The sequence below is a fragment of the Halichoeres trimaculatus genome, unplaced genomic scaffold, assembly GCF_033239565.1.
Source record: "Halichoeres trimaculatus isolate MK-OKI-2021-1 unplaced genomic scaffold, fHalTri1.1 fHalTri1_scaffold_8, whole genome shotgun sequence".
Taxonomy (NCBI): domain Eukaryota; kingdom Metazoa; phylum Chordata; class Actinopteri; order Labriformes; family Labridae; genus Halichoeres; species Halichoeres trimaculatus.
Window position 1 is genome coordinate 13,271,723 of NW_027437186.1, and position 144,179 is coordinate 13,415,901.

At 39.8% G+C, this 144,179-nt stretch overlaps 2 protein-coding genes across 3 annotated transcripts; one reads left to right on the forward strand and one right to left on the reverse strand.

Annotated features, from left to right (window-relative positions):
- Nucleotides 1-301: 301 nt before the first annotated feature.
- Nucleotides 302-56,436, reverse strand: arfgef3 (ARFGEF family member 3). Of its 2 annotated transcripts, XM_074675328.1 has the most exons (42): nt 56,257-56,436; nt 55,791-56,070; nt 53,564-53,615; nt 49,153-49,234; nt 48,244-48,384; nt 47,784-47,852; nt 43,692-43,808; nt 43,114-43,159; nt 41,104-41,188; nt 39,174-39,278; nt 38,910-39,034; nt 38,235-38,482; nt 37,100-37,212; nt 36,847-36,979; nt 36,094-36,680; nt 35,128-35,480; nt 32,854-33,020; nt 32,471-32,636; nt 31,574-31,681; nt 28,815-29,030; nt 25,575-25,685; nt 24,453-24,603; nt 24,056-24,370; nt 22,147-22,280; nt 21,734-21,879; nt 21,272-21,451; nt 21,009-21,150; nt 20,696-20,818; nt 20,193-20,296; nt 19,705-19,849; nt 19,472-19,600; nt 18,382-18,558; nt 16,117-16,231; nt 15,082-15,184; nt 11,688-11,819; nt 10,540-10,670; nt 9,186-9,404; nt 8,870-9,041; nt 8,102-8,203; nt 7,344-7,729; nt 6,585-7,071; nt 302-6,360 (listed from the first exon to the last, which is right to left on the reverse strand). In XM_074675328.1, exons 2-42 carry the CDS (start codon nt 55,873-55,875, stop codon nt 6,169-6,171), a joined length of 6,894 nt encoding a protein of 2,297 aa, XP_074531429.1. In that variant the 5' UTR covers nt 55,876-56,070; nt 56,257-56,436; the 3' UTR covers nt 302-6,168. The 2 variants fall into 2 exon arrangements, with proteins under 2 accessions (XP_074531429.1, XP_074531428.1); XM_074675327.1 differs by having other exon boundaries at nt 55,791-56,436.
- A 5,287-nt stretch (nt 56,437-61,723) lies between these two features.
- Nucleotides 61,724-70,633, forward strand: htr7a (5-hydroxytryptamine (serotonin) receptor 7a). The gene is made up of 2 exons (XM_074676235.1): nt 61,724-62,836; nt 63,696-70,633. The coding sequence occupies exons 1-2, from the start codon at nt 62,253-62,255 to the stop codon at nt 64,597-64,599; spliced, it is 1,488 nt and encodes a 495-aa protein (XP_074532336.1). The 5' UTR covers nt 61,724-62,252; the 3' UTR covers nt 64,600-70,633.
- Nucleotides 70,634-144,179: the final 73,546 nt, after the last annotated feature.

Here is a 144,179-nt window from a genome sequence, read left to right on the forward strand (position 1 = left end):
CTACAAGTTAAGAATGATAAATTACTGTGTGTGACTTTATCATTGCAGAACAACCAAGAAATTAATAGTCATCATAAATACCAAATGGGAACTGTGGGTCATGCACTGAAGAGACCACATTTTTAAGGATGTCAGTGTAAACCTTTACATCTATCCAGTTGGAAATACAAGAACTATTCTAGTATTCAGTGAATAAAGAGGCACTCTAAGGTCACTCTTAGTTGTGATGATGTGAAGCAATAAAACCTGATGACAGATGTGTGAGATAAACTGCGTTTATTGTACAACACAAAAAGCAGACAGGCTACCCAGAGGAGCGCTTTGAAACATACAGCAGATACACGACTGTAAGACTGAAAAAGCCAGAGCAGCTTAGAAACACTGAGAGGAGAGATTACAGGTGCTTTTTTCATATCAAAAGCTGAGGAAAAATACACTTTGGAAATCACAGTCACAACATTAGCTGGCCTGCTCATCGGTCTGTCTGGCTCACGGCATTCAATGTCAGCAAAGGACGCAAACAGTCAAACCAGCAACATGAATCTATATGCAGAGAATCTGTAGAATCAGGAACTTTTTACGGCGATGGCACAGAATTTTGCAACATGTTTTGTTTAAGTGAAAGAGCCATTCAAGGAAAGATAAAAATAAAAAATATTTTATGTTTTAAATATTCTCAGGTAATCCTAAAGTGACGTGTGAGGTGAAGTGTATTTGCACTGATAAATCAAGTGGTTTAATCAAAAGTCGTGCCCTGGTTTACACCTGCCTTTCTAAGTATAGTCATCACACCCATAGACACTTTTAATAACCCCGTGTCTCTTTGGTTTGAGGAACCTGCTGAACGGGATAAAGTTCAACAATCTAGGTCATGTAAACTCTGAGGGTAAGGTGGAATCCTCCACTTTCCTGGCATCTCATTAAACCCATTACCTGGCTGGTTTATTATTCAAGGCAAAATGGGAGAGTGTTGTAGAAGTGGAGCAGACTTTTTATTGACTTGGTCCATAGGGCAGTTGGGATGACTTTTACATGAAGCATGTGTCCCTACACATGATGAATAAACTATTTCACCCTTTCTGGCTTCAATCTTACATTGCAACAGAAAGCAGCTATAAATCTTCTATAATTAATTATCTAAGGGCCCAAAACATGTTTGTTCTTAACAGTGGCAATTAAGACTTTAGTTTAGGAGATGCTAATCCGATTACTGTAGAGGGCCAAGGCCACCACTAGCCACCCCTGGTTTGGCCTTCTGCTGTAAAGACCATTACAAAACAACCAGTTTGAGTTTCTTTTCATTGTATCATCAGAATCTCCTATGTGCATTGGGTTCATTTTATATATGAAAGTTTTGACCCAATAGTCTTTGAGTTCTGTGTTTAAGTGTGCTATATTTGCACTTGTAGATTCCAGCTAGCTTTTGCTGTCTAACTGAATGATAAAATTGTTTAGAAGTAAAATGAGTTTAATAGGTAATATTTATGTGAATCACATAGAAACATAGCCCATGTGTTGTTTCAGTAATAATCTTTTAACACAACCCTCCCACACTTAGAGTGTCAGACCTATCTTGAAGTAAAGGCTTGTGTATCACGACTACTGGACAACACCAGACGTGCTAGAATTAGATCTATACGTCACTGAGATGGTCTGACTCTTGAAACTAGCACATAAACAAGCTTTGTGACAATCCTTAATTGACACAACAAATCTCTAACCCTGAACCAAGACACTCCAGTTTTTTGGCCAAGAGTTTTTGGCATTGAGCCTTGATCTCACAAAACCCCATATTTTTTGTAAATTCCAATTGCTCATAAATATAACTTGAGATTTGTGTTGTTTGGAGAAATACTTGATCCTATTTCATGTTGCTTAGTTCAGTGAAACATAATGAGTAAATAAAATTCAGGACTATGTGGCATTGATGCACCCTCAGAAATGTTCGGGCCCTTAAGCCATTTTATAATTTGACTTTTCACATTACAAATGCACAAGTATGTAAAAAGAGGAATTAATTTAAAAATTAAAAGAGTTGAATGCTGTGCCTTAAATTCCTCAGCTATTATGTTCTTTTGACACCCTGCGTCATGTCGCTGTCCACTTTAAAAAACTGTGTCAGATGTCTGGGTCATGTTTTGTCTTCAGTGTTTGCTCCACTTTCATTTGTGCACTCTCTGGCAGGCATTTTCTCCATGACAGCAAATCATGACTTTTTTTTTTGTCAGAAGGGCAGTCAACTTATTGAGAAGCCAAAATGTCTCCAAATAAATTTGTCTTCACACTTTTGTCCTGGAAGTTTGTGTTTTTACCAGCCAGTTTAAAATTTTATAAAGTTGCACAAGGTCACTGCTCTTCATTCTTCTCAGAGTTCCAATCATCATTCAAAAGCACATTTAGAGACTTAAATGTACATGGCTGTAGTGCTAATTATTGGTAGAAATACATTTCTATTTTCAAGTGTGGGCAAGAACAACAAAAGAAAAGCTTCAAATTCAGAAAGAATACAGTATGGGATTTAAATCTCATAAAGATCTCATCATCAAATTCTGCTGATAAAATGCAAAAAAAATGTTTGAGTTTGGAGCTTTTCTCCACACTGAGCTTCACCCTAGTGGATCAAATCTTCTTAGTGTGACGATGAAGTGTTTGCATGTGATAAATTCTAGCCTGCTTGGACATTTATGACTTTATCTTTTTCTAATCTACTGAATAAAAAAAATAACCAGTGCAACTCTGCTGTAAGAATTATCTCAAACCATACATATACTGACACAATAATAACACCAGTGGGACTGAAAGCAGGATAACCATAAGAGCAATAGAATCAGTGAAAACTTGGCTGGATTGTTGCATGACACTGACACATTAGTTCACTGCTTTTTTTCCTCCCCCAAATGGAAATGCTGTCATGGATTTAACACCACATAAATCCTGCCCCTCACTGCTGCTGATCACACTGATGGGCCACAACATCTGTTCATTCATCGCTGGCCTTCAGATATCAGGAAATGAAGACAAACGGGGACAGGTCAGGGACACAGGGAGGGGCAGAGGGACAGCGGAGACACGACAGGGCAGAGACCAGACATGCTAATGCCGTCTGTCGATTAGACTGACCCCACAAGACAGATTTTAGAGTAAGAACAGGGGCAAGGCTTTTATTGACCGAAAATTGTATCAGTTATCTGACGTCACTTAAGTGACTGCAGGCCAAAAGAGGGTACTGATACAAATCTCCTTAAGTTTTGTGGTTGAATAAATTCTGTGAATTGTCTGATAACATTTATCCTTCTAAGGTTTGACGAAAAAGCTGTAGAATGTAACAGACAGTCCCTTTACTGCATAATAAAGGTCTCTTGGCTCTGTTTTTAATGTTTCATCTCTCCTTTAAAAGTAATTGTTGACATATGACCAATTCTGAGCGGGTAAATTATGGCAATCTGGGGTCTTCTTCCTATAAGCAGTCTAACATTACTTTAAGTAACCAACATAGACAGTGTAGTTTTTAAAACCATGCTAGACATGTAATTCTGTATTGTTTTGCCACTGTATTTGATTTATTGATTGCTGTAGAGATTTTAAGAGGATTTCATCAATATAAGCAAATTGATTCCAAAATGAAAAACAGCCTAACCTCCTTTAAAGAGGAAACAAAATAAAAAAAAAATAAAAAAAAAAATGAAACAAACCAAAAAAAAACCCTTGTGCTGCTGGAGCATTTGTTGGATTAATAGACTTTCATGTTTATTACGGAGCTTGTGAGATATGGTTGATGCTGAGTGTCTTCTCTACAGCTTTAAGTGTCTTAAAGAGTATAATGGACTTGTGTAATTGTGTTATTAAGGGCAGCTTAGGTGTTTCTGGAGAAAAGATGAAGTGGTTGAAGTGGAAGAGATGAATGGAAGCAAATGAGAAAGAAAATGTTTGGATAAACAGTCACACCCACTAACCAATCACTGCCCTTCCTTACAGACACCCACCTCAAATCCATTTCCAGGTGTAAGAACTGGTTCACTGAATACTTCACCACTTACCATCAACGTCTCATCTAAAAGTCTATATCTCTGTATGTTTCAATTGCCAAAATACACATGTAGCCACACTCCAGTTATGACTATTTTTATGATTTCATTTATTTACTTAGATCCTCTTATTGTTGTCTGTGTTCAGATCCAATTGTTTCTGTGTTTTTGCTTGATTGAACCCAACGTTATAATCTAATCTCTTTGAAGAACATGTCGGTCCACATTTGCTGATTTTAAATATGTCCCAAAAATAAAGAGACTTGATTTGACTGGCAGAGAGAAAAAACGGAGACAGTGTAAGTCGTCTAAGCCAAAGAAACAGTCATGTGTTTGTTGAACATACTTGATGTGTCTGCAAACCTTGTTTTTCAATTTGCTTTGTCCAACAGGTTGGTGATTCTGACAGTCAGATGCCAATTAGTTTTTCCCCTATTTTCTGACATTTAATGAACAAAGAAAAAAATGTTCCATGGCACATTTCTAGAAGTCAAACCAGTACCTATATTTTTACCTGCATGCATGCATGCAGTTGGTCTGGGTATATAACCTTCATTACATTTAGCATCAGCAGCTTTTAGGTGATCAAAACCCTGACCTGACAGTATATGACAACATGGTGCCTTGCTTGGACGGAAACACATAATTAGAGTGCATTCATTCAAAACAGCCAATAAAAAAAATAAAGATTCAATAAATAAGTAAAATAAATAAAGACAACAGAACAAGCTAATATAAGTACATACTGCTTCAAGTGATAAATTAAGGAATCCAACAACCGCTTTACCCCCTAATAAACAAAACATTCAGCATAAATAATGCACATATGTAGTCAAAATAAAAAAAAGTGTTTTTATAGGTATTTAACATAAAAGCACGAACTGCAGGTATATGAATTTTGTCTAAAATAAATATTTCATTGTAGTTTGGTGAAACACATTCAATTTACTAGACACAGAGCACGGTGCTTAAAGCTGCATAAAGAAAACACATGCCTGTAACGCCTGTAAACGCTTAAATACAATCAGACTGAATGTAGCTCAGCTCCACACTGAGTGAAATACAACCTCAGAAAATAAATGTAACAGTGTGAATTGTGAACTCAGTGACCTAATTTTGGTTGGATTTTTTTAAACTTGTGATCTCTCTTTGTGGCATCTGTGTGTTGCATTTCTAAGAGATTTAACGTCAGTCAAAAATTTGGGGCAGAATTACTTTTTCTCTTTGTATATCTTACTAGGAGATAAAAGCTTGTGCTGCTTGTTTCATGTCTTGTATCATTATGAAAGCCTGAAACAATTACCTAAATGTGCAAATATTATCAATTTCCCTTTGATTTTAAGAAGAACAACATTTTGGAGAGCGTTTCTCTGATTTGTTTCTGTGAGCACTTTCTGACTGCAAATGTTATCTGTAGAAGCTGCTGAAGCTGTGATTGGAGACTCAGCAACACTGTGACTGAGTTCAAATTGCCTGAGATTCAAGCTGTGAATGTGAGGTGGTTACAATGAGGCTTTGTATAAGCATCAGCTTTGTTTAAATTGATGCTGACTTAATATAAATCACAACACAGCTGCATCTTTGGCCTAATATGTTGTTTAAGGATTGTATATATTAGCTGTAGGTTAAGCCTCAGGAGGACCAAACAGACTTTCACAGAGGACACACCTGCGCATCCTCACTCATCACTCCTCTAACAAGCTTCCTCTCCTCGCTCCTCTCTTCTCAAGATATATTTTAGGAGTTGAAACATCTTTCCAGAGGACATCCTGAGATACATTTTGGAGGAGAGAGGAGAAAAAGAGGCACAATACTGAGAAATGAGGAGTGTGTTTTTTGTTTTAGTGTTGTGTGGTGATGAACATCAGGCAGAAATGGCACGTTCTCTCTCATCAACCTATAAAATCCTCAACTTGATGTCACATGACACTTATATCCTCCCAGTTAAAGTCTCTGAATGTTCTGCTTGTTTGATATAACATGGGATCATCAGCTGATTCAACGCTTCATCAATCTACTGCATAGTGACGGTGTCATCAATCTCATTTTCATCTTCATAATTCCTCTGTTTTTCATCCTTCACTGACAGACCGACTGAAGAAACAGTCCAATGCTTTTCAAATTTCTTTGCTGCAACATCACATTACAGAATGATGTCATAGAGTCTGCCGACCCGACCCAGCCACTCACGCAGCGCCTGGCGAACACGGGCGTCGGTCACATGGCAGGTGAGCTGGCTGAGGCAGGGGTAGAACACCGGCTGAAGCGCCAGAAATGACGAGTCTGACAGGAGGAGGACTTGGTTGAGTAGGGTCAAGACCATGTTCGTCCATGCCTGAAAAGTAAGGGAACTTATTGTCAAAACACAAGTAGAATAGTAGTGGTTATAGTAGTTACAGCATTTTGTTTTACTCTGAAGTATATTAATAGGTGTAAAAACTCCATCTGTAGAAATATAACTATTTGGTTTGTAGCTGCTCTTAAAGGTAGGGTCTACAGGAATTTTTTGGTGCGAGTTCATCTACCACAAAAGCATGAAGCAGTCATCACCCTCTGTACCTGTATCTGAGCCTCAGAGTCCCTCAGTGAGATGCTGTGGGAGCTGATTGTCGATCCTGACCGTGGTCTCTTCTCCTGCCTCAGGACTTCAGGTCCCGCGCTCACTGAATGCCTCAAAGGAGGAACCTGCTGGTCCACCAGATGCTGGGGCCTCTGTGGGGGTCTTTGTGGCTCCACAGGGCCCCTCCTCTCCCCAACCCCTCCTGCTGCTGCTGCAGCCGCCCGGCCCTGCTCCTTCATGAACAAGTTGAGCTGGCTCTGCTGTGGCTGCTGCTGTTGCTGTTTCCTGCGCTTGTACTCCATCATCAGCTTAGTGATAGTTTTGTCTGTGGCGATGGTGTAGAGTTTGTTTCCGGCACTTTCCCACCATTCTTTTCTCCTTCCTGGTCCAGAGCTGCTGGGAGCTCCTCCCACTGAGCTCCCTGTGAGGCTGGAGTCTCTCCTCTCCCCTCCACTGCGAAAGTGATGGGGCAGACTGCCTGTGCAACTGTGAAGAGAGAGAATGGAGGCTTCAATCGGACACTGCACTGGTGCCAAAGACAAGTGAAAACATCATGGGATGACAAATAAAGCCAGTGCCTAACTGCCAAAAAGATGCAGTTCTTCAACTGGCCTCTTGAAAGGAGTCTGCATTTTGTGCCAGACTCTTTATTCTGAGCAGACTTTCTAACCTTTATTATGATCACTGCATGATATACACATAAGAGAAAAACTGTCTAAGATATCAAGTTCAGTACTTTGGGAAAACTTAAGTCAGACCTGAATCCTGGGCTGGGTGTGGGCGTGTCTCCTGGTGATGCACCACTCATGTCAGTGTGACTTCTGTACCCTCCTTCCTCTGATGGCGTCCCTCTCGCTGATAGTCCACCAGCTGATGTTGGGGTTGAAGTCTCAGACTGAAAGAGAGGCAGGAAGAAGACGTGATCCCCTCCTCCTCCTGTCCCTCCTCTCAGCAGGGCGGCCTCCTCCAGAGTGCTCTCTAAGTCCCGGTGCATTTGGATGTAGCTGTTGCACAGATCCATACATAGCTTGTAGAGACGTTTGACCAGCCAAGCCCAGTCTGCGCTGCCCAGCGGCTGCACGCTGAGAGACGGGATAGGGGCTCGCCAGTGAAGGCGTTTATCCCGACCACGAGGGGGGCTGACCTGAAAGAAGAAACACCAGAGCACAGCCGATTTGACTTTTTACATCGGAAGCATTAACATTTCTTCTAACGTTTTTGCATTAGAGAAGGTCTCAACATGGTCTCAGGAGTAGCATCATAACAAATCTGAACTTTCGCAACACAAGTAGTCTTTGAGTGGACAAGCTGTCCTTCATTAAGACTTAAAAGGTAATGCTGGTTATTCTTTTTTATTTTGAAAGAATAAGGGAAAGAATTTGTGCGATTCAACAAATTTAAATGAGACATTTCAATTACATTTAAACATCTGAAACATTTATGATCATAGTGAGTACATATTCTTTATTCCTCTTCTATGACTATAAAACCGAGGCGGCTGGTGTCTGAATGTTACCTGTGCTGTTTCTTCAAAGATATCCTCGTCCTCTGAGGAAGCAGATCCAGGGTGAGAGGAATCAGAGCTCCCCTCCTCTTCCTCGTACAGGATTCTCTTCACCTAAATAAAAAATGGTTCCAATGCCAAACCCAATACTAATATTAATAAATCACTAATTACTACTAATAATAATATGTTCTATACATTTCATAAGCAGGTATTTGGTCAAAGTTTGTTGGACAAGATTTGCAGGTACTTCTATATATTCATGTTCAATCATATAAATCTGGAACTTAAATATATATTTTTTAATATATTTGTTCCTTGAATAAAAACATTTTTTTCTGGAGCATTTGCCCTTATTTATACCAATATAAGAGTGAGGAAATATACAGAAAAGGCCAAAATAATAATAAGAAATATGAATATAAATGTAAAGTAAACTTGATCTGACTTAGGAAACTTAACGTTTGATTCTGAATCATCCACTGTAAAGAAAAGCGAACTGAAGTCTTCGAATTTGAGAAATTTTGGCATCATTGAATTGAAATTGCTAACATGCATGCTGCTTAAACTTTTGTCTTCCCAGACTGATAAAAAGTGATGTATGCAATAACAGAAAAATGAAACAGACAAGGCTAGAGGACCATTAAGCTTTCAGGATCTAAATTAACAGCTCTAAAAAGGTTACTTCATAAATCAACTACTGAGCTCTACGTGTATTTTTTGCTGTTGAAAAAATAAAAATAACAAAACACAACAGAAGAGTTGTGGTCATGTGCCTACCTGCTGTGCAGTCATGCCCTCAGCTTGGCTCAGTGTGGCACATAGTAGAGCCTGGAAATAAAGGTTAAAGCTCATGGCAGACTGCCGGTAAAGATTAGCTGCTCCACAAACACCCGACACCTTCATCAGCAGATACTTCAGACCCGGACGAGTGTCAAAATCTCTAGCTGTCCTGCAGACAAAAAGATCAGATGGTTTTTCAGCTGAGTGTAAGGATTATTAGTAATAACTGCATTTCTATCAGTGGCTGATTGTCAAGCAGCACATTACTAACACAAATGATTCTGTCATCAGCATATCCCTTTAACTTTCTGACCTGTAAGAGTCCAGCAGCAGGTCCAGGATTATGGCTAAGTTTGTCATAGAGATGTAGCGCAGGAAGCCCGCAGAAGCTCTGCTGGGGTCAGAGCTCACAGGCGTGACCTTCTCATGACCCTCAGGCTGCTTGACGAACTCCTCCAGCAGGATGTCGTACAGGTTCTGAAGCAGGACCTGGTGGGACAGCAGGCTGACCACAATAGTCCGGAATGGGATCCTTCAAGATTCAAAGACAATTTCAAAATAAACAAGGAAATAATTATGAAAAATCAAATCAAGATGAGTATTTAATTTGCAGATGAACCCAGACTTATTTTATTCAAGCTGCTCGGAGCTGTGAGAACAAATGTTTGAGAATGAGGCTTTATTGGCACTTGGACTTTGTAGAGAGGGTCAAACTCAGCTCCAATGAATGAATAAGAGCTCATTAAGATTATTCAAACAACACGAACTCAGAGTTCTGTGGTGTAGTCCATGGAGCAATCTACTTTTTGTGTTTGCTCTGTGAATTTTACAATATCTTCAATCTAAAAGCTTTTTAGTGCAGGTTGAGTGGATACTTCAGTCACACAACCTTTTTTAGAGATCAGGCCTTTACCTCGGTGTAAAATACAAATGTGTCTCAAATGAGAGAATTTGATATAAAGACATGCCTCAAAGGTAAGCCTGTTTCATTAAAATGCCTGATACCTTAAGTATTTTCTTGTTGCAAAAAGTGGCATGTCTCATGACCAATTTGACTGAAGAATTGTTCTGATGTCATGAAGCTAGATGGATAATTTAGTGAGACTGTGGAGATCAAAAAGCCCTTATGGATTGAGACTGTAAATGTATTTTTCACACCACTAAACTTGAGAAAAACAATATGAAGTCAGAGATGTCACAGAAAACAGCCTTACCCAATTTTCCTGTAACCACAGCAGCAGAAAGACAAGCACAGAGAGTTGGCTGGAGTTAAATTCACGGGGAGGATTTCTTTACGAATTACTATTTTTTCTTATCCTAAAAAGAGAAACTAGTGTGGACATATATCTACTGAAATCTTAGCAATAAACATATGAATAAGCTGGAAACAACATGGCTAAGTGAGAGCAAAAAAGGAAGTCAATGTTTCAATAAAACAAAATATTGAAAGTAAAAGTTGAAAGTTGAAAGAAAAAAAGTTAACAGCCAAAAATGGTGACAGTTATCCAAAAAACAAACAAGAAATCTCAAACCAATCACTGCTTGGTGTTTTTTCAAAGAAGAGATTAGGTACATTTTTCAAGTTTGAGTTTAAAGAAAATTAAGTATACTGTCATTAGAAATGGGGCATACTTCTGTGTGTGTGTGTGTGTGTCTGTGCTATTCACCTTTTCTGAGTGTGCCCGTTGGACTGGGTGTCAGGGGGTAGCTCGATAATGAGAACACAAGACTGGGCATGCTCAAAGCCTTCCTTGTTGTTGGGTGTCTTTGGTGAGCACTGGGTATCCAACATAAAAACCTGGGACACAACAAGGATTCGTGAACAAGCTCCTTAGGGCAGTCAAAGGAAAATCTTCAGTGATGACACAGATTTAGAGTTTTTAACAGTAAAGCAGATCCATAAGAGGGCTTGTTTTTAAAACTGTCAGGCCCAGATTGTGAGAAACAGCGAGTACATCGCTCTCTTCAAATCACCAGACTCCATTAACAAACAAAACAGTTTTACAATACAGAGCAAAGGCTTGCTTATCTGTGCATCAAAGTTTTAGTTTAGATCTAGCATGGTAGTCAAAGAAAGGACACTTTGTGTGTTTTTAGGATTTATACTGTCTCTTTGGATCCCCTGTAGAGCTATTTAGCTGATTCACTGCTAAAAATATCCCCATCATTTTCACACTGAGGCTTTATAAAACCCTTATTTCAGCCCCTGTCTGAAATACTTCTTTTTAGCTGCTGTCTCTTTAAGACTCCCCCATCTCACAAACCCCTGCCCTCTGATTGGCTAGCCCTCTGGAGGCCTGTCAGGGGCTGACCTGTGGCAGGACATATTTGAGGCCTGCCTTTCCAGTGTGTAATGAACCTGTTAGATCTTAATGCAATGACCTCATTTCATCAAAACTTAAATCAGCTTGAAATTCTGCATGTGTAGTTAGAACATCCCGCACAGTATATGTTTAAAAAATACAGGGAAATCATGATACCCACTCTTTGAGTAACACCCTTAAAAAACAACAACAACAAAACAAAATTCAGGGCCAGTCATAGATAATCAACTCTGAAACAAGTAAGTAAACTGTTTAGGTAATGGTAAAGCATAGCCATAAGGAGGGAAATGTAACATCTATTTAAAAAAGACCTCTTACTCTACATCTAGAAAGCCTATCTTTGTATGTTTTCTTTTTTTTTTCAGGAGATTAGACAAAGTCTTGAAAGATAATTATGCCAGAAACAAAGAAAATGCAAATTAACTCAAAGCTGCAGTCATCACAAACAGTTTTGTGGCTGCTGACTGTCAGACAGGGCCTTGAGATCTTACCTGCTGAGCCATTGCCTTGATCCTCCAGTACTCTGCTTCAGCAGAGGGAGAGTGTGATGGAGCTGCAACCTTCACTTCACAGGCGTCTCCAGAAAAACTGTCCGAGCCGCTATGAAAACATGCTAGAAGGTTCTACAGAGAGATGAAACAAAAGAGGGGGAAAATTGTGCATCAAACACAAGTCAGGAGGGCTTGACGTTAGAACAGGGAAACTGCAAAATGTGTGATACCGTTTAATGTCTACACAGTCTGTGACCTGGATGTGTTGTTTCTGAAAAGTTAAGCTCTCCTCTAAACCCCGTCAAAGGTTGTGTGTTAATGTGTTTGAAAGCACAAGCTACATGTAAGGATTTACCTCCATTTACCAAAGCTTTACATCAAAGGCTCCCAGTGTGTCATATTTACTGACACACTTCAAACAAGTCCCTCATCAAGTGGTTTTAAGGTAAAACTACATGTTTGTACACCTTCAGCACTGCTGAGGACCACTTGTAAAAAATTGCAGCCACCAATTTATTTTTTTCTTGTGATATTTTGAAAATGTTAATGAAGTTACTAAAACTTATCAGCAATGGATGATCAAGCTCTTCTGTGCCATTCTGGGGATGACAAAATCCAAAGACAACAGGACAAAGTGTTGCTCAGTAGCGCACCTGAACTTCAGTCATCACAGCTTCAAAAGAAACACTATAGTTACTTTCAAAACAGCTCCTGCAACTAAAAGTTTTGGGTCTTTTCAGACTGAAAGAGTCAGAAAGTCTTATGTCATCGAATTTAATCATGACCCTGAAATGCAGTAATACGAGAAAAGTCAAGCAAAGGATTTGTTTTACTTTTATTATGTAGCATCACAAACCTGGTAAATATGAAAAAACAACAAAGAACTCAATGAGCAGAATGAAATTCCAGCTGGCTATAACATGAAATTGGATGACAGCAGCTCTTATATAATCAAACATAAGACCTACATATGATGAAGCCACATAATACACGCCAGCTTTTGCATGCATCAAAAGACTACATAAACAAAAGTACAGGTCCGTCAGTGTGCTTTGGAGCTGTATGTTGAGGTTTCCCATATGACACTAAGCTGCTGAATTTAAGCCTTCAAAACTCCCGAAAGACCAAAGAGATAAAAACTAGAGTTAATATCAAGGCTGAAGTAATCACCTATGGTGCTTATCTGTAAAATAAGTTCCATAAATTGCTCCAGCCGATGTATATAAAACAGCAAAATGTTCAGATATAAGCTGCAGCATCAGAAAAGTCTTTGGTATTACTTCATAAGCTGTAGTTGGTATTGATGTGTTTTTGTTGTTGTTGTATCCTTTTCTTCAAAGCAAAGGCCTGTTGAGCAAAACATATACAGTGTGACTTCGCTATCATTAGTACTGGTTGAGAGGGAAAAAAAGAATAGTGCTCATTTTGGGGCTCATTTTGGGGCATAGGCAACCAGCTTTCTATTACCGGCACTTTTGGCTACTTGATTTGAAATGTTACCTCTGATGCACTTTCTTTGTTCTTTGCTGCCCTACCAGTCTACTAGGTATAAAAGTTTACAACTGAGTAGTAGTTTTTGTATGTTCTGAAGCTTTTTTTTTCCAAACTAAATTTAAATATTTCATCGTTTAGACAAAAATTAAAGTTAGTAATTCCATATAATCATTTTTTTGCCTTTTAGCCAAAACATTGCCAGCCCTTTTCCACAGTGTTGCAGACAGGTTATTATTTAAGATTAGTATCAGACTGGTATCATTACTGGTTGATACGCGATGCCCAGGTATTGGTATTGAGAAAAGAGTTTTGACATAAGGGTTACTCTGTATCAACCAGTATCTGGGTAATATTTTATTCTGATTTTATGGCTGCACGGTGGTGCAACGGTTAGCGCTACAGCCTCCCAGCAAGAAGGTCACCGGTTCAAATGAACCTTGACTTTCTGTGTGGAGTTAGCATGTTCTCCCCGTGCATGCGTGGGTTCTCTCCGGGTACTCCGGCTTCCTCCCACAGTCCAAAAACATGCTCACCAGGTTAATTGAGCACTCTAAATTGTCCGTAGGTGTGAGTGTGTGTGTGTGTCTCTATGTGTCAGCCCTGCGATTGACAGGTGGCCAGTCCAGGGTGTACCCCGCCTCTCACCCAATGACAGCTAAACAGGATAAGCAGTATAGCAAACGGATGGATGGATGTTTGAGTTCCTTTATCAGTAACAAAGTAAAAAATTACATCTTAAACAAAGCGTATTAATTTAACATTTAATGTTTTTTGTTCCATTTCACAATAACCCTAAAAATAACCACACCTCATTTGCCCTGCTAAAATTCTGAAAGAGAACTTTCTGGAAACAAGTGAAGAAATCTGTCAATGGCATTGAATCATCTTGATCACTTCATCTCCCTGACACACTCAGCACACACTCGGCATACACACATGCAGATGTGGCTCTAAGCTGTAAAGCTGCTTAGCTGCAGTCAGTCAGGCAGCTGCTGGTGCTGCAGTAACACACAATGTCCACGCATAAAAAGCCTAATGAAGCCACCTCACACACAGAGACAGTCACTCTCTACCTCTCATCAGACCGCCCAACCATCATCAAACCAATGCTTGCACTTTTTCATAGCTTACCGAAGTTGCTGTTGCATATTCAGCACATTTCTTAGAAATATATATTGTTGGAGGAACGTTTACGACTGCTGCTCACTAAGGAAGATGCTAGGATGCTTACACAGGCCTACAATCTACCTGTACGGTGTTTGACTTGATTGACTGAAAACCTGTGCTAACCACCTACTGGCCTAGCTTGCTTGTGGGTTTTTTCAATACTCAAACACATCTCCAGAGTGGATAGTTTCAAGAGATTTCTCTCTACGTGTTGAAGTAGCCTTTGGCATTGACAGTATGGTTTATCACAGGAAGATGCAACAGAAGTGAGGGTTGACACACCTAGGGGACAGTTGTTGTTCACAGCTGCAGGAGGTTAACCGGGGTTGTCAAGCTTAACACCGAGTGTCAGCATGTTGACAGTATTAGCAGCAAATGCTTTTAGATTACTTCTGTCCCAACCAGCAGCTTCAGATTGGGGGGGATTATGTGGTATACTACAGCGGACTGGCCTGTTGAGTGTGTGTGAGAGAGTGAGTGTGTGTGAAAGTGTTTCTGGTGGTCCTTTTTTCTTTTCTGCTCATTTGTCTTTCTACATTTGTAGGAGTGCACTGCATTCAAAACACATATATCACAGTTTTTGTAGTGTGTTTGTGTGTGTGTGTGTGTGTGTGTGTGTGTGTGTGTGTGTGTGTGTGTGTGGGTGTGTGGATGTGTCTGTGTGTGTGCGTCTGTGTGTGTGTGTGTGTGTGCGCACGCGTGCATGAGTGCGCGTGCGTGTGTTAGTTCACACCTTGACAGGCTCTAATGTAGCAGAGAAAGCATCCTGCAAAGCACAACAGGCTAACCTCCACATCTCTTCTGTGAACACAGGACCCACTGTAACCAAAATATACCTGCAGGGTGACAAAGAGCAGCTAGATTAGGCAGAGAAACAAAACGTCTAATAATTTGAAACATGCTCAAAACTTATTAACACACATAAAAATACAAATATCCAGCCATCCATGAGTGTCTCCTTAAAAAAAGCTGTGTTCTGTTTGTTGGGCTCAGCCCTCTGATTCCTGCAGAGTTTGTCTATGGTTAAAATGACATAAGCACTATGTCTTTATTGGCTATTTCAGATTTCCAAAACCAGCTGGTTCTTGCAGTTTTGAGCAAATCTTCCTCAAAGCACTTGCACTGCTGTCACTGGAAATTATCTACAGCAGTGGATTAGTCCTCATCTTCTGCTTTACTGGGTATATCAGACAGCAGGGCAGTGCAATTGCGACCCAATGAACTACAGTGTGTGAGTTCTTGGTAATGACGTAACACTGAACCAAAACAAAAACTATTTTTGGGTGGAGTTCTTTGATACAGGAGCCAAGATAACAGACTTTGATTCTTGTATTTTGATGCTTGTAGATATTTCATTCGTTTTTTAGTTTAATAGCTAACACAACAGACATCTAAAACCTCTAAAATATGCCAAGTGTGCCAATAATTTTGGCCACCACTGTACATCCCCCAAAAATCCCAGACTGCTCTCTGCACATTCATAGTATTATAGTAAAATAATGTAGTGATTCATATTTTTGTGAGGATTCCAAGGACTTTATTATAATGCACTTAGATAGATCACTTTGTAGATTGAGAAAATCCACAACATAAAAGTATAACTCCAAGAACATAAAAATCGACTGCGACAAAAGCAAAAATACAAATAAATGAAAAATAAAAATGTTTTTTTTTACATACTTATTTTGACCAAATGAATGTAGGTGAGCATTCATTCTGAAATTTGTGACGTTGATTGACTGATACCAAGTTAGTAATGTTCGATCACCTGATGCAGGAGCATCCCACTCTGGAGATGGTCTCTGCAGGTTCAGACACGCAGGCTACAAGCAGCTTAAACAGATCCTTCAGCATCAGGTTGATCAGAGACTCATAGCCAATATCTGCAACAAACACACACACACACACACACACACACACACACACACACACACACACACACACACACAACAGACCAGGAACATCTCATTAGCACATGGAATAGAGGTGCACTGGCCACACTTTCATTTACCTAAAAAAGGAGGAGCCACAAGTGGAACAACAAGTCGTCAATCACGCTCCATTTCATGTGAGTACACAAACACAGGATTGAACACGAGACAAAGCGGGATAGCTCATATGAAATTTGTGGACTGGGATTGTATTATCTATGAAAATGCATGTTCCTGAAATTACAATAGAATCTGCCTGTTTAGATTTCATCAGATGGATTTGTCCCTTGTTTTTTTTTTTGTGTTCTGACCCCCTCTTCATTTTTTCACTCTTTATTTCATTAGAGGTTTATGGAAAATGCATTGTATAGTAACCTTTCAATGTTGGGGTGTACAGCACTTTCTATGACTTTAAGCTGCTGCCGTTCTTGGCAAAATCATAGTTTGTTTGAGTGATGTCCAAAATGTTTCTTATGGGATAATAATAATAATAATAATAATAATAATAATAATAATAATAATAATAATAATAATAATAATAATTTATTATTATTATTATTATTATTATTATTATTATTATTATTATTATTATTATTATTATTATTACTATTATTATAGTAAAAAAGAGTTGAAACCTAATGTTCAGTAAAATATACGCAGTAGTAGTAGGAAATGAAGGTTTAATGCCATAATTTCAAATGATTGTAGGTCAAAACGCTTTGACCTAATAATATTATGGGTCATTATTTTAGGTTCTCTAAGAAGACGGCTTATTGGCACAGGCATTATGTGTTCAGCAGTTTATTAATCTCGGAGAGCCAGTACATGCTATGCCAGTTTGTTACCGTCCTTCAGAATAAGAGGACAAAGTCTGAGTCCTTAAGGATCCCAAATTCAATAAAAGTAAAGAAAATGACTGTTTTGAAATGTTGTTAAAAAAAACAGAATTTTGCAAATTATTCCGAAATTTACGGAATTGAAAAACTACACGCATAATATGTTATATGTGAAATACATGCCTATTTCGAATCTTATTCCAGCAACATGCTTTCGAAAAAGTTTGGTGTTTCGACGTATGTTTACCCTTGTGATTGATCACCTCTTCTTTTAACAGCACTCTGTCAGGGTTTAGGAACTCAGAACACCACTTCTGGAGTTTAAGAGAAAGTTAAGTGTCCCATTCTTCCCTGATACAAGATTTTAGCTGCTCGACAGTTCATGGTCTCTGTTGATGTATTTGTTATTTAATGATGCTTAAAATATTTTCAGCTGCTGACTGCAGGCCAATCGAGCACACACACTCTTCTACGACAGAGCCATGATGTTGTGATACATGCACAATGTTGTTTAGCATTGCCCTGCTGAAATATGTAAGGTCTTCTCTGAAAGAAGCATTGTTTTACAGGTGCCTTCATAGATGTGTAAGCTCTTCATGCCACAGACTCCTAAGCATTTTCCTACTACTATGGATGATGGCTTTCAAGTAGGCGCTGATAACAAGCTGGGTAGTCTCTTTCATCTTTTTTGTGCAGGAAGCAGCATCCATGATTTACAAAAAGAATGTCAAATTTTTATGTTTTTATTTTTTTTGCCAGACCAAGGGAAAGTTTTCCACTTCAGCTCAGTCCATCATTAATGTGTTTGTCACTGATGCAAAATGTGCTGCCTAGGCACCCTTCAATCACAGAGATTTTTTCAGCCTTGTCCCTTTATTAACAGAGCTATCTAAAAATGATCTGACTCTTTCAGTGATATTGTGCACTGCGAAAGAAACCGACCATCTCAAAGACATTAACGCACCGGATCTTCAAATGTGTTTCCTCAAACAAACTAGGAAAAGAAGTACAGTGAAGTGAAGTGAAGTGAAGGTAAAGAGTTTCACCTACTCCAAGTTTGGCAAACTTTGGTGTCCACAGCAAAGACTTTTTGCTCTTGGTGAGCAGCTGAACAATCTTTGTGCTGAATAATGATGTTTGAGGATATGTAAATGTCTCAAAGACACAGAGGCTCATTTTACCAACACGCTCCACTCAGAGGGAAGGCAGGTTTGTTGTTACAGCAGATTTCACCCACAAGACAATTCAGACAGAGGCGTGTCTTACCTGAGTGGATGAAACTGTTGATGTGCTCCACCACCAGTTCACAGCACAAACCAATGGCATGTTTGAAGTTTGCAGCTGCCACATCCCAATAAGAGTGGTCGCCATGGCTACGCTGTAGCCACAGTGCCATCACAGGAAGCAGCAGCTGGATGACGGAAAAGATGGCAAAACCTGGACCTGGAGGGATATGCGAAAGTATACATACATACATTTGCTTCCTGGGATTAGGCAGTTGATACATTACGCCAACAAGAGTTACAGCTTTTGTTTATGCTCTGGATCCTTTAAGCTGGGGTCATGTGACTGATATGACGGTGTGATAATATTTTTTATTTTAAAGCTCCTGGTTATGAAGCATACAGAAATGAGCACTCCCACAAGAGTAATAAAAAAGATCAGTCAAAGGGGAGACAAAAATCAAAATCATCCAGAAACGCCACACATGAGCTTTAACACTCAGAATCCCAAACAGTTTCTGATCTTTTCTTTTTTTTGCTTCTGTCACTATTTTCTCTGCAATGTGAAGTCCTGCACCTTTACTGATTCAGGAAAACCATGGCCATAAGCTGATGTAATTAAGTCTTCATGCAGTGTAAAAAAAATTAAAAACTGTGAATCATTTAAAAGAAAGAGAAACTTGAGTTTGACTTCTCTGATTTTATCCTTGTACAAACTGAAAAAATAAGGAATTAGTGTATACAGCACATTTTCAGGTAAGCCCCGGTAGAAAATAGTGGTGATAGCACTGCATTCAAAGAATCTTCACATTTTCATGTTTGGAATTTTTTTACCCACTGTGGACTTTTACGATTTATAACATTATTCTTTTTGCTCGCTAGATCAATGTGTCCATAGCCATAAAAGCAGAACAATTGTCAATTTTATATTTTAGATAACATCAGTTTTTAAAAATACATTTTTCTCCCAGTCTTTTAATCAGAATATCACAGACTGCTTCTGCCCCGCTAAAGCGCACCTCATAGGATAGGACAGGATCATAGGATAGAAAGTAACGGGAATCCTGCCTAATGAGATGTGAATTAGTCTCACTGCCTATTCACTCAGGTGTCTGTGAGTGTCTGGGTGTTACCTGGCACAATAACGACCTCTCTGAGCAGAGTAAAGAGCAGCTCCAAGGTTGGAGGCTGGTGTTGGCGAGGACAGTTTGACACGGCTGCTGTAAGCTGCTCCAATAATAAAATCCACACCTGGATGAGACCTGCAGGGCATCACAGGAACACACAGTAAAGGTCAGTGATAGTAAAAAGAGACAAAAATGTCACCAGAACACAGAAATGAAAGGAGAACAGACAGAAACTTCACCAGTGTCATCATCAAACTCCTGCAGGACACAGTCCATCCCGTCCTCAGTGCTGATGGAGCGTTCCTGTGTTCTCATTGGCAGGCTGGCCAGCCGGGCCCCCAGGAAGACTGGCTTCGATGGCATTTTATAGATCTTGGCTAGCAACTGTCAATCAAATATAGCTCCATCAAATTGAAGACAGACATAACTTACAAATATCTTTAAAGTTGAACAAAATGCAACTTAATACAAGAATTGGAGTAAATAATCTACAGTACTTTATAACATCTCTTTAAAAGCTCTAACAATCTGTATTTGTTAGTCTTAAAAGGCTGTGTCTGAATCAGGGTGTTCTGCTCCAAAGATTACTTAAAAAAAACAGCATCAAATTGAGATGGATTGGTTGATTGATCCTGGAAAGTAACAGACTGGGTTCCAAGATCCAGATCACCTAGATTCAGATTAGACTTTTGAACAACTGGGCCCGAACGTGCAACATGGCTCCTACCTGGGAACATTTGCGGAGATAGTCAAGAGCAGGCAGGCAGAGGTCAGTGGAGCTGTAACCTGACACGTGGATACAGTCTCCAATCTCCTTATAGTCCACCTCTCCTGTGGACACACAAAAACCCACACAGACACACATGAAATCAAATAAAAAGCATTCATCACAATGTTTTCATGTTACTGTGAATAGTAACAATCATCCCAAATGATTCAGAAAGTCAGGTGGATATTTAGAATAATAATAAAAAAATGGAATATATATTTTTGTACAGTGTAGCATCAGATAAATTTAACAATATCAGACAAAGAGTTTTCTGTTTTTTGCAGAAACCAACAAAAAACTTAAAACTGATGGACGAACAAACACATACACCCTCTTTCTCCTGAGCATCTTCAGTCACACACAAAGTTCAGCCCCATCCCAAGAGAAATAAATCCCTAAAACCTTTAAAAGTAATATCTCAAACAGAGAAAAACAACACATAATGTACAAGTCAGACAAACCTAAGCCTTTGACGAATTTCATGAGACACATGATGTAGTCGGTGGCAGCATTAGCAAAAACCTGAATGTTGTCAGTGCTGATGAAAGCTTGAAAGACATCAAACACTGGAGCCTGTGACTTCCCTAAAGAGGGCAGTTTGGGGGAGTAGGGGATAGAGGAAGGGACAGAAGATAAACATAGAGAGGGGAAGAGAGGGAAGAGAACAGAGACATGAAAAAAGGAAGAGATTAAATAAGTTTTATTCAAAAAACATAAGCAACATTTTTTTGGTTTGTTGGATGATAAAACTTTGAAAAGTGTGTGTGGATATACCCATGGAGTACTCTCCCAGCAGATACTCTTTGGTGTCAGTCTTGCTGCCATGGACAGTCCTCAAAGCACTGAACAGGGGCCTCCAACCTGACAGGATCTGAGGGGAACACATCTCCACCAACTCGCCAATTGATGTAATGACCTGCAGGCGGGTAAGCAACAATCAGCTCCTGAACTGTGCAGAAATTTGTGATGCAACAGATTTATGTTGGTTACTGATGCGATGATTCAGATGAAAGTGTCTTATATAAAAAAAAAAAAACCTGGTCCTGCACATCCTCGTCACAGAGCTCCAGCTGCATGATGTGCTCAAAAGGTCTGAACAGCGCCTCATTAAAGTGGAAGTGTGGAAGCTCCGCCCAGCTCGTCAGCACCTCCGTCAGGACATCATGGATGAAAGAAACGGCCTTCTGGGAAACGTGGCGCTCTTTGTGACATGCAGCCTAGGAGAGGGAGAAAAGTTAAATGTATTTGCACTGAGGTATACTGATTTATAACTATAGTGTGGGCAAATATGAAGTCTGAACTTTGCAGCACCTTTGGTACACACATTGCTATTTTGTCGCTGTTTATTAATTGTTGCATAAAATAAATGTTCTTTCTATAGAATTGGTCTAGAACTGTTTACCAGAGCTGTAAAACTTGAATGAGTGTTCTAAATTAAAAGGATCATGTTAGCATAGTCTGCAGTAAAGCCCCCTGTTTCAGATGGGGAAGATTCTCACCTCTACCAGATGTGGGGCCACCACACTCCAGGCCCTCATCATGTGCAGCAGAGGTCGATTCTTGTTCCTGACGATCCGCAGCATTGCCTCGCCAAGACGAAAGAGATGCAGAGCACTGCGACGGTCCAAGGTTGACTTAGCCTCTCCTGTGTAAAAAAGAAAAAGGCTTGGATTTGAATATCATCATGTTTTAATTTCATCTATCATCAGTTCTCTTAGAAAATCGAGACATGACTCATTCGAAAGTTATCAATATTTGGTCAAATGGCAACAATAGGTTTGCTCTGCAAAAGCCAAAGCCAGGGCCCAGACCTGCCTTTAAAATATTCAAAACTAGGGAGAAAATACAAAACACAGTATATAAAGATATCCTGCACAATGGTTCGTGCATGAGTGTGTGTGTATGTGTGTACCTGGCATTGCCAGTGAGTAGTCTCCAGTTTCAGTTACAGAGTCAAATAGCTGAGACTGAGAAGCTTTCCTGAGCTGCTGCAGGAAGCCAACCAGGCCGACCAGGTTCAGCTTAGTGGCTGCTTCTTCAAACAACCTAGGTGACAGAAACACACACACACACAAAAAGTGTTCCATAACCCTGGGCTGAGGCTGGGCAGGTATACATTGGGCATGCTTATATCAAAAAATCTGAAATCCCTGAAGGTTACACACATACTCCTTTGAAGAACTTGCAGTGAACTGTAAACATGTTCAAAATAACACAAAGAACATACTATGACTTTCAAAGTTATAATGTGTAAAAGCAGAAGCTGAACCAGTCTTAGGGTGCAGTGTTTTTGGGAAAGCCCTTTGCTAAGGGGTATTTACAATGTTTGGCTCTAATTTCAGCTTGTAAATGTGTTCAGTCCATCTGTCCCAAAGGATCAGTGGGAACATTTTTTATTCACGTCTAAATGCAGCCTAGATAACCAGTTATATAAGAGATGATCCTTGGAATGAGCACACACATACTGACATGAGCACATACACTTAATATTAAGTGCAATGGGGAGTGTGTGTTTATATTCAACAGACTTATGTGAAAAGTAGATCATTGACATGCCCACAGAAAACCACACTTTTGTCTTTCTGGTTAATGAAAATGTTATGCATAACAGAACTATGTGGCTGCAAACCTATGTGTATGACTTGATAATCCAATCCTTGTGAGGACTTTGAAGCCCTTTAACCCTTAACGTTAACATATCCTCATTTTTGCAGCCACCCCTCACCTTGAGCAAGTGTTTTATTCCTAAATGTCTGAAACAAGACTACAACAGAGAAAAAAAGCACAAACGCACATAAACTGCCCATGAGATCACTGAGCTAAAGCTGCTTTCCTGTGGCTGTGATGAAAAATGCAGGTCATCTAACCCTGACCCTCATATACATCTATACGCACCTGTGATGAAGATTATCTTGTCTGTATTTCCTGTTTTATGTCAAATATATTTTGTGTAAGCTGCAATGAGACAACCTGCTTACTTTGGGTACCCAAATCTAGACGGCATGTTTTTGTTTGGGATGACTTTTTGCTTTTTTAGTAGTTTATAAAACAAGAAGAGCAGGAGATTAGAAATCTAAGTTGCCTGCAAGTTTTGGACATCCTTAAGTAACACGGGACCCACTTTTGCTGAAAAAGGCAACACTGACCCCAAGAGGCTAAGAGAAAATCTGCAGTGAATGTATCATTCTAAGCCTTTTCTTTTCTGGTTATGTTATGTTGCGTTTTCTCCATTGATTTTGACAATTAATGTTTCTTTAACAGATTAAAATGTAAAAGAAACCCTAAACCTGGCAGAATACCTGTCATTTTTTGTTTGACTAACTTTGAAGACAAAAGATATTAAAACACATAGAAATATATTTAATGTTATAAGACTTAATCTCTGTATTTTAACATCATTGTCAAATATATGTTCTTAACTAAATAAACATGTATTCTTCTGTTACTTTATCCTGGTGTTTTGTGGGTGGTTAGGGCTAAAATGGAGGAGAGGGTGTCCGAGACGCAGGAGCTAACTGTTGAGCCAGCAATAAAAAACATGCCCACTTTTTGACCCTGGTGATGCACTAGCTCTCATTGCCAATTTATCTCCATTTATCTTCATGTTTGGGTCGTGGGGAACAGTCTGAGCAAAGTGATGAGTAATGTAACTCATAAGCACAGCATAAATTTACCTTCAGTTCATTTGAAATAATATGAACTATGACAGGTTGAGGTTTATCATGGCACTACAAAAATTCATTTTCAGTTTGCAGTTCCAGAAACAAAGAACTATTCAAGCAAGTGCTATTGTTGTGATCCTCATAAAATCTGTGCCCCACCTGTCAGCCTGTGTTGAGAGTGTGCACACAGCCTTGGCAGCACTGGTCCCCGTCATCAGGCTGCCAGTCTTCCCATCCAGGCCTCGGCCTCCTCTGCTGCTTTCCCTCAGCAGCTCCTGGATGGACAGAGGCTGGATGACAGGCTGGCTCAGGCCCAGGTCAGAGGAGTCTGAGCTGGGCTCACAGCTCAACTCCATCCCTAGATCTATACCCGCTGCCTGCTGGCTCTGCTGAGTGATGGTGGTCAGAGAGGATGGCTGTGAGGAGCCATCACTGAAGTGGGTGTGCTCCAGAGAGCTGATGTACTCTGTGACTCTTAAGGGAGAAGAAAAAGAAAATTGAGGAGAAGAAAAAAGTAAAATGTATATTCTATCTATCTCTCTGTACGTGTTTGCACCTGAAGACATGTGGCCAGCAGTCCAGGTTGTGGCTGCCCATCTCCAGTCCTACATTCAGAATGGCGTCCATACACAAGACATGAGCAGTGTGGAGCCGAACTCCCTGAGGACGAGCGATCTGCTCCAGACGCTGTTCGACACGTTGTTTCACTGCACACAGACAGAACAAACTCTGAGTAACATACACACTCTTCAAGCTCGACTGACCTCAGAATATTTATCCATAGAGGCATTCACAGAAGGAAAACAAAGCCACATGAACTACATCTTATGTATAGCATGGTTCAAATTAGACTTTTTTTCACAATTAAAAAAAAAAAAAAGATAAATCTCACTAATGATTTTAAACAACCCCTTAATTAACTTAAGTAACTAGCTGTGACAAAAGCTAGAGAAAAATATTCATTCATTTAACCAGGTTGGTCCCATTGAGATTAAAAACCTCTTTTTCAAAGGAGACCTGGCCAAGACAAGCAGCAGCAAAAACACAAAGTTACAGACAGGAAGCACAAAAAGGAGACAAAGCACAATCAACAAAACACAAGATTATGGATTAAAATCATGTTCTAGGAATCAATTGTTCAAGGCAGAGAGTACTGTCCAGTACTTTTCTGCATGATAAAAACACATAAATAGTGGGGAAGCAGGCCAAGAACTGCCTTACAGATGAAAGTGTACTATTGTGTGAGCCTCTGGGTCGCCTAAGTAGGCCAACTAACCCGGATTTTTTTTAAGTTTCAAAGGAAAATCTTACATTGGCCTTTGCTCACATGAGAAGCTTTGTGAAGTTAATTTTACAAAAGCTGTCACTAGATGTCACCAAACAGTCTGTTCTAGCACTAAATCCTAACTCTGGTTCCCCTCAGGTAGTAGTGGTGCTATTGCAACCTTTGTTTGAACATTTCTACTTTCAAAATTTTAGGGAAAAGAGTCGCAGTGTAACTCATATTTTGTATTAAGTTTGCATGTTTCCTCATTTTACACTATTTGCACTTTTAGCACGTGCATGTTTATCAGAAGCCAGATGGTCACAAATTTCCTTGTCCTCACCGCTCAGGAACCATTAAAGTTTTAATATGTATGTGCATGAAAAAATGCAAAACAGCAGTTTCTCCAAGTACCTTGTGTAATGGCATCTCCCGTCTCACACACCTCCTTCTCCTCCTTCTCTTCCTGCACACAGGAGGCTGCAGCCATCTGGGCCAGAGCCGATGCACAGTTGGCAGCCACACCTGATGACCACACACACCCACACACACAGAGTGAATACTCCAGTTAGGATTCTGATCATTCTTCGACACTTCATCTCTGCACATTTGTAACATGACCTTGACTCCTTTAATTCTGAAGAACTGTTTTACGCTCTGTTTGGGGTTTCTTCTCCTTTGAGTGCATTTAGATTTTAACTGGCAGTAAAAAATGCACCTTTCTTCCCCAAATAGCATCCAAACCCCACAGCTGAGGTTACACACCATGTGTTCATTCATATTCATTGGTGCTTCTGTGTGGATAATTTCAATCAGGTTACATCCCCTGTTGGCAATGCCACTGTGCCAGTAACTTCTACATACTCATACATTCAGATGTCTCAGATGGGAAGATAATTAAAATATATTTCCCCTGGTATTCTTTCAACAAATCTGCAGTAAAGAGTTATAAAACCTTCACCTGTTCATTCAGTTGGATAACCACATATCTCATCAAGTCCTGGTTGTTAGTGGATTCCCAGGTGTGACTTTTTAAAGTGTTCACTTTAAATTATATGAAACAGGCCAGAGCTGAGAAAGAACACTTTCTGCTTAAGCTTCCTGTTATAACAGTGTTAAAAAACAAATCCATGTACCTGACAAGGCAGCCTAACATACTGCACACTGTAGATTAGATATCAGACCATCATTTTTTGACAGGATATTATCATTACAACAAGTGTATTGATATTAAGTATTGCAGCATACCATTACAGCATGTTGTATCACATAGTATAGTGTCAAATCCTATTGTATGGTATTGTTTTATATTGTATCACATCATAATGTGTCTTACTGTATTTTGTTCTATAGTTGTATCTTTTGGTACCCTATCATGTTGTGTGGTATCATGGTATTGTGTCATATTGTATTATAGCTTGTTGCATCCCAACCATAGACTGTACAAATATAGACATCACTCATCTGCTCCTGATGCAGAGTAATGAAACCCATAGATGACGGGGGCCGTACTAAATGATGCTGGCTTTTAGCTTCCTTTCTAACAGCTATGGGGCATCGGTCTGTCATGTGAGCTGAGCTGAGCCTCTAATTGGACAAACTCTTGATACTAATATCTTCTAAACGTGAACCATGGAGTAAGAAAAAAGTTCACTCCCCACACAGTTTGTGCCGATAGCAAAGTTAGTGTTTCAGATGTAAGTCATTTTTTGAACCAGGCTGTAAATATGTGTACAAATCTTTTTTTTTGTTTGTTTGTTTGGTGTGTTCATGGTTTCCGGTCTTTCTGCAGCCAGCATCAAGCGGAATTTTGTTGAACAGCAAAAAAGAGGAAAAGAATTCTGTTAGGAAAACGTACACTGGAAAAAACTGAAATCTTATCAAGTGTTTTCTCTTATTTTCAGTAAGAAATATCTTTTTAAACTTAATATGACCCACATACAACCTGACCAGTCCAGGAAAATGTCTTGTTTCAAGTTATTTAAAGACAAAAATGAGGTCTGAATTGGATGTAACAAGTAAAAAAAATCTGCCAATGAATCAAGAAAAATTAGCAAGAAAATTTGCTTGAAACTAAAATAATGATTTAAAACACGTAACCGTTCATTTGTTCCATTGGCAGATTTTTTTAAACTTGTTACAAGCAATTTAAACCTGATTTTTGTCCTTAAATGACTTGAAACAAGACATTTTCCTAGACTGGTCAGGTTGAATGTGGCTCATATTGAGTCTAAAAAGACATTTTTTGCTGAAAACAAGAGAAAAACACTTAAAAAGATTTCATTTTTAGTGGTGTAAAGACAAACTTTATCTTGTTGACAGACAAAGCTCAGCAATATAATACAGGTTCTTATATTTTTGATAAAAAAAATGTTAATAGACTTTAGCGAGGAGGATGGACTAATTGATGGGAGACTTGATACAAAAAACCCAACTGCCATGATTTTAATCCCTTTTTAGCAAATTGATCTTATTGGTACTGATATACTGCTCAAAGATGTAGATGCTATTGATGTGAGAGTTGTACAGTTAACTCTGTGCATTAATAGGGATAATGACAAGGCTCAATTAATGACACTTTCTGCACTCAGGCCCACAATACTGTAGGCCAATTTGTGTTTTTGGCAGAATCTACCATATAAAGGTAATCCTTAACCTGTTAGTAAATAATAATGAGCAGGGTTGCAAAGGGTTGGAAAATTTCCATAAACTTCCCATGGGAAAGTTAAGCCTGTAAAGTCCCATGTTACTCCCATAAATTCCTGTTAATTTCCAGAAATTCCTGTGGAAAGTTTCTGACTTTGGAAATTGCAGCCCGAATAATAAGTAAAAAATAAAACATTGTACAGTGAGTTTGCCCTGATGTTGAATCTTCGTTGTCTATTTTGATCTGCTTATTAAATACATTAAAGCAGTGTCTCAGGTTTCCAGTACGCAACAACTGCTGCTAGTTATTTCATTGATTCTAAGCACTTGCAGGACAATGGTGGGTCAACCAGCTCATGGTGGTAAACCAGCAAAACATTTATGACCAAAGCTGAGAGAGACCTTCACAACACAAACGTTTCTTTTACGGTGCCACAAGTCCAAATTAGTGCTGCACGATTCAGGGAAAAGGTGCGATTTGCGATTAAGTGGACAATATTGCGATTGCGATTGTGCTTGCGATTTAATAAAAAAAGTTGTGTCATGATGAGTCTACAGACTTGCTTGGTTATCATGGAGAAAAATCTGAATTGCATGTGCTGACATTGCGATTGCGATAACCTCTTTTGCGATTACGTAATTGCATGTGCTGACATTGCGATTGCGATTGCGATAATCGTGCAGCCCTAGTCCAAATCCATTCACATTAATTTAGAAGTATTCCAGTTGTCCCCCTAATTATTCATGGTGCCATGTGTAACCAAAACAAACTATGGTGTTAGACTGAGGAGGCTGATGATGAGCTAATGCATATCAAACGTGTCATTGTAAACACGTACAACCCCTAAATCACTGACACTTGAATCCTTCCCTGCTGTTAAATGTCTGATCCTAATCTTCAACCTTTCTGTGTTAAAGTGTCAGAGTAACATGGGATATTCTGCAGAAATAAGTGATGGGTCACAGTGTTTTTTCAGGATAAACACACAGAGCACATGTTTTACCCACCCAAAGCACAGCTGAGGGCAGCAGCTTTTCGTAACCCGTCTAAACTTAGACAGATTGTGTCTCTCTCCCTCTGACTCTGCTCTTTGACACCCTCTGCTCCCAGGATAAAGGCGAGGCCCTTTGAGCTGCCCGCCATGCGGCCCGTCAGCGGTGTGGACAGGACATCGATCAGGTTCTTCCACACACCGGTGAGGATGAAACGGGAGAAAACAGCTCCTAAAAAACACAGGACAAATAGGATTATTAGAACCAAAAACCAAGTAATGAAAGGGCTAGTCGGTTTTGGGGGGACTCTGCTTTGATGCTATTTTGACTGATTCCAGATTACAACACGACGTGGTGTGGACTGGTCTAATGTAGAAAGGTTGGACTAGTGTTTTCCCATACAGACATAAATGAAAGTAACAAACACTTTCAGCCTGTTACTGTATCTTTACACAGACGATAGTTACAGAGACTCATGGTGCAGAAAAGCTCTGGTTCTGTACACACACAAACACACTGGTCCACTTGCATGGTACAACTCTTGTCTTGGGTGACGCAGCAGCAGTTACCATGGAAATTCTGGCTGAAATTTGTTCTTGAGGGGAAGCAGAAGGAGAGCAGGTGGTCTGTGACTCATTTTTTCCCTCTGTCTGCCTTCTCATGGTCTATTATAACCTTTTTTCCCCAAAGGCCAGTTTTTTATTTCCCCCTTTATTGTTTTTGGTGGTCAGACATTTTTTTTTTCTGCTGGGGGCTCATTGGTAGAGTCAATTGGTAGTTTGATCCTAGCGTCTCATGCCAAAGTGTCCTCAGGTAAGACATTGAACCCACTACCACCTGGTGGCAGTCGACTGTATGTTATGTTTATGAATGAGCTAAGCAGCTCAGCTTTTGTCATCAGTGTATGAATACAGTGTGACAAGTATTGTTAAAACTTTGTTAGTTCACAAAGACCAGAAAAGCATTTAATAAGCACAAGTCCATTATTTATAACTTGAAATTTACCATATTAAAGCAGTGACTTATCAACTTTTTGCCAACATCAATAAGCTTTTGTTGCTAAAAGATCCATTCAAGATCATAATTTTTGTTTTATTTCTGGCTCATCAAGTAATTCTGAGGTAGAAAAGGCTGTAAATTTGCTCTGAAACTCAAGCAAATACAATGATTAAACATCATTAGAAAGCATGCATTCTCTAACCAATTGAACTGCTGCTCTGCTGTAAAAGTCTGCCAATAGTTCCTCTCTCTTAAAGAACACAGTGTTAAGACTTGTTTTCCTCTTCAGTGTCTACATAGCATTATCAATGCTATCATTTATTGGTTGGCCATATCACACTAACCAGTGCCTTTACAGGTGTTTCTGATAAGGCCAAGTCCAAAAGTAGGAGTTAAATGACACAGAAGCCTCACTTCAGCTAACTTGGGTGGACTGCATCATTTTCTCTGATTTTTTTTTCTTCTTTTTTTTTTGCAATTAATGGGTCATACATAAGCCAATATAACAGCACACTGATGAAGATTTCTAAAAAGTTAGAATAAGAACTTTGTCTGGCCTGTTTCCAAGACGTGAGACAACTTTGATATGAAGACTTTGATGTATCCAAGAATCCAAGTGATCCTCAGATTTGTTGCTAAAGTTTTTGATTATTTGTTCTTGCACCACCAAAGAAAGTGGGGATTGACTGACTGATTGATCATAGATCAGTACAAATCAGATGACAAACACAGAACAAGCACTAACTGGAACATTTCCAATGTGGGAGAACCAGACCCATGAGTACCGGTTTTTACATTTGTTTGGAATATCTGTTGAAACCAACTTGAGAGGAGAGATGATTTAGTTAAAAATAATAATAATAATAATCTGAGTGGATGCCAGAAATGATCGAATAGTATTTTGAGTTGAAATGTCCATCCCTTGGGATGCACGATGGGCAACAGTTAGTGCTACAGCCTCACAGCAAGAAGGTCACTGGTTCAATTCCCAGCTTGGCCGGTGGGCCTTTCTGTGTGGAGTTTGCATGTTCTCCCCGTACATGCCTGGGTTCTCTCCAGATCCTACAGCTTCCTCCCACAGTCTAAAAACATGCTCATCAGGCTAGGAAACACTCTAAATTGTCCGTAGGTGTGAGTGTGTGAGTGAATGGTTGTCTGTCTATGTGTCAGCTCTGTGATTGACTTGCGACCAGTAAGAAGAATGATTGGTTGAGTTAATCCGGCTGGGTCCTGAAGGACGTCTGAAAATCTTTTACTGTATGTTTCACTTAATTTTCACTTGAAAGTATTTATCTAATGTGATTGTCATGATATTACAAAAATAAAATGTTACTTTTACAAACATAGAGCTGAATATCAAACTCCCCAATACTGATTTATCACTTTGTTATGACCTTGCAACTGTATGTCCTCTAGTTTTTGAGCTCCACCATAAAGGACAAGGTTGTAGCACTTGACCATGCAGCACTGTTGAGGGAGGCTTCACCTTCAGCACAGAGCCAGTGGAGCGTATTTCAACAAAATAACACAGCAGCTGTTCTGCTGCAGTTTCAGGGTGAGTGAACCTCATTTAGATGGATTTACCTGGGCTAAATTGGAGGCTCAGAGGAAAAATATGATATGCAATATAACAAACAATATAGATATATATGTGTTAGTCTTCAGACAGTTGCAGCTACACTGATGAATGATTCACAGAAGAGGAATCAATCAGCTAATCATTCCATCATATTACTGAGAGTTAGGGGAACGTTTGATGCTAATGTGTAGCTTACCTGCCATCACAGTGTCACTGCCAGCCTTGTCACAGCTGAGTGGTGATATGCTGGAGGCCCGTCTGATCAGCTGACCTCCAATCGCACTGCTGCCCAGACCATCGATGTCTGAGAGGAAGAGGAAATAGGGAGAGGAGAGAATAGTGGAAGAAAAAAAGAAAAAATGATAAATAGACTTAAAGTGGTCGATTGTAATCAAATTAGAAGGTGTGTGGACAGTTTATATGGAGAGAATTTATACATCCAGCCTGTCACATGAAGATTTTATGAGAACAGATGAGTTCTGTATTATGTTTTATGTAGCTCTGGTTGCTTTTGCTCTCTTACTGGTTCGAAACTCCAGAGGTCTAAGTGGAACATATGGAACGAAACCTATTAAAACCCCTAGACCACTAACATTGGGTGATTTTCACCCAAGAAAATTTGGGCATGTAATTTTCATTGTGTTTCTGCTGCCTGCATTGCGAAGGTCCTTGGGTAGCTTGAGTTCCTGCTCCTGTCCCTGTTTTTTCATCAGGCATGTCTTTGGGTAGTCTTCACTGGACAAGGCTCACATGTCCAAAGGATGGGTGGATTAAAGAAAAAGTCCCAAGCTCGATAATTTTTTAAATCTTTTTTAGGATTTTTTCAGTAATGACTCCCTGATTTTTCACTGATTTTAAAGCCTTTCTGTGGGGTTTGCCCATGATACCCTTTTTCTTGTTTTAATAGAAATTGAACATTGACAAGTAAAAATTAGTCTTTTACTTTCCCATGTATTTTTGTACTTCAATATATTTTGATGGGAAGTATATTTTTATTGGGTATATCCTATCAGGTTAAATAAATCCAACGTTAGCGTTACTATTTGTTCTGATAGTGTGTTCTAGGGTCAAATGTCTGTGTGCTGGTCTGTACCTGTCAGCATGGTAATAAGAGGCAGCGTGTGGTCCTCGGGTGAACCCCAGTAACCAGCCTCAGCCAGTAGGTTGCGCTCTAACACCTGGTGGTAGAGTTCTTCAATCCAGGCCTGAGATAGAACCACGAGAACCCCGCTGCTCTGGATCAGACGCACAAACTCTTTCTAGAAAGACACACACACACACAGACACCAGACAATAAAACCTTCATCAATCTGAAAACAAAAACAACTACAATCTGTCAATAATCATAGTTTCTCTTTTTTCTCAACACTGTGAGATCAAAAGAGGCAGGAAAGTCTTTTTCTCAACTTTAACCTTTGTTCTTTATGTTCCACTCCACACAATTTCATCTTGTTAGGGAATATGCACTTGTCTTACCAGGCTGAGGACAGGTGTGAGCGCTCGCCGCCTGTAGTAGTCACAGCAGCAAAGCTTGAGATTGAGCAGTAAAGCGTAGTAGGACACAAGGTACAGACCGTCTGCATTCATCAGAGACTGACAGCTCAGAGTGTCACCTGACTCAAAACCTGGGGAGTGGATCCCACCTGCAGACAGCAAGTGCAAGGAGTAAGCGTTTAGATTGTTTAAGAGTTTTTTTTTAATTATTAGTTTGGGCCTTGTAAGTTATAAAAATGAAGTCTCTTGACCAATAGCTATGAAAATGTCTAAATACTCCATCAGATTGCTATGAGAACTTTCATCTGCAATAGTTGCAAAAGTTTGTGCTCAATGAAAGAATGTGCTTTGCATAAAAAGCTCAAATTGTTGTTGTAGTATCACATATTAATAAAGAGAGGATCCCTTAAGGGTAGACCTTTATATTAAGTCTGTCTGATTGAAAGATGTGATCAGAATCAATTGAATAAAAACACAATTACCTTCAATATGAAATCAGTCACTAGTCTATCACAGATATAAAAAAGCTTAGTTATTTTTTGTCATTCTACTGACTTACAGTTATAGTGTAGGTCTGAACTGACAATTGAGAAACTGGTCTCATGTAATGATAAAAATGGACCTACCAATGAAGGCAGTGATGGACAAGCATCTCCTGCATCCTTCAATTCCTAAATTTGTCAATCACATTCAGAACTTTCCTTCAAATTTTTTTGTTAAGATTCTTCTGTATAAACTGTTTTTCCAATGCCAAAGACAATATCGTATAAACACAATTCTGTTTCCCCATTTTCTGTTTGTCTAAAAATCTTGTGAAAGACTTCTGAAGGACAGTTAAATACACATATCATTGGATGATGAAGCTTTCATGATGAGACACTACAAAATTATGTAAATCAGGCATGCTCTATTGGATCTGTGAATGAGAAAAGGATAGGAGGTTAAATGAGGGAGAAAAAAAGGATTATCAGATAAAAGGAGGTAAAACAAAGGAGGACAGGCAGACTGACAAACAGGAGACATAAAGAAGAAGCAAAAGCAAAAGCAAAAAAGGAAGACAGAAGACAAATTGTTCAGGTGAGAGGAGACCGAGACATTATCTGTTTGCTGATGAAGTCAAGTGTTAGAATCAGAGTGTCACTCTGGAGATTCACAGCCTCAAACTAAATTCATGAAGTCACTTAACCGCAGAGTTTAATTTGATTCGTAATTTCACTCTGCAGATGTAAAAACTCCCAGCAGGCCCATTGTTTTCACTGATGGATTATGGGCCGTACCTCGAAGGCAAAACGTTTTATTAAACTGCTCCTGCTCCAATTGATGGAGTGAATATAGAGTGCAGCATAAACACTGTCGGGTTTTGTAAAAGCTCTGGGGACAAATCATACCAGAAAAATATCCAAGATAAAAAAAAACTTAAATATGTTTCTTCTATGCAGGACAGAAACAAACATACAGAATAGTTTTTATTGTACAAAATTACTAAAGTTTTTGTGATGCGGCATAAAAACTATAAGAAAAAATAATCCTCAATTAATATTCATATGTGCGAGAAGAAATCTAAAAAATGCTCAAGTGAGCTCTAAAAGCCAATGCTGTTATTTAAGCAATCTGGTTTTCTTTAATGTACTTCCTCAGGGCACTGAATACTAACTGGCGTTTTCAAAAAGGTTTTACTGTTAGCCAGCGTGCTGATGTCCACCTGTAACCCTTTAGCCTGATGTCTAATGTAAAATAACCTGCTTTATACATAATTTGGGATAAGGAAGGGGTTTACACTCAACTAACGTTTTTTGGTGTTATACCAAATGGGATAATTCCAGCACAGTTTACAGTTTAATCCCAAACCGTGCTCTTAGTGCCAAAGTGTTAAAAGACCTGTTGTCATCATTTTGATGATGCAGGGATAACTTGTTGGAACAGAAGTCTCTTGTTCCACTTTCACTTTGGTTGGAGACGAAAAAAGGAGATAGAAATCTTTTTCTGTTTCCATAGACTGATCAAAGAGTCCACCTCTCATTTTGGAACTCAAATAACAGCAGAGTTTCCTGCAGTTAGAGCTGATGAATAAAGACAGAGGCTGCTGCACAGATCCTCGCCCTCAGCAAATATCCTGTGTTTGTTTTGCTAACACACAGACTCATATAAAAACATGCATGCAGAATTTCATTGAGCACATTTGGGGCAATTCTCAAGAGAAGAAACAAAGTGCCATCAACACATCCCTAACCCTAAGCCCCCCTGTACCCCTCTCACCAGCTTGCAGGCCAGAGCAGAAGGCAGAAGAGAAGTTTTGTAGCGACAGGTCCACCTCATTTGCGGTGGCTAGTCCCAGCAGCCGAGGTAGCAGTTCGGCAAGTGACTTAAAGAACAGACGGGCGCTCTGCTGGTCGGCCTCTTGGTTTCGGAGCAGTTTGAGTGACAGGGCGGCGGTGCGCAGGGAGCGGTGGCCTGGATAGTCCCGAGGAGTCTGCTGCTCTTCATCGGCCAGCGAGACGTTGTCAGAGCCAATATCAGACACATCAGAGCGTCCTGAGTCTTTCTCAGCTGCCATAGAGTACTGGTCACATGAGTCAAACTCTGTCCGAGACAGGTCCTGCTCCTCCATGCTGATAAAACCACAGGTAGATCCATCATCACATTACTATATGTAAATCACAACAATTCAAAAGACAGACAGTCCAAAACTAAAACTATTTCCGACTTTCCAGGCAGGGATAAGATTGAGTTTATGTATGACCTGAAACACTTCTAAAAGCTCTCCAGTGTTGCACAGAAGCAGAAAAATTCATTTGGAGCAGGCTAAAAATAACCATTGACCAGACATGTTTTCAAATAATAATCCCACTGAAATATTTTGCTATTTTAGGGATAATTTGAACTTTTTTAACTGTAGGCATGGTAGGGCTGCTATTTTTCTCTGAAACAATAATGGAACACCTAAAGCAAAACATGTGCTCTGTAAATGAGAGCAAGTTAAAAGTATCTGATATCAGACAATGGGAAACTGATGACACAACTAAATATCATCATGCAACCTTAAAGCAAGATAACAAAAACACTAAAAAGTTTACTGATGGTATCTGAAAACTTCTGGCTTCATATAAAAGTCACCTGTTGTTGCAAGATGATACCAGGGTGAGAAATTAGGCTTTAATGCTCAAAAGTATCATTTATAGAGGTTATTGATACACTAACACACATACATGGACACATACATACCTGAAATTGCTCTCACTGTACCGTGACCCTGCCCCGTGGTGTGATCTGGCCCTAGACTCCACGGACAGGAAGTTGGTGATGTCTGGGTAGACGAGTGCGTGACTTCGCTGCACCACATCTGGAGGAACCATGACTCCTCTTTCTCCCCCTCCTCCAGCTCTTGGTTTCTCTCCTCTCCCCTCAACCATCCCTGCACCTACCATCTCCTCCTGCTGGATCCCCTCAACCAACTCCAGACTCAGCTCTCGTTTGGTCCCTTCCTGGCCCCCGCAGGATGATGGCGAGGGTAACTGTGCGTCCTCACCGCATTCCTCAGGGGTGGTGTGACCAAGGCCTAGCTCCCCAACCTCCAGGTCCAGGGTGGTTTGACCTGTTTCTGTGGTGATGCTGATGCTGATGTCGGGGCTGCGCTCTGTGGCTCCACTGGTGGCAATGTTGGAGGATGAGGAGCTGGGGTCCCAGGGAGCCTGCTCCGAGGACAGGATGTGTCTCTGCCACCTGAAGTCAGCCTCGTTGATTTCCATTGACTCACGTGTTGACTCTGTGCCGTCTTTCAGATCTTCTAAGCGTTTGAGGAGTAGCCGGGCCTAAAATACACATGCTGCTACATTATCATTTAAGCCAAACAACAGTCTTTCATCCAAATTAAGTCTCACAAGGTCTTTAAAAAAAAAGCAATTTCTCTAACTTAATAAAATCATTGTCAACTATCAGAGTACTCTATGTTTTTTCTCTCCAGTCTCAGTAATATACCTGCTCAGGCTGAACACCCCGTCCTTGGGACAGCTCATCCAGCGCCCCAAGGAGAGCACAAGCGCAGGAGACTGAGGAGTAACAGGCCTCGATGCCTCCCTTCATGCAGGCCTCTGTCATCCCATCCATCACTCTTTCAATGGGAACAAAAAGCATCAAATATGTATTTCATGCTCACTGACGTTCACATCTACACAGAGTTACTTTTTTGTGTTATAATAACTCTAATAAGGAACAAAGAGGAGGAACTAACAGTTTTAGCAGGTCCAGGTGGGACTTCCTCTTTGAAAATGAGCGCTTCCTGGTTTCAGGCTCAGCCACACAAGGTCCAGCCAAGTCATACAGCCGCTGTGGGCTGCCCAAAATCTAAGAGACACACAGAAAAAAATTAACAGCTTCATTTATCCCGCCTTTGTCTTATTTCCATCCTTGAACGAAATTAAATGATATGTAATTAATAAAATCATTTTAGTGGGAAACAGTGTTAAAAATTAAACTTAAAGAGCTCTCAATTTTTAGGTCTCTATGGAGAAGGAAGCCATAACTGTTCCATTCAGAGTCCACAAAAGCCTATGTTGACACCATAAGGCCAATGACAATGAAGCTTTATCCAAGATCATGGTATTATCCACATAACAACATAGCATGTGTGCACTTAAAGCACGGGTGTGAAGCTTCCCAGTGTTTCAAGAACAGATATGAAGTAACAATAAAGGATGTTCAAAGTAAAAGCGTGTGGATTTTAGGGGTGGGAGAAAAAAGTCGTTCTATCATGGGATCAGGATTTTTTGTTTCATGATTTTGAGTGGTGTTTTTTTTTTTTTTTGTTCAAAAATCATTTTTCTTTTTTTCAAACTTACGTCCTTCATTCTAGTCTTTGTTTATAAGCTGCATTTTTGGGGAAAACATGGCCCCTGATATAGTCTGTAGACAGCATAATATTTTTTTCCACTTGGTTTGGTGTTGAAAAGGCAAACTAAAAACCACAAAAATTTAAACTATTGAGGAATTGCAATTCAAATTGAATTGGCACCCAAAATTGTAAAAAGAATCAAATCGGGAGAAAGCAAATTGTCCCAGTGCTAGTAGATTTCCAAACAGCTCCATATTCATATGCAGTCTAGAAACTGCTGAAAATGGCCCATTCTAAAAAATAAAGCACAAAAAAGAGTTTTAGACAAAGAATAAAGTACAGGGTTTTTGAGAAAAATTGTTTCGTTTTGTTTCGTTGGCATATAATGCCATTACAGAGTGCCAGAGGGATAGTATGGAACCTAGAAAAGCACAATGCCTCCTCTTTAATTAAAACAGAAAAAATAACCATGTTTTATATAAAAGACACTGAACATAAAAAAGTTTTCCAAGACTTTAAGAAATGGTAAGATCACCTCCTTCATGATGCGAATGGCCTCTGTACGGTGCTGAGGAGGCGGGTACAAGAGGATCCTGTGGTAGAGTGACTGAAGCACAGGTTTCATCGACTCCACACAGCTCACCAGACGCACAAGCTCAGCAGCAATGTAACACACTGTCCGCACTACAGGTGCAATCCTGGCAGGGGCACTAGAAGAACAACCAGACCCTCTGCCTTGATCGGAAATCCCCCCAATAGTGATGTCCACCTCCTGGCTGATCCCTAAGCAAAGGATTTAAAGAGAGGAGAACAGAGCTGCAGCAACACAATGATGTTGGTAAAAAGCCCACATTTCATATGTTGAGGGAAAAAGCTGCTTACTCAATGTTAAAAATGAACAGTCTGGGTTATTACTGAAGCTTTTTTTTGTTACAAAATAAATGACCCCATATTATTTACTCGCACTTTCAACTGTGTTGGTGAATGGAAAAACTGAAGCACAATACCTGGCAACCACAACACTTTGAGAAACTAGTTGAAAAGTACAAATGAAGTTTTAAAATGAACTTTTTTCTGTGAGAAAATCTTGCTATCCAGATTTAAGTGTTCTAGTTTTAATTCCAGCTGAGTCTAAATGAGCTTGCTTTATCTCATAAATGCCAAACTTGTCACATCTGATAGCTTTGGTTTCTGCAGTTATTCATGTTACCTAGAGTGAGTCTGTCAGATAGGCGGTCTCTGTCTGGTGTCCCCGTGTAGCCATGGTTAGAAGCGATGGTTTTGTCATTGATGGGATTTCCCATGATGGCTACAAGAGACGGACACAGCTGCTTCCTGGTAGAAGAAACATCACAATTTGCACATCAGAAAATAGTTGACAAATATAAAGTGAGTTTCTGTCAGACGCAGCTGTTTCTGTTGCTTTCATGTGGTGGTAATTTGTTTGGGGTTATGACCGTGTTGAATATCTCACCATACAAGGTCGGTGAAACCCCTGGACAGGTGCATGGTGGGAGGACAGCTGCTGAGCATTGAAAGGATGCACTCCAGGTAGAGGAGCTGCAGGAGCTGGTTTCCACTGGAGGATGAAAAGACACAACAGAATGGTTGATGTTTTTTGGATTGCAGAATGTCTTGATAATTTTCCAGGAAAGCAAACTATTTTGTATTGCTCTAACCTTTTGTGTAATTTCTATGTTTAGGATTTGGTTAGCTGTTTCTAAGTTTCACAGGCCTCTGGTAACCCCACACATTTCACTTCTTAAAGGTTTTGAATATCTTGTGGATGGAGTATGACGTGCCGTGAGACATTTAACACACCTGTCTTTGAACAGACCTCAGTCTAAACTTCGTTTGAAGCATTACAGCCTGAGTTTCCTGATGTGAAGTGAAAAATTATCATGTTATATAGGTCCCATGTAAATATAGGTCATTGTTCGTTTATTTTTGTTTTTATTTTATTATTGTTTGATTTATTTTGATTCATGTTATTCAAATAAGAAAGAGGATGAGGAGGAGAAGAGGAAAGCCACTTCAGAGAAGGTCCTGCTGAAAGCCAAACAAGACCAGCTGAAGCGAAAAAGACTTCACAGGCAAAATGTGATGATGGTTGAAGAGAAGCCGGGCAAAAAGCCCAGGTACACCATCAGTGCTCTGAGAGAGGAGCAGAAGAGGAGCCAGGAGCAGACTGAGCTCTGTCCCCTGCCACAGGTAGAAGGCCAAGCCAGCCATGATCCCCTGACCTTTAACCTTGAGGCTAAACAACAGCAGTATGAAAAGAAACATCTGAATAACAACTTGGATGGAAAGGAAAAGATAGACACAGAGCCTGTGGAAAAAAGTATCACTCACCTCTCCCCACCTATCTCCTGTTTGCTGCAAAACCAGGCCCAAAGCCAGAAGGTATATCAGCCTAAATTAACTCATGATCAATGTTATTTAATTAGTCTTAGTGGAACGATGTTAAAGTTGGAACAGATTTAATATTTTCTCTTCAAAACACTGATTTTTATGTCTCAGACTTAGAAGAACCAGTGTTAATAAAACATTACTCCTCCTAATGTGTGTTACTCGTTCCACTGAACACTTTTAGGCTCCTTATTAATACTTGAAGAGTTCATTTGCAAAAGCAGATAACTCTGTTTTAAAAAAGAAAAGTTTTTAAAAGAAACAGCTGTGGCGTATAGCAGTTTCTGCAACAAACATGAGCTCTGTTTCGGTTTCCAACAGGAGATATCGGCATTGCACCAAAACGGATTTCAGCTTTGTAAACAATGCAATACAAAGAGTAATACAAGCATCAGCTCATTTTTTCCCAAAATGGTGTTTATCTGTTTTTGCAAATGAACTCTTCACTTCCAAATGTATTAAACTTGTGTATCAAACTCAGCAGCAGCAGACAGACAAACTGAAAACTGGGTACAGGATGGACAAATACCACCACCGCCACAGAGAGAGGCTGGATGAGAAAAGAAAACTCAAAGTTGAGGAGCAGCATGCTCATTTTACGGCCTGCAAAGAGATCTGAACTGTCCACTTCTACCAATTACCATTGTTACATGGGAGGGTTCACTCAAAAGAGAAACTGCATCCTCAAGTCCATGTTTGAAATTTACACATTACTTTATGTCTGTGTTGCTTCTGACATGAAGCACATGATATTACGATATTAAGACATGAAAGTTATACGTTTATCACAAAGTGGCTCCATGTTGTGAATTAAAAGGTGAAAAGGTAAGGGTCAGGAAGTGAAAGCAGCCAGGATTGGAGTTATATGATCTGTTTGGAGGTGGATAACAGAGGCCTGTGGTATACCTGAATGAAGGGAAATTACAGAAATCCCACATGTACATCCCACCACACGAGCATGGAAAGAGACATTTTAAGAGATACTGCAGTGTTACCTGTCCACAGACTCCAACCTTTCACAGAAAACTGTCAGAACAGTCACCACATCTTCACACAGAGCCTGGCTTGTAGGAGAGATATCTGCAAACACACACAACACAACAAGGTTAATTCATGGCACTGTCTTTATCTTTATTCAATATATACACAAGGTGATAAATGTCTCAAACTTCTCTCTCGACTCCAGATTACTTTGTAATACATAAAAAAAATCAATAGCCTCACTTTAAGCCTGTGCGGTTCTTGGCCTGAGATGGCATCCATCTAAAATGTTCATGTGTGTGTCTCTAAGTGTTGGGCAAAATAAAAAAGGCCTCAAAGTGAAGGTGAAACTTGTGACTTGAAGTATGGTGATTACAGTTTTGTTACAACTGTTCATACAGTTTGAGCTTCACATGATTTGCTTTAAAACTCATGGACATGAAAAATTTTATGTTGCCTCATAAATAAACAGAAAACAAATAAACAGGCTTTACCTAACTCTGTATAACCCAACCTTTTGGCATTTTGTGTGCATGAAAACCACAAAGGTTAATCAAGGATTGCAAAAATGTAAATTTAGATCCTTCATGTATTATATCTTAGTTCAGATCATTGAGATTCAGGGAAATGGTGTATTTGAATGTCCTCAAAGAAGTATCACTGGGGCACAAGCAGACCATTTCTGTCACAGAGTTAAGTGGATCCATTTTCAAAAACACACTTTATAAATTAAAAAAAAACACATCTCTCATGCCCTCTCTATCTGCTCCATCTCCAGGTCATGATTCCAAAGTTTATTGAATGATATTGGGACAGAAACAACCCTTTCAAGTTTTGCAGCTTTGTGCACTTTGCTTTTGTTTTCCATCTGATCAGGAAGATAAGCCATCATTACGTCCACTCTTAACTGTGTAGGCAATGTATATGACCTATGTCATTTACATTTCTATTTAAAATGCTAATATAATGGTCTGCTTTGTTTCTGACAGAGGTATCATCAAAAGGTTCTCTTGTGGTTTTTACAGATCACACATATGTGGCTTTTTGGAACTGTACCATCCATATCCGATGAGTATTTCTTATAACATGATCTCATACAGGGTCTAGAGTGAGTACATGGTTTTATTTTGAAATTGAGCAGTTGTTACATGCTATTTTTGTGCCAGACTTCCACTCCAGTTTGATCTTCTTTGTTCAGCTTGTCATGTGCTGGAAACGAAGTCTGTCCAAAATACACACTGCCTGTATCTTTGGCATAGTGGAATGCATGACGCTCTAGAGACAGAGCTGAGAGTTAGTGCAGCACTTCCTGCATAATTAGGAGCAACAGATTTACTTAATCTCAACCCTAATAAGTGTTACCAGGGTTGTGCGTTGAACAGTCAAGGCCAGACTGGTTTAGCTTGTGTTTATGAGAATCATGTCGATGTAATATGTGCAGACTCTATATTAAAATACAACTTTTAGTACATGCACAGAAATTCTACAATAAGGGTCATTTATAAAGAAATTGGTAAATATTGCCACAAACTAATGAATACTAGTTCATTTAAATATTTAAACAGCCTAAGCACACAGAATGAAAATATGCAGACACCACTTATCATCCTTTCACCATCCTGGAAGGATTTGGAGAATAAAATCAGATGGAAGTTTGCCTTATGAATTAATTTCAGTATTGTTAGGGTATTATTAGGGTTCTCATGCCAGTGAGCAGAAATAACAATCATACTCTAATCATGCGCCACAGCCAATCCCACACAACACACTTTTATCATGCATATGAGAATCAGTTCTTTGAAAGAGGAGATGAAGTAAGGTGTGGCTAATATTATGTTTTGACATAAAACATGGAACAAATACGGAACAAAACTTACAAACACCTATTGGTTAATAACTCAATGAACCTGATTACTTCAGCACAAATACACTACTGGTGTACATTTCCAACAATACACTGAATTTTATAACAGAAATAATCACAGCCCTGGAACAGGTCCAGAAGGTCAGCAGCATTGATTTACCTCTTCTGTGGAGGGGCGGTGCAACCACTTCATCTCCATCTGCCCCCTGTGGAAGAGAGCACAGCAGGAGGCATGTTTACTGTTTGTGCTTGTAATTGCTTTACACATTTCAGTATGCAATGTGTTTCTACAACTGTGTGTGTGTGTGTGTGTGTGTGTGTGTGTGTGTGTGTGTGTGTGTGTGTGTGTGTGTGTGTGTGTGTGTGTGTGTGTGTGTGCGAGAGAGAGAGAGAGTAAACTAATTGATGACTAATGATTTAAAAAATGATATACATATATTTCTAATATAGATAAGGTTATTTTTTGTTTTCTTTACCGACAAAATATCTCTATTTAGGTTGTGAATAATGAAATATCCCAGGCTACTTGAACATACCACCCTCTACATTTGGTTTAATTTCTCCAAAAGGAGTTGCATTATAGCATCACGGTATCATACTTTGAACTTTGCTGTTATTCTCACCATCAATTTAAAGTGTCACAGAGGTGAATCATACCGAATGTGTGTGTGAGTGTGTTTGTGTGTATGTGGGTATCTAACTGCTGCATTGTGTATTTGTGCTGTGCTGGGACGTGACCTCTTGTCTGTGTCGCAGCTGTAGTGTCAGGTCGCCCAGGATCTGGCTCAGGGTGGCTCTGACTGCGGTGTTGATGCTGCGCTGGTGACAGCTGGACACATAGGTCTCGATACACACCTAAACACACACACACATAACACAAGATTGCATCTCTCAGCGGGCCATCTTTCTGAAGTCTGAGTCACAAAAGCCGAAAAGTGACATGACGCACAATCCCAGGACAGCATCACACACAGACACCAAACTATCTGGAAGATTTACACAAGGTTTCCATGGTGCCAGAAGTTACCACAGAGACCGATGACGGGGAGAGGGCAAGAGGATGTGTTGTGAGCGTGGCAACACAAAGGATATACTGTCGAACATACTGAAACACATAGCACAATGCAAGCATTGGATCATTGTTGCAAAAATGTATGCTAATTTTTTTCAGTCCTGTAGATATTGTGGAATTATTTCTTACTTGACTTCTTGCTAGGTTCAAGAGGGCTTTTTTGACTTGCATACTATTTACAGAGATATACAGAGGGAGGGTATTTGGGAGTAGGCAAAGAGCTTGTCATCAATAAAATGCCTACTGCATGTTGGGATTTATTTTCTTTAATTTGGTTGAAAGGAGTTGGAGAGCTAACAGGCCCACATGGCTCCTAACAAAGAGCATCCCTGCTAATTATATTCACAGTCTCAGTCTTGGCAGCCTCAGGGAATGTTTCCACCACCTGTGCCTGATCAATGAGAGATCAATACATCCTGCATTATTACACCATCTAGCTGTAACTGAGTCAGGGCCTGAAATGGCAAGACTGAAAGAAGTTGCCCTCCAAAATAAATGCTTCCTCTGACCCAAACGTCAAACAAATTCTTTGCTTTTTATGACTGCAGTATGGTGAATGATTGAGCCTTAATATCTGACATGAAACAGATAGAATATACAAGACTATATCACTTACAGAGTGCTGTATAAGAGAATGTGTTTATAGCAAATCAAAGAAAAAAGTGACCTTCAACTAAATAACTAAGCTCAAAAGATGTGTTTGGCCGCCCCCAGAATGGATCGTTTTCCTATATCGATGTGAACATGTAAAAATTACAGGCTGTATAAGACTTAGATGTAGTCTTAGTGACATCAGCTAAGAAAATCCTATGTCCATGACTTTACATTCAGCATCAGTCTTAGAAATAGCATATCTCAAGCCTCCTGGCAAATAGCTACAACAACCCCCCATCTCAGACATCTCACCACACACCCTTAGTTATGCAAACATGCAATGTTCTTAATATGAGACTTTATATCAAAACAAATAAAGATACAGAACAGGCTTCAAACATTAATTTTGCAGTAAACTTAATTGGGCATTTAATATGAGGGTTTAAAGAGATACTTGGCTTCTGGAAACTTCCATAAGAGGACACTCCAGGAACTGCAGTTTTATGCACTTCCATGTTTTATTTTTTCAACAACAGAAGTTGCTGTTTGGAAGAGCAAATGAGATGTCAGTTACCATATTTCCAAAAGATGATGAAAAATCTCAAGTCTGATATTAGCATAATCTAATAGCAGCTAGATTGCATCTTTCTTGCAGTCCACACACTGTTTTACTCTTCAATTTACTTCAAGACTTAATGTGAAGCTCCAAAATCAACCAGTGTTACTTCCACTTAAGCTTGATCATACAGCTGAACTTAAGTCAAGCTAGCAGAAATGATCTCCTAGTGTGAAATGCAGATTTTGTAATGAAACAGATTTGATGCTTTTGTGGAGATAAAGAACTAACTTGCAGTTCTCTGTTGCTGAAACTGAATAAATCCCTTCAGAGTTGCCAATCCTTGCATTAAGAGCCTGTACTGAACCTCACTGTTTGTATGGGATGTTACAGATAATGGAGTGCTGTTGACAGCCTCTCAAGCCACCCTGAGTTATGACCCAACACAAACAGAAACACACACACACAGACACAGCAGATGGCCGTTCCTGGCGGCACATAGCCCATTAACACAACATGTTGACCAGGTTTTATGAGCTGTTAATGGACGTCAGACATCACCTGGTGTGGAAGATGTTGCTACTGCTACTGTTGGTGCTGCTGCTGAGGGAAGCCATGTTATGGAAAAACACTCTGCAAATAATGTCTAACATGGGAGTTTAGGATCTTGTTTGGAGACACAAGGTTTGATCAAAACCCTCTAAAAAATAGTTGGGAGCTTTAACAAGACAGCAGTTAAAGCAAAGTTTTTCCAACAGAGGCTTATATAAAAATGTTAAACGTGTTCGAAAAAAAATGTGATTTCATCGCTGTTAATCATGTAAAGCTACCGGGGATAACAGAAGGATAGTATAAATCCCCAAAATATCCTAAAAGCACATTACCCCCCTTTTAAAAATCATAACAAGAAAACACAATTTTATGTGCCCCCCCACCCCCCTATTCCAAAGGTAACAATTTTGACAAATTTATTTAAGAGTTCTGTTCTAAAAAGCCTCAAAGCAGGTTATAGAAATGGGGGCAGGATAGGAAAGGGTAAGACTGGGTAAGGGAACAGAGATTGACTGAAGAGCCACATCTCAAGCCTACATGGGGTGGATGTAAATCTGGGGTATTCCTTCAAAGCCAAGCAAAGCCACCAAATCTCCTAAAATCCAGGGAGCATCTGTATAAAATGGAGGTGAATCTCCAATGGATCAGCTCGCTTTGGTGCTGATACTGGGGTTAAATCTTCTGAAGGCCATGCTAGTCTGTATGAAGGTACAGCTGTTATGAGGAGTTAGACATGACTGGGGGTACATCCTGTACAAGAGAAAGAGTTGATATATGGCTACACTGAGACTGACACTGATGCAGCTACATTATATAAACCTGTGAAATATAGCATTATTTATAGTTCACCATAAACTAGAACCTGGAGACTGTCTGCACCACAGCCACTCTGAGTCACATGGACTATATTTTAAGAAAGTGCTGAAGGTAAATCATTTATCAAACATTTTTAGTATCTGCTTTCGTGGCTCAAACCATGAACGTTTTACTGAACATTACTTTAACATAACTAAAAGTTGATCATTTTGGTTAATTAATGGTAGCATTTTTTGAGTAAAACTGTCATGCATAGTAATGGCAAATGTACATTTAATGGACCCTGGAATTTTTTTGTTTAACCATGTTCAAAAAAAGATTTTTAATGACTGCATACGTGCAGTTGTAAGTGTACAGGACCACTCTTCTCAACTTTCTGAATAATAGATGAGATTACAGCATAAGACCAGGCCTTTGAGAGAACACACTAGGAGCAAAGTATCACCTATAAAAATAGACCTAGCCCATGTACTGTTTGTTCTGCATATGGCAGAAAAAGAGGCGCAGTGCTACTTGTCATTAGCATGGTATGTATCCCTGCAGTCAGTCCATTCAACATGAAAACAGCTTCAGCTTGGAAAGACACACACTACATGACCTTTGGATCTTGACTATTTTTAAAAATGTTGGAAGCTGCTCACTCTGGAGTGTGTTCTGTCATGTAGCAACAAATACGAGGAAAGGACTTTGGCTATGTAACGCCACAAGCTTGTTAGCTTTTCAATAGTCCTCGTGGCTAGGGGAACAGTTTCGTTTTGGTTCGCTGCCATGCTGCCATGCTTGCATGCTCTCAAACATGGTTGATGAAACTTCTTAGTCTGCTAGATTTTTGGTGGAAGTCCAACCAGAAAACAAAATAACAAATGTTTTTGAAATTTACATTTTCAGGTTGGGTGGCTCCAACATGATGGGAAGCAGTAAAATAATTGTATTGACACTTCACACTTGAGGACTATTTGGCCTAATAATCAGTGATCACTTGGGGAGGCAAATCAGGTCCTAAATCTGGCTTCAAATCATCTGGCGTGTGGCTAAGCCTAAGAGAAAGCTAATAGGTCAGGCATAGCTTAAATTATTATTCATGCTGAAACTCTCTGTAGCAATTCCTAGGATCAGAACAAAGAATAAGGAATCCAAATTATTAATTTTCTACATACAACCAAAGTTTTTTGCCATCTTTAAAATCTAAAATGTCTGGTACTGAAGGTCATGTGTATCATACAGACTTAAACTCTCCCACCTCAGCAATCCTCAGGATGGAGTCTCCATTAATGTCAAAGTTTGGTGAATAGGTGATACACAGCAGGACCTGCACACAGAAGAAACAAACCAGTTTTACAGGATTTATTCCATACCGACTGTGCCTAAAAGTGTTTATTTCAATAGGAAGGAAATACAGCTGAGAAAAACTAAATTCAATGAATGAAGCTTGATTTGGTGACTTAATGAGATCTGAGAGTATAATTTAGAAAACTGAGACAGGAAAACTTGTAATGAAGTCAGAGTTTTCTTCATGCCTTCAAATTCAGCCACTGCGCCTGCTTACATCCCTGCTCTCGTTTAAAGTAGGAATTGTACTGAATGACTGTGCTTTCTATAAAATCATGCAGGCGTGTGTGTGTGTGAGTGTGTGTGGATATTAAAGAATAAAGAGCCTCATCAAAGGGCAAAAAAATTGTTTTTGCATTATCAGATCATACCTTCATGACCTCTACTTGCAGGTCCTCATGGAGGGAAGGGGTAACCCTAATGGCTTCCAACATCTGGCTGAGCAGCTGCTTCTCCAGGACCTCCACCTCCATGCCGACTCCACCCACAAACCTGTCCTCACACAGGAGCTTCTGGGCAGAGAAAATACAGAGAAGAGAGAGTTTCAAGAAGCAGTCAAAGGCTGCAGGACAATAAAACATCAAACAATTTCCACACTGAACAGGTGATCTGTTCAAGATAACATAACACATGACTGTTAGAGGAATGTGTAGCACTTACAAAACAGAAAAATATATATTTTTTTGGTTACAAAAGCAAAAAATTGCAAATGACATTTAAATTACATCATTTGATGCCAGTGCTAAATATAAGTCCACATAATATAAGTCCACATTCACAGCTGACATTCGCTGGTTTCTGTTTGAAAATTATTCGAAAATTAGTTCATCTCATTTTTATCTGCTTCTGCTTTTTTGTTAAATTGCCGCAACTCCTGCATGGCAAAAATAGGACTGTTGCTGTATGCTGCAACCTGCTACAACCAGAGTGCAATAGAGCAGATCTGGTGTGAATTGACACATTGACTTGAATAGAAACCTCTCTGATCCGGTGCAGAAGATGCATCCGGTGTATTTTGACTGTAGAACACAAGAAAAACAACAGTTTTTTTGTTGTCGTTGTTTTTCTTGCTTGAACTATTTAATTTTTTTAAAGTGAATAACTGTTCAAGTATTCACAAATCACCACCCATTCCAAGTTTCATCAAAGTAGATTATGTTGCCAACATATAATTGAATTGAGTTCTGTATGCATTTAAGTACAGGAAAACAAAGGTAAAGATAAGAAAAAGAAGATTGAGGTATACTTCATCTTTTTTGCTCTGCTGTGTAATATATTACCTGCATCCCAGTAAGAGATGTTTGTCCCAGTTTGGTGTTTTTAGACTCCAGAGCCATCTGTAGAGGCAGCAGACAGCGCTCTCTGGAACCATGAGAACAAAGACTTGTTAAAACTCTGCTGTTAGCTTCAATGGAATCAGCAAAGTAATTATCCACTTCTTAAGCAGCACCCAGTGAGGTAGGAAGGTGGAGCCAATTGCACTTCATGCAAATGGCCACTAGAAACCAGACTCATAGGACCCTGTCCAGCATCTTCATCTTAAAGATCCTGCTCCCTACCTACAAAGCTCTCAATAACTTTGCTCCCCAGGCCCATGCACCACACTGTTGGTGACAGAGCTTTCTCAGCTGCTGCCCCAACCCTCTGGAACGCCCTTCCTCTTAATATCGCAACTTAGACTCACTCCTCTCCCTCAAAACTCAACTCAAAACCCACCTTTTCAAGACAGCTTTCAAGACTTGACCCCTACCATTAGAATCTCTCTTCTCTCTGTATTGTGCTATTTGTGTCATGTACTCCTATCTGTCTTGTAAAGCATCTTTGAGTGTCTTTTAAAAGCACTATATAGATCTGATTTAATATCAGTATTAAAAGAGGGTTGACTGTTTAAAATGCCAAATGCCACTACCTGTCTGCTTGGTGTCAGCTCAGATAAGTTAAGCTTTCTCTGGTCTTCTGACCTATTGAATCACTTTAATGATACAGATTGATCCACTCACTCACACCACATTCATACACTGATGGCAGAGGCTGCTGTGTAAAAAGCTCATCAGTATTAACTAACCTCATTGGCACGTTAGCATAGCTCCCCGAGGGCAGTTTTCCAGGCAAAATAAGCAGTCACATGTCACTTCTATCCTGATGATACACAATTCCATTTTTTCCCAAGCAATTTTCACCAGGTAATGAAGCAGCTCAGGCACTCAAGTTGTCTGGCTTTACATTTCATCATTAGACACATAGAGCTTCTCGTATCAAGGTTTTGATTTTATCTTACAGGGAGAATGGCTGAGTAATAAGTCTATTTGTATCCGTGTCTTGTCTCTCATCTCTCCACGCTCTGCTGTTGAAAGGGACACCACATGGCCCATTTCTCCTTCTTTGTTGCTGCCTCAGAATCAAATCCACTTGAAGTCGGGAATAAATCAAAGTGAAACTGGCAATGTTTTGTCAATATGGCCCTCTCTAAACTATTTAAAACACAAAGATGATTTCCAGTAGTAATGAAACAAGAAAAATAGATGAGTGGCAAACCAATCTGAGTAGCTGTTTTGATGAACTGAAAATGGCTTAAGAAACCAGCTAGACAGACTTCCAGAGGCTTATTCTGCTTTGCCCTGCACAGTAACCGAGAAATGTCACTGCTGACTGTGACAAGTCTTGAGATGTAGTCATGCAGGCAGTGTCTCCAGGCTGCGAGTGCTAAGCAGGGGCTGTGAACCTGTGATAACAAGCTCACGTTATTTCAGACTTTTAAACACTGGATTCTGCGGAAACCACAGTCATGTGTACAAAGTTGCTGCAATGCAAAAAGACGCAGGGATTTAATGGGGTATGAGACAGCTGAAAATAAGGAGTAACTCAAGTCGGTGGGATAAAAAATGAATCTTGAAACACTACTTTAAACTGCACAGGGATCTGTCAGCCTCTGACTTCTCTGGTTAAACCTCTGAATAAAAACACGCAAACACAACTGCAGCAGGTACAGATTCTGATGCCTGCCCACCAAAGGTGTTCTGCCCACCATTTGTGCAGTTTTTCCTTTTGATGTATTAAAGATAGCCATCTGATATAAACTATAGGATGATCTCTCTCCTCCTGTCCTTAATTTGTGTACATGTTGTGCACTGTGCCTTCACACCTGCTAAAACAGTCAAATTATTCATTTCAGCTTCTAGTGATTCTGGTGTTGACTAGCAAGGATGACAATGTTTAAAGAGGGGGTACTGTGCTGTTTATGCTCATCATGTCTTTCATGCTAATACCCCCGTATTAGCTTTACATAATTAACAGCAAAATAAAATCCTTTTTGTCTTCTACTGGTGTTGTAAAGACCCTCATTTTGGCCTCTGAAACACTTTTCAGCTGCTGTCTCTTTAAAGCTTGATTTATGCTTGACATGTCCGCAAGGTCCGGACGCCCACAGAAAAGTGACATCATTCTAGCAGCTCTCACCTCCTCATACAGTCCTTTTCAAGCAGAAAATTTCCATGTTTTGCACATCTAAAATTGTCAAACTATTGCAAGTAGACACAGATGAACAGGATTACCTAGTGTCCGAAGTACAAAAAATCCTGGCATTGAACAATTCCTGGAATGACGTTGCGACCACACTGAAAAATAGTTGTAAACAGTTTAAACAACCTTTTCTACTCTAGTTTAGTACTGTGGTAGACATCTCATACTCTGGCCCCTGTGTGTTAAAAAGTATAAAACTGTTCTCTCAGGTTGATTCCGCGCATCTTATTTCCATGCGTCATGTTCATTTGTAACTCAGCCTTAAGGTTTCTCACTTCACAAACCCCCTTCTCTTTGATTGGCCAGCCATCTTGCAGCCTGTTTAATGTCATGAACCAGTTAGGAGATCCTTATGTAAATACCTCATCATTTCAAAAAGTCTTACCAAGATCCCATGAAGACCTCATGAAGATCTCAAGAATAGACATTTGGAGCAGTTTACAGACAGAGTCAGAGATTTTGACACTATATGAACATGTAGGGGTATAAAAATCTGCACACATTTAGAATTGAAATACAGCATTGTTACTTTATGGGAAAGCATAATACCACATCTTTAAATTTGTAGAGGTCTAAATGCACACATCTCTGCGAGTGATGGAAATAAAAGAAAAGCTCTTTCATTCAAAAGCAGAATTTCAAGTTACCTCTTCCTTTTTTTTCTTGAGCTGCTCACAACAGTGCAGGACAGAATGGTTTACATAACCCAGCATGTAAGTGGATTTAGATCGCATAGCTATTTTCTTTCTTTCAATGTCCTCAGTCTTTCTTTGTCTTGTGTTTTACTGTACACTTGCCTGCTCTCCATTTCCCTCTCATTATTTGTAGTTGGGTGAGTCAGCGTGCTCCACTGCTGATAGCAGGCTACTGGGTTTTATCTCTGAGCTCTTAGGCTGCTCCGAGATGTCACAATAACACTGGTTCAAAGAGGCTGCAGGAAACCAAGGCTGGCATGGAAAACAGGCAGTCCCTGAGAGCTTCAACTGCTTTCACACACTTTCTATAAGCATGAAGCGCAACATGAAAGCTCAGAAAATGAAAAAGGCAGTATAAGAGCCTCCAAACCTCCAAAGAATTTTGGAGAAAAAAACGGGGGAAAAGGATGTTGCTAGAATCTTTAAAAGTAGACGAATGATGCGTAACCCTAGAAAACTTTGTAACCACTCATAAATCTACTAAACTTACCAAAATGAGATATTAATACCAAAAAAAACACCTATGTTTATCCTGTTTTCAAGAGCAGGTATCCCCTCTTTTGGATAAGACATCTGTAATCTTTGCCATAAATGTACCAGAGCACATGGATTAGGACTCATGGCACCACACTAGAAAGACATTAACATCAATATTTAATCTCATAATCTCTAATAAAACATACTGACTGAATTATTGATGATAATATGAGCTCAAATAGTATCCAAAAATTATACTGTCACAGTTTCACCACCATCCGCAGGAGCTCTTCACTCACTCTACAGGTTTTTGTTTTTTGTTTTTTGTTTTTTTTTTAATACAGAAAACAGAAGAGTCTTTAATGGCTTGAAAACTGCCATAAACTTATCTGCTTAGTGACAGGGGAAAATAAAATGTCCATGTTTCTACAACATATGCGGTCATCATACCATGTCTGACAGTGCTTTTTAAACACAGTGTAAATCAGTAAAAGAAAAGTCATGAAACTTTACATATTTGAGGTGTACTTTTTTTACAGTTTTGAACTTTTTAAGGACTGACTTGAATGAGATCAGAGTTGGAACTCTTTAACCTAAGTGGTGTAACATTTGCTGAAAAACACACTGGTAAGTGCAATATATACTTTCTCATCACAGGTCTGAGTATAAAATTCAAATAAATTCAAATCATACCCACTGTGGAGGAGAGTGACGTGGAAGCCACCAAACTTCAGGGGACACAGAATAAATTTCAATGTTCAGATATCTATTCCCTGCTGGAAACTCACAGCTTGTAGTGAGTGGAGCAAAGCTGTTCTGACCTAACTCTAAATTCAACTCCTCCAGGTGGTCTAACAAGCTGTCTACTGCTGACTGATCAGCAGCTATAGAAAAACACATTAACTGCCTCTATAATAATGGCTCTAACTTTGCATAAAAACTTTTAATTTCAAAAAACAAACAGATATCAGATGGACTGAGTGGAAATAAAAAATCTTACCGAAGTTGTGAAGGGGAAATCTTGGCCGACCCATTTTGAGCCTCAAGGGTTTCTGTAGTTTCAGGAGAAAAAAAATAAAGGAGAGCTTGGTTGATAACAGTACATGAAAGATATGATGTATTTCATTTACCCTGATCACACGAAAACACAAGTATACAGTTCTTAAATTGTCTGTTTGCTAAACTCAGATTAGACTTGTCAGATTTTCTTTACCTAAAGGAAAAAATCTGGCTCCCTGCAGAAAAGCTAATGTAAACAACAACTGAGAGCATAAGCTAGCCATTGTGCTAAGAACACTGACTGGCCTTGTTGCTACAGCTGCTATTAGCAGTAAGCTGTAATTCAAATACACAAGTCCAGCCCAACAAAGAAACTAATAGACTGCCATAAACGTGTGACTTTAGCTAACTCAAAAGATGAACAGAAGAAGAGTAAAAATCTTAAACCGTTCTGTAAGTCTATGTTGCTGCTTGCTCAAAAGATGAGGTCATGGCATAAGGATCGCCGAACTGGCTCATGAGTTTTTTAAGGACAGTACAAAGCCTAAAACAAAGTAAAATACCTTCAACATAAATCCTTACTTCTAACTGAAAAAAACACACACCATTGCATTTCTCTTTTGCTGTTCTGCACAGGTAGCTATGTTATGTTCTGAGGTCTGCTGCCCGCTAGCCATGCCCTTGGACAATAAACCACTTTATATGTGTCATATATTTGTGTTAAAGTGGCCTCCCATGAGGATGGATATCAACCTTATTTGGAGGTGAATATGTGCTGCGTGTTGATTGATGTTTTGGGCGTGTCTCCCAATATTTTAAAGCAGTCTATGAGACAGTTTAATAGCTGATGAAGTCTCTTGCTTTGCTGTAGAAGCCCTTTCCTCCTTCATGAAATTTAATCAGCGATAAAGTGCTTTATACAATACACAACATAATGCCTGTAGTTAATGTGTCACAATTTAAACCACAGCTAAGGCAGGAATGCTTTTGTTTTGGGAAATATATGCTCATGTATTGCTTTAAGGCTATGGTGTACTTCTACCATGCCCTGTTAGATTTACCAAGCCTTTGGGGTGTGTGTGTATGTGTGTGTCTGTGAAAGGCAACACAATTGTCCCTTCATCAGCACAATCAGCACTCATTCTGTATGCGCTGACTTTTACCTGCCACCAAAAGGTCAGGCAGGACCATCCTGCCCATCGTTAAGACTAATTATAGAACCACACTGACGTCAGTGGAAACTGCTTTAACAAGGTTCTCTTGATACATTTTCTTTGGAGTGTTTCTGTCAAGTTTCATGTTGAGTTTCAAGTGAAGAGAAAATGTCTGGGGAGAGAACTAAGCTGTGCAGACAGACAGTAATGAGACTTGCAAAGGGCTTCAGACCAAAGCATTAAAGTGTGACGAGATGTATTTGGTGGTTTCTATGATACTATACACCACTGTGCTGTTGGGGACCACTTGGATGTGAGGTAACCTTAATGGGAGTATGAGAGATCATGGAAATTTGCATTCTGTTATACTGATGAACCTGAATGCAGATTTCATTTATTTAGGAAGTACTTTTCCCTTTTTAGAGGGGTATCTTATAATTTATGCAACCTAAAAACTACTACTACCAAAAACTACTACTATATTTTAGCTGAAAGTGACTTTCTAATGCTCATTGTAAGCTTACTCAACAATTTAACTCCACCTTTGTTGTTGTAGTTTTGTTGTTGTTGTTGTTGTTGTTGTTTTTATACTCAATGACTTAGACAGTCAACCAAAACTATAGTACATATCTAAGTAATATAAGTTTGGTTTCAATCAAATATAAACACTTAATTTAAGCTGATTCAGGGAACTAAAAAATAGAGAGAAAGGAGTTGTAATTCATATTGCTGAGTATAATCCTCAGCAGCCTGAGAGCTAGCATGTCTGACACAACAGGTGCAGCTTTCAGCCCTTTTCAGGTTGATGGAGCATCCCACCTGCACGTGCAGGTGGAAACCCCCTCTATCCAACTATCATCTTTTGAGCTTTCCTATCATAATCATCTGTTAAGTTATGCATAACACGGATGTTCTTTAAGATTTCCTGGTTTCCTGTAATTTTTCTACCTCATCATTCAGGCCTGGGGTGAGTTTAGTTACTCTCGGTCCCTTGTAGGCTTGTGTGTGAAACACATAGATGTACCCCCCTTCTTAACCGGTGTGAGAACCGGGCGGGGGCTGCTGAACACTCACCGCAAGCGAAGACGCAGGCATCGCGGATAGCTTTGTGTTTGTGGCCGGACGCGTCTTTCTGCAGCTTTCGCAGGATTTCCTCCATGCTGGCTCCAGAGAATGAACTGCTTCGTGATGTCAAATAACGTAGACACTCAGGCTGGGTGGGTTTTTGTGTGCGTGGGGTTGTCTGTGGTATTTTAAGGGTGCAGTGACAGTGACAGCATCCCTGAACCCCCCCTGATGGAGGCGATGATTCATTCCCAACGAGCAGCCAATGATGTCAGGCCAGCCGTCAATCCTGTGGAGGTGGAAGGAGGAAGAAGTGTCTGTATTTTTTGCATATATCCACCGCTGAGTCCTCCCTTCTGAAGCGACAAGATCCTCGGGCATCTAATATAAAATTAAAACACACCTAGCGAAAGATGAATACAGAAAATAAACGCTCTTCCTTCCTCATCGTCAGTCATCTAATCCTCGGCATTACCGTGTTTTGCATTCCGTTTTCGCCGACACTTCTGTTCCTTGCAGAATCCAGTTCCGGTTTCTGCTATCCTTCAAAACAAGCTGCTTTACACGCAAGGGACAATACACAGCGCTTTCCAACGCCTCCTGCTCACAGGCGGATTTCTCACAGACCTGGCAACACCGTATTTACATCTTTTCCCTGTGGGGAGGCGTTAAAGTGTGGTCGGAATCTGTGGAGTCACTGGAATGGGATTTTCTGTCTCAAGAGCGCGACAGGTGGAGGAAGCTGCCTCCGGGTGATTTCAGCTTCAAAGTAAAAGGCCTAAAATTACGCAAATATTAAACGAAATAATTAAAAAATAAATATGTTGTACCAAGTAAGAAAATGTACATTGTTGAGTTTTCAACTTGGTAACAATGAGTCATGGTTTATATTGGTTTCAAGTCTTATTAACCGTAAAAAAAAAAAAAACAACAACAATATTTTCAAGATCAACAACAATGAAACAACAAAGAAAAAGAATAGACAACTAAAATAAATAAATAAATCCAAAAAAAATAAATTGATAAAAAAAATGAATAAATAAGTAAAAGAGGAAATGGAAAAGCCAGCTACCAGCTCCAAGAGGGACTGTGGCTGACTGATGGGCTGTACACAAATCATGTGTACTTACCGGGATTTTCTTTATCTTTTTTTTTTTTCCCTCTAATTCTTTTCTCAAATTTTTGTGGACAAAACAAAATGATGTCACATAGGAATGATTTAGAGAATCTGCATAGATTAAAACAAAAATCCCAGATAAAACAGAAAAAAGGCAAAAATGACAATAGAACAATGAACCACTTTTTTTTCTTAGTTCCCCAAATTAGCTTAAACACATTGCCTCACTCAATAAATAGCGTTTTTGCTTAAAAAAAAAAAAAGTAAAAAAAACAACAACAACAACAACAATAACAAAATAAAAACATAAATAACTAATAATAATTGTGCTGTTTGGATAAAGAGATACATAAACAATGGTAGTAGATGAGTTTACACAAAGTATTCTTGATCCCTAGCAGCAGGATGCTGTAGGGGGTACTGGGGGCAGTTGTAACACATGCAATTGCTTCAATCAAGAACAAGTTAAGAATCATGCTGAACATACAGTTTAGTCCTTGGTCTGCATGTGAAGAAGTAGTGGCCTGAAGCAGACACATCTTCTTTTGTGAAGTATAACACAATTTTAAAGTAAGAAAGTTTTTTTTTTTTTTTTTTTTTTTTTTTTTTAAATTTAATTTTTGGTCAGACAGCCAGCTTTGCAGCTGAACTCATCAAAGGTATATAATTTTCATTATCTATCTGTTTAGCTATCTTTCACTCAGTTTTTTTTGGTCATGTTTGGGCTGTTAGCTTTAAGTCAAGCTAGCTCATTGCTAATGCACTCAGAGAAAGTTATGATATGTCATTTAGGTTACATTTGATCATTTGGGCTGTTCTGCTAACTTTTAGAGTGAGGGTTGTTCTTTCAGTAAACATGCATTCTTTCAATGTAGAAAACACTTTTAAAAGAGAGAGAAACAGTTTGGATTTTCTTCTTTCTACAACTTCTTGAAACACAAAAGTTTTGTTGCATTTTGGCCTTGGGTTTTCACAGAAATGGCATTTTAGCTGACCACCAAACAAACTTTTGAAAACAGCCTTCGGAGTGGAAAATTTTTTGGAAAGCTTCCAACTGCTGTTAACAGTAAGCCAGCATTTTCAGTGGAAACGCTGACGTCATGCTCCTCTTCGTGCAAGCGCATCCAACAGTACCGTTGTTACAATCGGCGCAGACTGCCATGTTTTGGTTGTGCTGCTCAATCTACTGAATTTTTTTTACTTTCTTTCAACAAAATGTGCATCTGTTGCACCACTTCTGCACTTAGTATTTGCTAATAAACCAGGCAATTGGCTCAACTACTTTGGTGGATATGATTGTTGTAGCACCAACAACAGGCCTGGCATGCTTACTACAGCGTTTTCTGTACCTCAGTGTTTCTGTGTAGATGCAGACTTTTTTCCACTGCGTTTAATCGTTTTCTGATGAACGGTCGTTGTGTAAAGGGGGGCCAGAAAAGGGCCTAAATATGACTTCAGCTTCCTGTAGTGGAATGATAACCCTCTCTTTTCCCAACCTTGTTTAAGAGGTTTTCAAAGAAATTAATCATTATGTTGATGAGATAGAGGTCTTTGAAACTCATGTATCAAATATGATACATTCAGGGGGGACTTCCGTATTCAATACTTTCAGTATTCTTTCAGTATTCCATTATTCAGTAGTTCCAATACTTTCAGTATTGCTAGTTATTGTCATGGTTTTATTTTGTCATGCTACGTTTCACCCCAAGGTATGTTATAACTGTGAGGTCACTTCTAACATTTACTTCTTGTTTCTGCGAATAAGCCATGCATTCATTTTCTTTTTGAGTTGCACAGGCATTTTCTACGCCATTCATTAAAAGACTCTTGAAACCAGTTTGTACAGCAGTTTGAAGACACTGGGTCAAAAGAGCTCAAAGTTAGAGACAGAAATGCGAAAAATGTTACATCTGTCCCCGGTGTCCCCTGATGGAATTTCGTATGTTATTTACAAAATAATCTTGAGTAAATTTGTGTTAGTGTAAAAAAAGCTGTTGTTTTAAGGATATATCTTCCTTCGTAGCCCATTTGCATCCAACATTCTCCCCAACATTTGCCTAACATCAGATCAACTCAATGAAGCATGAAGTCAACATGGCTTTGAGTTTAATTTTATCTGACAGACTGGTGTCAAAGAAGCAAAAATATGATCTTTGGGGTGTGCTCGGGGAATATTTACGAGAGGGATGATTTGTATTCATTTATTCATATATTCATTGGCTTGACTCTTCAATTCACATTAGAATTATGGAACAGGGTAAGAAAAAAAACTGTTTTGTAAACAACAATGCAGGAATGTCAGATATAAATAAAAGAGGCTATTATGTTCCATCATAGCAAGTTTGTATAGAAGAAACTAGTGTGCTCGGTTACCTAATTCAAACATACATTTGGTAAAACATCAATAATGAGATTGATATGGATATGTTTTGCTCTCAAATATGCTAAATGTTATCTTGAATATGTAATCCATTAAAAAAAAAGTCAAAAGTCATTTCATGTTGCCCATATTATTGAAATAACTTGCTACATATTGTGGATCTATGGGGATCGAAATATGCAGAATAACTGTCTTACATCAGTTGACAAAGCATTGATTGTTAAGCAGTAAAAGCCATGTGTCATATTTTCATTTAGACCCCCACAAATTTTTTTTATCAAGTCCAGATGTGAAGTCTTGACATGTTCCATTAAATTTGACTTAACATCTTCCAATGTGTTATGTATGGATGATTCCAAAAGACAGCTACAAAGTAAAGTGACGGTTTGGCCAGAAATCCAGCTGAGTCACTTTTTTTTTGTCAACCTATATAATGCAGTTCAGTTTGATACTATATGATTTCCAGAACTGATTGATATACATGGCCAAAAGTCATTATGGGTAGTCATTATGTATTGTTTTGATCTAAAAATCCAATAACCAAGACTACTTGAGAAGGCCCCCACTCAGATTACTGCTGTGTTCCTGTTTGGGGATATTGATTCATAATATGGATGTTGGACTTTTGACATCTGATATGCTGATATTTGCTGAAAAATAGTTTCATTTCTTTTCAAGTGTCTGTTTTACATTTGAGCAGTTTAGTTTGTAGTGATTATGAATTCACTTTTTGTTTACACCTTGAAGAAACTTATAATCCCCACAGAGGTTTTTTTTTTTTTTTACTATTCATCTCTCTCTGAAGCTGAGCAAATACGTTGACACAGCAACCTGTTTTGAAGTTGCTGACAATATTTACAATGATCGCACACCAGGGGAGCACTGAGATTTAAGACTAAAGTTTCCACTTGCAAGTGGTAAGTTGACCTGCTTCTAAAACAGACATTTATCATGTTCCTCTCTTCCCCCCCAAAAAAACTGCTGCTCGTTTTTGCATAAGTGTAGACAATGCATGCTTATTTTAATATTTTGCAGAAAATAGGTAAAAGAATATTAAGAAACCATTGTGTTGCCTTTCAAAAAAGCTTGTGTTTATTTCCACAGTTTCTGCAACATCAAAACAGATAGAGCCTTGAGTGTGTGTGTGTGTGTGTGTGTGTGTGTGTGTGTGTGTGTGTGTGTGTGTGTGTGTGTGTGTGTGTGTGTGTGTGTGTGTGTGTGTGTGTGTGCGTGTGTGTGTGTGTGTGTGTTTCTTTGGTTTTTACAGAATTTGGAAAGTAGACCTCTATGCAAGTGGACTGACCCGCTTAATGATACAGTGTTGTTTGTGTTGGGCTATTTTTTGCAGCTCTCTTGTGAACGCACCCTGATTAAATGGGACTGCAAGTGGGTAAAAGCAATAGTGTCACTTGTTCAACAGATTTTCAAAAGAAGTTTTATCCTAATACATAAGCTCAAAGGTTTTCTGATGTAGGCAAAAGACTGAACAGCACACTCCTAAGTGAAAGATTATGTTTCCCTGCCTGAAAAAAAAATAGATGAAGTCAAACTGAAATTTAAAACTCAGGCATCACAGTCAGGAGTGCTGGGGTGACGTCCCCGGATCTCAGTGTCAGGACCAGGCATTAATCAAACCAACACTATACACACACAGGACAAAAAGAGAGCATTCCAAGCAATATATGGTACTGCAACCTCCTGCAGTACATGCACATGGCCACTCGGGTGCGCCACTATGCAAGCCTACTCTCTGCATTAGTATCATCACCACGTACGGGGTTATCACACAATAATTTGGCTCAGATTAGAAAATGATGAAAAGGTTTCAGGAGCTGCATGTGTTCCTGCTCCCGCCTCGAGCTACATAAATCTCTTGAATTTTACAAGTGAGATGAAAGTAGATTGCACCTCTTGTCCAAACACTAATTTAATGCCTCCACCTGAACGTTAAATAGCAAAATGATTGAAGGGGAATTGGGAGAAACCTGCGCTTCAGCGCCTTCACCTTGGTTACATTGCGAGCGATTGATCTTTAAAATTAAACCTGTCTCCATGAAATGAAGTGACTTTATATTCAGTCGCTTTTCACCTTAAAAGTGGATTGGTCAAAGTTAAACCTGGAATTAATTATAAATAAAGTCTAAGATTGAGACTGTCGTCACCAGCCAAAAAAGTGACACATTGTTCCTCAGCTTTTCTTGGATGGATTATTTGTGTAATTGCAACAGTTTTCCTAACTAGCCGTGGACAGTTCTTTCTCTCCCACCCTATCATTTACCACCAATTCTCATTCTGGTCGACATCGTCCTTTGTCTTCCTTCCCTTCTTTTTTCGTGTGGGCATGTGCTTTTTTCGTGTATCTGGAGATAGGGACAACCCCCTTATCCAAATATATTTGAAATCGTCAGAGCAGTTCTTTATCATGCGCAATTACGCATGATCTTCCATGCATACAGCTTGTCTTCGCCAAAACGTTTTCGGTTAAATGAACTTGTAAACTGCAGGGAAAATTACTGGGTAGGGGAATCTTTTGTCTAAATTTTTGAACGCCCAAGTACTCGGCAGCGAACAGGCTGTCCAACTAGTCTTTTGACGTCACGTGCCAACTTTTGAGAGGCGCGCACTGCGCACTGCGCTTTTTAAGTTTCAGTCTGTGCACATCGGGCTTAGAGGATAACGACAGCCAGGTTGCTCACAGACAATAGGAAATAAAATCGTAGTTTATAGGTCAGGTATTTTGGGAAAATGCTCGCGGCGCGCCACGTGCGTAATGACGAACATGCCTCTGTATAGAGGAATTGAGGCGTTGAGGCTTTATGAAGGGTGGGATAAAATGTTAGCGTAGAAAACCCAGTGGGGGCTGTGTTTAGGAATTACTCATTTCTCACACCAACACTGGCACATCTGTGCGCGTCTATGTCACCACCGGACGGGTCTCCAAGCCCATGGATAAAAAGGAACAGGAGGCAGCAGAATGGTTGTTGTTGGAGCGAATAACGGAAGCTTTGGTGGTGGAAACATGAGGTCCTCGTTCATGATAGAGGACAGGGTAGGTGGTGATGATCCCGGGGGCTCCACCAACATGATGATCTCGGAGGCTCTTGCGCCCCGGCTGCTGATGATTGCGCAGGGAGCCGCAGAGGCTGCAGCAGCAGCGGCAGCAGCAGCGACCTCTCCTTCCACCTCCAGTCAGCCGCAGGTCATGGAAACGAACGGGACCCGATGCGGTGAGCAGATTTTGAGCTACGGCCGGGTGGAAAAAGTCTTGATCGGCGGGGTCCTCACCATGCTCACGCTGTCCACTATCTGTGGGAACTTATTGGTGGTCATCTCGGTGTGCTTCGTCAAGAAGCTGCGCCAGCCATCCAACTATCTAATCGTCTCCCTGGCCATGGCGGACCTGTCAGTTGCGCTGGCTGTGATGCCGTTTGTCAGCATCACGGACCTGATTGGCGGGCAGTGGATATTCGGACAGTTCTTTTGTAACGTTTTTATTGCTATGGATGTGATGTGCTGTACCGCGTCCATCATGAGCCTGTGCGTAATCAGCATTGACAGGTGAGATCAACTTCTTTGTGCTGTTGACAAAGTAATTTCACATTCCAAATTCAATAAAACAACATGAAACATAGCTGTTATTTACATCTACAACAAGAAAATACTTACCAAACGACACAATACTTGAATTTAAGAAATTTTTACGATTTATTTATGGAACTTTTACGCATCAGAATCTTATGACTGGACCCCACATGGACTATCTTTCATATTATTAATTATTATTTTATGCAAATCCTCAGTTTCTAACCCCTCTCCCACACACACACACACACACACACACACACACACACACACACACACACACTACAGTCTTACAAAAATCACATTATGCAATCTGTCAAGATATTTTGTCGCTCAGTCCTCCGCCCACTCAAACATGGGATTTGTGTCAGGCAGGTCAGAGCGTGAAGTCTCACTCTTGCTCAGAAATGACAGTTTGATGTGGGGATAAAGCCTTTAACCTTAGACTTAATTTTTCACTAGGTGTACAAAGGGTTTCATTGGGTGTACATGGGGAGATGGAAGGATACAGAGAAATTGTTATCAAAAGAAGAAATATATTTTAATCTCTAATGAACAGTTAATAAATGCAAACTCGTATGTTTCTTGTAAGGAAATTCCCAGTCATGAAACACACACAGTTTTTCATAAGAAGCTGGCAGTAACAATTTGTTCTGAAGCATTTTGCTCAAGGGCACCTTCGAGAAGGTGAAGGAAGCACTAACTACTTAGGGCTTGCACTGGAAGTGGAGCGAAGAATTATGTGTAAGTTGGGAGGAAAGAGAGTGAAAATGGAAATGTAGGTCATGAAATTTGTCTGCTTGTTAAAATCCCTCATAATATTTTTTCTCTGTAGGTATCTTGGAATCACTAAACCTCTTACGTATCCTGTTCGACAAAACGGATGCTGCATGGCCAAGATGATCCTGTCAGTCTGGCTCCTCTCTGCCTCCATCACCCTTCCACCTCTGTTTGGCTGGGCGCAAAACGTCAATGATGGCAGGGTCTGTCTCATCAGCCAGGACTTTGGTTACACCGTCTACTCCACTGCTGTGGCGTTCTACATCCCCATGTCTGTGATGTTGATTATGTACTACAGGATCTACCGAGCGGCCAAACTCAGTGCTGCCAAGCACACCATCACTGGCTTCCCCAGGGAGGGCGACCAGGGTGCAGGGGCTGCACCCCGAGGGGGAAGGGGTGGGCATGAAGTCCAACAGCCCGCTCTATCAGAAGAAACAGGGAGTGTTGAAGGGACAGAGGCTGAACAGGAGGAGGAAATTGAGGAAGAGGAGAGCTTGGACTGTGTGGCAGCCGCTCTAAAGCTCCAGCGTGAGGTGGAGGAGGAATGCAGTACGCGTGTCTCTCGCCTCCTCAAGACCGGCGAACACCACCAACGCCGGAAGAGGAAAAACCAGTCCATCTTCAAACGGGAGCAGAAGGCGGCTGCCACTCTGGGCATCGTGGTTGGCGCCTTCACTTTCTGTTGGCTGCCGTTCTTTCTTGTGTCCACCGCCAGGCCGTTTGTCTGTGGGGTGGAGTGCAGCTGTGTTCCGCTCTGGCTTGAAAGAACTCTATTGTGGCTCGGGTATGCCAACTCTCTTATCAACCCCTTCATTTATGCGTTTTTCAACCGTGATCTGAGGACCACCTATAGCAACCTCCTACGGTGTCGCTACAGGAACATCAATAGGAAACTGTCGGCAGCTGGAATGCATGAGGCTCTGAAGCTGGTGGAGAAGCCAGACACTGATGTGTAGAGATGTAGGTCATCAGCGTAGCTGCCGAGTCCAACACAGACAGCCATTAGGGAAATCCCCCAGCGGGGCTCAGCTTGTGGCACAAGGTCACCGTACCGCCAGACTGGTGATTTCCTCAAATTTGTGCAATGATTGCTGAGGGGAGATGGAGCAAAATTTCATCATTAATTGAATGAACAGGAAGGCAAAGGGACAAAAAAAACCTGCTCTAAGGGATTAGGACATAATTTATGGATGGTTCATCTCACTACCTGAATTCATACTCGCCAAAGAGCGGCAAACCCTGCACTCTCAGTCACTAATTTTGAGGTCAAACAATTGTATGTCAAGTTGATACCTTTGTGCATTCCAACACTGACTGCTTCTCTGCTTAACAGTCTTTTGCCAATTACAATCTTACAATAGTTGGTGAAGAGACACAGCGGGTTGTACTCAACTTCCATTATGGGCAAAAAACATTGTACGTCTGCAGCCAGTGTCTTGTTTTTTCACACTGAGCCAAGGAAAATCTGAAGACTCAAACAGAAATTGTGGATGCCTTAAAGCTCCAAATGCTTCGTGAGGCTTGAACACTAAAATTCTTGATCTTTGACCCGGTTATCACAGTGATCTTTCACTGCCCCTAGATGTTGAGTTTACTCTACAGGACAATCTTAATAACAAGTGGACAAATAAATGTGATTCTAGCTCAACTGATCTGTAAAATCTGTGCACTAGTCATGCCGCACTGTTTCTTAGAGGTCTACTGGCTACTTCTGATGACCTTTTGTACCTAGTATTTATATCTTTTGAAGATGTTTTTTTTTTTCAATCACAGTGTGTTCAATGTGCCAAAACATGGTCACTCTTCTTAACTAAATCCACAGCATTACTTTGAATTTATTAGTATTTTGTAGTAAGACTCACAGTTGTACAAAACAAATTTGGAAGAGGGTGTTGAGGGGGAGCAGTGGTTGAAAGGATGGTTGTAAGATCCTTAAGATAAATGTGTAAAGAAACAAGATCACTTTCAACATGCCTGTGCCTTTTTTCTTGAGTTATCGTGTAAGGTTGCAGCACATAAGAGTCTCCTTTCAAACTATGCACCCTGTGTTTAAGATCTGACACAGTGTTTGACAGATCCCCAGGCACTCTGAGTTGATCATGGCTCAGTTTGTGGTTTGTATTACATCACACGGTGGCTTGTGAAACGACCATTTTCCAGGCGAAAGCGAATGGCGAACAGAGTGAATGATGGTTAAAACTGTAAGCTTTTATTATACTCTCCTGAATCCTCACACATTTTTATTGCCAGCAACACTTTGCAAATTTATCATTTTTTTCTTGACCTCACTGGTTTATCATCTTATATGCACTTATTTGGTTTATGTACATATCAAGCTCAATAGATTGTGTCCTTTTATTACTGCTGTTGTGTTGCTGATAGGCCAAATCCACCTAAAATCAACGGAAAGAGAAGAAACAAGCAACATCAACAAATTATTCTGATGTGGGTACTTAAAGAATTTCTCTCTTTAGCTTGGCAAGGCACTAAAAATGTCTTAAAATGATCCCAAAAAACATTTTATTTACATTAAAAAGATTCTTGGGTTAAGTTTGTGTCCCATACAGTTACAGTTCGATGAACAGGTACAGTCCTGACCCTGAACAGCTCACTGTACATTCACCTGCTAATTACCCACCTATCAACTAAAGCTAAACACAAGTTGGCATAAAATACTTAAAATTGACAAATGTTGACAAATACTTGACAAACACTTACAAGCTCTTCTGCCATCATGTGGAATGCTGACAAGTATCCAGTATTCAAATATCCTTAGTTAAATCATTTGCTGTTTCGTGGATTGAGAATGCTAACAGAATGTTGAATCTAATGAATGTCTGAATCTGAGATGTAAGTTTCTGTGAAATATGCTGGCCTCTTTAAAACACATTGTTTTGATATCCCATATGTGATCAGATTGTATGTGGCGTCCCTTTACTATTCTGGAATCAAATACTGTTGTTTGGGGGAGTTCACAAATCAAAATTAAGGATTTAATTCTAAGAATGCCCAGTGAAAAACATGTCTTCCTTTCATAACCCATTTGAAATAGCTTTTGCACAAAGCACCTAAAGGTTAGCTTGAGTTTGAGTCCATGCTGCGGCCCCTTACCACACCCTGTTTCCTGCTCTATCCCCAATCCTGTCCTCTCAGAATAAAAGCATGAAAACACCCCCTGAAAAACATAACACACTGACACTTTAGAAGATTTGAATAAAAGAAAAAAAAAAGGAAAATAATATGTCACATATCAAAGGCTGCAATCAAAATGATTGTTCCTGCCAGAGGGAGCAATATACCACCCCATCATTTTGTATGATCTCACTTGATTTCATAGAAGCAGATGCAAACAAAAAGGAGGCAGGATGACAAATAGTGGGTAAGCATTAACATGGTCCATTTTCAGCAAGAACTGTTAAGTTTAAACTGTTTTGATATTAGAGAACATTACTTTTAGATCTATGGGTGTTTTTTGGAAACACTGTCAGCAGGTGTAGACTGCTCTCTCATATGTGTTTGTGGTCCAGCATGCAAGGTGGTGATGTTAAGATTTAAAAGTTCAGTGTCAAACATGGATCTTCCAGCTGTATAGGGAAATCAACCCAGTCTCACCCAATTGGTGGGGAAATTCATAATTTAATATGTCTCTTCTCCAAAATCATATCACAAAATGATGGCAAATCTGCTTCAACAGCACTTTTTAGGTATAGTTTAACCAACTGGTCACAGCCTGACAATGTCTCCCCTTTTGGCTTATCATTACAGCTCTGATAAAACATCAATAACTGATACGAGTCCAATGTGTCTAACTTGTAAAACATGGTGTCATTTCTCTCTGATGTTCACCTGCTTTCATTGAATTCTACATGATCACAGAAACTAATTACAAAGACTCAATGGCGTGGTCTCTAGGGCTACTAATCAAGGATGAGGAGAAGAGTAGAGATCTGTTTTGGTTGTATCAGAAAGTAGAGCAGATAAAAGCAGGTGTTTCATTGGTGTTTCTAAGCCCCTCCCACTGGGATTAGGCGACTCAGCTCAGAGTTTCATTATGGAAAAGCACAGGTTCATCTCTCGGGAAATGCATAGGAGCAGCGACAGAGTTTATATGTTTTTAATGCACATTGAAATTCCAATCAAATCAAGGGTAAGGTCATATGCCGTGTGACGCCAGGAATAAGCTCCTTCTATATATTCATTGTAAGCACCTTAAACACAATACCTGAGGCAAACTGAGGCCTATTTTTGGCACTTTTTTTTTCTAATTTGGGGTTTTAGACCAGAGAAGAGCAGTAAAGAAATGTTAATATTTTTTAAAAAAATTCTTTCTTTCTTTTTTTTTTTCATTTAAACACAGAATCTCTACCGTCTTAATGCTTTCAGGATATTAAATGGGCTTTTCACTACGCTTCCTGTGTTAATACAGCCTGCTGCTAAAATGTGTCTCATTAACTTGAATTTGAACTGCAGCTAAGTGAAAAACAGCAACAGAGGGCAGTAAGTCTCTTTTTATTGTGTTGGCTCTGTAATTGCTGCCTGTGGTGTTTTTCTTATCATTAATTAAGACTGCTGTGTGCAAGATTTTACTCCACACAAAAAACATACCCTGCTCCTGAGTCTTGCTGACCAAGTGGGACAGAGCGATGTGCAATACATTCTGTAAGTTACAAAATGAAGAACAGAGTCCAAACACATACAGTTCATCCAGAGGAAAGTAGGACTCAGTCTGACTTTTTCATCCGACTTATCAAACTTGCAAACACAGCTGTGCGTGGTCTGTAGGTGCTTGTCTGATGTAACCCCAGCTGAAATGTTCAAATAAATCTTCCTGGTCATAGTTCCTGATTCAGCCAATCCATGCCTTCAGCATTGTAAGTAAAAGTTTACACTGCCAGCTGCGAACTGAACTGAAAAGGTTGAGAGCCACTGAACTGCATCCGTTTTGGGCTCAGCTACATTTCCTGTCATAGGATATAAGAGGAGTGTTTGCCAGTGGACATGAGCAGCGGCACATCTTTCCAAAAACTGCAGCCAAGCATCCACATCGTGATCTTGTCAAACCTTGTTAAGTGCATATATATATATATATATATATATATATATATATATATATATATATATATATATATATATATATTACGTTGTTAACACATTTGTTGATAAAACAAATCAGAAGCCTGCACAATCAGGACCTTGTTGTTCTTGCACAGTAACAGTTATACTTTTTAGGTGATTACACTGGTCAGACAAGAGCTGCTTTACAGAGCTGGTAAGAGGGGAGATGTGTCAAAAGGTGAATTAAATATAGAAGTCACGGCATTCAGTGGTTGTCAGCTGCATCTCAGCTCCAGACAGGCTGACAGGTGTGACCGAATGTTCCCTCCTGCTTGACAAGAGGAGAGTTAAAAAGCCTATCTCCGTCTTGGCACTTTCCTGGGTGAGCAGCCCCTGGAACACTCCACATAAATGTATCTGATCAAAGCCGGCACTTCCACTGAAAACAGCTTCTTTCAGAACAAACTCAGTCTTTTTTTAGCTTCTGTTGCTCCTATTTGTGACTTGTTTTGTACGTGTTATGTAGATGCCTCTTACATCTGATTTAGAGAAACTGTATGACCAACATGTTAAGATGTTAAAAGTAAATCTAAAAAGTCTGCTTCATTAATTTTCTTTTTCAGAACAATTTACTGTTTAAAATTAAAATTTAAGCAATTAAAAACTGACAAAGGCACAAATCTGTGGTTTGAAATGGGTCTTTAGATAAATCAGGGAGGGTAGAGGAGATGGAAAAATAGAGAAAACACAGAATTCAACCACAGAAATATTCCTTTCTGTTCTTTGTGTAGTAGTTTTTAGTTTCCTTTTTATATATATTTTTTTGTAATTCTGAAATTTCCTGCTGAAAAACAAACACCCAAAAGCAGTCTGACAGGATAAGAACAGTGCTCTTTATGAATGGTATCATTGCCTGTAATAACTGGATAGAAGTAAGGGTTAAAGGTCATCACGGTTGGGAATCAAGACGATACATGTCAGGTAAATGACACACCAACCAAAGATCAGTCAAGGCACAGATGTGATGGCCGTCAAACAAAGAGTGTCTTTTCATAAATTCTCTATTTAAGACACTATAAGAAAATGACTGTTACTTTAAAAGAGATAAGAAACCACAGCACTTTTAAAGAGTAATGGATCGTTAAAATAAAAGAGAACTTGGAGTGGTTACTCTTTGCTGCTAAACACTGGAAGAAGTGGGAGAGAAATGCTTGAAATTTCATTTTGTTGCCAACTAAGGTTGACTGTGTTCGTTATATTGTACTCATAAGTTGTTTATAGCCAGAAAAGACACAATCAGCCATAATGTAGAGCTGATCAGTGCATTTAATCATCATTTTTACAAAGCACTTGTCCCAAAGGGTATTTCTCCTCTGGGATTAGACATTCAACATTAAATCCTAAACAAAGAGCAATCCTCCAGGGGTGATCATGCCTAATAGTATATTTACCAATGTATTCTGTGATCACATTTGTACATATGCCATGACAAAGACAGGGAAGGAAAAAAGGGGGGATTGACACCACTCCCTTATGTACACAACAGTTGGTTTAACAGTGGATTGAAAGACAAGCTCAGAGGGATTTATCTGCACAGATACAATGCAATCAAATTCCCAAGACACTTGTGTACAAATGTTCCCTTTTTTACTTCACGTCTTTGATAAACTTTTAAAGACCTCTTGATAACCTGGTGGTCTGTGAAAATCTTTAAACTAAAACTGTTGAAATCTGAAAGAAGAACACGAACAACAGTTTTTATGGTACCAGATCTGAAGTTTGAAGGTCAAAGTATTGTGTCCTCCAACAATTATGATGGAAGTATTCAACTGTCTTTGATTCAAATGTAAATAAATTCACATAAAAATTAGTCTGCTTTGGTCTCTATCAGTGTGAATACTTTCTTTGTCAGGACTTCATCTGTGAGCACCCACATGAGAGATGAAAATAAAAACATTTTATATAAATAATGATTTCCTGTCCTTTTCTTGACATTACATGCAAACCTACACCTTACATTTATGATAACAGTTTTGTGAACTTTTCTTATTAGAAAGCCTCTGTCACACCTAAGAATTAGAGAAAATCTAAACTGCTGTTATGAATGAAAACACAATGTATTTCTTATAAAGTGATCTCCAACACTGAGGCGCCGTCCTTGATAAGACAATGTGGAGAATAGAACAGTGGTTCAGCTTTTTTAAACTACAAAACTTAAAAAAGAAGATGCGTCAACTGTTATGATAGCTTCAATAATGTAGGAATTAACATAACAATTCAGAATATGCTCTCTATATGACGAAACTGACAAGACCAGCTCGATTGTGTGTTAACGAACAACCCTGACTGCTTTATGGAGGATCTGTGGTTGTGAGGAAATACAAGGTTTCTGTTTGACAAAGAGAGGCTATAGTGTGTTTATAATTTGGGGGAAAAGGAGATTTTGTCTAACAAATGTTTGTCTGAAGAGCCACACTCAAAAAATTGCATCCAAGGAAAGCTATTCACTTCACTTGATAGCTGGCAGAATAAAACCATAATTACTTACAGATGCTTGTCAATACCAAGTTGGATTGCCAGGTCTGACAGCATTACTTAGGAGTACTTATGAACTATCCTTTACTTGGTACTTATCTGCCACTTTTAGCTAACAGTGCTTCATGCTTCTTCCATTATTATGACTCTTGCCACTAAAGCATACAGGTTGCTTGAGTAAGCATGTCTGTATCGCTGTAGTCAGTAAACAGGAAGTCAAAATTTTCTATCATTTTGAGCACACAAACTGTAACAAAAAAGATTTATATGGTAATCCATACATTTTCTAAAGACAAAAAGCATGGTACTAAATCAGCACAGTAAAACGTGCTAACCTGACCCATTAGTAACAGGATCACCAGTTTCAGGTTTTACTTAAAGTTTCAAGGATTTCTCCAGCTGACCTAAGCGTATAGTTTATCTCCTTAGACTTTCAAGCTCCTGTGAGAAAACTGATACTCCTTGGGGCTTGGTCACACTGGCCATCCAAATCATCAAACCAAAATAATTTAGGACAAGCCAGAAAGTCATTGAAGTTGTATTAGTATTTTCTGTGTTTCCCATTGTGTAGACTCTGATGAGACAATGCTACTTGTAAACAGACACTTCATGATGTCATAGGCAGGCCATGTGTGTGACTTGAGTCAGGAACGTATTGGAGTAGTGAAACTGCGGGCTGTACTGGCCACCGGAGGGACAGCGCTTTGTGGGGGGCAATGGTGCTTTGGTACAACATGGTTCTGATGCCCAGTGTTACTGTACCCTCCTTTAACAATGATCCTCTTATATAATGTGGAAGATGTGTTTGTATTTTCTTTCCTATTGGCCATATAGTTAAAATGAAACCAATATATCACAGTTAAATACTGATAAATGACATTGTTTACGGTGGAAATGTCCTCTTAGCAGAGGTCTCTTTCCTCATAATGTACTCTTAGGAAATACTGATGTGCAGAGGATTTTTGCTGTAATGTAACTAATGGCCACATTGGTGAAAGTTTGAGGTTAATAATCTTTTGAGAGAAATGCCCTGTCATCTGTTATAAATGTTGCAAATCAACAGCTTAAAATTTTGATAAGTTGTGATATTTAAGGAGTTGCTTTTTATTGATATCGAGCTAATAATGAAATAGGTTCTATTTACCCATCTATAAACTTTTTTCCAAATTATTATTTACCTTTTAGTTTTATTTTGAATGTATGGTACCTGTAGAGCTGTAATTATCACAGGAACCATAACTGTAAAGGTTAATGAATCATCAGCCTGTGTGAAAAAAAAATTAAATCAAAATTATATATATATATATATATATATATATATATATATATATATATATATATTTATATATATATATATATATATATATATATATATATATATATATATATATATATATATATATATATATATATATATATATGTGTGTGTGTGTGTGTGTGTGTGTGTGTGTGTGTGTGTGTGTGTGTGTGTGTGTGTGTGTGTGTGTGTGTGTGTGTGTGTGGTGTCTTTTCTTGTACATAAAACTACTATGTTGTTGAACATATGAGGAAACTCAAACAGTGTTTCCGAAGAGCAGACAGGCGCTATTACCAATAAATTCGTTGTAAATACTGACTGCTACTTTTGAACACACATGCAGGTAATACTGATGAGGTGAAGATAAACCAATATAAAAAGTGACTAAGTAATGATGATTTTATGTGTTGTGGAAAAAAATAACAGAAATAATAAAGAATAAGTAAAAGCACAGCTTGTTATACCATCTCTGAGTTTCCTCTGCTACAAAGACCCAGACTCACACCCATCACATGATCCAAAGATGAGACCACTTTTTGAAGAAAACACAGCTTCCTCCTCCTGTCAACAGAGATGCTCTGATATGAATGAATCACAGACACCACTGCTCTGAAAAGACAGCTTCCCTCCAAAAGATGGATGAATCACCTCATCAGTGGGTATATGCACAAAGAAAGATTTTTTTACCTATTGAATATAATGAAAGTAATTAGATTCAAGCTATGTAAAAGCAATGCTGTAAAGATGGCTCCTAGATTTATGAAGGGAAAGATGAAGGCAGGCAGTGAGAGAACATAATAGATAAAAAAGTGAATGAAGATTTACTGCTTTGTGTTCAGGCCGTTATATTTTACATTTCTAATTAACTGTCATTCTCATCCTGAGCAGGGTACACCAGCTCGTTTTATGTTCAAAATCTGGGACATAAATTTTCTGACTAACTTTAAAATTCTTGTTGATCTGTAAAAAGCTGCACCACAGTTTGAGATTTATGGAAAACCATCAGAGCAGTTCATCACGTTTTCCTCTTACAGTCAGACCAACTAAAACTAGAACTTCTTTCAGAGCTGTGCATCTCACAACTGTTATTTCACTATTTTTACATGTGCAATAACATATACTTGTATGACATATTAATTAGAAATCTTGTTACCCCATTCTGATTGGTTGAATTGACTAACTATTGAATTAACTACTGAGATAACTATTTTAACTAATCAGAGGAGCAGCTCATGTGAGTGACAGGTCTAGTGCTCTATTGCTGTTAGTACAGAGGCTCAAACTCTGCCTCTTGAGTCTCCAACATGGCTCCTGCCAATGGTTGGCTTCATTACTCTGTATCCAGAACAGACCAGGGACTTTGTGGAGACTACATCTAAATATTGTACGGTATGATCACTCACTAAAAGAATGTCTGGGATTGAGAGGTGAAGCAATCAAAGCAATGCAAAAGCCTGCAGTTCCTCAGGTGGCCACTTGAGGCTGACCATAAAAATCAAGCAGTCAAGCTTGTTAGTCATTTCATAAATTCTGAAAAGAAAAAAAAAAAAAAGAAGGAAAAAGAGTATATATTCAAGTCATGTAATGAGGTGATAAGATAGTCTCTTAGAACATATTCCCTCAGGAAAATACAGTGCAGTTAAGACTCCTTGGAGTTTTTTCCTGTTTTCTTAATTAATTCAGCGCAATTGAAGAAATGCACTCAATTGTAGCATTAGAGTCTTTTAAAGTTGACTGAAAATGTGAATTCAAAAATGACTAAATTAATTTTAAAATGTATTTTTTTAATGACAATTAAAAAATGGTCTCCAACTACACCATAGGAAGAACTTCCATGTTATCAGTGCTTCCCCAGTTGCCTGTCAGCAGGATAATTTAACTATTATTCTTGTTTAAGTTCAAATAATAGCCCATTTTCTCTGCAATAAATCACATTAAACTTCAAATTTTTATTCAGCATTAAGTCATGTGCGTTTATTCCATTGGTATTTTAAGCTGATGCATAAAATGACAACAGTGCCTCACAATGGTCTCCTGCTACTCCTGCAGCTTTTTCAAGTTTATCAGTATTTCATTCCCAAACATCAGGTCCTTCAACATTGCTTTATAAAGTGTTTTGTTGTGTGTTTGCTCTGTGACTATCTTCTTTCATCGGGTCTAATCCTCCAGGTCCTCATGTCCGGAGTCTTGACTGATCAGCAGTCAAACAAGTATCTTTCTGAAACTCCTTTGAGCTGATTGATCTAATTCCACAAGAGGAATCAACACTTTGCTGTGAAAAAATACACTGATATTGGATTTCTGTGACATCTCTCTCTTTTTCTCTCTTTCTCTCTCTTTTTTTTTTCTAATTTTATTTACCATAAGCAAAACCCGGGGCAGTCGCAGTAGCTGAACATTTTTGGGTTCCCTCTTGATATTTATTTTGAATAAGACAAACTCACATTTTAAGGAGCGAGATAACAACAACTGAGTCATAAAAGAAAAGTTTCTTTTGACACTTGCACACCAACGAAGCTGGGCGAGTATAAAAACTATTTTGCTTCAGAGAGAAACAGAAAGCCTCCTTCTGCTCTCACCAGAGGACATCTGTACATCCAAAGAGACAGCTGCCCACCAGGATGGTGGAAAATGTAATGAATGGAAATGACACACCATACCCCTCATGAGTTGAAGAGAAAGTGCACAGCTTTGTGTGTTACTGTGGCAGAAAGTTGCTCTGATTTTGTGTTTCTATTGATCAGAGAGCACTAGTGATCGATGTCTGGGGTGACGCTGTTTGTTGTTTGACTCATTTACTGTGCTGCCCTGGGCGACATTTACATGAGCGGCTGCCATTGATTGAGCCTTCCCACACACGATCAAAAATATCATAGAATGAATTCTGCTTCCTTCAAAACACAGCAGGCAGCTGGGGGGGGGGGGGGGGGGGGTCCTGAAACTTGAGAAGTACTTCACACTCACTGTCATGTTGCTTTTTTTCTGTTAAAAGGAGAGGTGTGTTTTTTAGCACCTCACTTTGGCTGTGTTAGCTAGTATGATAGAGTTTGTTCAAAGAGTCAAACAGTGAGTACTGCTCGCCTGGTGAGATAGAGAGATGCGTGGAAAGGGTGACAAAAAAGAGAAAGGTGTAGAAAAAGGTAAGACAAGAAGAGACTGTGAAGAAGCAAACGAGAATGAAAAGAGAGGGAGAAAAGAAAGTTTGGTACCTGCCCAGAAGTCCAGAACAAAGGAGTGATGAAAAAATGAAAGAACAGGGAGAGCAAACAGTGACGAGATGAGGGAAAAGTGGTGAAGAGAGAGGCTGCAAATGAATGAACCAAACGCAGATGGAGAGGGAAATAATCTAGTCAAGCTGTCAAACTCACTTAACGCTGAATCATTACCTCTCAGTGTTTTGACTATGACGTGAGCCAACTAGCCATGTTAATCTGATGAGTCAAAGACACATTGATAATGATGAGTCAGTGTGTGGGGAGGCAGCAGGAAAATAGCAGCGACTTCATTTTAAACGGCCGTCACACTGATTATGTCCGTAAGCATTGAGCAATGAGGGGAAGGCCTGATTACTCTTCATTTATCTGCTGTGGAAAAACAAAATGACCCTGTGTGCTCCCTGTCAGCCATACAGCCACCAAGCCAGCACACAGACCTGCATGTTCACACCTGTCCATCAGTGGCGTTTTCTCCCGGAGGCCAAGGGAAGCCATGCTTCCTCTCTTTTTCCAGACTGTGTTTTAATGAAAATACTCCTTTTTAACAGTTTAGATAATTCTTCTGTGTTTCGTCACTGTCATCTCTTCTTTATTTCTCTCCTCTACTTATTGAGCATGTTACAATGTGTGAAACAGCGCCCTCCTAAATGTTATGTGGTGAATGAGTGGTGAAAATACAATATTGCACACTGTTGCCTGCAAGGAGGCCAAGCCGAGTTGGCGTCCCTTGGTGGAAAAAAACAAAAATGGTTAACCAATCAGATGAGGCTGCAGGCATGACACTGCTCATCTGTGATTGGCCAAGACTGTGTCAAGGGAAGCCACCCTGTCTTTGGCCTCAAACCAATCAAATCACAGTATCGTCATCATCAAGCCACTGAATGAAATCAGGGAGGTTAGCACATTAGCAGTGCGCATGAAACGGCCCGTTGTGCGTTTGAGTGGGCGGTTGAGTAAATTAATAACATATTTAAGCTAAGTCAAGAGGACAATGTATGTGTGTGAATGAGTGACTGAGGGTGGGAGAGTGAAAGGGTATGTGTCGATGTTCAAAGTAAGTAAAATGAGCGCTCTAACAGGTCATTCCATTACATGAAATAGCGATATACAAGCTGCAACAAAGTCTTTTATGTACCCCACTCCCTAAAAAAACATACAGATTAGAGGCTTTGTCTCACTTGGCTTCCTCAAAAAAAATCCCCACGCCACGCCACTGCTGTCCATAGGGCTGGTGGAACATTCTACGTCAGTGGGGTTTACGTAACCTTAGCTCGGGACACCCTGTCTGGTCAGCAATCATCTTATTCTAAAGTTTCAACATGTAACAGCTGGAGTAAACCAGATCTGTCTGCAGTCCAGCTCCGCTCCGTCACGGCACCGGATCAGATAGGTTTCCAAGTCAAAAGGTCAACTAACACTGGATGCAATCTGCAGCAGTTTGGCTAAGTGTCTGGTCCAGCAGGTCACAGCTAATACGCAACCATCCGTTTTTTGCTAGATTCAGGAGCTGTGACGTTTAAGATGAAACAAACAGTGCCAAGCTTGACTACAACAACAAACTGAAATACCCAATTGACCCGAATATATATAGAGCATCCCTGATTATAAGATGACTCTCCTCTTTTTGGGACCAATCTTCAGAAAAAGAATCTGATAACCAAAATTTACTTCGTTTGAAAAAAAAAACAATATATTATTGAAATTATGAGAAAATTGTTGAAACAATATGTAGAAACTGCTTTTATTTTTGACTCTAAATGCAATCACTAAGATTTTTGTTTCAAATGTAATTCTGATGACAGCTCTGGTAATGGGCATGTCCCCTCATGTTTCTTGAATATCCAGTTTTTTACTGATTGTCTGTGAGGTCAAAATTAACATGTGGTTTCATATTATATTTACCTTTCTGGGATATGGTGTAAGCATGTTTCAATGCAAAACAACCGGCTGAAGGCATTCACAAAATGAACTAGTATGGTTAAAATCCAGTATTTGATATCATTGGAAGGATATAAATTAGCATTCCTGCGGCAACTGATCAGACTAATTTTGAGGCATGGCCATGTCTTACATTATTGGTTGGCCTAAAATTATGATTTTATAAGACATGCTTCTATTCAAGTCAATATCTCAGCCTCAATGGATCCGTGCAATTGCGGTCGAGCTGCATCCCTGCTCTGGCAGGTCACAGCAGATATGCAAGCCACCTAAATTTGCCTGATGCCGAAGCTGTAAAACATAGTTGAGAGGGACAACAAGAAGAGCAGTTTGTTAACTACATAAGAACATTTGATAACTTAGAAGATAAAACAAACTGTGTGAAAACAAGATCATTTTCAGCTTGTCAGTAATATCCAACCAACATAACCAGTTCAACCAGGCCAGAAGTCAACAGGTTTGAGGTTTTACAGCACAACATGAATAGAGAAAGGCTCATCAGTTGAGTTGGAAGTGTGGGAACTCCTCAGTGTAGCTGTTTCTCGTCCTTCAAGGTGCTGGACTGAATACGCAGCTGATGTGGTGTATTATTATTACTCAGACCAATTCTGAGTAACGTAGATCAATCAGATTTTTTAACCAGACTGTTAACATGTTTATTTATGCTGTAAAGATCCGGGTGTGTATGTATTGCGCAGTGTTTCTGGTGTCTCAAGAGGTCGCTTGATGGGCAAAACTATCACGTTTTTTTTTCAAATGAAGGGGAAAAAAGCTTAATATAAGAATGATAACTTTTCTGCTGGACATTGTAAAGCTTTTGTAAATCAATGTGCCCCACTAATCCAGCGCTAATCATCAAACAGAGAATATGGCAGCTGATGACGGGGAATAGTTGCGAAACTAAAGAGCTGGATATGACCTCAAAATAGTACCAGCGTCACATGGACTCTGTAAGCCTGCATAACAAAGCTCCTGTGAGGAACCTAGCTGTCTTTTGATATTAACTGCCCCTATAAACAAAGTCATATCTGCTAACCTTTACTGATCCTGCTCTGTTTATAGGGTGTGATTAAAAAAAAATCTCACCCTGCTTTCTGTCAGTCAAACACATCAATCAGTGAAAAATGTAAATCATCTCGTGTGATTAGATGGCAGCAGTTGAAGCCATTAAATATTAACACAAAAGGTTGTCTAATAGCCTATGATCTTGTGGATCATAGAGAGACATTATTAATTCACTCAACTTGGAACTTTTAAGGTGTTCACTAACATGGACAAGTCTTTCTGCTGATATGTTTGACACCAAACCTTACAGAAACCCATCCACAGAAGTTTTTTTTACTGTGCATCTCAAGATCACCCAGTGACATTTTCCCTCTCACACTCAAAGTGTCAGTTGGAGACCATGCCCTTTTCAATTAAAGTTTGTGAATAATGAGAGATTCTGAATCTTTATTCTCACTCACTTAACACAGTGTGGGACACAGTCCAGTAAATCTCTAGTGCATGTGAAAGCATAATTAATTCATTTAACTTTTCATGCTTTGTAAGGTCCTTCAACATTGCCTCTTAGGCAAGGATGTGCAACCTGTTTCCCCGACTCCTTTGCAGTGGCTCCTTGTAGCTTAATTAAAAAAAAGAAAAAGAAAATAAAATAAAGAATTTTTATTTTTCTTACAAATGGTAATCGATGATAAAAGACATTGGCACGAAATAAAATCATGCATCAACATTTTGTTGAACTAAATATACATCACATCTTGCAATAAAACCTGCAACTGCTCTACTTCACCTCCAACAACATCAACAGCCCACCAACTTTCCATGCACCTGTGGCCAACCTCAAGTTTTACAAACCTGGGAAGATAACTAAATCTGCAAAAAGACAAATCAGGAAGAAAATTCAGATTTTATTCTGTGTGGATTGACTCATTAATCGGCCAGTGGGCTGGCTTAGTAAAATTGCTTGATATGTGGCAAGACATTAGAAAACAACAAAAAATAGTGAGTTGAGAACTATTATCACTAATTTAAAACAATTTTATTACTTTTTAAATTACGGAAATATTTTTAAAAAAAATAGAAAAAAGAAATAAACCCACACATCACATGTAAAATTGCATATATTAAAAAAAAAAAAAAAAACTTCTTGCATTGATAATTATTCACTAGATTTGAACTGTGTATATAATTTTATACACTTTATTTTGAAGATAAAGTAGATTTTGTGGCTCCAGAATGACTTTAATTCGGATGAGCTAAGGCAAAGTGGCTCCTTTGAAATACACGACCAGTGCCTGTCTTTGCTCCCAACAATCAGCCTGTTGGTGTCATTGAGACATTACAAAGTGAACACAAGCTTAGTTTCTGCACAACTTTTTCTTCTCAGACAATGTTTTCACTTGAGAAAGATGTTTATTTCAGCCAACACCAAAAGCCTGAACACAGCCCACAAAATAATTATATCGGGAGGCTGCCACTGGCAGTGTTTGTGACCTAAATACATGTCTGAAGTATCTTCTTAAGAACCCTCCAAATGCTTGATCCCATCCTCTTGACAAGTCTTTGTTCTTGTCTTTTCTCGTTCCAAATATCTAACATCTTCCACTATCTCATCAAAGTTGTCTTTCTTATATTTTTCACAAACCCTTGCTGCAGCCTCTCGCAGTCTTCTGCCTCAATTTTTTGTGAAATCTCCATAGTTATCAAATCTGAGTTGCTCCTCCTTGAACATCTTGTTTCTCATGTGCAAGCAGACGTCTGGCTCTGCCTCTCTGCTGTTCTCCATCATTAACAATATCTGATTTCTTGTCTGTAGTGCAGTCCTGCTCCATCTGTGACTCATCCTTTTGTTCACACTGTCCTCTTCTTTTGTCACTTTTATTATCACGTCCTCATTCATAAGCTTCAACCTCTTACTCCTTGACACTAACTTTTTTTTTAATTTTTTTTTTTTCAGCTTTCATTAACTAGTTTGCTTTGAGTCAGCCTCCACGTCCGTATTGTCTCTATGTGTTCAGAAGCAATAGGTGCTTTTCTGTTTTGGTCTTTTTTCTTTCTGCCTGTGATTCTTCTTGCCAGCCGCCTCCTCATTACATACAGAGGCCACAGTGATATTTGGTGTTACACCACGCACAGAGGACCCTTTTAAAGGAGTGATACGGTGAATGTCGTCAGGCTGTCAGGCTAATCCCATTTAGTAGTGGAATAAATGAAAAATAACATTGGCCCTTGGGAAAGAGTTGTCACTCTGAAAAAATGTACAAGCATCATGCACTCTGTAAGAAAGCTTATGGTGATGTGAGTGCTCTCACCGCCACATGTAAGGAAAGTGATTCAGGAGTCCAAATACATTTATCTGGGAAGAGCAGACATGTAAATGATCCCTCTTCAAAAATCCCTTTGGTAGAGGTCAAAAGGATACAACAACCCAGAAACTGCTCAGGAAGAAGCAGGGATCTTCAAAGTGTTAGTAACACAAAATCCCCAGTTAAAAGCAAAGTCCTTTCATGTTTGCTTCTCTTCCCTCCCCATGCAACGTGCTGCACACACTGATGCCAAGTTAAAAGAGCTTTGCACAGTTGTTAGTAAACGCTGAAAAGGAATGACACAGCAATGAGTCAATAAGAGGCTTTGCCTGATTTGTCTAAAATGCCAGAAGACAGGTTTTGAAATGCAGATTAAGTGTTATGGGCGGTAGAAACTATGCTGCAGTAAAAGCAGTGAGAGATCCTTGACAGAAACATAAAGTTCATTTTCTGGTTGCAGTCTTACTGTCAAATAAAGTAAAATAAAATAAAGTAAAAATTTTGAAAAAGACTGGCGATGCAGTGGCATCTCAGGGGGAAAACAATTAAAGACACAAACGGGGAAACCTCTAAAAAAGAAATCTTTAGAAGGAGAAAATAAGAGGGAAATGAGGGGAATAGAAAGAGGTGAAAAAGCTCACAGAGACTATCTTTCGGAGGAGAAAATGATGTGATGTGAAAACTCTAGGTGGCTGGCAGCAGTTTAAATGGCTTTATCACTGGCTTAAAAGACTTCTTGTGATTTTTGAATTCAAAAACTAACCCTCTAACAATTAACCTTGAAAGAAACAAACAACAACAACAACAACAAAAATAAATAAATAAATAAATAAATAAATAAATAAATAAATAAAAAAGAAAGTATTCTGCCCCCCTGAGGATTATCATTCCACTACAGGTAACTAAAGTCTTATTTTGGCCCTTTTTAAAATGGCTGCGATCTTGAAATCATCCACACACTTTTTTTGTTTTATTTTTCAAAAAAGGATTCCTAATTTTCAAGTGGTTACAACAGGAATAACATCTAACTTTTGTCATTTTTAAAAATTAATATTTATGCAATGAAAGAATACATATTCAATTCACTAAAATGGGAGGCAATAGGGAGGGAAAATCCAAGACAAAAAGTTCGGATTTGGGGTCCGGATGCGGACCAAACATGGCTGAGGACATCCATAAAATCCTGGAAGGACAAAAAGAAATCAAAAAAGATCTATATGAGAAGATGGAAGAGAAAATAGAAACTGTTCTCACTGAATTAAAAAACCTTCAGAGAGAACACAAGTAGCTGCAGGATTACAACAAAAAACAATCAGAGATGATCAGACAACTGGAAGCGCGAGTCAAAGAGCTGGATCAACAAACCAAGCTGAATGAAGTGATCGTTACCGGCATAAAGATCAAACCGTGCTCCTACGCGAAAGCCTTGACAAACGGACAGGCAGGGGAGCATGACAGCTTACCAGACAAAGAGAACATTAAGACGGTGGAGGGACAGGTGGCCGACTTCATGAAATCAAATGGAATCGAGATGGATTTCAATAACGTGGAATACTGTCACCTCATGCCCTGAAAATAGGCCAACGGCGGGAAAGTTGTGAAACTGAGATTCACAAACAGAAAATACAAGATAGGGCTGCTGAAACAGGGCCCAAAGCTCAAAGGGATGGCGGTGTTCTTCAATGAAAACCTGACCAAGAAAAATGCAGAGATGGCAAGGAAGGCACGGGAGCTGAAAAAGGCCAGAAAGATAAAAAGCACCTGGACGGCAAACTGCAAAATACTGATAAGAACCAACGGAGAAACCCCAGAACAAATGAAGACGGTGCTGATCAAGAGCATGGAGGATCTGGACAAATTTGACAAATAAATGGATAAAAAAAAAGCTTCAAAACCTTAACACAATCTGAGGAAAAGGAGCTAATGAACTGTAACTCGGAATATGAACATTTGGATTTACCTGATTGGATTACAAACCATGGGCATCAGGATCTGATAAAAAATCAAAATGTTGACCAAAACTGTTCTAACTCCAATAACCCAAACATAAACATCGACCCGGATGACTGATTTTATGGCAACAAATCGATTAAGTGCAACTACTTTACGGAACATCATCATGATGGTGTCATGTCGGCTTTTATTTTGTTGTCACGCCTCCTTTTGTTTGTGGCAACTTCACATCCTGCCCTCATGTTTTCCCACAGTTGTGATTTTTCAGCGTTTGGGTCTTTTTGTACTGATCATTATCACAGAGGTCAGTTTATTTGTAAGCCCCCAAGCTTCATTTCTGTAGCTTCTTTAGACCTAAAATCAAACAGCTCCAGTCAGTTACTTTTATAAATTACCCAATAAGCCAGATAAATCTTAGCCATGGTCAAGGGCAGAATAGCCGTGATAATAATTCTAACACCACACTTCTCTTTCACCACTCTGCCATCAACACAATGAGATTTCTGGTTTAGGAAAACCAAAATAGTGGTGACCACATACCAAACTTGAGTCCATCAAAAAAGGCAGCCAACAACCAATTCGCAGTGTCATGGTGGCTTTGTCTGTTATTTGTTATGAAACTACCAGCATCGGCACTTGATGGAGCTAATGAAGGTCAAAGGGTGATTTTCCAAACAAAATCCTGTTTTAATTGCGGACGATTTTCCCTGTTTAGTTTAATTACAAACTTAAATGTCATTTGTGCTATTTTATAATTTGCAGATGCAGATTATCATGTAAAGGTCTGATTGTTTCAGCAGCAGAGCAAAGGTAACTGCTCTAAACTCTCCAGTCATCATATTAATAAAGGATCAGTTTTTCCCAAAGGCTCTATGAAAGGACCTTTGGACCACTCTTCTACTCATAAAAAGTCAGTTCAAATACAGACTGTACAGATGCGTTTTTTATAAATCAACTCAGGTTGTAAATCATGTGTAACCGTCATTTTAGCTTAGAACCTCTGAACCATTTTACACAATCATAAATAAAATCCCAAAGCCCTGCTGCAGCTGTAAAAAGTTTCACCTTGCCTTAAAAAACAACTCATTTACATATGAACAGACCTTAAAATACCTCAAAACAAATCATGTGTGATTACCTGCCTCTCAGCTAGATGAAAGCTCCTGCAATAAGATTCATGAGGAGAGGGAGCTTTTAATGACCGACGTCATTATGTTTCATGTTTTGTTTTGTGCTGCTTGGTTACTCATTAGTGGCAATATTCAAAATCTGAATCTTATCTTCAGTGAGATTACAGAGACATGTGAACACATCAGACCAAAATATATCAGGGCTGATGAGCTTCAGACCAGGGATAACTATCTTATAAATTATGGAGTACTCAGTGTGCAATTTGGACTCCTAATTCTTTGATCAAATGTATACATTACACCAAGTAAAGCTTCACATACTCAGACTTTCACTTTCGGCTGATTTTTTTTTATAAAATAATTCATATTCCTGGATTAAAAAGTTAAAAGTGCTTGAAGTTTAAAGAGGGTGTGTTTTTTTTAGGCTTTAGCCTATCCCTATTTTTCAATATGCATCCCCAGCCTGTCTACAAACACCCCCAAAATGAGAAAATTCTACTCTCCTTCTCTTGCTTGCTCCAGACAAAGTTTGCTTTCAGGACATGTGTGCTCAAACACGCAAAGTTGAGATCTGCCCTGCTTGATGTTGTGCAGGGCAGAAGTAAAAAAAATCACTCCTTCAGGCCCGCCCCTTGTACTGCCCCTTCTGTTAGTAAAATAAACATGGCGAAGCTACGAGCAAAGCACGGCGGTTGCTCTGGTGTTGGCTGCTCAAAAGAGCACAGAAGTCTTTTTTAAACTCCATCTCATGAGGTTTTGAAGACGCAGTTGATTAATTTTATTTTTGATGGAGATGCACCCACAACAACTCCTAAAATGTTGTATGTGTGTGCTCACCATTTCACCTTGGACCGCTTTCTTAACGAGGGCCAATACAAAGCAGGATTCACCAAGAACCTGAAGCTGAAGCATGGATCTGCACTGACTGTCCAACTGCTCTACCTAGCGCGATAGCCTGATGAATGTGGTTTTAGCATGGCAGCTAATGTAAGTTACAGTTTGTAACTTAGTTTCCTTACACTACATTGACACACATCAGTAAATAATATCAGGGGACATTGAAGAGAAGATATATGGACATATATTTAACGTGAAGCTAGCTTTATATACACAATTTTATCTTTTGTTTGGTCAGATGTGACTACTTGTCGTGGTGGCCCCCAGCAGAGCTAATGTTGTTCTACAGGGTAGTGAAGGCACTCAGCTGTTATTATGGACGCTAAGACCACAGTCAGCACTAATGTGTGTGTTACTGCAGCAGTTTAGTTTGCTTGATAGATGTCCCTCATGGTTCTGTCTCGAAAAAACTAACAGTGTAGGCTGCACACAGTTCTTTCTGCTCGGTATGGTCATATAACTCTGGTTAGCACCAAGCTGCTAACGCTAGCTTTATTTACCTGATGGTAACTGCAGCAGCATATCAAGACACATAATATTTGTTACTAACCACTCAGAAACGTCCTGCTGCAGCCGTAGAGTTTGGATTTCTTCAGGCACCTCTCCTTCTGGGTCAAACTCTGAATCAAACTGGTTTGACTGAACCACGGCGCCTCTATGAGCCATATCTATGCACTCTGTGTAAACACTGCAGCATGGTTACTGGAGCGAAAGCCACACCCTCATCCGAAGAAGTTGTGAAGGAGGCGTGGACAGGCCAGCTCATTATCATTTTAGAACTACACCCACAGAAACAGCTTGTTGTCAGGAGCACTCGGGAGAAGGGGTTTACGGAGTGGCTAAAGTCCTGGAAATAACTGGATTTTGAGACAAAAAACTTTAAATTGACTGTACTGGGACCTCTGAGACCTATTTGAACTTGTTGAAAAGACCTTTAAGGCTCTGCCCTCCATGAACCCACTTTCTTCAGATTGGCCAAACTCCTTGAGGCCTGTTGGGGGCAGAGCTGCAGGCATACCCTGGTGTTTAAGAGGCCCGCCCCTACAATGTGTCGTAAGCCAGTTAGGAAATCCCTATTGGTTGACCTCACCATTTCAGCAAGTCTTGAAAAGATACCATGCTTTTTTAAATATTGTGTTTTGAATAAATTATTTTGAGGCATCTACAGACAGATTTAAGGATTTCTAAAACATATGAATACGTAGGGGTTTGAAAATCTGCAATACCCAGCACTGGTACTTTATTCCCATACTTGAAACAAAGGAAAGGATCAAAGCCTGTCTTTAAAAAGAGAGTAAAATGTGATTGTTACAAAGTGTGGACAGGATGGTTACGTTTTTTCCATCTTAAAGTCTCTGGCTGTAAATGAGGAAAACTTTATAGTTAGCATGTTGAGCAAGAATGAAAATATGAACATGGATATACATTGATTTTCAGTTTATTTGACCTGTAAGCAATGTGTTTCCATAAACCCTGCACACCTACTTGTCTTACAATTAGATTTATTGCATTACCTCTCTCCCTTGGGCAGATAAATCATCCCTGAACATCCATCCACGTGCAGTGAAGGACACAAGAAAAATATATTTCAAAGTGGAGGGGGATTTTGATAACCAAATCGACATGACAGGAGTTCAAGAAGGGCTCTCTTTTTTTTACATAACAAAAAATTGAAGGAATTTGAAGAAGCAATCAGACTGTAGACCCTCTGCTCTCTGTGATCAAGAGGCTTTTAATCAAGGGAAATAGATGCAAAAACAGAGCCTGAATGAAGATGTGGAAAAGGGTAATTAATGAGATGAGCCATATTTGGTGTTACCTTGGTTTTTGGCCCCAAGGCAGCATGAAACGATGTACGACATGACAGCTACCAAAAGAAGAGCCAAAACATTCTAATCACCTCAACAGACCAGCAGCAGCTCCCACCATTTTAACAAATGGGACAGGAGTTAAAGAATAAAATCAGCAATCCATCACCTTTCGAAGAGGGGGGTGATTGGAGCCTTTCCAATGTGTTATTGGCAAGAGGGTGCCCAGTTTTTCAGCCTATCCAGGAATAAAATGTAGACAAAATTCCCACATACACACGCACACACACACAATTTAGAGTAACTAATCAGCCTGATGCTAGGAGGATTTCGCCAAGTGCCGCCCTATTGGTTGTGGCTGCCTGTTGCAGTGGCTCTCTTTTTCTTGTCTGTTTCTTGTAATTTTTTTCATCTCTTTTTCATAATTTTATTTGCATTTGGAGTGGGTCATTACTTTTTATGTTTTATTTGTTGGTCGTGGACACCAAATTGGTTATGTCTTGAGTGATATTTTTGATGTTTATGCTCCTGTGTTTGTCTGGATATCCTAAATGTAACATGGCTGCATTTGTTCACATGTAAAATCAGCTGTTAGCAGCCTTTAGTGTGTCAGTGCTAACTGGTGCAAGGCCTGATGTCTTCCCACAAGAGAGAGAAAGAGGTGAGGATACAGGTACTGAGGTGTGAGCTAAGAAGTGTCGACATTGACCTACCATCCATCATTATTGGGAACGTAAGATCTATCTCCAATAAGATGAACATTCTAGCCATGGCAACCCAGTGAAAGAGGGAATACCAGAAGGTAGAGTAGCATCATGCTATTCTCAGACATGGCTAACAGAGTTAACATCAGAAACCAGCGCCACATTGGAAGAGCTTCTCCTGTCGTGAGCAGACAGGATCCAGGAGACAGAGACTGAACAGACTGCTGAAGGAGCTCAGTCCTGGACCCTGTGGAGGTGGAGGCTGGCTGACTGGGCAATGATGGACAAGCTGTCATCATCTATCTTGCTATGGACCTTTTTGCACTTTCTATACACTTTCTTACTTTTGTTTTCTTGATTGCTGCTGTGACTCCTGAATTTCCCCTTGGGGATAAATAAAGTAATTTTATTCTATGAGCATGTGGAGTCCCACTCATGATGCAACCCATTCCAGGACATTATGGCTTCACTTTTACACAAAGACAGGGTGAGGATGCATTTTATAAATCCTGTTTAAAGTATAAAGAGGAAAGAAAGCACAACTGCTTATGAGAATGTAAATACGCCAAGGGAAGGGAAATGTAGTATTTTGACTGAAAAGTGTCCACACACAGTGTTGTCTCTTCACTCTAATAACCCCAGGAATTTTTGTAGGGGCATATGATTGTGTGCTCTGGATTCCTTGCCCAAATACAGTATGTCTCCCTGAACTTGTCTTGCCCCCTAGAAGAGGATCCTATTTCAAGAATTTAAAAGCTCAGTTAAAGAGTCTTTTTTTGGGGCTGGCCCAAGAAAATATTCGCACATCTATCCCTTCGTCTCTGTCTAAGTCTATCTCTTCCCCACTTATTCTCTTACCCTTCCACTTTCCCAACAAGCTGTCTCCATCTATTTATATCGCCTTCTCCTTCAGCAAGCACTCTGCATGTCTCTCTAACTGTGGGAACATGGATCTTATGTTTGAGCTTGATCTTTTGTCGTAGACTGTGTTAAGAAACACATGCTTATTTGTATTGTTAATCCATTACTAATATGTTACAGTTTCAGCTTTTTGTGGTTAATTGGATTAAATCCAATTACCAACAGACAGGAGATTTGCTTTTTTTTTTAAAGTTATTTATTATAATTGTTATTTTAATCCTAAATCTGGATGAGATCCTGCCCCAAGTGGAGGAGTTTAAGTATCTCGGGGTCTTGTTCATGAGTGTAGGAAGGATGGAGCGAGAGATCGGCAGGCGGATTGGTGCAGCGTCAGCAGTCATATGGACTCTGCACAGGTCTGTCGTGGTGAAGAGGGAGCTAAGCAGGAAGGCAAAGCTCTCTTTTTATCAGTCGCTCTTCGTTCCCATCCACACCTATGGTCATGAGCTTTGGGTAGTGACAGAAAGAACAAGATTGCAGGTACAAACGGCTGAAATGAGCTTCCTCCGTAGGGTGGCCGGGCTCTCCCTTAGAGATAGGGTGAGAAGCTCTGCTATCCAGAAGGAGCTCTGAGTAGAGCCGCTGCTCCTCCACGTTGAGAGGAGCCAGATGAGGTGGTTCGGGCATCTGATGAGGATGCCCCCCAGACGCCTCCTTGGTGAAGTGTTCAGGGCACGTCCCACCGGGAGGAGACCCCAGGGCAGACCCAGGACACGCCGGAGAGACTACATCTCTCGGCTGGCCTTGTATAGAGGTCATCTTCGCACCTATTCATTATTTCCATGACATCACATGCATAGATCTGCCCCCTGGCAGACAAAAAGGGCTTTTTACTGCCGCATGCAATTAGGTAATAACCAATTCCTTAACTTTGCTGCCAACTAAGTCTTCAGAATCATAAATGAGAGATGCCTGGCAGTTGACGTTCAGTTAGATGTACTAGCTGACAGAAAACTAGCCTGGAATTCTTGGAAAGAAAATACAGAGGACAAAATTGTGGATTAACTCTTTTCAATGCTCTACTGTCTATGGGACAGGACCAAAACAATGAAAACCATCAAAGTCTTTGACATTTCACACACTGTAAGTTAAAGTTAACTCTGATTATTTGAATTCATGTCAGGTTGATGAAGTAATACTCAGTGGTTACTTGTTTACAGTGATAGCAAATCATCAAATGCTTTAATAAAGTGACTGTTTTCACAATCAGACACTTTTATTATGTAATTCTGATAAAAAAAAAAAAAGGTCTCAAGTAAGATGAAGAGAAGATGATATCACCACCTTCCTTTGGTCTGATGATAAAGAATTTCCTTCCTTCTTTTCGCCAGCTGCAGCATTATTGGTCCTGGAATACTGAATTTAGATGTTGGAAAAAATGAAAAAAATAACAAATTTAGCACTGTGCATTGTGGGAAACAGCATGCAAGATAGACCTCTTTGTTGCATACTTGAATGTTTTTTTTTCCCTGAACCGGTATGATGTCCTGGTAATATTGATATTTTGGGCTTGCTCTTTTTCACAAACTAAATTTTTCTCAAATCACATACTGCTAGTGTAGTGGGTTTGGAAAACAGCCCATGTCATCACAGCTCCAGGAGAATCCCATCATCTACCTCCCTCAACCAGCCCCTTAAGCTCTTTATCAGTAAGCGCTAAGTCACTATTTGTTGGTAAATCATAAGATTACTTAAAGCATACACTGTATACAATAGTTGACAGAATTTTGGGGTTTGGGGTAAATATTTGTCTGAAATAGAGTGACTTTTGTTAACACAGAAAGATTTACAAAAGTAGACACTATATAGTATGTTATTATTTTTTTCTCTTTAGATGTATTACCACTACAGTAAATTTCATCCTCTGAGCATTGCTCTCCTTTTGTCCTGAAATACAAAACACAAAACAGTAAAGAAGCTGCTATCATGAGGAAGGTTGAGAGAAGTCTTCAAAGACTTAAAATGATCATGTTGGAATGATATTTTGCTGAAATAAAAATAAACAAACAAACAAAAGCAGTCATTATGCTAGGGTTTACATGGCACAGTAATAAAACAAGAAAGAGCAGCCTTCGGGATCTGTTAGATAAGATGTGCTGCAACAGGCTGCATCCCCTGAAATCAAACTGCATTTCCAGTTATTTTTGTCTCAGTTCTTGAATAAAACTAGGTCTGCTTGGGTTGCCTGGGCGCTGCTCTTTTGTATTTCTGACAGAGTGGCTGCTCACAGAGTCACTGAGCTAAATGAATAGATCCTGTTTGAAGAAGCGTGGAATCTGTGGTGGTAAACTGCACCTGCTAGTCACAGACTGCTCGCTTGGTCTCAGCATTTTCCGCTCACCTCACCTCTGCTGCTTCCTGTCTACTGCAGTACCTGCCTCATCAGTCAACTCTGTTCACCTGTGTTTGCAGCTGCTCCCCATCAGTGACCAAGCCTGTACCAGAGCCTCCCCTGCTCACACAGTCAGTGCCACAATATTCTCTGTCCTCAGAGAGGACTCTCAGACGTTTGTTCTTGAGACTTGCTGACTCCACCAGGCTCTGACCATTAAACCTGTGTCAGCCCTGTCTCCTCAGCTCTCCCTTGTGGTTTCCACCTTTCCTGAGCTTTTTCACAGTGCCTGGTGTCAGACCATACGTGAGTTTATCTGCGTATTTACCTGTTGATTCATGTGGCTCTGTGGCCATGTCTACACGTAGCCAGGTATTTTCAAAAACGAATACCCCCCCTTTTTTTTAAAAAAAAAAATACTTTCATCAACACAGCGGGTAAATCACTCAGTGAGTGCGGCTTGAAGCATGCCAAACCCATAATGGACAGTGTTTTCCAAAGGTAAAACCTGTGCCAGCCAATCAGAATATTTACAGGCATAGATGTATAAAAATATATGTGGTTTCCCAAATGCCTGGCTATGTGTGGACATGGCCTAAGGTATGTCATCTTACCTACTGTTTTCCACCTGGTTTCTGTCCTCCGCTTCCCCCCTGTTGCGATGTTTATTACTACATCGAACCTTTGCTTCTTGAGCCTCTGCCAGCTACCTTGTAGTGAACTGTCGGTGTGCATATGTATCTGTATTTCTGTTTTCTCCAAAACTCAAATATTTGCTTCTACCTAATCAGTCTAAGCTCTTAGACATTCAGAGACTTGTCGCTTACAATAAAACTGGATCATTTTCATGACTGGATGTAACACTGCATTTCCTCAATCTCTAAAAAGATCCCATTTAAGAAGAACATTTACAGCACCATCAATCTTTTATGTGAATGTTAACCAGCCTGGTACAAAATTTTTTTCTTTTTTTTTATTGAATAGTTATCACTTCTTTGTTTGGAACAAAGACTGTATAATATATGGATGCCATCTCTGTTACCATTTTTTTCCTGACATGGAGTTTTGAAGTCCATCATCTATGGGTGCCATATTGGAATGCCAATCTTAGCATAGCTTATTGAAAGAAAAGGAAAATCCATATTATCCACACTGGAGACTTTATTCTTTAAATGTGTGTGCAGCAATGAGTACATCAACTTTTTAAGAGGCAAAGTGAAACTATGAGGGTTGCTCTTTGTCTGTTTGACCCTGTGTTCCTTTTGTCTTGCCAGCTCACCTTAACATAAGGAATCCTCATTGGAAATGAAATATTCCCACTTTTTTTCCCCCGACAGGAGCAAATTAGTAAATGACAAAATGCTAATGAGCCAGCTGCCACTATGTGGTGTGTCATTTTTTCCCCTGTCATTATGTCCTTAAGAAATCTGCCAATAAAAAAAATAAATAAATCTATATTTCAAAAGAACAGATTGACTCAAATTCTGGATTTGTTCTTTCTTTTTTGAAGTATTCATACCCCACGTATTTAATATAAAGGATTTAAAGTTTACAGTTTACCTAATACTTCCTAATAGACTGCTCCTTAACATCTCCATTTAAAGATGTTAGATTTGAACCGGGTACAGTTAAAGTAGCTGTGATTTCTCTTATCTGCTCAGTCCATTCCCTGGCTGTCCCACAAATGATCGTGGGAGGCTGCAGCAGCTTCTACACGTCCGCGGGCAAGATGCAGGGTAGAGGCTGGACAGGTGGCTGGTCAGTCACGGGTCTGGAATACTGAGACAGACAGCCAGTCGCTTGCACCCACACCTTCAGGCAGTTTACAGACATGAATTAACCTTACCTGCATGTGTTTGGACTACAATTGGTAGCCAAAATGCCCCTAAGAAAATGGATGGAGAAATTCCAAACTTCACATATGAGGATATGAGCTGGCCTCTAGGTAAAAGTAATTAAAGTCTTTTTTGAGAAAACATGGCAGAATTTACAAAACCAGTACTATGGTTGAGGAGACGTTATGGGAAATAAATTGAAGCAAGGTAAAAAAAAAAATAGATAAAACATTAAAAAGCTGGGAAGTCTAGAAAACTGCAGGACTTACAAGTGGAAACAGGTAATCAAACATCCAAGGCCTTAGACGACTGCATAGGGAGAGAAATGTTTGATGTGATTTCGTTATTAGTAGATCATGGAAAGCATGACTGGTTACACAGCAGTGTCCACAGGGGTAATACGTATTCTCAAAACCTGATAAGCCACCCAGGTGCCACCCCAAAATTCTGAGAAATGATTGGTTATTTGTGTAGTTGGAGAGTTCAGTTATCATAACCTGTTCGGGTTGGAAAGTCTGGTGCTTGATTATTTTTTTTTTTTCGTGCCTTCAATCTCAACCTAAGAAAAAAAAAAGTTTTTAATCCCCTAAAGAACCAGGGAAGTTAATGTGTTTCCATTCTGTTATGTGTCTTTTAGACCTTGTTCACATGTTGTTGGGTATTTTAAAAAACGATTGTCTCTCGCATCCTCTGCATTTTAAAAATACCTCCGTCCACACAAAACTACCGGGAAAGTCTGCCAATATTTGTGTCTCAAACCATGCCAATTGGCTGTTTTTCAGATGTAAAACATGTGACAGCCAATCAGTATGATTCCCCTGTCATTTATACATGAAACTATGAAACTGGAGTTTTCCAAAATCTTCACTTTGGCTGGAGTTTTGAGAAAACATCATTATTAGCTGTGTAAAACTGCGGTTTGGTGTGGATGACAAGCCTTAAAGTATAAAAATAAATACAGTTTTCCAGAAACCTGGTTACTTATGGACATGGCCTTAAAGAGATCTCTAGTCTGTGTTCCATCATCATCATCATCATCATCATCATCATCATCTGTGAGATATTTTGGAAGATAAAATCTGATCTTCGATTGCACCACATCACTACTTTCTGGACTTCAAGGTCTCCAGCACCCAAAGATTCCTTTGTCAGTGCCCCATTTCCCCCATCAGTTAAAAAGTCTGGCTTTCCAGACAGACAGGGCCGGCCCGTGGCATTGGCAGTATAGGCAAATGTTAGGGGCACTGGCAATCATGGGGGTACCAGTACAGTGCCCCCATTATTGCTGGGGTGTAGTAAGGTGTATACTAAGAAAAGAAAAAAAAATGTCGACAACAAGATGAGGTTTTCCTTTTTTGTATAAAAGAATTTCCACACTTAAATTTAGTAATGTCACAAAATAATCCAGCAAAACATTACAATAACCTAAAAAAGGCCCCATTTTCTTGCACTCTTGCTTGACCCTTACGGGCGTCTGACCACAACATCAACACCGCTCCTCCTCACCTGCTCATTTGTGGACGAGATGGACAGGCAATTATGCTGCTTAAATGGTACTGACTGGCAGTACGCTAAATAACAGGTATCGTGTCAAAAAGCTAAAGCCTTCAGGAGCCCAGGGGCGAAAGAGAAGAAGAGAGGAGGAGGAGAAATGCCAAAAAGACAGAGGTATGTGTGTAATGTCATTTAAGAGTTTTACTTGCAGTTATGCTAGCTTGTTTCGGTTGGTATCACGTTTGAGTGTGTAAGTCCTAACTTCTAATAAAGTTAACGTCAGTGATTTTCACTACTTTTAATCAGGTAAACAAACATTTATCTACGTGTAGATAAAATAATCAGGTATAGAATTACAGTTTTTCTTTTGTGAGGCGGGTATCGTTAGAGTCCTGCTTCATTGTAACATCATTGTGCACTTAGTAAGCTAACATTCAGCTGATTTCAAATACAAATATTTTAATAAACAGTTTGAAGCACACTTGCCCTGCTGCTGTATCATAGTTTTATTCAAGTATGTAAAAAAACGTTATTTGCGCGGGAATACAAGGGGCGCTGGATGAAATCTTGCCAAGGGCACCAAATTGTTTAGGGCCGGCTCTGCAAACAGATAAAACTTGTATGTAGTCTGAACCCCTTGTAGTACTATGTAAAGAATTAATTCAGGTTGCAGTTATGTTTGAAATAGACAAATGTTCAGCTCTGGAATGTGACAGGGAGTAAAAGTTGGTCCGTGTTAATGCCAAAGACTCTTCTCTATTAAATCAACATATCACCCTCCTCCTAACTCTTTCTACAGACACATAACTCTTCTTTCTTTTCTCAGTGCTCCTGTAGTCATTAATCACACAAACTCCAGAGGGTTATCTGAATAGGTGGGCCTCAGCATTTGACCAAATGATGAATGGTTTTACTGTTGAGAACAGTCACCCATTTAGACAGTAACAACTCCCCTCTTTTTTTCACAGGATTGGCCAAAGACTTCTGTGTTTGAGAAGTACCTTCACAAATACCATAAATACCATTAAAGATTTCTAATAGATCCAGACAATTAGTATCTAATGAATGCATAAGAGTCAAAACTTTTCTTTTAACATCGATGCATAATCATACCAATATAGACACAATTTAAGTTATGAAAACGCCTCGTCCTCTTGGACAGGTTATGTTATCTTCACTCTAGCATTGACAATACATCGTACTATTAAACTGTCTCTTCATGTGGCTTTATTTAGTTTCCACTTTTTACCCTCAACATCAATGCTCTTTCAAAAAAGTTAATTTCTCCTTCACTGAAAAGAACATTACAAAGAAAAGAAAATTACTTTCCTTAGGGGATACAGATCTAATGGACCACAGGCTCCTTTTTACCTATGTTGATTATTTGTATGTGCTTAATGGGCGTCATTTGGGTTGTGTCTCCCGTCTGATTTTAATGAAGTAAGCATTTAACAAAAGATGCTCTTGTATGCACTAAATGTTTCTGTGTAAGGGGTTCAACGCCTTCAGTGTGCATTCTGCAGAAATACAGCTTCTGGTTTTAACATGCTGTCTTTTGCTATTGCTGTCACCACCCACACAAAAAACCAATAGCTGATTTTAGAAGATTTATAATGGTAGAAAGATATCCTGGAGTGGTTAAATTCAGGTTTAAAGGCAAGAAAGAGTGAATAAATAAATAAAAAAACCTTAACAAAATTCTCTTTAATTTTAAACAAGTCAATAACTGAGAGTTAAACCACCAGAGGGACCGTTCCTACCACATTAAGTTAAATCAAGGAGAGGGGGCGCAAATGTGGGATTTATTACAACATTAGGGGAAACTATAAAGGCTTACATTTATAGCTCAGTCGATGGGGACCAAGCAAGAAAAGCATAACAGCAATGTCCAAGAAGCAGAAAGTACAAGTGGAGTCAAAATGAGGGGGAAAGGTTGGAAAATATTAACTGATGAAAAAAACTGGGAAAGACAAAAGCAAAGTGGGTAAAACCAAGGACAGGTGAGGCTCAGCAAATACAAGTAGATAAAGCAAAGGACATGTGCAACAATCAAAGAGGTAAAATTTAAAAAAAGCAGAAGCAGAAGAAGAATGAAAAATAAAATTAAACTCGATGAAGACTTGTATAAGCCCTATTTGCAGCAAGCAGTTCAGTTCGGCACACATTTTGTGGCATTTCCATTGTCTAAACCTGGGACAGATTCCCAAATAATCGTGACATGCTGTCCCACTTTTTGGGACCCTTCTGTTGGGGTGCCAGACTAAACCAATCCAACCCCAGAAGGTGGAGCTACAAAACTGCAGACCGTTCATTGGTCGTGAGAATCGTCACTAATAGTGAGACAGCAGCTGTATTTCTCCTCGCAGGACAGTCTTCTCTGAAACAAAACTAGATTGCGCTTTGTGACAAAGAGCCACATGTCAATTTCAAAGAAGACAAACTGCTGGATGTCTCCTATACTTACTCTTTGTTTACTGTGTCATGTTTAAGTTCTTTGTTGGATTTATTAGCTGGGTACACTGCGTCGCACTGCGTCGCACTGCGGTGGCATCACGCTATTATGAAACTGATGGGGCTATTTACATGCTGCCTACCAAGATGGGGCACAGTTGGGTGTGGAAATGCAAACAAGACCAAGCTTAAGTGTGCCAACTGGTACCAAACTGAACTGATCTAAACCAGACTGCTTGGTGGAAATGGGGCTGTAATGGTACAATCATATTGTATTGCACCAAATTTTATTATATCATATCAAATTGTTTGGCATCCTCCCATATTATAAGGTGCTGTGTTAAAATGTAAAGGGACTGTGTGTTTCAAAAAGACGAAGTGTGATTTCATATGGTATGGTATCAGACCTAATGCATCTTATCGCATTGTGTTGTTGGAGCCTCCTGGGCCAAAATGGATCTGAGATCATGCTGTTTACAATAGTTTGTATCAGATGCTCATAGCACCAGCTTGTGGATGTAGTATTTTGACAGTCTGGAGTTATTTGTGAGTTAAAATTAGAAAGCACCATTGGTGTTATTCTGAGAAAATAACTTGTTCTCTCCCATTTTGCAAATACAACACTTCTCCTTTTATAAATAGACCTTGTGGAGACACCAGATCAGGCAATCCTTGCTCTCATTTCTTAGCTGCTGTGGGCTGTGATAAAATACAGACTTGTGCTCAGCCAACCTTTTCTAAGACAAAGAATATTCAGAAATGATTTGTTGAGAAGATGTTTTCACTGAGAAATAAAAATAGTTCATCATCAAACATTCAAAGCCACATTTTGTGTCATGGTTTGTCTTCAGGCCTTTCCCACAGCTCCTCACTGCTCTACCCTTAAATATTTTGTTATTTTAATGACTGTCAGACTGACTGACAGACACAGTTACATAACCCAGATGTTGCTCTACTTTCCACGGGTATGGGAGTCTGCAGCAGTGTGATACTCATGCTGAATTACCATTTCAGAGCCGTGAGCCGCCTGGTTCTAATTTTAGGGGCTGTGAAAAATAACAAAAAAAGAAAAAGAAGGGAGTTTTCTTCTGATATTCAAATGTAGAAGAGCTTTTTTAGGGTTGTTGGCACTTTGGTGTGAATAACTTTTTATGACAGAGGAGAACAGTTTTGTTGAAGTCGGTCATTGGAGGGGATTTTTGTAAAATCTATATGGTGACATTATTGATAAGAATTTTAATAATAAGAAAGGAGTTATTTTAGTTTTGTTTGTCCTTAAGCTTTATCTGGTTATTTACAGAAAACAAACTATTCATGTAAAACTCTTAATTCTAATCATTTAATCTGAAGTTTACAAGTATGGGGCCTCATGTAGAAATGTTTTAAGATTAGAGGACCTAAAAATATTTATACCTTTTTAAGTGTTTAAGCTTTTGGTGTTGCTGCTGATGCTGCTAAATAATTTCAACGAAAGTTTAAAGGATGATGCACAAATATTTGGAGGAAATGCGAAAAAAAAAGAGGCTCCAGCAGTATTCCTCTTGGGTTCAATTTATGGGACGTTGCTGCTGTCTCCAGTGTGCTTTGCTTTTGGTAAGTTTGTTGTCAGTGTGTGTTCCTCCCTTCCAGATCCGTCAAGAGATAAACATGTTCTCATGCAAAGATCATCTCTGCTTCCAGAGATAGAAACTGACACCCAACATGGAAACAGAAGTAAAGCTGGAGTAAACTGTTGAAAGTTTCCAAAACTTATCCTTGACTTGAATGTTTTATACTGTTTTCACATTTCCCAAGTACCCCCCACGATGCAAATGCACATACACAAACTCACACATACAAATGCATACACATCTATCCGCCTCCCCTCTGCTCTTATATAATCCAACGAACCACATGTTGGCTGAGCCTATTCATCTCCCCGGTGACCCACCTCTTTGAACTGAAAACACACACACACACACATGCACACAAATGCACACACAAATTAATTCTTAAATGCAAATGTGAAAACATTGAGATTCTTTCACAAAAACAGACACAAGGCCTCATAAATGCATACGTGTGCGTGCGCACACACACACGCACACACACACACACACACACACACACACACACACACACACACACACACACACACACACACACACACACACACACACACACACACACCACAGGGAGGCCAACTGTCCAGTGTGTTTGCACTTAATACTTTCTTCATGAGGTGTCCAGTCACATGACCAACTCTTATTGCAGACACAGATGAAACAGTGTAAGTTCAAAAACAGCAGTATGAACAGAGTTGATGCAGCCCATCAGCTAGAGCTCTTCATATTTATGTTCTGTGGGTGTATGTGTGTGTATGCGAGTGTGTGTCTATGTGTGATTGTGCGTGTGAGAAAGAGGGACAGAGTGTGTGTACATCACCCCTCAACAAAAGGAAAGAGAGCACTAACACTAGCTGTCCTACTGTCAGCACTAACACTGACAGTAGGACAAAAAGACATTAATAACGCAGAACTCGACTGCAACATGAGCACAACAGGTCCTGGTCACATCTGAGGGTTTCTTTCTTTCTCACATGCTGTGAATGTTTCAGAAGAACTGCTGTAGGCTGTCATGTTTCCAGATGTGACAGTTAGAGGCAAATGACAAATTCACTGAGTACTCTCCAGCAACTGTAGCAAAATAAAATAGAAAGGAAGACAAGAGAAGAAGACAGAAAATCAAAAAGGTTGCACTTAATGTTGAACCTTTTTTTTTTTTTTTTACTTGAAGCGTAGTGAATGGAAATACCTCACAGAAACCATTTAAGTAGACAGAGTTAAAGTAAAAAGAGGATAATCAGATCAGCAAATTGAGAACGCAACAACTTGATATTTTTGCTCACTGAAAAAAACTTTAAAATTTTCACAACCTTTTTGCTTTGTTCTTTACTTATTTCAGAACAATAAAAAATTAAGATAGTAAAATAAATAGGCAGAAACAAGGATTTATTACCCAAGTATTTTGTCTGAATATGTTTTATTCAGACAGAACCACGACTGTCAGATTTGTAAAAAGTCACGCACATGCAATTATTTGTGCTCTATGAAAAAGAGATTCAGTGCATCCCCATTTTTGGCTACATTTAAATGTATTTATCAAGTGGCAAACTTTTGTCTCAAAATATGATGCAAATGTGAAAGTGCTAAAAACTGCAGTTCTTTGAGACTCCACTAGAGGCTGGCTGAAAAAAAAAAACAGAAACCACATAAACACTAATTCAAAAGATGATCATTACAGCAACATGTTTACAGCCTGGTTGTAATAAAACAATAATTAAAAACTAAAGAGGGACAAATTATTTCATTGGGCTATAGGCTCTAGATATCTGTATTCCTACATTTTCAAAGCAATGAGATATAAAGAAAAATGTTACCTCCCAACAGAGATTTGTCTTTATCCAAATCCACTGTTGTAACTGCTTCATTATTCATCTATTAAACACTCCACCCAGCCCGTTTTCACAACTTTTATATTCTCAAAGTTTCAAAAAGTTCCACTTTTTCTTATAAGCCCTTTGGATTTGTTTTCTCTGTGTTTTCTCCTGTATTGTGGGACAGGACTTATATTTTGTGTGCCCATGTTAGAAAGAAGATATTCTTACTTCTGCCCTTTTTTATAATATTCTGACAAAAAAATGTAGGTAACAAACAATAGATGCTGTTTGAGTTATTTACTACTTAAAAAGAAGATGGAGAACATCTTTGATTACAGTCATGTTAGAAATCCCATTGAGATCATTACATTCACACTCGTCACACTAGTCACACTGGGCTTTACAGAAAAAAGTGAGACTGTATGTGGAGGTTAAAGAGCAGATACATTAATCTTATGCTTGAGTTCACATTGTTCCCTTGTGACAATACAGCGTCCTACTCTGAGTTATGATTTTAATAGCTTGTGTCTCTATTATTCATAAAGGCCAAACCCTTAAACAACCAAACAAAAACATCTTTATTGGCAAAATCAATTACAAAACTCTTCAAGGAGCAGGTATCCAATTTGTGCTGCTGTCATTCTAGCCTCATTGTAATTAAGTAGACTGATGTTCAACTTATTAATCCGTTAAAAACACTTTTAGCTACCTGTTCTGTTTTTCACCTGCTCTGACTTCCTTTTAGTTGATGTGTGGGAGTAATGAAATCTGAAAAGGCAGGTGAGATGATGGATCTTTGACTTCTCAGCCAGTCAGATTGTTCATATCTCACATTTTAAAGAGCTGAACCAACCACAATGGAGGCACAATGGAGTCTCAGGAAAACAGATCACTGAGCAGGGGCAGAGACCTGACTGGAATATATGAGTGAAAAAGTTGCACAGATGCAAAACAGCGAATGCACTGAAAATGTTGCATTAAAATATATAATCTGCATTTTCAAATATAACAGTGTGCAATGTGAAATCACTTGGTGAAGTCAGAAGAGAAAGCGCTGTATAAACATACCATTAAGATACAAATCAGTGGCATGGGAGCTTACAGCTTCCTTATACAAGTCCAAGAGATGCTACAGCTATGGCATATTCTAGAAAGAAAAATTATTCACATGAAAAATGTGATTGTTCTCTGCAGACTCCATTTTACGAGTCCTCGCCTTTTGACAATGACTTGCAACTCACCTCTGTGTTCCCATGGAAACTCACACGTCACATGGGTCTGCCTAAATTTGGTAGCTACAGTGGCTTGGAAACTGGGATGCGGGACACTGAATTTGATGAATTTCCTGTTTAGATGCCACTGGAGCAGAATGTTCCTGGGGCTTCGGCCTTGCTAGAAACACCTTTATTCACAGATTTTGGTGAAAGTGGATCATGTTTTTTGGACAAAGATGTCCTCCAGCTGCAAAGACGTCCTCCAGCTGTACAGGGTTTCAACAAGAGAACAACATGTACTGAACAACTGAACTCAATCTTGAACGTGCACATTTTTTCCCTAAGCCTAGATATTCTTATTTAAAATGACCACGGTATTAAATACAACTAAAGATGTAAAATAAATCCCTGTTTTTAAGTGTTCTATATGTATTTATTTATTCTATTACAGATAAACCTGCTGAATGAGACACTGCTGTAATGGCATAAATCATAAAACATTTTATTATTAGGTGTCATTCAAAATACTAAAACATCCATCATGAGGCAGAATTTTAAAAAGAACAACATACATTTTGATTGATAGAAACAACAAAACATGAACCAGTATGTATGAAATTAACAGGATGAGGTGCAATGCAGTGAATCAGTATAGTGTAGAGTGAATTTGCTAGTTCAAAAAGATGTGTTTGGAGACAAGATTTCAAAATGTAAGAGATTCATTATTAGAGACGTCTGGTGAGAGGGTGTTTCAGAAGCAGGGACTGAGTGGCTGAAGCCTCCGGACCCCATAGTGGTCAAGCAGGCTGTCAGTATGGGTGGTTGTGTTGATATAGATCAAAATATATGTATGTAGGACTTCAGGGAGGGAGATGATGGACAGCCTTAAAGATGGGGATCAGACTTGTGAAGTCTGTGCAGTTTTTGAGACGGTGAAGCTGCTGAAGGACGGGGCCGATGTGATTGATGGAGGGGGTTCCAGTGTGAGCTCTGAACCAGTTAAAGTCTGGGGATGAATTTGAAGGGGAAACCAAAGAGAAGGGAGATGCAGAAGCTGATGCTGGAAGTAACAAGAACTGCAGTACTTTTAGGTGTGAGAGACAGGCGGAGGCAATTAATGCTATACGGAAAGAAATATGCAGACCTAGGGGCATTGATTTGACTTTGAATAATAGTGTTTTGTCAAGGATCAAACCTAAAATTCTTAACTTGAGGAGTAATCAACAAGAAACAATGAAAATGAACAGACGAATACACTGATACAGTCCATCTAAAATCAACATTGCTTTATTGCTTGAATCCTTCGTCCCTATTTGTCTTAGAAAAGCAAAATCAGAAAAATTGACCCTTATCTCTCCTGAGCAGGACATATTGTATATACCTTCTTCATAACCTGGTTCCTAAATGACATAATTACACCATCACAATCAATCCTAGTGACACGGGAGCAGACCTGAGATGACAGCTAAAGTCTGCTGCATGCTACTCCACTGTCAAGGACCTAATTAAGATCTTTGTACCTCTCACACTATATGACCTTGTCTGTTTCTCCTGTGACTGACAGGGATGAGACAGGAAAAATAATCTGATTACCTCCCTGGAATAAGAGCAAATATACATTTGCACAAGGACTGAGTTTTAGTAATGACCGTAATCAATTTGTAGTTTGTTCCTTTCTGTGGTTGCTTAACATGTCAAAAAAGTGACTTGTCATATTTAGTTTGTAGTTTTCCTTATAGGATAATCTTTAAATTGAAACTCCTTATACGACTGAGTCAGCAGAGGAAAGCGAACATGAAAAGTTTCCTCACTGAAGTGGTTTTAAAGTGCTCTGGGAGCTGTCCGTGGTGCTGAACTGTGCAGCGGTTTCTTCACAGTGAGCCTCAGGTTATGACTTACTAATGAGGTTCAACTGAGTGTGAGAGCCATTATGTGATTAAACAGTGAATAAAGTGTGCCATATCTTCCCCTTAAGTCACCTCCTGTCTTTTTTTACAGCCTACACCCAGCCTTTTCACACTACAATGTATCATAACAACCTTTACTAGCACTTACTTGCATCCAATTTGTAGAGGAAAGTCTCCAGACACGTGTAGTGCAGCACTGAGCGTGCTTTTAGTTCGTATCAAAAGGACACGTTCTGGATCTGGAACAATATGTGGTTGTATTTTTTTTGTGTTTGTGTGCACTTATTGTAAGTCACTTAGAAAAAAAGTGTCTAAAGACTGAAAGCAATGTTATGTAAATTAGGCTCACAGTTTTCTTCTCTCTTTGTAGGATTTTTCCCACTTTAGGAAGCCCAGTTCCCTTTGCGTTAAAACCCCTGTCAGTGCCGACTGCTGCCAAGGAGAATGGAGAGCTGAAGACAGAGATGTGTTGTGACAAAGTTACTAACTGTTTCTGGTATTATTTGTTTCGTCTAACGGACAGGCCTCGTATGTTCAAAGTGAAGTAGGCCCACCAAAGTAAAACAGTGTATACTTCAGATTACAACATTTTTCAAAGCAATCTCTTTCACTTGAAGTATAGGTTCATGTCTCCTGCCATGGCAGCAGGTGACTGCTGATGAAAAGGCACTGGAGCTGGCTTAGTGGCAGTTGAGGGTGATGATAGATCAAGAACACACAGAACTGCCAGACAAGATCAGAAGTCAAGCCCTATGCTGAATGTCACATCTAATAAATTTATCTTCTGTTGACTTGTTTTCTGTCTGAACACACAGGCATATCGTCATTCCCAATGGAAACTACTGCTGTGACAGCCTGAACTCCAGTAGGAAGTGAGGCAGTTAGCATAAAAAAGCAATTTGTGATAGTTTATCACCATCCCCATCCAATTTAACATCAGCAGAAGAGCTCATGTTTGGCGTGGCAACATCAAAGGACTGATTATACATCTACTGGTAAAGCAACTGGTAGTTCAGAGAAATTGATCCAGCTTGTCACTGGAACTTCTCATTCACCACAGGGATCTTGTGCCTAAACATAATATTGTAGAGATCTCCTTGCATTTGTGCAGAACTGCTCTGCATGCAATAACAGCACCTCTTGTTCATGCACTAACACCAGTGGTCGTACTAATAAACCCAAATGGGAATAAAGCATCTAAGCTTCTTGCTGCTCCTAGTCAACCAACAAACTTAGTTAACCGGCTAACATTAAATAGCCACATAAATTTCCAAAATGCAAAGTGTGGAATTGCTGAATTCCTGAATTACATGTGTCATAAACATGCTTGCTTATTAAAGGGAAACAATAAATATCTGCTTGCAGGTTAATTCTACAAACCCAATCTTCTAATACTGGGTGATTATTTGTAATACATACGGCAATTAACAAACACAAGCCCTAGAAAGAAATACAATTTCAATATGTCAATGAGTGCAACATGAGCACAACTTTTTTCTTTCTTTTTTTTTTTTTACATCCTTTTTGCGGCCACATGTGTATGAAAAATTAGGCCTCAACATTTCCTTAAGTGTATGTGTGAATGAGCGTTTCCTCTTCCCCGCTAAGCGTCTCTCTCTCGCTCTCTCTCTCTCTCTCTCTCTCTCTCTCTCTCTCTCTCTCTCTCTCTCTCTCTCCTGGCGGGAGAGCGTGGGGACGGGAGCACGTGAAGCAGAGCAACTTTCATCGTCCCTGCGGAGCCAAGCTCCGGTAAAAAAAACTGAGCCCCTCAACTTTCTCTCAGCAGGCCCGCATTTATGTCCCGCGGTCCTGCCTCTAAACACACGGTCATCCTGCGGTAGTCATCCTACGCGACACAGACACACACGCACACAAACGCTCACCTGCTGCTGCGGACGTGTTCCATTCTGTTCAAGGGCCAAACCGGGGCACTTCCTGGTCACGCAGTGAATAGCGCTTGTTGGCGCGTTTGAAAGAATCATGTGACCATGGACTGCACCATTATATGTCGGTTTGTGTCCTTTCCTATTTTATTTAGATTATATGAATGAATCAACAGCCATATGAGGGACATTTTGTTTCTCATTTTGTCATTAACTTTTTTTTCCTGATTTTAATTTTCAGTAGCAAAATATTAAGTTAGGCCTCAAAACCCTGTAAATTGTTATTTTGTTTGCCAGGGGAGGGGCTAAGGGGGTAACAAAGGGGAGCTCTGCTCATTCATGAGGTGTGCTTGGCCTAGTGTCATGGAGAATGTTTACCTACCTGAGTAAGTCCTTTAAAAATGTAGGTTTAATACCTTGTTTTTGCCATTGCTGATCCTGCACTGTTAATGGGTTTTTTTGCATCTTTTTGTAATGTTTTGAGAAACTTAGTGTGAATAGATTTGACCAAAACTGAAGTTTTCCCACTGAGCCCTCATCTTTTGCCATCTTCTTAAATGAACCCGTGACAGTATGCTTATTATTTTGCTAGACCCTCCTCTTCTTTAGGGTATAATGTTCTGGCTGAATGTCTACCTAGCATTTAAAATTAGAAAGCAGGTCGATAATCTGCAAAGTGATCCTATATCTGGATTAAGACATGTTGCCTCTTCCTGGATTCACAATGCTGACCTTCTGGAGGAAGGACGCCCTCCCACACTAATTGTTACTATAATGGAGACATTAGGCTGCAACTGGGAGACAGCAACACTTAAAGGCAAAGACCATTTAACTGGTTAAATAGGCTGTCATTTTTGGTTCCCTTTAACGCATGGTTGCTTGGCAATGTGCCCAACATAAAACACAGGGACACAATGCCTCACAGTGAAACAGATGACTTAGTCCCCGTCTGTCATTGAACAGCAAAGTGGAAAATTTGGAAGTTTGTTCAGATGGCACCTTAGAACTGCTGTAATGCAATGCTTGGTGAAGGAAAATGAGGAAACTGTGAAAATATGGAAAATTCCTCATGAAAGAGAGTTTACTTAAGGCAAATACATTTCAGCCTCAGCACTTTTTGTACTTTTGTTACAATGTTTGGATTCCCTTGGGGTTCAACAATGGACTGTAGAAAGCTAACGCTAACATTGTGGGCCTCTGAATGCAGAAAGGCTAATATGTTCAGAGAGGCTGAAACGAAGATGTGTTTGTGTTTGGAGACCAGTTTTAGTTTAGTTTAAGGCCATGAGAGTAAGTTCACTGAGAATCCGACTCAATGTCTAAATCACTGTGCACCATTTCTTAAATAGGAAACCATGTTCATGCTGGATTAGGACATGTTTGAGGATGGGGTTATGCATGTTTCACAATGCTTTCACAAAAATTACTGCATTTGTTTTTCTAACACTCATAATCTGGCATGAAAGCATTCTTGATGCAGCTTCTTATTTTTCAAGACTAAAACAGTTATTTTTGAAGTCAAAACATAAGTAAACATTTTTCCAGTTGGTAATACTTGAAGTGATTCCTTTTTTACCCAAGTACAAAACAATGAGGACTGCTGTCTTTTCTGGCATGTTTGAAGAAAAGCTATTATAAAGTCGCAGCGCTGTGTTGAGTAAACCAACTCCATGTCTCTTTGCAAGGGGAGAGGCACTCATTTTTTAAGGATTAAAAACAAAAATTCCCCACCTTCAACCCTGCTACAACTGATGAGAATTCAAACAAACTGAATGTTGTCAAACCAGTGACTGAGTCACATGGGGCAGTTGCTAGTAGCTAAATGACTTAAGCATCTCACTTTGTTTTTAAGGTGAATCCTCAAAAGACGTCTGTTGAAGTTTAAGTTGCTTTTAAGCTAAAAGATGCTGTGAGGGGGGATTTTTTTTACAAGGTAGTCACAAACAGTTACTTAGCATTGTTGTTTTAAATGTGAAAACAAGCAAAGGTTGTGAGTTTGTAACATAGTTGAGTAGCCGCTTATATTTAGCGCAGCTGACAGCCCTGTGCTCTAAGACATGTCTGTAATGTGTAACGTTAGTCAATCCTGGTTAGCTATGTCCTGCCAGTTATCTACCAAGCAGAGCTAACGTAACCTCACTCTTCATTTTATTGATAGACTCTCTAGACCACTGCAGAATAACTGCTGCATGTGGGTTGGGATTAACATTATCACAAACAGATTAGCCCTTTAGCTTTGGCTGTATCACTGTCCTGTTAAGCTTTCATCAGCTCTTCTGTCCCTTCTCTGTCCGACAGTTTGGCTCCTGTGTTCACCATCACTACAAAATTAATCACAGAAGCAGAGAAAAACACAGATCTTTCTTGTCACTACTAAGCTTTCTCAGCTGGCGTTGTGTTGTCATAGAAACTTAGCGATGCCATAAATCAATCTGGTCCTGCTTGGGAAGCCAAGGAGTAGCATTTCGAAAAAACCCTTATTGGCACTGATAATCTCATTTTGTAGCGTGGATTATGATCAGACATATATCTAGTACAGGAAACTTTTTCAAGATCACTTAAAATCCCCTAACAGCCCCTTAAATATTATATTAGTTTGAGGCATTGAACAAAATAATATTTGATAGGAGTATCAAGTACATGGAAATCTATATGTCACTTTCTTGGATCTAGCATCCGTTTGCATATCTGAGTTTATGCATAAACACATAAACACATCCCAAATTTCAAATCTGGGCTTTTTCACAGCAGTAAATGGGCCACATTTGCATCTTTATAATATTCCCTTTTAGCTGCTTTAGTGCAGGAAGCTCTGTGACTGGGTGTGAGGTATTTGTGCTCTGCTTACCACTCGCTGCTGGATTAATTCTTAAACAGCTTCTGGAAACATCCTCATTCATCCCCACTGGCCATTCTTTGCTATCTTCTTTGCCCTGTCGCTCGCTCTTTTCTTCCTTAGCTTCTCTGAATTTGCTTTATTTCTCCTGCTTCCTTTGTCTGTGAGTCTGTCTGGCACTGCCATTGTCTGTCACTCTTTCTGCTCACAGCCTTCTCCTCAGGTTCGCAGACATGTTGTTTAGCAGAAGAGCTAATCCAGAGTGACTGAGTGTGGTGGAGGAATTATCAGTATTACCAGCTGTTTCAGGTGTATACAGTGCAGTTCATTTTACTGTTTGACTTGTGCCAATGTCTGAGTCTGATTTGACTTGTTTATGGTTGATTTGGGGGTTGTGTGTGGATGGGAACTACTGGCTACAGGCTAATGTATCCTAATCAGCCCATATTGTTTGATTCCAAAGCAGGGTTACTCAATTAAAAAAAAACAAAAAAAAAAAAACATTTTAGATTTCAATTACCGACATGCTATGGTCCTTGAACTGTCACTTAAAAGGGCCTTACAAACCATAGTCTCAGTGACATTCCCCATTAATTTTGTAGATTCTAGAGCAAGCTTTCAAGTCCCTGTGGGTCCTTCCTCTGTGATCTTGAAAAATTCTGAGTTCCATATGATCATAATCCACATTTCTAAATAAGATTATCACCACCAAACCAGGCTATTTAAAGCTCTATTTCCAATATCAAGGCTTAGAAAGGGGGATTCATGATACAGAAACAGCAAAGTCTTCTAAAGCATCCTTATTCCAAAACAGGATCAGTACGCAACAGAGCAGTCAGCGAAACAGGGGTACAAGCCCAGCAGACAAAAATCAGGAAACAAGACTGAGCAAAAAGGTCAGAAAAATACAACAGGAAAACAATAAATGGCTGGATGTATCAACTAGTAATAGTGATAAACTGGCAGAGAAGTGAGGGAAAACCAGGATATGATAAGGAAAAAGCAAATGAGTTTAACAAGACACAGGTGCATCACATTAGGGAAGGACCTGGTGATCGGAACTGTAAGAGTCAGGGGTCATCAGAATAAAACAGAACTTCCAAAATAATGTTTTCATTTGACAGATACTGACTCTATAATTGGGGTGTCAAGTAAACTAGTAGTGATTTACAGCACATAGTAGTCAAAGAGATCTCTGCATTTCTCAGCTGAAAAATATTTCTTGGATTTATTTTGTGGTAATGACAGGCACTGGATGTACAGTACAGGCCGAAAGTTTGGACACACCTTCTCATTCAATGCGTTTTCTTTATTTTCATGACTATTGTCATTGTAGATGCTCACTGTTGGCATCAAAACTATGAATGAACACATGTGGAGTTATGTACTTAAAAAAAAAGGTGAAATAACTGATGATGTGTTTTATATTGTAGTTTCTTCAAAATAGCCACCCTTTGCTCTGATGACTGCTATTTTGAAGAAACTACAATATAAAACGCATTAGAAATTCCAACCCACAGTCAGCAGTAATTCTGCAGTGGTCTGTTCAAACTTGAGAGCCTATCATTAAAATGAAGAGTGAGGTTACATTAGCTCTGCTTGGTGAAGTTGGAGTTGGTAGATGAGCTTTAGTAGGACATGACCAGGATTCATTAATGTTACGGACATGTGTCAGGGAACAGGGCTGTGGGTAATGCTAAATATAGCCAGTGCCTAAACGATGCTACAAACTGAGTTTAAAAATGTTTTGCTTGTTGTCACATTTCAAACAATAGTGCTACGCAACTATTGATAAATACATAACCTGGTTGCTTTGTATCCATTAAAAAATGCTCCTGGTCAAAGAAACGTGGTGTTAAAAAGATCTGCGCTTCATTCATTTGCTTTACAAAGTCTTCATCTAGCTTTTCCAGAAAGTCATTGCAGCCCCTTCAAATAAACTGTAGCCTTGTTTAAGTTTCACACTGGCATTATTTTTCAAAACTGTACATAGCAATCTACTAGTCTACTCCATCCATTTAAACCTCCTGTGAACTTAATTTCTTTGTGTTTCCCAAGTGTGCAGCTAACATGAGCCATACATCCTCACATCCATGCTTTGAGACAAGTAGTCACAACAATTTGATGTGCTGATAAATTTGCTTTAATATGCTATTTCAACCTGCTGTCTAACAGCATATAAAACCCAGAAGCTGCTGGTGTAAGAGGCGCAGGTAAATCTGTTTAAAAGCAACCAAACAAACTCTGGGCTCAAAGGGTTCATATCTTCATACTGCTTCAATAAAGAAAATACAAGACGGCATTGGGATGGCAGCACATTTCTAAAGTTATGATAAAAAGTGCAGAAAGTGAGGCAGGCAGTGTGCGTATCCTGTATAATCTTTTCATGACATGGGGAAATTTCTATTGTAAAACTTTTAAAACTATACAGACCTGGGTGCAGATAAAACTTTTGTTAATACACTTTTACTAGAAGAGAAGTGAAATGTCAAGGTCACGCTGCAGAGCTCTCTTTCCCTTCACATCGCTTTTCTTTACTTTTCATTTCTTGCCCTGAAGATAGTGATCCGTTCCCATTAGGGTGTCAGCTCAGTCCCTCTACTGTGTCCTGATGTGTGACAAGGATTACAGACTGTAGTGTTACAGCAGGATATGAATAATGAACAGAATAACTTCACTGTGTTTGCTCCATTGCGTAGAACCTTGGGTCAAGAGGTCAGTGGGAGTTTCAGTGCACCTGGTAAAGATCTTCTGTATCATTGTGCTGTCTGTGACAGACTTTGTTTGTTAAGGTGACTCACCAGCCCTTTATCACTTTCAATTCATGGATTACAGATATGCATATCACCCACTTTGTTTCAACGCTTTTATGACTCTTTTGGGTGCACAAGGTTTAGGTTTTTGTGTCTGCCAGAATCATACAGACCTGTTCAGTCTTCTGTTATGATCCACGCATGAAAGCATCTGTTTTTCTTGTCTTGTTTAGGATTTTACACCTGCTTTGTTTTACTTTGTAAAATCTTTTTCCTCTTCACACAAGAACTGGATTTTGAATTTTCAGGAGGAAGTGTATCTTCAGCACACTGGCTGTTTTTGTTACAGACATCACAACCAAGAAAATTCTCTCTGAACACAACTGTTTTTGTTGTTGTTGTTGTTGTTTACCTTTTTGATAATTTTAAATGCTGAACTGAAAAAAAAACAAAACATTTTTGCTGCAGCACTTGAAGAATCTGTCAATCAATGTTTACATGTATGTGTGTGTCCACTTCCTGTTTCATTTTGTAATCTTGGGTTATTTGTATCATGGCCAGTATTATGTCCCACCATTGTTCTGTTTCACACCTTTTTTCCATTTACATCAGTGCCTCTTTTTCCATTAGACTGGCCTGTGAAAAATGTACTCCTCTGCCACCCAAGTGTGTTGATTCTCTCCAGCACATTGTTTCCTGTGTTTGTTTGTTTGTAGTAAGACCCTTGCCTTGTATAGTGGATTTTCATTTTTGGACCTTAGTGGATTTGATGTCCTGCTGAAGATTAACTTACTGTGTATGACCACCTGTACTGTGTCCTGGGCTGTCCTCTGCACCTGAGTCTTAGTTTTGACCTAAGCTTTGTAGATGAAACACTATATAGGTGGCTGATGTGATAGCATTTCCTTCCAACTTTGAAAAAATGAAATCATTTTAATTTTAGCAACAGGAAAGAAAGAATGAAGGCCAATTCTGTCTTAAAGAGATACAATTTGAGTGATTGTCCTGGGTTTGTAGCCAACCTATGCCCCACACACCCCACCCGGCCATGCATGTTGAGCCAGCTCTCCAATTTCCTCTCTTCTCTAGATAAAAACATTAAAACCTTTAAAATAATAATAATAATAAAAAAGTCAGGCTAATTTAGATACAAAAATATTTTTTGTGATCCTTAGAAGACATTCACAAAGTGAATAGAGTCCTGGTTTTATTTACATGGGGTTCAAGCTGTAACAAAATATCTGTAAATATCAAGGCAGTAACTCAATCTATGTTTCATTAGAGGCCACATGTCTGCACTTAGTGAACCTGATTAATGTCTTCACTCCCAGCAGAGCAGACTCCTCTGAAAAGACCACTTAAAAACTTCAACTCACACTGAACACTCCTGCCAGATCTGACAGCAGCCACAGGACATAACTCCTGATGTATAATCAAAAAAACAAGTTGTAGTTGCAGGGTCAAGACCAAATATTGTGGGACTACTGCTCTAGTTAAATCCATAAGCTGCAGTCTTCATAGGACCAGGGGCCTGTACTATGAAGCTGAATTAGCTCTTCCTGGATAAGTTTCGGGTTTTCCGTACTACGAATGTGGATCTCTTTTAATCCAGACACATTGCCCCGGTAACTGATGCTGAACACCAAACCTGGTCCGGAGCAGGTTAAGTTCCAGGATAAGAGCTCATGGGGTGTGACAGACCACTCGCTGACCAATCGGTTCTCTCGGGCGGGCATGAAAGACCGCTCAGTCACCAATTTGCTCAGCCGGAGTGAAGTCCTCCGCCGCGGGACCGCCCCCTGTCTTTTTGGCCCAACATTTTTTCTGATGTGCTGTGAACAAACAATATCTTACTGATCATCATAACTGAGACATTGTCAGGGAAAAGTAGAAATGTGTGCAGATGTAATCTTTCATTCTAACCACTTTAAAGGATGTTTTTATATTTATTTTTTATTTGCTCCCACGTCCTTTTCCCCCACTGCTGTTGCATCTGCAATACAAACTGCCTATAATGAGCGTTTTCCTTGGGATTTGTAGGAAAGTGGACTATTTCTAATTATGAGGTTGGATATGATGCTGATCACACACACACTGACTGACAACATGAATGAATAAGGACCTAACTGCCCTCGTTGTCACATGATGAGATAGGTCTATTAATATCAGCATTTAGGAAATTTACGCATTCACAGAGTCAGCGATTTTTTGCCAACAATCCCCCGGCTTCTTGCGGCAGCAGTCGTGTTGCTCTTGGCCTGGATAATACTGCGGTACTCCCTTTTTTTTTTGCAGGATTATTTGCTGCTCCTCCGCTGTAAAGTAGGCTGCTCTCTTCTCCATTGTGGAAAATGCTCCGGGGCCGCTAACCACGCCCATTTAATGTGTGCGCGCACAGATCCCAGCCGGATTCACTTATCGAGTTGATAACGAGCTTCGTAGTACAGCAGATCTGGATAATGGAGATCCGGTGAAGTCCAGCGAATTGTCGCAGAGTTATCCTGGATGACTCAATCCAGCTTCGTAGTACAGGCCCCTGGTCTTTGTAGACCACAAAGGCTAAGCTGAAGATGAGATGGTCTAATCTACTGAGGATTCTCAAACAAAGCAAATTGCCCAAACAAAGGCATCACATAACACTGCTTTCTCACTGCCTGGCACCGCTAGCATCACATCAACAAAAACAACCATCAAAAACATTTCCAGGATAATATCAGGGATCCAGGCATTTGTGCTTTTGACTATATGTAGCTTGTTATTGCATTAAAACAAAATACAATTTTTAAGTGTGTTTCAAAGAAATATAGGATATATTGGGTATGGAGGAAGAGGGAAAAGAAACACACTCTTCACAGCTGCAGTCTTTGGAAAATTTGCAGCAATCGATTTGTCCAAGATTTTTCAAGTGAAGGTCAACAAATTAAATTTTACAGTGTACACTAACATGGAAGCCAAGTGTTTCTTACTCTCACACACACTGAGAAGAGGTCCTTGAGTGTCTTTTTGAGATGAAGGCTGTTATGACTGCGGGGTGTCTGTACCTGGTGCCTTGGCGGAGAGAATTAGGCAGCAATACAGTTGGAATAAAGGATGAAAATGGTTTAAAGATGCCGTCAGTTGCTTCAGGCTGAAGTCTCAGCAGAGATACAATAAATAAATGCACTAATGGACAACGAAGTAGAGGCTTGACACTTATCATGAGGCTGGAAAGCTGCTTCAACAAGGTAAAATAAAGGGCATTTAGTCTGCAGGATCAGAGCAACATTTTGAAGGCAGAAACTAATGAGACACTGCAGAAAGCTCCAAGAACACAACCTGTCCCAGCACTCAATCTCAAGAGGAGTTAACAAGATATAAAAATGTGGTGTGGATCAGACATTCTGCTTCATCTGAGAGGCTGCGGGTGATCAGAGAGAAGGCATCAAAACAATTATGGTGAAGTGAGACAGAAAAACAAACAGGAGGAGCTACTCTGAGGCAATCAACCCAATTCTGATGGGAAGCCAGCTGAAAACTTCAATATGTTAAAATGCTTGTGGCACATTTAGGAAAGTCTGCATTAAGGGTGTGTATGTGCTTGAATGAGAAAGCAGATGATGAGGAAGCTTCTGATCAAGACAAAAAAAAGAGAGTGTCGGGGAGGCAGAGGGAGAGGAAAGCCCAGGTTCAACAGAGTTCACTTAATGACACAGCCAGACATAACACTCCTTCTGTAAGTGACATTACTGAAGGCTGCTTCTGTTACTGCTCTGTTGGATTCTACAATAACATTTTTCTGTGTTACATGGAAATGTACCCCCTTAAACCAAGTCATTTTCTTTCACTTATTTAAAAAGTAAAAGAATAACATTTCACTTACATGGTTATGTTATTACTAAAACAGGTAAATGCTGTGAATTTTATTTAGTTATGAATTCATAACAAAATTTATAACTTTCTTTAATTTACAGGGGCAATGCACATCGATTGACATGTCTTTAAAGATGCTGCGAAGAGGATATGCTTTAATTGGACTACCTTGCAACCTTCTGGCCTGGAGTCTTACACACACTGTCATAAATTACTCTTAGCAAGGTGTGTGTGGAATTAAATGGAGAACTTTTGACTGGATACAACAAGCTGAGGTAAGGTATTTATCTCTACAGTTACGTAGTGATACAGTTTGAAATGTGACATAAAGCAAGCATTGTAGCAGCCTGCTATATACGTAGTGACATCAGCAGGCCAGTGCTCCGACAGATCCGTAGGCTAACATGACAACAAATAAACACTTTTAGTTTGTAACATAGTTAAGTACCGGTTTGTATTTAGAGCAGCTGGCAGCCCGCTGCTAAGACATGTCAGTAATGTGTAACGTTAGTGAATCCTGGTTAGCTATGTCCTGCCAGTCATCTACCAATCAGAGCTAACGTAACCTCACTCTTCATTTTATTGATAGACTCTCAAGTTTGAACAGACCACTGCAGAATAACTGCTGCTTGTGGATCGGAGTGAGCATTATAACAGACAGTTTAGCCCAGTATTAGCCTTTAGCTCATGCTGTATCTATCTCCTGTTTATCTTTCTGCTGCTCTTCTGTCCTTTTCTGTCGGACAGTTAGGCCTCAGTGTCCACCATTACTACAAAACTAACCACAGAAGCTGTTTTAGCAGAGAAAATCAGCTCTCCCTCCCCACTACTAAACTACATCAGCCAGTGTGGTATTGTCATAGAGACCTAGACGCGCCATAAATCAATCCGATCCCGCTAGACCCGATTGGGAAGCTAAGAAGTAGCAATTTACAATAACCAGTATCGGTGCTGATAATCTTATTTTAAAGTGTGGATTACAATCAGGCATATATCTTAAGAGGAAACTTCTTCAAGATCACTTTCAAAGTCCTCACAGCCTTTTTAGATATGCCAAAGTTAGCCAAAAAGCTACTTTCCTTCCATAGCCCCTGACCAAATGTTGAGTAGGCAATCTAAAAAGTAAAAGATAAGATAAAACAAAGCAGAATCACACCTTAAAGTTAACATTATTTGGACCTTAAAAAAAAAAAAAAAAAAAAGATTAAAGAAAAAAAAAAAATTAAACTTAGGAAAACCCCAACAACATGAGGGTTAGTAGCCATTGATATTAATTATATGCAAGGCATATAAGAAAGTACATTTATCTATTTTGACTTCCCTTTATTTTGCTTAGCATCAAACATTAGATGGACGATGCAGTTATTGTTTTTGTGCTAAAAACTTCACCATTTTATCATTTTTGAACAAACCTCGCTCATGAAGTATGTCATGCATCTGCTGATTTTGCTTTTGGTCCCACATGACCAGAGCTGGAGTGTGATAGTGTTAAAGTGCCTACAGATGCAGGCCACATAATGCATTTTAGCCCTTAGAGATACATGATGATAACAAAGCTACAGTATGTTGGTGAAGAAACACATTTATAGTACTGTGTGTAGAAACAAGCCTGTGTATGTAATACAGAAGAGCTTTCTGCAGCAGAAGAAGAGCACAGCTTCCTGCTTAGTGGAATGTGAAGTGAAATAATGACTTCCACTAAGTGAAAAACTTAAAGCCAAGATGAGGAATTATAAAAGCGCAAGAGGAAGCAAGAGTCTGTGCGGAGCCAGTGCCCTAAAGCAACAAAGTGAAATTAGGTTGTGTGTCTGAGAGATTACTCAGCAGATCAGTTGTTGGCACAGTCAAACAGATCAAAGCTGTTAGCTCTCAAGGTGCCGGGTCGGATGTTTCTGGCACACACTGCCACTCCAGGAGAGCTGGTGGTGTGACCCCATTCAGCGGGTGCCTCTTCTGTATTCTAGCCTCCAGGAAAATCCTCAAGAAACTGACACTTTCAAAGACTCTGAAATAGGTTTGATGATGTAATGTGTTATGGAGACAGGGGATCCTGAAAAACTGCAGGATGAAAGGCACCAAGGAGACCTGATCAGGACAGGATCAAAGAGGAATTTAGGTCAGAGAAGTGGTGGTAAAGTTTAATTGTTTGGCGGATAAACTTCAGCTGACATCGTTAGGTTTATGGAGAAAGGCACATTTTAATAATACGGGTGGAGTAACATATATTACAGACATGGAGTTAAACTTAGTATCCAAAAACGTACAACTTGCATAAAACTTCTGCCTGCAAACCTTAAGTTTAGATCTTGTATAGATGGGTGTACAGATATCACTTTTATCTGGTTTTTACTGCAAAAGTCATTTTTCACATAAGGTGTGTATATTCATCTCGTGAGTGTGTAAAGTTTGAGTTGAGTTGAGCGTCGCTGTCATAGTTTCACACGGCTCACATCATTTATAGATACTACCTGCACACTTGTGAATTTTTCCAGCTGTGTTCTCAAATTAACTGCAGCAAATTTACTAGAGCTTATATGAAGCTCACCTTTGAAGTTACAGATTTATTTTGTAATTGTTCATCGTGGTCAGACATATAAAAGGCATCACTGAGCTTTGTCTATAACATGTTATCATACAATCTCTACAAAGACTAAAGTTCCTGGTTTTTATTTTGCTAGGTATCAATAGTAGCCACCCATCAATTACTTTGTGGACAGGCCTTGAGCAAAGCCTGACATGTAGTCTGTTTATACTTTAAAAAGAAGCATCAAGTTTGGTGAACACGACATGTTTACTAAGATGATAAACAGAGTGAGCAAACAAACTATTTATGTTTTGACACAAATTTGATTTGTGCCCTGTTAAAAATATAGTTTGAAGCAGGGTTTTTTATATAAAGCTGCATTTATCTGGTCATTTTCATCAGCTAAGTGTTTACTAAGCTGAACCACTAACAGGAGGTGTACTGCTGTCAGCACGCTGCTGCAGTGTGTCACGACTGCTGTCCAAGGTGCTGATCCTTGGGATTCAGAGGCTGCAGCTCTGATAAAATTCAGCTCTCATGCTTTTCCAAGGATCCATGATATCTTGGCAGTTCACACAGCCAAATCTTTGCACCATGCTGGTTCTGTAACCTACTTATTTTTCAGCCTTGGTTTCCTCTGTGTTGTTCATAACAGGGTTCTAGCTAATGATTAAAGTTTGGTTTCTGTTGTGGCGATGAGCCAAAGACTCTGATAAGCACATTGGTGTAAACAGAGGGCTCAGTTTTCTTCACACTTGTGTTGTATTTTAATGACTCACAAAATATGTCCAACCATTATATATATCTGGTGCTCAGGCACTGTGTATGATCTACTGTAATGCAGGACCTTATGTTGATGTGGAGCACCCATTGTTAAAGCCCAGAATCTATTAACTACTCATTTTTTTAAACATGCCTCCTTCTCTCTCACTACACTGATCCTTTTACTTTTGACTTTTCTACAAAAGCAAAGTATTACCAAGGCTGTTACCAGGGATCCAGCAGTTTTACCCTAAAGTCCTCAGACTTTGATCGCTAAGTAGTCCATGTGTCAGCTAGAGCTTTATTACAGCACATACACCCTTCAGAGAACCCAGAGTCATGCCACTGTAGTCTAAACCTCAGCATACCCACAGCAGAGCTCCACAGGAGGCCTTTCTTTGAAGTTTAAATGACACAGTTTATCTGTAGAATGGGTGATAAACAGACAAGTCACACAAGTGTGGAGGTGGAAAGTACAAGAAAACAAACACAGGAGAAGCAAGTACACTCAAATATTTATGTCTGGATGCGCAAAACCTGCATGTAACTTGAAGCTGGAGCTTTAAAGATTTACCAATCTCTGTTTTTTACTCAAGGGACAGCAAGCAGCATGTTTTCTGCTGGTGAGTTTTTGATATAGTGTGGTATGTTAGTACATCTTGAAGACCTACCTAAGACATGTATGAGGGGATAGGGTTTTGTTTTTAATGAGTTACCGTTTTGAGAAAATTGATTCCAACCCTTGAGAAGGCCCTGCCATCAGGATTTAACTTCTCAAGCTGAATGTTTCTGGTTGGTGGAGTACCCACAGTTTTTTTTTTTATTTCTCCTTCCATCCAAAACAACTTCATACACACAAACACACATGCACACACCCGTGATACACTTGGCTGAATAACTTTAAAACAATCATCTTCGTTCAGCCTGAAGTGTCTTTGTCAGCTGCTGGTGTTAGTTTAAATAGTGACCCTGTAAACTAGAGACCATCAGCTGAATATGTCAGGGGTTATCCCAGCTAATGAAAAACAGAGGAAGTCCTCAGGACTGTATCCTTGTTCTATTTCTTTTTTGTTTGTTTAAAAATATAGTACTTTTTAAAAAGATTTGTTTTTTCAAATGTTAATTCCATGAGTCCACCTACTGTGAAATAATGCATGATCAAAACCAGCACAGTCTGAATACCTTTCATGCTAAGGGTATGGCCTTGGTTGTTTTCTCACTGCCCTCTACTGGTCTGGCCTTGTACTGCAATTCTATTTTTTCGTCAGATGTCACTGGCCCGGTTTTTCGAATCTTTGTGGGATCTCAGGAATAGATTAAAATGCAGATAATAACAGACTACATGAAAAAGGTATTTTTAGGAACTGAAAGTTTCTGTTCAAATCCTGATCTGCATCCAGACCGTACTCAGAAGATGAAGAGGGGAATTTGGGCTTATTCATTGATTAGGACTGTTTGATTTTCCTTTCATCTTTTTGCTATGAGGCCCTAATAATATATTAAGTTTTAAAGGGCAACTCCGGTTTTTTGACACCTGGACCTTATTTATAGGTGTGTGCATGCTCATGTACTCACTCGGACAAACATTGTGCAGCTCGGAGTCCTTTAGAAGTTATTTAGATCCAACCGATTTTAGCCGCACTTAGCGGGGGCCATGGCAAGGGAGCTTCAGCGCTGGACATAATCTCTGCTAAATCGCTCATTTCGGCTATATTTTTTCATCTATCGCTATCCATCGTTATCACAAACACGCTCCTCTTCTGTTGCCATGGGAAAACACGGTCCACAAACGCACCACCAGTTCGCAGTGAGTGGTGGACGTGCTCCTGTTTGTTGTTCTTGAGCCAGCTCTTCGTCTCTCTCCCTCTGCATCCTTCTTTCATGGAGCTCCTCGCCCGTGTACTCAGGCTCAAACCGGTAAGGACAACCCTCAAACTCGAAGTCGTAGTCTGAAGACGGTGGACGAGCTGACTTTATGATAACACTGGCGATGGATGAAAAAATATAGCCGAAACGAGCGATTTTGCAGAGATTATGTCCCGCGCTGAAGCTCCCTTGCCGTGGCCCCCGCTAAGTGCGGCTAAAATCGGTTGGATTTAAATAACTTCTGAAGGACTCCGAGCTGCACGATGTTTGTCTGAGTGAGTATATGAGCATACACACACCTATAAATAAGGTCCAAGTGTCAAAAAAACGGAGTTGCCCTTTAAGCAAGGGCCAAGAACTGTATTCACCTGTAAGAGAAGCATCAAGGAGGTCAGAGGAACACTAGAACTTTGGCAGAGGAAAGTACAAGAGAGCTACTGGCTTATGATACGAGTAAAGACGTTTGGTTACAGCTCTATTTTTGAGCCTATATATTAAATAAGAGCAGGAAACCCACCCCCAGCAGAAACAGTAAATCTATCACCACATCCACATGCACATTCATGCAGGGCACCCCCTGCTGTAACTTCATTGATAATTTAAATCTCCAGACATGCAGGATCAGTCAGAATTTGATGTTAATAATTTAGATGTGTTTCTACACACCCAAAAGTCCTACTCCGTTAGTCAAGGCCGGTACAGTGAACAGTCCAGAGTCAGCAGCCCTTCTGAAAACACAGCTCACTAACTCAGACTGGAGAGTTGGTGACTTGTTTACAACTGTGCTACTTGTTTCAAATAAATACAATTTTCTGTTCTTTTGTTTTAGTTTTCATTCACTACAAAGTCTTTTGGTGCTGGGTGTCAAACTGGAAATGCTAAAGCTAGTATGAGGTAAAGTGGTGGAGTTAAGGCAGTCTTCAAGCCCCTTTAGTAACAGCTGCAGCATGACCACTTGTCAAACAGATATGATTATTAAACTCACTAACTCCACCCACAAGTTCTCTGCCCAGTATGTTCAATCTAGCTTCAGTTAAGTTTGTTAGGTGGAAAGAGGCTAGACTAAACTTTTTAAACCAGAGCAAGAGTTGTAATGACAAAATGCGTGTACATTCAAACCTCTGCAGATGAACCAGAATGCAGCAGCATGTCTGGTCTTTAACCAGCCCAAAGCAGCACACGTCACCCAACTGTTAATCTCTCTTCACTGGCTTCCAGTAGTAGCTCAAATCAAATCAAATTCAAAGCTCTTCTTCTGACTTACAAAACATCGACAAGAACAGCTCCTGCCTACCTGGGGTCCCTCATCCAGGTCTACACTCCTTTTCACCCGCTACGCTCTGCTTGCGAAAGATGCCTGGTCCTCCCAGCCCAGCGCAGCTCCAAATCACTAGCCAGACTCTGCTCCTCTGACGTGCCCAAATGGTGGAATGAATTACCAAACTCTATATGATCCACAGAGTCCTTCTCTACTTTTAAGAGATGTCTGAAAACTCATCTGTTCAGGGAACACTTGTGCACTTAGTCTGACCCTTCTCCTCTTTGCCCTCAGGGGCAGGTCTCAGGTCTAAGACTCAGCTCTACTTTTAGCACTACTACTGAATGTTGTTGAAGTTTGAAGTATACTGTTGCAGCAATTTATCGTGGTTTGTTGGCTTGTTGATTACTGCCCCCCCCATGTTGTCGCACTAGCTAGGTTTCCTTCTGTCTAAATTCTTGCCTGTGTTGTACGTTGCTTAGGACAAAAGCATCAGCTAAATAAAACTGTGGAACTGTAAAATATAACTTTGCAAAGTATGAAACAAATGTTGTATGATTTTGTAAAACAAAACCACTTTGGCAGTCCTAAAAAACAGTAATGTCAGACTCATTGTTTCCTGTCATGTCATGTTATGTCACTGAAGGATCTCAGATACTCGTGCTATGACACCTCTAGTGCATTAAAATTTCACCCACATCTCTTTTTAAACAGAAGTGATGTGAAATGGCTCTGACCAGAAGGTCAGTTTAGAACACCAGATGAAGTCAGAACAGCTTTTACATGACAATGACTTTATTTTCAGAAAAAAACACTTGGTCTTCTTGTAACATCTGGTAATTACTCTTTACAGTAACTCATGCAGGTTAAAACCATCTGCTGATAAAGTAAATCTACCTGCAGTTAGAAAGGGGTCAGATCAGGTGAAATGTGATCTCTTTTTGATGTGACACTTCGTCCAGCTCCCACTCAGTATTTTGCCTGTCTACCTTGTGCTTGCTTGCAGTGATATGTCAGAAGCTTCTATGTTTTTAACCTTAGTCTTTACAAACAAGATTAGAGTTGATCTTGTCTTCTGATGCTCTCGTCCCTGTGTCATAGAGCTGCAGCTAATGAAGTGTGAGATGAGATCAGGTCAGCAGGGGAAGTTTCACTCCCTGAGATTTCTGCAGGATATGAGACTTGTAGGGAAATAGCGGAGAAAGGACCAATTAATGCAGCAACAATTATGCATTACGGAGAGTGAGTGGGCCCTTCCCTGGACTGTGTTCCCAGAAAGACTAACTAAATAATAAGATAATTAAAGCCAGGAAACACAGTGGTCTGTATGCAGCACTCAGCATTAATATCACGCTGACAGCCAATTATTGCTCTCACCATACAATGATTTAAACAGATACAAACAAAGTTAAATCCAACCAGAATTTCTAATCAGGTATGCTCAGGCAGCTTTTTTCTAACATTAATGTGATGAATTTCATTAAACCCCACAGGTTGCAGGACTGGAGTTTTAGTCTGTCTGCATGATGTTTATCTGCAGCCTTGAGTCAAATGTCTTGATGTTGAAGAACAGTGTCACATGCTGGATAATGCTCCTTACGTTGGTCTTCTCTGTGGGTATATTTTCCACACGGTACACTTTCTCTTCAGTTCCTTGTGCAGTGAACTGTATGTAACACTGTCTGCAGCACACAGCGAGGACAAAAGAGCTGTACGAGTCTGCGAACAGACTCAGTATCCTCCAGTCTTCAGTTGCTATGAATTTTTTTCTGGGTTTTCAGCTTTTGTGGATTTTTTTTTTCTTTATAGCCAAAGTTCGATCAAGTTGATTGTACTTGTGTTGACTCATCTTTTCTGTATGTAAACAGGTCAAAGGCTACTGTGGTATTTCTGTCCTGATTTGTAACTAAGTAACTAAGTCCAGCACCATCATTCCCATCCCCAAACAGCAGAAAGTGACCAGTCTCAATGACTGGCGCCCCATAGCCCTAACCCCTATAGCCAGTAAGTGCTTTGAGGGTTTGGTGAAAGCACAAATATGTTCCTTGCTCCCCCCCACCCTGGACCCCCTGCAGTTTGCTTATCGCACCAATAGAAGCACAGAGGATGCCATAAACCACGTCCTCTACACTGCACTCTCCCACCTGGAGGGCCGAAACACCTATGTGAGGATGCTATTTGTTGATTACAGCAACGCGTTCAACACTATAGTTCCATCTAGGCTCATCAGGAAGCTCCAGGACCTGGGCCTGCCCACAGCCCTGTGTGACCTGATCCTGAACTTCCTGACGGGTCGCCCCCAGGTGGTGAGAGTGGGCAACTGCACGTCCTCCTCACTGAGCCTGAATACCGGAGCACCACAGGGCTGTGTTCTCAGTCCGCTCCTGTACTCTCTGACTACACCTATGACTGTGTGGCCTCTCATCCATCCACTACCACTGTGAAATTTGCGGACGACACGGTGGTGGTGGGGCTGATCACCGGGGATGACGAGACGTCATACAGAGAGGCAGTGGTCAACCTGGGGAAACGCTGTGAGAAGGACCGCCTCCTGATGAACGTCTCCAAGACTAAGGAGGTCATCATCGATTTCAGGAGGGGAAGGGACCCACATCTTCCTCTAACCATCAAAGGAGAAGTGGTGGAGAGGGTGGAGTCCTTTAAGTACCTTGGTGTACACATCCATGAAAAGCTGAAGTGGGAAGTGCACACAACTGCGGTGGTTGCCAAGGCACAACAACGCCTATATGGACTGAGGCGGCTTAAGACGTTTGGCCTGAGTCCCCACACCACCACGGCCTTCTACCGTGGAACAATTGAGAGCCTGCTGACAAGCAATCTCACCAGCTGGTATGGGAACTGCACCGCAAAAGACCGCAAGGCCCTTAGTAGGGTGGTGAGATCAGCCGTGCTGATCACTGGGTGCACACTACCCAGCTTGGAGGAGCTTTACAGTCAGCGGTGCCTCAGGAAGTCCCAGAGGATTATCAAGGACCCCACCCATCCTCACAATTATCTGTACAAGGTACTACCCTCAAGGAGGAGATATGAACACATCAAGACCAAGACTGGCAGAAGGAAAAATAGTTTTTTTCCTCATGCCATAAGACTGCTCAACAATGAACTTTTTAACATCATGACTGTAAATTGCCTTGAGTCATAACTATTTTAACTAGTTGTTTTTTTTGTTTTTGTTTTTTAGCATACCCGCTTTTATCCCTTATTTTTTATTATTATTATGTATTGTGTTCTAAAAACACGGAGCAAAGACCCCGACACAAGTTTTTCACAGTGTATGTACTTGTACATTATCTTGTGACAATAAAGCATCTTATCTTATCTTATCTTATCTTATCTTATCTTATCTTATCTTATCTTATCTTATCTTATCTTATCTTATCTTATCTTAAGTAATTTGGATTTATGGCCTAAACCTCAGGAAACATGGTGCCCTGGAATAAGTGTGGTGGAACCAAAACTCATGAATCACATCTCCACACGTTAAATCTTGAAATAAAGACAGTTAGACTCCCACAGACTGCCCTGCAGTCAGAGAATATGACTTCAACTATGAATGTCACTAACCATCATAATTATCACCTTTCTTACAAGTCAACCAAACTGAAAAGCTCAACATCACACATGCTTGTCAGTCTTTCAGTCTTTCTTCTGTTGTCATTCATCCGCGGAGCTTGATTTGGTAGAAGACTGCCAAGTTGTTGTAGAGGCTTCCTCAAAGTAGAATTTATGGAAGAACTTTTGGATTGGATTGAATAGGTGACCAACCAGCTAGGTAATCAGCCAGTGGTTCTGCTATCATTATATAACAGTAAGTTTGGGGCTGCTTCATCCAGCTGGTCAGAAGCAGGTATTCATGCTGAGATTGTCCCCCAAACTGAAGTTCAGCCTGAGTTCAATTTTAAAGGGGAGGTAACCTGCTTTCTTATATTCTATACATGGATTTGAAGTAAAAATGCTGAATGTTAACACTAAATATGTGAAGAGTTTTAAACTGCCATACATTGATATGTTTAAGAAATCTCTCAAACTTTCTATAAATTGCTCAAAGTGGTCCGCTCTAGCACAAGGTCTTTGCAGGACTTTAATGATGAAGTCACCACGTAAGGATCTCTCAACTGGTTCATGACATGCTGGAGGGATGGACCTCAAACACAAAGGTCTGCCCATAGCTTTGCCCACTACAGGCCCCCAGTGGACAAGCCGGTCACAGGGAAAGGGCCTAAGAGAGCCAGCAGGCTAAAACAGAGCAGTTTAGACAGAGGCTGAAAAAAGGGTTTTCTGAAACACAAGTGTTAGGAAATGTGATTTTTATTTTACTTCACTCATGTCAAGATACTCCTTGGGTATCAGAGGGACAGACCAAAGACCACTGAAACATTGTTTCCAATCACACTCAACCTATCTCTGCCCGTTCTAATGACTGATTCAATCACTGAATCACTGATTCCTGCAACACCTATTCTGCAAACGCACTGTATTTTTTTTGCCTTTACGAGGATTTTGCAACACACTCCCTGGAAATCCAAAGCAGGGCTAACCTGACTAGCACTTTGAGGTTTTGAGGTGAAATTTAGGGTAAGGATACGGTTTGGGTATGGTGGTAGGTTAGGGTTAGTAAAAAGGGTTTGGGCTAGGTTTTAAGGCAAAAGTTTTAGGGTTAGGGTTAGGTTAAGGAGTGGGGGTAGGGTTCAGTTTAGGAAAATTACTTGGGCTGGGGTTTTAAGGTTAAAAAAATTAGAGGAAATAGTTACTAAGTTAACAATTTACATTTTTGTAGTTTTACACTCTACAGAAATGAAGCTGGAAGTTTCCAGAGATTGTGTCACTGGGTGAATAAGAATTTTTGTTGTTAGAGAAAGTTCAACTCTCTGGATGTATTTCTCAGTGCTCCCACCAGGCCCCCTGGCTCATGAGAAGGCGCTAGCTTCCAATCAGTTTGAGTTACATGGTAACCCTCTGTGCTGCTCAATGAGTGGGAAGAACAAACAACACCAAACATGAGATCAAGCAGAGAAAAACAGGACGACCAGCTGAGGGTTTCTTTGGAGAGAGGAACCACCCACATGTCTGTATCAGTCAGGACACCGCAGTAGTTCAGATCGCAGAGTCCTTATCAGGATATTCATGCAAACTTTCTAAATAACAGAAAGAATAACAGCTGAGAATCAAGCAGGAGGGCAGCCAGAGCATGCTGAGCATGCTGATGGATGACAGAACTGCACAGTGTTTGTAATATACAGTCTTTGATCCTAGCATGGACAGCATACAGTTTGAAAAAAAAAAGTACTTTCAGTGGAAGCTGAAATTCAAGAGCAACCGAAGATAAAATTGATCTCACTTTCAACTTCACCTTCTGTTCTTTTCAGAAGGGATAAAAAACAGGAATAATTTTAGGGTATTAATGTACTTTCTGTTCTTAGACCACAGATCCACTGCCAGCATGAGACCATAGTCAAAGTTCCTACCTGGTGTTATTCAGGAGTGAGGTTCAGTGAAATCCAATTTTCCATGTTCAAAAGATTTAAAAATGCCCTGATGCAGTCAAGTAAAACCCAAAGTCAGAGCTGAAAGTTTTCTTTACCTTTCAGTACTACTTCAGTTGTTTCTCTTTATATAAGCAGAGTAGAATAATTGGGGCAGATGGATCATTAAATGTGCACCCAAAACACAGAAACTGACATTTTTCTCCCACAGGAGATTACTGAACTTTATCTGGACTCCATCTTTAAACAAAACAGCACAGGTGTAAATATTTACAAATCATAACAGACCAGCAGGTAACAAAAGCCGGGAGACAAGGATGAAGCAGTAACTTTTCTTTTTTCAATACCCGAGCCCAGAGAAAGTACACAGGGGATTGCAAAAGGGACAAGCTTAAGGATGTTTTTAATGTTATTGTCAAAGGTTGTAAGACATCTGTGGGTGGTTGAACAGTGAGAGGCTGAGGGAGTCAGCAGAATGCATCACAACATGGGGTTGTCCTGAGGTCACTGCTTTCCAGAGCCACTGTTGTTGATGATGGAATTCTCAGTGTTTCCATAGATGACAAAGAAACCAGCTTTATGCCACCACCACAAAATAATTCACCTCAAACTTTATCTAGTCAAAGGTAGCTGGGAGAGTCAACATAGCAAAACGTAAGGTGGTAAGTTATTTGTCCCTCTGTCAAAAGAATAATGTTAGTTGTTTGCACTTTTAAAGCTCTAACAGATGTTAAAACAAAGGTTGTTTCAGACTGTAACAGTTCAACAGGTTAAGTTAATAAGGATTTAAAAAATGGGTGTTGGGAGGTGGGGGTGGGGCAGTGCTGTAAGTTACCTTGCACTAAAAACACTAACCGTGAGCAAAAACAAGATCAAGAACAAGATTTAGATGAACTAGATTTACAACCTTTTTAAATGTAAATGACAACAACCTCCAGGATTCAAAACCTCACTAGATACACAAGACAATTTAGCAGACAGATGCACCTGCCTCTTAATTATACACAATCGCTTCAAAGTGCCCAATGAGCACAGTTCACTAAGTCTCAAGTCACTGAGTTTGAACAGCAAATCAAGTCTGCTTCAATAAGGACAGAATGGTTGCATTAGCATTCACAATAGCACATGCTGACGACAAACTCCCAGATTGTGCTGTGTACCGTTTCCATCGTTTGGGTAAACTATCACAGAACAGAAAATTAGCTCTCTGTGTTTTATATGTGAACAGTGGTGGCCCTGGTGACTACAGGTGCATCTCAATGCTTTAATTTTGTGCCTCCTTTATCCTATCTCCTCCTCTTTACCGGAAGTACTTTCTTAGCCGCCATTTTGGAGACCCAAATGTCCCAAAGCGATAATTGTGCTCAGAGGAGAGAGGAGACTGATCAGAGGAGCTATGATCGATGAAACACGAGAGCTGGCTTTGCGGAAGTCTTTTCACTGACGGACATGCTCCCATATATAATATCACTCTCTGATTGGACGCTGCAGCGGTTCCGACTTCTCCACATGAAACTTTACAAACACGACAGAGTTTAATGAGAGTAAAGATGAGCGGAAAACAGGTACTGAGGATCGTTCAGAAACTGATCATAAAGCTAGTAATAAAGTGTTTGTTGTGGGTTTAAAGCAGAAAATACTTAACACAACCATCATTAAATCAATATAATGGAGGATTAATACTGAAAACCAAAATCTAATAAATAACATCTTCCTGAAACACAGTAAAATATATTATATTGATAAGTTTTAAAGTTCAAGATCAGATGTGGTCTAAATAATGAATAAATATCTAACAATTACGCATTTTACCGATAAAGTGATCCATGTGCTTCTAAACTGCACACAGAGGAAACATAGAGCAGGTTTTCTTCATGTGAATGGGTTTGATAAAACAGACCAATCACTGTTACTGATTACGCTTTATCAGAGTTATTACAGTGCACATGTGCAGACACACAAACAGCTGTTAGAGCTGACTGACAGATGATCCAGAGGTGATCAGCTGATGCCATCATCACTGAAACACATCGCTTCATGTGACACTCCGGAGGAGAGGATGTCCCATTGCTCTAAAAACGAATCTCCTCCATCCTCTCTCCTCTCTTCATTTCCTCATGTCTCTCCCATGCATCTCTTTGTCGGAGGGACAAAGACGCAAGTGAACGACGCAGTGGAGGGAGGGAGGATGGAACTTTATCACTTTGGGACGCATCCTAAGAGACTAATTGCTTTTGAGTCTTTTGTCTGATACCCCAAATCTGAGGTTTTTGAAAATATGCTGAATGATTTAATTTATAGTTAACCCTGATGTTGTCTGGGTCATTTAAAGAACTTCTGTGAATATTCAGTTGTGAGCCTGTTTGAAAAACACATTATTTTATCTGATGCAGAACTTTGACATTTACCCCTCAGTCACATTTATATTTGTTCCCTACTTTTAAGAATCACTCTTTTCATGATCCTCCAATGACGTGCCCCACAGGATGAGTTGGCCACTCACAAGCAAATAGGCTTGTATTTGGTTTCGGTTTCATATGGCTCTCTGCAGGCTCGCAGGGATCCAAGTCATGACTGGGCAACTGTTTCCTGCCCCGCAAAACACTACATCAGCTGAACACTAGGTGTGTTAATCCGCATGGAGTTTGGTTGGAATGAAACTCTGCGGGCTCCTCTCTGACCTGAACCATGCCAAGAAAACACAGCCGGGATCACAACTGCGCTGCCAGATCTCCTCTCTGCAGGAAAGAGGTGCTCAGGTCTGTTGACTTCTCTTGGCAAGCAGCACAGATGCACTCATTCACAAGAGAGTGGGGTGTTGGATGAGTCATCTGTCATACAACACACACACACACACACACACACACACACACACACACACACACACACACACACACACGAACACACACACACGAACACAAGTAAACACATTAAGATGGCACATGTGAAGTCAAACTGCACCTGGATTCACTCTCGAATGCAACAGCCTGGTTGATGCTGCTTTCTTTTAAGCTACTTTTCATGCAAGCTGTTGCTAACCATTCAATTTTAAATAGCCCGACACAAATAAGCTAATAGTCCTTGGGAGTGCTTTGGCAGCCAATCTGAAATTCCGGTTTTATTTGCCTACAACCCCCTGCTCTCTTCCTCAGACCCTTAATATCAGCCAGTGTTGCATGTACTGTGAGTGGAACCAACATTTCTCAGAAGCAGCTGAGCAGCTGTGGAGGCAGAAATAAATTAGCTGAGTTAGACTTCACTAGACAAAAGCAGCAGAAACCAGGCTGACCTGGACACCTGGAAAACCTGAGCAGCATGAGAGGAACTCCAGTCAAACATTTAACAAGCTGTACAGATCAGAGGCTTACTTACTCCCCCATTACAAGCCAAACAGCAAAAATATACACAACATTTCTAAAGGACTATATAAACAACTGCATTTATTCCACAAAAAAATCCAAAACCTCAAGCAACAAGAGGTAATAGTATTCCTTGGTTTGTATTTTACATGGGCATGTTTCACTGATATCAGTCCCAGTGAGGGCTGTGGACCATATTGAAAATGCTGACTCATGAAGACAATACAGAGCAAATTTTAACATTACAATCCTTGGACAACAAACTCCATTAGAGCACTGGACCACAGGCTTACAGGTAAGGTCTGCAGGAATTTTGTTACTTGTTAGTAAACTACATTCAAACTGGGCTCCTCCTCCTTGGCTTAGTGCCAGCTTCAGTGCACACCCACAGCCTCCGACTGAAGCTACATGAGCACACTCACTAGCTCAGCAACCACCTGTAGCATTGGGTTTCTTTCTGCTAGAGACTCAAGAGCCATGCACCTGACTCGACATGTTAGCACAAGCTAACCACGGGTATTTGACACATACCAACTTGTGTCGCTCTTTGTCCTGTGCTGCCAAGTGCCTGAAAAGATGTAGAGTCAAGTGTAACAGAGTTAAGATGTTTTTTATTCAACGGCTGTATTTTGTGAATTTTAGCTAAATTAGTTTATTTTATGAACTGTTTACATTAATTTTTTCCTTTAGGGGTACTCATTTTGTCAACTTACAACTTCTGTACCTCTGGGGCTTCCATAGCCCCTCCTGTCTGTCCCTTCAAAGTGCTGAGAAGTATTGCTGAGGGTAAGTTGTGTGGGGGAGCTATGTCGGCCTACTTATAAAATTTGTGGTTAAAATGGTGCCCTATGAGCTGTTCTTTATGTTGCACATTTTTAGGTAGTTATACTGAGAAATAATCTTAGAGTTTGGTGGAGTTTCTGGCAATTAAACACAAGTTTAGGCGATATGTTGAAATGAAGCTTTGGTGTAATTTATCGTATGTTTTATATGTCATGATGTACTGTCACAGAAACAAATAATCATAAACTCTATTGTTTGTATGTTTCGGGCACAGAGGTACAGACAAGGCTTTGAAGACAACGTATGTGTTTTATTGCCTCCCTGCAGGTATGTGTTTAAAGTAATCTCGTTTGGTTCAAACATCTAGCTGCGTATCAGTTTGTTTTGCCAATTAAATGTTGCAGTTATGCTGTTTGGTGTAGCTAGGTTTTTTTTGTTTGTTTTGTTTTGTTTTTGAAAGGTTTGCACTGTATGTTAAATTGATGTGTTTCTCCTGTCAGTCCCTACGAAGACAATTTATGTGTACCCCACTACACAACTGTTACACAAGCTCCTCCATGCCTTGTCCACTGTTGTAGCTGCTCAGGTTAGCTTCTTCTGCTTACTATACTCAAAATGCAGTCACTTGCTCACTTGGCATGCTGTGATTGGCTGAGGTAATTAAAACAGCACACAGGCAGAAGAGGGGGTTCCAGGCAGACACAGACACTGACACACATGTAGAGAGGCCTGTAGGAGATGACTGGGCGGGATTACTCCTGTTAAAGTTAACACTCCAATTTTAAAGGGAAATCCCGCAGACCTTACCTTTGATGTTTGGTGTATTGATTACATGGACATGAGATCCCACAGAAGCTTGTGTAATCGAACAGTCTCTGTGGACAAACACAGGAGGTGAAAAAAGTAATCACAAGGGTTTTTTCTGTCATACAGGAACAAAAATAAAGGAAAAGAATATTAGTAAATAATGTCTCAAGCTTGTCTTTTCAATATTCCAGTCAGCTCTGGGTACAGTTTTGTTTACATCTGCTGCCTTGCCTTTGAGCTGTAACTTCCAATTGATGACATTTCCCAGCTACTCTTATTGGTTATAGTTTGTTCTGAGTTGCGTTGACAGCATATTTTTATATATTTCCCCGACAAACCAGACCTTAAATCAGGCTGAAAATCATCTAGTATGTGGCCAGCTGTTTTTTTTAATGTAATTCCCTCATGTTTCTTTTCTTGTGTTTTCTGTTCTGTTGTAGCACTCAGCCTGTCTCTCATTTCAGGTTAGTTGGCTTCCTGTCTCCTGTGTATCCAGCTTCCCATATTACTCCGTTGTGCCTTACCCGTGTCTTGTTAACTCCACTCCCATGGTGTACTTAATGTCAGTGTTCCTTCCCTTCTGTGCCAGCATGCCTCGTCAATCTGTCAGAGGTATCTTTGGACTTTGCATTTTGCCTCTTGATTTTGGATACCTCTTCCTAAGTTTTGATCTTCTCTGTACGGATCCCTGCTTCAATTAAGCAGACCTTGAGTTTCTGCCTGTACGTGAAGTCTTACATTTGGATCTTTGTTCATGGTTTTGTATCACATGCTTAACCTTAACCAAAGCCTACTGGCACACACCCTATCAAGCAAATAAGTCATGCCTTTAATCATGAGGGCCTATACAAAACTGAGCTTTTGTCTGGCCAGAATAAATTATAAATAGCCGAAGAAAAAAAAGACTCTTTTCTTGCCTTCACAGAGTAATTAAATAAAGAAACGAGCTGTCGATACTTACACTGCTCTTAGTGCCAGGCTGTGAATATGTTCATTACTGTTGTAAAAGGGGGCATTTAACATGGATGATTTTGAATAATCCTCAGCTTTTGAAACCAGCCTCTATTAAACACTTGGTAGTCAGGAGGAAGAGAGACTGTTTAGTCTGTTTTTCAATTCTTGAAATAAGACCCTGCAGTTCTCTGTTGCTCTGATATCTGGGAAATAACTGAATGACAGACTAATGTTGACACATGCTTCCTTTCCAGCTCCATCACAGTCAGTTCTAACTTTTTTATTCTGTTCATCTTTGCCTTTTATCACTTTGATAATCCGTCTGTGTCATATTGTTAGCTGTGGGATTATTCTGCAAAGAGAAATCTCCTGCTTTATCCTAACTCTCCTGAAAACACGTCTCACTGTGAAACTTTGCCAGGGAAAACTCAAACAAAGGCTTCTCCAACATCGTAACATTTTGAATGTTACAAACTGACTTGACAGGCATAGAGATTAACTTCAAAGAAACATCAAATCTTTTTGCACATGAGCTCTGGCTTGTCAGTATGTACGTTTGAAAAATACTGTTAAATTGGATAATATTAGTGATGTCTGTGATATATTAAAACTTAGAACTTAATCCACTCCACAGAAGTTGAATTGTCATTCTTATTGGTAATGGTAGAATGTAAACACATATCCAACAAAGGCCAAGACTTGAGACTTGGAGAGCACCAAAAAATGTGACAGTCTACTTTCAAAGAGAGGTAAATGGTTAGATTTAATTAAGAGCAATCACCTGAAAGAAAAAGATCTGACACAGGACTTATTTCTGTTAGTATGAAGGACACAGTCTCATGCACTTACCTTGAATACTCACTCCAAAATCTATGCATGGTGGGTGAAGTCAGTCAACCCTTTCTTAGTCTTGTTTTCTCTTAAACACTCACAGACACACAGACACAAATTTACAGGCACACATCAACACAAAATCAGCTGCAGAGTGATGGTCGAGTCATTCTCTACAAGCCTACTACTGTTTTGTTCACTCACACATGAAAGCTGAAAAAAAGAAAGAAAGAAACAGCTCCTTGTAGTTGTGAACATGTGAATGTGTGTGTTACTACACTTGGGCAATCTGCTCCACGTGGGCTCCTCTAATCTCTTAGCAGGATCACAGTGAAATGTCACACATGCTGTTGTGGATGGAGAGCTTGGAGTGTTCTTCCTGCACACAAAAGCACACAGATATTTTATATTTCTATCACACTACTCCAATATGAACTAGACTTTAGCAGGTATCACACACACGCATAGCCTGCCTATTATCGTGAAGCGTCTGTTAACACCATAGACTGTATAAAACATGGACGTAGTTGCACCAACGTCACTCATCTGTTTCTGAAATGGAAAATGAAGCACATCGGCTATAGCTGCCATACTGGTGGAGTGGCGAGGGCTTCGCGTACAGCCATAGGGCGCCTGTAGGTCACATGACCCTGAGCTGTGCCTCTTATTGGAGGAGCTTGTGATCTTAATATCCTCCAAACGGCCTAGTTACAAAAAAATTCACCCCCTGTACAGTGTGTGCCGATAGTAAAATTAGCTACTCAGACAGGAGATGTTTTTTGAACCATGCTGTAAATAGGTTGATTTCTGCTTTGAAAATGGCTTTTTTTTTGGCTTGGTGTGTATGTGACTTACGGTACTTCCGGAGCCAGCCTCAAGTGGACACTGGAGAAACAGCAGATTTTAGCACTTCTGCATTGCCTCATAGCGCAATCTCATCCGAGTCAGCACAATGAGGCACAGAAAACACTGCTACAACTTTAGTGACTTTTTGGCTTATGTTTAGTCGTTTTGGTTTCAGCACAGCCCCCTAGCACCCACGCCATTGTTTAAAACGATGATCAAGAGGAGCTTACTGTCACAATGGCCAAACAATCTGGTCTTTAAGGGTGCAGTCAAAATGGCCATCCAAACCGTGCCATACTTAGGCACAATTTCCCTCCTGCAGCGCCGTTCCCTTGCTGGAGAGAACGGCCATCGGTCACAGTACTCCAACATAAACCAGACTTTAGCAGGTATCGCACATTTACGGCATGCCTATTACTGTGAAGTGTTCGTGTCCACAAAGTGTGATCTCATCAGAGTCAGCACAATGAGACACAGAGAACACTGCTACAACTTCAGTGACTTCAGGATTTAACTTTGGTATTTATTTGTAAACAGTACCTGCAAAAATGGTCCATTTATTTATCCAGCTGCATAATCTGTCATCTGGCACAGGTTGGCTTTCTGTCCCTATAGGGTCAGAATTAAACGTGGAGAGGCAGCTCCAAATATCTGAAGCAAACTCCAGACTTTCTGATACTGAACTTCTAATTACAGATGGAGGCTGAAGACTCTGCATGTCTATACCAGACTTTAAACAGCTCTGCTTATATTTCAAAAACTTTTTTTTCTCTTCACTTGTATCAAGCCAAAACTTGCCTTGCCTCTTCCTCAAGAAGTTCAAAACTAATAGGAATTAGAAATGAACAAGGAGACCTCTGGAGAGTTAGTGTGACTGTAAGAATCTCATAGACCATGAGACTGGACAGACAGGAAAAGCTATGATGAGACAACAGAAGGTCTCTTGTCTCCTCCTATTTCATCCAGATTGAATTAACACCATTCCTCATCATTAGCTTGTCCTCGTTTTCCTTTACATCGCTGATCATCCTATTAGCTCTACTGCATCCTCTTCTCATGGCATCAATCTCATTACCCAGTCCATCCCCGCCTCCTCATCCTTGTCACCCTCTATGTCCTCGTCCTCTTCCTCCCTTTCTCTTTCTCAGTTGGACGCTGAGCCTAAGCCCACCCCATGCATCCCATTGAGCCTCCTGCCATCCCAGAATAATCCTTAGAACTGGTAAGGGAGGGGCCGAGATGCCAAAAAGTGTGTGTGAGGAAAGAGGAGGAGGGGATGAGAGGCTGTTGTCGCAGCATAATAACGAGGGAGTGAGTGAAAGAGTGAAGTGGCAGTGGGAAAAGAAGCGTGGAATAATGAACAGAGATGAGGACGGGAGAGAAGAGAGGAAGCAGATGGATAATTAACACTCCTCTACACCCAGAGTTGTTATACGTTGACATTTTCACCACTTTACTTCATTGAGTTTTTGTCATTGTTGTGACGCTGTCAGTTTTTTATCTATGGGTGGTTTTTGTCTCTATATGGTCCCACATCACAATGGTAATGCCGAGGGAATCACCACACAGGACTTTTAAGGAGAACAGAACCACATTGCAGCAAATTTATAAACGGAAAGATCAAACTGTCTCTGCAGAATCTAGAGTGCACCTGGAAGTATTTTTCCATATTTTATGTTACAGCCCCATTCAAAAATGTAACAATTTCATTTCTTCATCAAAATTCTACAAACAACATCTTATAATGTCAACGGTCCCACAGGTGACAGGCCATGTCAGAGCACAAGCCAAGCATGGCGTAAAAAGAATTCTCCGTAGACCTCCAAGACATGATTGAACCCTGCCAAAGGTATGCAAATAACACTATGTTTTCATTTCCTCCTTAAAGAACATTAAGTTTCCACAGACCTCAGGTCAGCAGTCAGTTTGCTCAGGAGAGTGGGACCAAAGTGACTAATAGGAGGTACAGGAAGGGAAAAGAAGCCAAGCTGGAAGCTGAGGCTTGAATCAATCATAATACCCAGGTGTCTGTCACCCCTGATATGCTTAAAGTGATTGATATAGAGTAATTCCTTATTAAAGCAAGGCTATCAACTGCTACAAATAGGAATAACTATACCAAATAAATATTAATAAATAGATGTAAATGCTCTTCCTTTAAAATGTTCAGCACTTTGGCATTAGAACGCCCATGTCCTTTTTGCTCTATTTTCAGATGCAACACTTGCGTGTTCTCCTGCCTGCAGCACACTGATCAGTTATTCGGGAACATGATGTACGAGACAGCTTGGCTTTTTCCCAGCACACTCATAACCTGCGAATTTTGCCATTTTCTGCATCTCAATTTGACCTAGTTTAAGCAAAAACCACTGAACATTTAACAGGTGACACAGTGTTGCGACTGCAGCTTCACCCCGTGTGTGATCAAACACTTGTTGGAGTGTCTATGAGTGTTTGCGTGCAATGGCTGGATGAGTGGTGTGCTTTTTAGGGAGGACAAGACCCCTATGTGCGATTGACAGGCACTGATTGGTAAACAATGGTGTTTTGCTGCACCAATTGGCCAGAAGTGTTCCTGTTGCTGTGCTCCTTGAGTGAATCTGTCAGAATGCAGCTGCTGCTGCTAGTGCTGAGGCAGGTTTTGTTCCTGGACCGGACCTAGTTTGATTCCTCATCGATGTCTTCACAAAGGATTTTACTTTAAGTACTCACAGTAACAGACATGGTAGCCAGATCTCTGTCTGTCTGAAATTCCACTTTGATCTTTGTTGTACAAGGTTCTGTGACTTCCAGTGGCAAATATCAATGCATCTGTTAAGAAAAACTGAGCTCTCGACAGCTGCTTGAAACTTTGTACCATCAACATAGAGGAGACGTGCTTGGTAAAAAAAAAGTCCCAGAAATAGTTTTCAGCAGTGGAAAACACAGATCTATCTTCTCAAACTTAGTGAGCCTTGTGATGTTGTCATAGAGACTTAGGCGTACTATCAATCAATCCGGTCCGGCTCAACCCAATGGGGATGCTAAGAAGTAGCATTTAGGAATAACCAATATTGGTGCTGATAATCGCATTTTAAAGTGTGGATTATGATTAGGCATATATCTAGAAGGGAGACTTTTTTCAAGATCACTTTGAAACTCCTCACAGCCCCTTTAAGTAAAAACATAACGAGAAAAAAAACAAACAAAAAACAAAACAAAACAATGGACCAAGAATTTATCCTAGCAGCACCCCAAAATGTGTACTGATATGTCCAGATAAAATGTCTTAATCTATGTTTTTTATTGATCCAATTTGATTTATTCTATCAGAAATGCAATGTCGAACTTGCAAACAAAAAGTGTTTATATAGCAGGCAGTAAATGGGGAAAACTACAACATAAACAGTTACTTATGTATGCTACATGAACCAAAAGTTGCAGTTCGAATTAGATTAAATTAAATTGTTTAACTTGTGGACTTAGTGTCTATGCCATGCAAAGCCTTTTGTCAGTAGGTAATGAATATGCAGTCAAGAAGAAAATGGACTTAAAAAAAAGATTTCTTAAGAAGATTCAGTGACTACTATTGGATCCTAGTGCTGCTTTTTGTTGGGCCTGAGAGAAAGCAGGACATGGGACAGAGAGGGGGAGATTGGTGTAAATGCTCATGTTAAACACATCAAACTGCAGATTTCCTCACAGGATATTAGGATATGTTAAATACTGTTCATTCAAATTGAGGTCAATCTCGAGTTCACTTTTGCAACTCTAGGCTTTACGAAAGTGTAAAAGTGCTGATCTTTAATTTAATTTAATGGAAAGTTGAAAAACAGCCAAGAGGAGGAAATATTGCTCCAGGTGTGGATCCAAACAGAACCTGAAGCTCTTTAAAATTTGTGTAGCATTTATTGGTATATGAATCATATATCTGCAGCCAGCGAAGAGACAGGGTGAGTCATAGATGTCCAAAATGAACAGTTCTCAACTTTGAATGAGTGACTAAGTGACTCACTCAGTGATTAAAATAATGCCCCCATAAGGAAGGAAAGCTGCAATTAAAATACAAGAAAAACTGCATGCACAAGGAATTCAAGTGTGATGTTTGATCGCATAAAAGGATTGTAGCAGGAGTAATGCCACAAATAGCAGCTTCAGTAAATAAGGAAAGAAAAACTGCCAAGCTGTGGCAGAAAGAACTCTGAAGATAAAACACAACCCACTTTAGTCGATACATCTCTAAATATATGTGTGTATTATCAATATAATGAATACATTGGTAATCTTGATATTTGTTTTGTGGTTAATCCGTTTCCACTAAAAACAGTTTATTGATGAATGATCAATGATAATCAGGTAGCTGATACCTTTAGTGCTCTTAATTTGGGGAAAGTAAAAGCCCTTGCAGCGTTGTGCACTCAATCACTTCCCAGGTGAATTAAATCAAGCCTGCGAGGGTTTAAGGGGAAAGGGGGACATTGAGATTCAGCCTGTGTTTCTTTCCTGTTTGGTCAGTTCATTAAGTCTTGTTTGCACATTTTCCAGTGTCGCTTAATCTCTAGTGTTTCTTGTAGATTGGTGCCCCTAGATTCTGTTGTAATTCTCAGCGCGACTTGGGATTTTGGTTGGAAGCAAATTCATTTTCTGAACGAATGTTAAGATTGCAAAATGCAAAATACAAAATGTTCATACATTCATCACAGTTGGCACAATGCCACTAGAGCTAGCCTTTGCTTTGCATTGCTTACTTTATTCTTGACTCTTTAACTCATTTACACACCTGATATTAACCCTGTAAAGCCTGTGGTATCAGACAAATTTCCTCAAAAAAGCTTTTTATTTATTTATTTATTTATTCATTATTATTATTATTATTATTATTATTATTATTATTATTATTATTATTATTATTATTATTTGTTTGTTTGTTTGTTTGTTTGTTTAGTTGGGGTGGGGGTGGGGGGTTATTCACACAAAATCCAAAAACTTTTTGCTATGCCATTTTGACATGTATTTTTTGTATAGCACTTGATAAAGTGGGTGGTTTTGGCAACTTTTTGTGTAAAAAATTAAATATCTGTTTTTCCTACCGTGCAGAAAATACTTATTTTTTAAATCAGTAACAATTTGGATGTTAATCTTACAACAGCGTCTGCAAAATTAGCAATCATTTTCCTGGACAACAAACAAAAGTGTTTGGAAGATTTCATTATTAGAGTAGCTATTTTGAAAAGGGCCAAATACAGCTACAGCAGTGGTTTGATAAGCCTCAAGGGGGTAGAATACATTTTTCTTCTTGTTGTGCTTTTTATTTATTTATTTATCTTTTTTTAACTTTTTTTTTTCAGCAAGTTTTTGTTATGAAACATTTTTCATCTTATTTTATTATTATATTTTTTTTAAATAGAGGTCTTTGAAACTCATATACCAAATATGATATGTTTGGTATTATAGAATTAGTTGTATGTGCATTATTTGCAGTACTTTAACATACTGAAGTTGCTGTTTTGGAATTTAAGGCATGATGCAGAAAGACTTGGATGAAGTAAATGAAGAAATTTCAAGCGTTTTCTGACAAAGCTCTTCTACTGGGGGACATATAAGCCTCGGTGGGTCATGGTGAATTGATTATTAATGCATATGCGAGACTTGCTTGGTGGAACCAGTAACCCTGTGGTAGAAGAGTTGTTACTAGGCTGTTGACTTTGTTTCCCCATGCCTCATTAACACCCTCTATCACTGGTGAGTCATCAGGGTCAGCTGATTAAGGTTGTGAATATGGCTTAAACTGTTAACTGCTTTAATTTACCAGAACCTGTATGACAATCCATGAACAGTGAAAAAGCCTGTTCTACTATTTTTTCAACTTAAATTTGAACATTAGTAATATTTTCCTGTTTCGTGTGAAACATTTTTCTAATGCGCCTTCAAGAGCTTGGGCAAGTTTGAAGAGCTCTTGAGATGAAGCTGCACTGTCTGTGTCTGTCTGCTTATACTGTGATTTAAACACATTCAGCATGCCTGGGGTTCAGCTCTGGATCAATACCTTTGTTGGTTTTATATCTTTTTTACAATAAAGATGTATGTCCTAATACAACGAGGCCAGGATAAACACATATATTGGTTGCTTGTAATTCAAATAATCCTTCAAACTGCAGAAAAGTCCCTCAGACAGTCTGAGCTCAGGGGTGTTTTCAGAATCTCTCCTTCAGCCCCTTTTGCCTACACTGATTTAAACATATTACACTTGTCATCATCACCCTATAGCTAGTTTGTATCCCCAGATGCAACTGTGATCATGAAAGAAAGAAAAAAAAAAACAGGAGTACCTCATAGGATCACTATGTCTCCTTTCAAACAGAGACTTCCTGATAATATCTACAGTGGTGGTACATAACATGATTCAGAGATAGTGGAACTCCATATCCAGTCTACAGATGTGGAAGCAGATGATATGTATTCAGGATGTGTTCCATGTAGTAGCTGGGAGTGGTTCAGGTGTGAGTTCAGCAGAAGCCCCCATGAAATAGCTGCAGTGAATTGGATGAAAATGCATGGAATAAATTGTCAGAACGTGAAGCATGAGGAGCATGGAGGCCAACACTTCGAGGTATGGAACAAAATTCTGCCCTCATACACTCAAATGGAAAGTAACATGACTATTTCTGGTAAAAAGAGAAATGGATGTGGAGTTCTGAGGTCCCATCCTGGAGGGAGCGACATCCTAATGCATGCATGGTAAAATGTCAGCAGTGTAATGTGAGCCTGAAGTCTCCAGGATTTTACAGTTTTTACCTCCCTGGCTTCATGTGATGTTGACTTGATTTTTCATGACAGCTGAGGAGTTGGGGATCATGTCTGAAAGAAACAAATGAAAAACAAATGTGTTGTGATGTTTAAAAACCCCTGATAGTTATTGTGTGACATAAATTGACATTAATCATCTTTGATTTATTGCAAATTGCCACCTTAAGGACCATCAATCCTTCATTGATAGGTCTAAGTTTGCATTTAATTCCCTCTGGCTTGAGTGCTTTTAATCAAAACTTTGTGTCAGTGACATGATGTGACATCGGGAAATTGTTGTTTAACTCCCCTGATATGAGAACTTTATCTTATAGCTGTTATAAATCAATCACTTCACTTTATTTATGACCATAATCCACAGAGGAAGTGATGGTTGGAGGCACAAAACACGCAAGAAATCATTTGATCACCTGAAGCCATCCCCTTTCCCCATGGCCGTGTTCCAAATTTCTGTCAAATTAATTAGAATATGTAAACAAGGTTCTAAGTTATTCTGATGTAGCACGCAAAAATCAGGAGCTCTCTCAATTCCGCTGTAGCTTTTCCTTTCAACACGTGGTAAGAAGCTCCCTGTGGGTAAAATATTTTATTTAGTGTGAAGTTAAACTCCTTTGCTTCAAACCGTCTTCTTATGACTTCTCTCTGTGGTGGCATTAATATTCCATGGAGTAATAATGACTGTTTACAGCAAATGTAATCAAGGTGGCAACTTGTCTCCTGCAAAATGTAATGAGGGCAGAAAATAAGTCACATTGGAGATTATATAGAATAGGACATCATTTTCCACATGTACAGGGTTAAGTGGCATCTGCTGATTTTTAAAGTCCTGATATCTTGCAGATTATGAAAAAAAGTGAAAAACACAACAATGACCTCCAAACAGATTTAGTTGAACAAGGATTACTGATTTGTGAAGCCGAGCTAATTTTGCTTTCTTCTGACATGTCAAAAACTGTCCAAAATTTTGGTTGGGAGATGTTTTGTAATCTGGACAACTCATTTAAACTAAGATAATGCAATCCAGTTCAACAGCTCAACCATACATGTGAGCTTTGGGTTCATTCATGGTGATTGTTGAAACCATTCTGGGATTGAAAATCTCACATTTGTCCTTTTAGCAGAAAGATTGAGGGACTTCCACAGCTTAGATCCTGGTCTCATTGCCTGGCTAATGGACTTTTTAACTGAAAGACCACAACGTGTGAGGGTCAATGGTGTTCTGTCAGACACTCTCGTCTCCTCCACTGGATCACCTCAGGGCTGCGTCCTCTCACCTCTGTTGTTTGTCTTGTACACGAATGAGTGTCGTAGCCAACATGTGGGGCATCACATTCTGAAATTTGCAGATGACTCAGTAATCGTGTCCCTGCTGAGTAGTGACGACCCTGACCATGGCCCTGTAGTGAAGGAGTTCACAGACTGGTGTTCTTCATCTTTTATGAGCATCAATGTGTCAAAGACTAAGGAAATGGTGATAGACTTTCGGAAACAACTGCCGGTTATCCCTACCCTTGTTATTGAGGATCAAGCCGTCAAGCTGGTCCGTAACTACAAATATCTTGGCACTAACATTGATGAAAAGCTGTCCTTTGATTTCCATGTTGATGTTGTTTGTAAGAAGGCGCATCAGCGCATGTATTTTCTTAGGAAATCGCGAAGTTTTAATGTTGACAGCACTTTCATGAAAATGTTTTATTCCTGTTTTATTGAGTCCGTTCTGACCTTTTCTTTTATTTGTTGGTATAACTTGCTGTCCCTCAAGAACAAAAACAGACTGCAGGGCATAGTGAGAGTGTGCAGCAAAATTGCAGGTACTGACCTAAACGATCTCTCAGATGTGCACAAGCTCAGGACCCTAAGTAAAGCCCGCTTTCTCCTCACTGACCAGAGCCACCCCTTGGTTAGTGAGTTTGTGCTACTTTCATCAGGCCGCAGGTACATCCTGCCAAGATGCAGGACTAACAGATTTAAGTATTCTTTTGTCCCTGTGGCCATAGGTCTTCTTAATAAGTGACTTACCACTCTGTTTTTTTGTATTCTATTTATTATTGTCCTCTATGTGAGATGTTGCTGTGACTGTGTGTTGTACTGCTGACTGCAGAGAAATTTGCCCCACGGGGACAATAAAGACACCTTGAACCTTGAACCTTGAACCTAAAAGTTTTCACAGGAAACTTTATTGACAGTTGTTAGTGCTGAACTCTGATTGTGAACACCCTGAGGATGCATTGTGACTGATTCACTTGTACTATCTGAGCTAAAAATCCAATATGGTGCTTATACAATCACAGGGTGTGCCAGGTGTTATGCCTCGGCTACACTGGATGCAAACTAGCGAACTTAAACGCGCATCACCACTTCAACGCACCGTGTGAACGCCCGAGTCTGGACGCTGGACTATTTTGACAAGCTGAGGGGCGAACGCGTGTCACTGTGCAGGCAGAGTAGAGAGCCCGTTCATTTCAAGACGGAAGGCCAAAAGAGCATCTGAAAAACAGTGAGCTGTGGTTTCAAAGCATGACAGGAGAGTATGTGAAAGCTTTGGAGATCACAATCAATGCCTGCTGCCTCTCCCTGGTAATCCACCTCCACTGGCCCTGCCTGGCTGTTCCCTGCGACCTCATCCTCGAACCCCCGACCCATGTTCCCGGAGGTCTCACTGGGGATAATGAAGGGGTCAAGGAAAGAGAGGACCGCAGAGATCTTCCATCTTTTCCCTGGCTCTGCCCCTGCCCTGCTCCTCCCTCCTCTCTATCAGGCTCTTACAACTTTTACAACAAAACTCCACTGAGGAAATCACAGTTGGACTTAGTGATGACCCATGCAGGCAAATCCAGATGGAAATCAATGTTTACAGAACTTACCTTCAAAACCTGTTTCCTCAGTGACTTTCACCCAAGTCTGCTCCTTTTTTTCCGGTCTCTGTAGAGTACATGTCGTATCGTATAACTCTGGATAATGACACATCGCACAGATTATTTTCTCCTCCATCTTCCAGCAGGGTTGGAGTCGGAGCAGGTGGCGGTTTCCCCCCTGATGTCACCAAATTGATGACGTCGTGGGGGAATGTCATTGCTGATTGGCTGCCGCGGCACAGCCTTCAAGTGAATTCGCGTCCAAAGTACAATATTTTCAACTACAGCGCAGAGGCGTCTGACGCCCAAAGGCACCTACGCTCCAAATGCGCTGACACCCCAAATGCTCCCCGCCAAATGCATCCAATGTGTCGGCGCCGGAGAATTGGCGTCCAAATGTGCCTTTGCACTGACTTTGTATGCAATCTCGACGCAAATTCTCGTCCGATGTGGCCATACCATTAGGGAGCACGTCACTGGATGTTCATAAAATCACGCAACCAAAAAAGCACTATTGATTTTTTTTTTCCTCAGATCACCCAATACTTGATGAAAGTTTGGTAAAGTCCTGTGTTTTTTGACAGATGCAGTGATGTAGCATTGGGATTAATTAATTCTCGTATATGGCATGTCATAGAATAAACCTCAATCTGGTGGGTTCTAAAAAT

Excerpts from the sequence above, each read along its gene's own strand:
- arfgef3 (XM_074675328.1), bottom strand. The coding sequence starts at position 55,875 with ATGGAGGAAATCCTGCGAAAGCTGCAGAAAGACGCGTCCGGCCACAAA. Across the intron at positions 36,980-37,099 it reads CACCTGGACCTGCTAAAACT|AGTGATGGATGGGATGACAG; the intron begins GTTAGTTCCTCC and ends TCCCATTGAAAG. Across the intron at positions 20,819-21,008 it reads GCTGGGAGAGTACTCCATGG|GGAAGTCACAGGCTCCAGTG; the intron begins GTATATCCACAC and ends TGCCCTCTTTAG.
- htr7a (XM_074676235.1), top strand. The coding sequence starts at position 62,253 with ATGGTTGTTGTTGGAGCGAATAACGGAAGCTTTGGTGGTGGAAACATG. Across the intron at positions 62,837-63,695 it reads TGCGTAATCAGCATTGACAG|GTATCTTGGAATCACTAAAC; the intron begins GTGAGATCAACT and ends TTTTCTCTGTAG.